The following is a 144,179-nucleotide window of genomic DNA, read 5'->3' on the forward strand; positions in this document are numbered from 1 at the left end:
GCCTGCGGCCCAAAGACAAAGTCGTCCTCTCCCCTGTGCGACATTGTGTGTGTGTTCGCTTGAGTGCGAAGGATATGGTGTGGGGAGTGGTATAAAACGGCTATCATGTCGTCGTTGTCGTCGTGCCAAAGGTTCATAAATTCGTTTTAATCCTGCTTTATGGCGACATCACATCGAACATGAACTTTAACGCGCATGTGACTACGGCGACGGCTTCATTTGCATTTTACAACTTCATTTGGCAGCCGGAATGCGAAGCGAAAATAAAAGAAATGTGCGCCGAACCAATTGGCGTAGTTTCGCTATGTGGCCAAGTCCCTGCCACGCCCACATCCACCTATTTTTTGGTCCGAAATTATTGTTTAATCTTGACCAACGCCCCCGCGAAAAGCGAATGTGGCACGACAAGCGACAATTACTTGCCCTTTAACCCCGGATGTGGACATTTGCACGCCCCTCGATTAACCCATTCGATCCAGTAAAACTCGCAGTGCTTCTCTTTGTTTTTCTTTCAATTCTCAACTAATTTATTTTTGCTTTCTCTTGTTGGTTGGGTGAAATGCTTTCGAGTTTTAGTTTAGTGACACCCTAAAATACGTGTTTGGTTTTTTGTATCGTTTTAAATTACAATTTAGAGTTTGGATCTAATTGGCTTACAATTTGTGACCTGAACTGCGGTACAGAAAAACAAACATCTAACAATCAAACAATACGTCAATCTATTGATCTGCAGTCTGTGCCAACTCATACTTATGATATTTAAGTCATCTATATTATCCTTGTTTATATTGAGATCGCTTAAAGTACAAAACACTTGTAGTTAGACTAACACGAGAGCTTTTTTTTGGGGGTTCTAGGATTAGGTTCCGATAGGTGTGTTCGAGATAGTGTTTTTTCATTTCTAAGGGACTTCTGTCTATACACTTACAATATCTTATGTTGTTTGTCGTCCTTTTTTTTTTGGATCGTGTTTAATATTGCGTAGTAGCGAGTATAAAGAGTGGAAAAGTGTTTCTATAATACAACAGAGGGGCTGGATATCGAACCAGTTGTATGTCCTCCAGCTACCTAGGCCTAACTAACTATCCAGACAAATGCATTTAGATCGATGGGCAGGAGCTTGCATGGTTTACTAAGTCACTGGACTTTGTTGAAATATTTTATAATGGAAATCTTGGGTTTAATTTTCTTTAGGAGTAAGTTTAATTTTCTTTTTATCAGTAAGTCACATTTTTTAAATGTTGTTTGTTCAAAATCACATTACTAAATTTCTCATTCTAAATAAACTAATTAAAAATAGAAACAAAATCTATCAAAATTTAAAAATAGCTCAAAAATAATATAGCTTTAAAATGATATACTTCTCTATAATATTTTGTCCAACAAAAAAAATAAAATTTTTTTGCTATAGAAGTAAAAGCCATTTATTAAGAAAATGTCTATCTTTTATCTTTTTCATGTTAATCAAAAATCCAAAAGTAATTTTAAGACACTTAAAATACAATTTGAAAAAAATAAAAAAACAATTCATTGCATTGAGAAACAATATAAAAAATGTAAAATGTTATTCCTTTTGTAATTTGTACCCTTCTCATGTTTTATTATTGAATTTCTTTATTCCTGCAAGCTCATGCCATCTTCGGCGAACCGAAGGCTCTCGATTTTCCTCCTGCCCCATCATCTAATCCTCCGGCTGTACACGATTGCGATTAGCTCTTGAAAATATCCTGGCCGGGCTGCGGCGAGGCGGGAGATCCACCAGATCCATTTGATCCAACGCTGCCATCCCCGTTCAACCGCTTCAGCATGGCGTTGCGGTGCAGCCAGTAGGGCGGTGGATCCGGCGGTTGTCCCGGCAGCAGGGTCTTCGTCTTCAGATTGCTGGCCGCCGGCGGTTTCGGGCTGTGCGAGGCTGCACTGTACATCACGGGGTCCGCCAGCTGGGCAGCCGACTGGCCAATGGCCACTCGCAGTGGCGTCTCCTTCTTCCGGATCGTGTCGCAGGTCTCCTTCATCTTACACAGCTGATCCTGCAGGTTGCGGTACTCCTCGAGGAATCGCTCCAACTGAGCGGCATGATAATCGTAGGCGGCCACCGAGGAATTGGCCGCTCCGGCAGCCCTTGATGCCAGGGCGGAAAAGTCCAAAAGGGGCGTGGCCGCACTCGACAACGATCGCTGATGCTGCACCGGACTCGAGGGCAGGCTGGGCTTCTGCCCCAAATGACCCTGCAGCAGGTTACCCTTGTGGGCGCCACTTTGCACCAAGTTGAGGAAACTATTCGCCCGCTGGCCACCGCCCGTGTAGGTGGCCGTGCTCGAATAGTTCGCATAACTGGACTCCGCCGAATACCGCCTGCCCAGACCCATGGCCTCGTTGAGGAAACTTCCATCGCCCAGGGTGCTGCTGCCGTATTTACTGGAGTTATCCGCCAGCAGGGGCGATTGACTGTCCGACGAGTTGCGGAAGTACTTTCCGCTGGTCTTCAGTTTTCGGGGCAGCGTGCACAGCCCCCCGTTCGGAGTGGGCGTGGCCGGCCCGTAGCCCTGCCCCCGACTCTCCTGCTGCGCCTGGGCCACCGCATACTTGGCTATGTCCAGCAGATCCGGGTAGTTGCTGTCGAACAGGTCGCTCTCCTGCCCCTCGCTGCAGAACACCGAGGTGGCCATCTCGTCGGGCGGATGGTTGCCATAGTGGGCGTAGGGCGTGGCCGTAGCCGTGCCCGGGGGATTCAGGGACGATGGTGCCGCCGACGTAGCCGGTTTGCTGTGCGGCGAGTTGATCTTGGTGGTGGCAATGGGCGTGGTCTTCCAGGTGTGTCCGGCATAGCCGCCCAAGCGGGCAGCGGCATCCACCTGGCTGGATATCGAACTCGATGCGGAATCGGTGCTGAAGGGGAAAATAAATTAATATAATTACCATTACGTTTGTGTCTATGATTGTATATAAAAGGCGTTACAAACATATGCACCTTACAAAAAAAGTCTTTGAAAATTAAAAATAAAGCATAATTATACCCCTCACTCGTACATTCAAATGGTATATTAAATGCGCTTTACAATAAATAAATAAAAAAAAGGTAAATAAATAAAAATTGTTAATATTGCAAAAGGAGGCTTTTCCATGAGTAAATCTCCTTTAAATAATTCAACAAATGTAAGATTTTTTTTTAAATCAACCCTTTTAGTAACTGGTTTGTTTAAATTTTAATTATTTAAAATAGCAAAAATAAATGTAACTTTTTATCAGTTTTACAAATAATTGATAAGTTAATAAAAGCTCAAAAATAATGTGTAAAATCGTAATATAAATTGTTGGCTTGGACAAAAAGGTACTCTCCATTACGTAATGCTCCCTTGTCAGTGTCCCTTATAAATAAAAGCCCCTTTCCTTTGTTTCAACACCCCTTCCATATTCGTTGAGTGCTTGACTTTTCAGATTCTCGTTATTTGGCAGTGTCCTCGTCCATGAAGATAGCCGGCCCCACATCCATTAACCCGCACTAGTACTCACATACGCGGTAGGATTCCTTTCACGTGACAAGCGCCAATCAGGCAGAGTGAGTTCTCAGTGTGCCCGAAATAAAGCACTTCTCGTGGATGTGGATGTTGATGTGGATGTGGTCTTGGAGGACAGAGGATGGAGAATGGAGGTTGCATGTGGCGGCTGGATGTTGGATGTGGATGTGCTCGCATATTTCGCGCGTCATTAGCACGCGCGTTCGCTTATGCGAAGGCGGAGGAGGAGGTGGAGGTGGAGAAGGTGGAGGAGGTGGGTGGGCAGTGGGGCTCGAGCTTAAAGTGGAAGTGTCAAGTGTTGCCCATAATACGGACGCAATACGGAGATCCGGGCGCGTTCCGCACTCGAGCATGACAGCTCTTTGACAGGAACACGGACGCCCGGTCGGGGGACAATTGCCACTCGAAGTAACGAGAACCGCAGAAACAAAGGGCGCCCGAGGTGTACACTTGGCAAAAGAAAGGCTTTAAACGAAACGGGGGGATAAAATTTATTTTAAAAGCTTTTTAAGAGTATGCATTGAAAACAGAACGTGGTCGAATCCAAGAATTTAAGTATTTTGTTGCATACTTTTAGACACCTTTAAAAGTGGTTTCACATTAAAAGCGATTTCTGTAACACCACTCATACATATTTTACTATAAGTAAGCCCTTAATATATATGTATATGTAAAGGTTTTTCAAATAACCAAATTAATTTTTAATGTTCTTAAATTATATATGAAGAAATAAATAAAATATTTCTAAGTATGCATATAATACATTTTAAATGTGCATTAAAAATTAATTATTTTATGTAATACAAAAAAAAATGAAACATATGAAAAGGAATTTTATTATAAAAGTAAAAACTGCAGTATTGCTGCAATTAATATAAAATATTTTCTATTCTTTTCTGTGGTTTTTCCTGCCCGTGTAGGTCAACTCACCCGCCGATGTCGATGAGGCGCGGTATGTGCAGATCCGTTTCCTCCAGCAGCGCTGAATTATTCGTGCCGGATGCGGAGACAACATGGCCCTGGGAGCTCTTCCTCGGCTGCTGCTGATTGGGATGTGGGTGGTGCTGGCTGGTAGCCTGCGGCTGCTGCTGCTGTGGGTGGTGGTGGTGCAGCTGCTGCTGCTCCTCCTCCTCATCGTCGCAGTGGGTGGACACGTGCAGGTAGTCCCCGTTCCTCCGCTGGGCACTTCCCGCACTCGGATTCACAATGGCCGCCGCCTGACCCGCATCATTGTCGTTCAGCGGGGTGTGGGCTGCCCGCAGATAGCCATGCTCCTCGGCGTCGTGAAAGAGTCCTGCGCCAGTGGCACTGCCGCCTCCGCAGCTGGCCCCGCCCCCTAGATCCGGTCTCGTCCTGGCCGTCATCTCGATCTTCTCGTAGCTCTCACTTCGCCTCACCGGCGGCACCGAGTTCCAGAGTCGCAGCTTTCTTCGCCTTTGCAGGGAACACAAACAGATGGCCGCAAAGGAGGATCCACCCACCAAGAGCAGGGCGGCTATAACGCCCAGCAGGATAATCCTCACGCCCCACGGAGCTTCCGGTGGCCTTCGGGACACAGCCAGAGTCACACTGGCCTCCACCTTGCCGGCCTTGTTTTCCGCTGCACACGTATAGATCCCTGCATCCTGCATGTCCGCCGTGAGAATGGTCAGGTTCGAGGCATTCCTCAGCATATTGACCACATAGGTCTTCCGGCCCTGCGTGGCTGCTGCTGTCCTCGGCTCCGAATCGGAGTCCCCATCCCCGCCAGCACTGAGATTGGCTATCAGGCGATTCTTGAGCAGCCACTTAACCGCCGGCTGTGGCACTCCCTCCACATAGCAGCTCATGGTGATGTTGCGGCCCTCCACTCCGTGGGCCGTTGTGTCCGTGGCCACAATTTGTGGCACGCAGGCGAAGTCATCCACATCGAGCTTATCCCAGGCTCGGCCGGACAATCTGGGCGGAGACTCGCAGGTTGGGGGTATGCCACTGGGAATATTCTGCTGCAGCATCCAGGCTCTCAGGGGTCTCAAGGAGCAGCTGCAGTTCCACTCATTACGGGCCAACTCCAGGCCGTGCAGCGAGGCCAGCGAGGTGATGGTGCCGCTCCTGACCTCGCTCAACCGATTCCCATCCAGCTTCAGCCACTCCAGACTGCTCTCCAGCCCGGCAAAGGCCCGCACCGCGATGTGCGACAGCCGGCAGTCGCTCAACTCCAACTTGACCAGCTGCGGCACATGGCCGAAGGCATCGTCCGGCACTCTCAGTATGGGATTGCCGCTCAGCCGGAGTTCCCTCAGCTCCGAGACGTGGTACAGGGCCAACGAGGGTATTTCCGAGAGTTGATTCTGGCTCAGGTCCAGCTCCACCAGGTTGATCAGCTTGCGGAATGCATGCTGCTCGATCAGTCGCAGGTGACAACGGGCCAGGTACACCTTCTGCAGGTTGAGCAACTTGGCCGAGGCGAAGCTGTCGTCCAGGATCGACGGGATATCATTGCCGCTCAGGTCCAGCAGCTGGGTGCTTGCGTCCAGGGGCTTCGGGATGTGGGTGAGGTTGGCGTTAAGGCACAAGACGGACTCCTTGCCGCTCTTCCACTTGCACTCGCACACCGCCGGGCAGTCGGCCATCAGCTGGCCCAGTTGGCAGCAGCAGCACAGCAGCCACAGCAGGTGGAAGTGGAGCAGCGGCAGGCGGGGGCGCAGGGGCGGGTGCAGGCGCCGCTGGGGGCGTGGCCCTTTTCGACGCACCTTCGTCGCCAGCGTGCGGCGCTGGGCACTGTTGTCGCTGGCTATGTCCTGACCACTGGGCGGTCCCGCACCCGGAGCCTCCAGCGTCGCGGCGGCTCTTCCCGCTGCCATCGCATACTCGAACTGGAATGATTCCGGATGAGGATCCCGCCGAAGTGCCGCCTCAGGCCTGCAAAGAGTCGGAAAATGGGGGAAATAGTTAGTGCGGCTGTCGTAAACTCGGAACTGCGGACAGTTTAATGGGCTGTATGAAGGGTCTTTTCATTTTCTATTTTGTGCATCGAAAGAAATTGGAAAATATAATGTAAGTGTTTAGTATACGAATGCCTCCAGCAAAAATATGGCCACTTAAATGATAAGTTTGTGATTTGGTCATAAAAATTGTAGTTTTCACAGACTTAAACATTTTTATTTGGAGAAAATATTGTTCTCCCAAAAAGGTTTGAATATATGTTAAAAATCATTTGGTTGTTTTCAAAAATTGAGTACATTTTCTATTGTGAAAAAATGGTATATGATAATGATATACTATTTTTGAATTAAATAATGAAAATATTAGAAAAACGTTTTTAATAACATAAGTTTCTAAATTTGTTATCGTTGGCAATAAATAAAGCTTTTTCTTAAAAGGTCCTTATTTGGTTTCTTTATTTTTGAGAAAAATAAAATAAGACATGTTTTCTAATTTTTTTCTTATTAGTGTTGACGAAGAGCTTTTCTTTCAGTGGTTCCCTCAGAACAGCCACTCGCGTTGGCCACATTAAGTCATAACAACACCCTGCCTGGAGTTGCACACAGCCATAGAAGTTCCCTCCTCTGCACTCGCCACACTAGAGCACAAATAGAAATTTGGCATTCCTTCGTGTTCTGCTTTTTTTCGCAGTTTTTTTTGGTTGTGCCCCGCGGTTTGTTTGACTTGGCTGAGGTCCCAAGTCGCCCACTGCGTTGCGTGTGTGTGTGTGTGTTTGTGTGGCATGTTGCAATTATGGCCGACGACCATGCAAGCTAAACACAACAAGTTCCTCCTTTTCATTCCCTCTACACGACATCGACCCCTGCCTTGCTTAATATATGAAATTTGCATGCAAGCAACGGGGCGTATGCACAACATTTTGGCATTTTCGCGTTAATTTTTCAAGCCCAAACCGCATTGTTGGCGTGTTCCTATCTCGGTCGCTCTTTCGCGTGGCACCTGCTGCATCGTCTTGTGTAGTGTTACTTAAGATCAAAACAAAGTTAAAAATGTTGTGTCAAAAAGGTAAGTATTTTACGAAGTATTTACAAATATGTAGCGTTTACAATAATAACTTTTAGGGAAGCGTAGAGCTAATGAAAGTAAAAAATATCATTTTAATATAAAAACCAATTTTAATCAATATAATTTTCTATATTCTGTATTCCATGATTAATTTTTATTTTTATGTATAAGGGGTTGTCTCAGAAAAATATTCTGTCGAAATTCAGTTAAATTTTGTTAGTAATAACTTTAAAAAAAATGTTATAAAAACATATATTATTTTATGGTTCATTGATAAATCAATACTGTTTAATAATTATAAGTATTCATTAAAAATTAAAATGGGTAAGCAGCCAGCTCTTTAAAAAAAAAACAAATTAAATTTGCTCCAGTCAAATTCTTTAATTAAGGGCAACCGGAAAAAATTCGAATTGCATTTCTCTGCAATGGAGAAAAAAAATATTTTTTTACGATCCGATTTTCTCAGATTTCACACAGAAAAATTTCGCTGCAATCCCATATTCGATTTCAAGTGGCGCTGTTGCAAATACCTGGCGGGCAACTCGATCGATTGACGACATAATTATGAATTAATGCTGCATTCATATTTAAATTAAGCCGTACGATTGGGTAAATACTCAATCGAGCTCAGGGCAGTTGACTTTTGTATACGTTTCTGCATTGTTAAAGCCGGATTTCGAACCGAAGGAGAATGAGTAACAGTAACAGTAACAGAAGCCGGAAGCCACAAAGCAAACAAAATGCTTGCAAAAACCGCGATGGTGTCGAAATGGGAGGGGGCATAAGTAAAATGGAATGGCTTTGTCACTAATACATGTATGTGTTCGTGTGTGTCTGGGAGGGAGTTTAGGGGTCAATACACTGGACGACAGCCGCAGAAATGAAATGAAGTTTTTCCATGTAGCTAAAAATACTCAGCTGCATTTTTGCCCGGCCAAAACAAAGGCAAAACGAGTACGAAGCAGATACTGAAAAAGGGAAATACCCGCAGACACAGATCCGAGTAAGTGTGTGTGTATGTGTGTGTGTGGGTCTGTGGTTGTGGCATTGTCGTTGCCGTTTATCATATGTGAGCACTACGCCGTGAAGTATGCAACATGCAAATGCAAATGCTGCTGGCTGCCTTTGTTGTGGCCTTTCTCCGGCGTCTCCTTCGCCGTCCAAGTCGTGTTTGTTCTCCTTGTGCAGTTGTGCAGTTGCTGCAGACACTAATCCTATTTATGTTGCATTGCAGCGGGGTTAATAATTTTATTTCCAACTGCACAACTGCAGTGTCCGCTGCAGTCGCCGCTCCCGAAAGCCGTTTTCCCTGCTTATGACATACGATACGTGCCCGGGGTTCGAGAAACTTTCCATGGAGTTTGTCAGTTCTTTCTGACACAAGCACACACACACACACATACAGACACAGTTCGGAGCAATGGCCGAAGGCAAGGGAGGGGGCATGATGCGCCGGGGGCGGGGGAACGTTCAGCCTAATGAAACTCACATTAACGTGCGATATGACAACACACAAATGTGAGTTCTCACATGTCACAGATGATTCCCACAAATAGTTTAGCCAAGCACTGCAGAGAAAATGACTTCTCTGGGCATACACTTATAAAATAAATTTTTATTTGATTTTATTGATAATAAAATCAAATCTCAAAAAAATTAAAGTTAAGCTGGGATCAATTTTTATTTAGCTTAAATTAGCTTTTCTTTTCTGGTATTTTAATCTTTTAAGAACACCGTATTTTAATTGACTATAATTTAATAAGAAAAGTGCACTACATTTTATTTATTAAAGTATTTATTTATTATTTGTTTATTTATTTGAATATTTATTCAATGTAAAATTATATTATTCAAACTGACCACAATATAATATTTTTGAGCAACCTAAAATTCCCCAAAAAAATCGAAAAAGAATTTCGAACCAACTTAAAGCAATCTGTTTATATTATAAGACCATAAGTCTCTCGCATTATTTATGCCTGCGTGGTATGAGATGTATTATGTGACAGCTGCCAAATGGTATCCGAGTTGGTTTTTGGCACGGATTTTTTTTGGCCAACTTTGGGTAGTCTCTTAGCCCTTGCTTTAATGTAAAAATAATGTCCTTTCGGGCCGCATTGATTGCAAATAAATTACGCACACACAAAGGCGTTGGGGCAGAAGACGGGGAAAAGCTGAGTTCGAGTGAGAGAACAGATTAAGTGGCCAAAAATGCTGCCATCGTTGAGTTCATAAAGCCATACACACACACAAGCAAATAGGGAGAAATGGGAAAACCCGGTCTGGCCAAAATGGCAGAGCCATTAATTTCACTTTGGCGCCGCGTTTCGTTTGCTGAAACTTTAATTAGAAAATCCCGGCAAAGATTTTTGTGTAATTTTCCCTGCTTGAATGCCTCGACTAAGCCTGAGCTTCCACTTCTTCTTGCTAGGCGAGCTGCTTGGCGCAGATAATGAAGTTCTTTCTTCCACTTTCCTTGTATTCTTTGCATTCACACTTCCGGCTTCATTATGCGCACATTATTTTAGCTGCACTTCCCCACCCGATTTCCTCGCCCTCGAGGTTGGGGCAAATATTATTTCACTTCTGCTGTTCGGAGACTTTGATAGTAAATTCCCTTTTAATACCCTTACTCGGGGGATCGGTGATTATGTCTCAGAACTTTCTACAATCTACCTAAACAAGTTCAACTATAAGTCTAAGAAATTTATATATATAAATTATATAATTCCTAATATTTAGAAATGAATAATTATATAAAATCTTTTTGCACCTGGTATCTATTTTTATATTTTATTTTAGTTAAATTACTAATTTCTTTTAATAAAATTTGATTTCTATATATATTTTTATTTTCTTAGATTTTAATATTTCAATAGCATAAATATAGATTTAAGCAATGAACAGTAATAGGTTTGATTTATTTCAATCAGTCTCTGAAAGGGCATTCACATTTCTCGATACTATTACTGAAAAGCAAATGGAGTTAAAAGTAATCTCTAGACCATTCCCTCCAGTTCGCTGTCATTATTCATTTTTGTGTGTATTTCTTTTTGTGCTGTGTAACCTTTTTTGCCGCATTGTTTTGCAGCTGTAAAGCAATTTTCGCAAGCATAATAGACTTTACCAGCTAAAAACAAAAAAGGCAAAAAACAACTCGGGAATGAAGTGGGGAAACTCCGAGCAAAATGCCAGAAAAATATTAAGCAACAGCAGTGGCAAGGGAGAAAGCAGCAGCTAAGCGTTATTTCTCAAGAGGCTTTGCCCGAGGAGAAGGCTCCAGGAAACCTGGGGAATACGCTTTACCCAGCTTCTTTTCCCTTAGCCGCGACCTGTGGTCAGCTGCATTTCCAGGACGTAATCCTTAACTGGGCCTAGTCCTCGCTCCCACGCTGTTTGCACCGCTGCATCCTTTCAACACGCCGACCCTAGCTCGCTCTCATTTTCGTCAAGGGCCACTTCACTGGCTGTTGTTTGTTATTTGTTGCTTTCCTTTGTCAACATTTGTCCTGCCATTTGTTGTTGATTTCCTGCAGGGGGAACGCAAAATATGCCAAAAGAACGGCACGGCATTTTATTAACCGCTCGGTCAACAGCAATGCTAACGACCTCTCTATCGTTTGGCAATTTAACTTAAAGCAAAGAGCTTTGGAAAACATAAATACGTTTTTTGTTTTTAACAGCAATTAGGAGAGCAAATGGTAAAATCCTTAAGTTTTACTAAAAATTATTTAAAGTCTTTTTGGATTCCAGGAATTGTTTTAATATAAAAATAAATAATTTCAGAAATCCATTAAAAAGTTATTTAATTGGTTACTATATAAGCAAGAAAAAAATTTAAAAAAAAAGAAATAGGTAAAGTTGTAGTACTGTTTTTCTTTTGAGCTAATAAATACAAAAGTGTAAAACAACTTCATAAAAGTGAAAAGCCACAAACATCAGTCTTTAAGGCCAAATAAATAAAATAAATCTACCTTGTACCGCAGGGAGAGTAATAAATTTTTGCCCCAATCACCTTAATTCCAGGCTCGTGAAAACTTCAGATGAGAAAGAATTCATATTTATGCCCCTCAAGAAGCAGTGTTCAAACATAAGTTTTCATTGAGTTAGACACTTATTGAGCATGATAAATCACTTGTACAGGCCCGGCAGATTCAATGAGCTAATTATTACCATAGGCAAATATAAATTTATTGCCACTGATAAAGGGGGTGGAGTTTTGTCATCGCTGTGAAAGTTTCGTGTGCGGCAATTAAATAAACGTTTATCTTGACCGGGCCGTAAAAAAGTTGTTGGTTTAAGTGCCCGATAAGCATCCCCAGCTTTGGATGGCAAACCTCGTGAACGTGTGTCTTATTAAGCCATAAATAGAGAAATAAAAGTTAAATTATAACAGGCAGCTAGACAGGCACGCGCACCTTTTCCGATTTCTATACCGCGTATCTTTCCCAAATAACCAATAATACCAAAAGCCAATAAAAGTAAACAACCCAACCAACAACGAAACAGAGCCGCAGGGCCACCCGCATATTACGTATACGCATTACGTATACGCACACACCAATACACGTTTACAATATCCTTAACATAAATATCCGAAAATACTGGGGGTGCTTCAATTTTACGACGATACGGAGTCAAGTCCTTCTGACAACGTGTTCAATTGCCGCAATAAAACTTCTTGATAATATGTGAAAATCATACAAAGCACAATATTAAATTAGCCCACAACGAAAATGTGAATGGCATTGACGTCGACAACAACAAGAGGGGGGCCAACAAAGCACATCGAACATTAAATTGTGGCCATGGACCATAAAATGTGCAAATGTCAGCCCAAAAAATACCGAGAAAAAGTTGATCAGCATATTCTTGGTCGGAAAACGGGGCGTACCCAAATCAACTGCCGCAAGGTAAGCGAAGCCATAGAATCGAATGGTTCCATTTAAATGTGGGACTCGGGCATCAATTTCGACGAACTGACGTTGGGATGTATTTTAGAAATTAAATTAATGTGTGGAGATATTTGGCAAAGCCGGTTGATTGTGAGGATAATTGCGTGGCACAATTCGAAGCACCTAATCTCTCTCTGAACCATGTTGTGGTGCTCTGGAAAATCCACAAATAAATTATCTTCTTCTGCATATTTCAAAATATGATAAATACGAAATATTAGTTAGTTAGATAGATTAAATAAATGGTTTGCAATTCAAAATAAGTGGCTATCGGCAAAAAATGTATACATATTTATATTTGTATTCAACTCCCATCCAATTAGCTTGGCCCGACCAATTCAAATTAATTAACCCTTCCAAAAATTTGTCCCCAGCTTCATCACTTTCACCGACTCTGACTGTAATTCAATATTCCATTTTTCATTAAGCTATCCAACAGTCCACCTTTATTTGTTTGAACAAGATGCAAACCTCAATCAAAACAAATGAAAACAGCGCGTCACTTTATTTGTTGGCTCTGTTTTCGACACACCGAACTTTTGTCAGCCGAAAAGTTTCAGGAGCCAAGAGTCCGAATTGGTTTTGTGTGACAGTTATTGATTATTTAGTCGGGTTCCTCGCTGATGTTCCGAGAATGGAATGGAATGGCAGGCGAGGCTGTTGGGAAATCACCAAAATGGGAGCAGATTCTGGAATCGAAGGCTGCAGCAGAAGCTCAACTAATTGTCCAGGTTCGATTGAGCTGCCATGGCAACGTCGCCGAGGACGAGCAGATGCAACTTTAATGGCGGAAAAAGGATTTTGGCCAGGGATGCGAGGGAAGCCAGGGTCCGGAAATTTGATTTGCTTCTCCAGCTGAGAGTGGCAACTTTACCCCTGAAATTCGTACAAGGACAGCCCTTTTTAAATTCAGTTTGCCATATGCCAAAGGACTTACGGCGCACAAAAGCTCAATAATAACATAATATATATTTTTTCAGATTTTTTCCAGTTTTCCATTTTTTATTTGGCTACGATTTCCTGGCGCGTTTTCACGCCACGCTGATTCGATTTGCACTTGAATCGGTGGTTGGCGGTTGCTGGCAGGCAGAGGCTGCAATATTTTCGACTGAATGGCGATGCCGAATTCCATTGCCATTTACTTTCATTCGTTGAGCAAATATTTACCAGAACTGAATGTAAAAATTACACATGCATTCTGTCGCTAACAATTTTTAGCCACGGCTATTATGCGCAAATCAAATACAGCGAATTCTGATTTTATGCATGCCAAGCACACAGTTTCTTAAATAAACAATTTGTCATTTGTTGAGTAATTCTTAGTTAAATAAAAAGTTTGTAGTATGTTAAAATATTAATAATCAAAGGATTTCAGAATAGAGACCATTGTTATTTTGTGATATTATAAATTTTATGTAAAAAGCACTTGGTTTTATGTTATACTTTTATTAATAATAATATTTTGTGAACAATTTATTTATTGTATTTTTGACTATTTAAAAATAATTAAATTGTTTTTCTTCAAACTCTTTTGAGATCCCCTTCGTTAATTATACAGCCAACCAAATCCAAGCTATTTCGATATCAAACAAAGTTAGTCCAGGAGAATCTTGTGAAAATCTTGTGAGAAATCCTCTTATGACAACAAGGAAAACTCAGACAGTAACCAACTTGATTGCATTTCCTTTGCCTTCCACCTGCCTGCCGTTTGCGATTCTGTTTTCAATTTCCCTTATTTCAACCCGCCTTCCAGCCGAAGAGACAATATTGCCACTGGCATTGCAGCCAGCCGTTGACTTTTCCAATTGCAGCATCAACATCAGCAGTTGGAAAACCCCCGGATCCTCCTCCCAGTTGATTGCTCCTGGAAAACTTTGAAACAACATGTAGTGGCAGCTAAACTAACAGATAACAGATAACGGATAGCGGAGCAGTCTGGTCCTGGTGACGGAGTGCCTCGTCAAGGACTGATTTTCCATTTCCACTTTTACGCTGGCAGTCGCGTTTTCAGTTCAATGGCAATAATCAGCCAAGTGAAAGCCTTTGTTTATTAGCGCTGCGACTGACAAAACGATGTCCTTGCCGGGGATTGATATCAGGGGAGGATTCTGATACAAATTGTGAAACTTTTTGCCTGGCAAACAAACTTACTTTATTTAACTTGTACCTTTTGTATAGCCCCGAGGTATGAAAGCATTTTAAGTTTCTTTGCCAGAAAAAATTAAGAAATATTCACGTTTGAATTTAGAAAGCATTTGCTATTCGCTTTAATAAATAAAGGCATCCTATTAAATTGTTAGAAATATCAATGATTATATAACAAAACTATTCCCTTTATAATAATAGCACTTTAAAATTTAAATTCAAAAGAACTTATATCCAAATTTTTTGAATCGAACAATAAAGTATCATAATTAAAAAAAATGGATTGGGGCTTAGTAGGTTACCAAACAAGTTTTTATAAAATCACTACAAAGTACTGATTGTGCAAATAACAAAACAAATAACAAAACCGTTGAATTAGAGTATGAGACTACATATCAATATGTAAGAGTGCATTGTTTTTCCGCATATTCTGTTGAGAGCGACAGTAAAAAAAAGGACAATTTATGATTATCATCATTGCCGAGCTCACTCGACGAAATGAAATGCAAACACGTCTCGGTCCATTTCTCATAATTGAAATTGTAACGGATCAGGGAATGCAAATAAATACAGTTCCCGATCCTCGCCTCATTAAAAGCCTTTCAATGGATTTTCCACCCGTCTATTGTGCACTGCGATGAATTATTGGCCACCCAACCCATAATCTGCCATCTACGGCGCCTCTCCATTTTTTACGCTGGGTTTTTTGTCCCTGCTAAGGACTCTCGGGTGACCCACATGGCATTTTTCAGTTGTTTGTTGCAGTCAATTAAATGCAACGGATTATATCAAAATCTTTGCTATTTTTAATAAATATGCAAACATTTGCATAGAACATGGTCATAAAAGGGGCTAGCTAGTAATGCAAAAAAAAGCAAGCCCTTTTTATTGTTTGCCTGGGCACGAACGGCAATTTATAATAACCGGTCTATTTTATGGCTTTAACGGCGACAATCGACAGGATAAAGCTAAAAACATTTTGCAGGACAACGACTAAGCCCGCTCAAAGCCCTCTGCTGGCTGATGGAATCGAAGGGAAACCCATTTCCCAGCGACTGGCATTAGTTTGGCATAAATTTAAGGGCTTACCCACCTCTATTTTTGGTTATTTATGCTGAATAACAAAGCGTCCGCTCAGAAAGTATTTAAATATGCATATAAAATGGGCGGCTACAGGGGGATTAGTACAGTGGATTAGGCCTACAAGGGAATTCGTTAGTGCATTGTCTTCTTTAATACGCTTGCCTAACATTATATTCAAATTTAACGCATGCAATAAATATTTGTTTTTAATTTTGCGTTTAATTAAAATTTGCTTTAATAAATTCGAGAAATTCTTTGCTCTTTCATAAGCAAACACTGAAAATGTTCCGAGTGGGTTTGTATTTTCGGATGTACACAGTGGATAAAGTTGGCAGGGGAAATGGTTGATATACAATTCATTTTAATTAAATCGGTTACTGAAGACAAGAAGGCTAATTTTTATTTAAGCTCTTAAAAGTATATTTCATTGAATTTTCATCATTGGTGGCTTGTTAAGTGATTTGGGAAATCTCAACCTGTGCGCTTTATTGTTCTGATTATATTTTTAAATCATACTCAAACTTTACTATATTCTCACAATTTCTTGCTCTTTTCTGGTAACAGCCACTGTGCCTGTTGAGGTATTGCCAATATAGCATTTTTAATACCTTTTTGCTGGATGCATCGGCACAAAAGAGTGCCACACCTGACCACACACACAGTCCTTCGGACACCCAGCCTTCACATTTTCCCGTTACCCCCATTTCCCAGTACCCGTTTTTCATATATATAGTTTATTTGCCATTGTTGTTGGCTTTTGTGCTATGTGCCTGTCTGTTGTCGTTGTTGTATTGTTATTGAAAAGCATTTGGTCATCAAATATGTATATACACACGGCCATATATTCTACCTATTCATATATCAATATGCATGTAGGAATATGTAGAGACTGGCATTCGGGTCAGTGGATCAAAAATGCCAAAGACGACTTACAAAAGTTAAAAACGGGCTGGTCATCAGCATCGATATGTGGGTATCTGCACTTTTCATTTATACGTATATATATCTTTATGTAGATGAATTCGTTTCCCTCATCTGTGCTCCACTTTCGCTTTTGTGCTTGTGCATTTGCCATAATGGTCCAACTTTTGGTCAAGTGGAGGCCTTTCCCGAAAAAGACCTGAAAGGCGAAGGTCAACAGCTGTTCGATGTAGAGAGAAAAGTTTTACTGAAGCTGTAATCCCCTGGAACTGCTAAAGTTATTCGAACTTGTTTTTGGTTTATTTCAATAAATATATCCCAATTGAATGAGAACTTTGGCAAAGCAAAGTAAACTTTTCAAAGGCATAAATCTCATTATTGGGTAAACCAAGGGAGCCAATATCATTATTTTAATGAATTAATGTTCTTATTTCTGGTTGGAATAAGTTTGGGATATGGATTATTGATGTTTTCCAGTTATGATACTTTTTTTACAGATCATAACAGTACAGTTTTTATAAATAAATAACAGTACAGTTTTTATAAATAAATAACTATCGTAAAAAATGTTACGATTTTATTAATGCAATTCATACAGAAAACATTCCTATTTTCTGTCGACATTACTGATGAACTAAAGTCTCAATTAATTTATTTAATATCCATTCAGCTACTAATATCAATCCCTATTCAATCGAAGTAAGCTTCCTCAGAGTATGAATCCCATTTCTGGTTTAGAGTGAAACGTTCTAGATTTTTGGCGTCCTCGTTCCCAGAAAAGCCAATAAAAGTCACAGCCAAGTCCCAATGCCAAGCACCAATCGCATTTTCCACACCCACAGCCCTTTGCATTACCATAAAAAGCGAATGCAGTTCGGGGACTACAAACGAAACGCATTTGTATGCACTTTTGCTTTTCCTACCCAAACATCAGCCGGCGATTGCAACATTAAGGCGAAAGTGTTGTTCCTCCATATTGCTGCATCTGCATATGTGTGGGCGTGGCAGGACGTGGGGGCGGGAGGAGTGGCCCGCTTATGCGCCATTATGCAGAGGAGAGAGGGGAGAGAAGGAGCGGTGCTAAGTGCTTTTTCTTTGCTCATGAGCGTCCAAAGAGCTTCGGCGAGGGGCGAAAAGAGGAGAGCATTGTTTGCCCATTAGGGGTGGGGTGGGGAGGCTGATGCTAATAGCGGTGGGTGGGGAGTGGGTGGCTACTTTTCAATTCACAGCTAAAACTCATAAACAGCGGTTTTAATCAAATGACTATATTTAAAGAAAAGTATACGTTTTTGTATTTAATTGCCATTGCTAGAACATACATTTCAAGTGTTTATTTTATTTAAGATTGATGACTTTTTAACAATCAGTAATGTTTGGTTAAGTAAGCCACATTTAAAAAGAGTATTAAAGTGTATTGCTTCGAAACTTTATAAATATACAAATATATTACATTAGAAGTGTAAAATTATTTTATTTAAATTCGATTTTTAATCTAATCTAAGCAAAAATACAATAATGTATATTAATTTACATAATGTAGTACGTCCAAACATAAAACATCATATTGTATTAAAGTTTGCCTTTCAATCCTAAATATATTTATATATGTTATCCTTATTCGTCTTACACATTTATAATTAAGAACAAAATTAGCTTACTCCATAAATTTTTTCATAAGCTACAAATGTTTCTTATATTAGAAAAAAATACAAAATTCAATGGTCAAACACCCAAAAAAAAGGCTTTCAAATCATATTGTATCTAATGCCAGCTATTTTCGTCTGTGATCGAACTAATCCTTTTCCAAGCCTACAGAGCATTTGGAAATCGTTATTGTAGCCGGTTGTATTTTGGCACAATAGAAGCCACTAAAAAGAGTAAACAATTTGCGCGCATAAAAGCCGAAGAGCAAATAAACTCCCTCCACAAAGTCCTGGCAGCCCAGAACAATGCAAATAAAACAAAAGCGAAACGAAACGAAACGGAGCAGTTGAGCTTGCCTACTAATGCAAACAGGACCAAAGCCACACACACACATACAGTCTGGCAAACACACTCACTCACACACGCACACACATGTAGGCCGCCGCAAGGTGCTTTGTGATGTTGTTGTTGCTTTTGCGGCGGTTGCGGGCTGGTATGTTTAATTTGAACTGCGGATAGGCATCCAACAATTTTTAATCATGTTTATGACCAAGCAAATACACACACTCTGGGATCAGATTTAATTGCACACAAAAAATTATAAATTCAGAGGCAGAAACACACGATTTCTGGCATTTATTTGAATAAATGGAAAACAAAGATTAGCCCAAATTCCAGCCCAAGTGTAAGCCACAATAATTGAATCTAACAATTAATAATCTGGCTGCGAATTCTAAATTCATTTAAGGCATTTAAAACTCACAAATACATTTTGCATTATTAATTACATAAACTAAGTGATCAATCAAAACGAATTTTTAATGCATCGATAGAGCTATGCTTAGAGATTGCAAAACGTATTTATGTTTAATGTTTAAAGTTTCGGGTTTGAGCATTTAAAATTTATATTTTGCTTTAAATCTGTTTTTTTTTTGTTTCTCGTTCGTTAAATCATGAATTATTTCGACGTTCAAAGGTTTATTAAAGACTAATATAGTTGGTAAATAACGTTAAACCAAAATTATAAATTCTTTTGAATTAAACATACTATTTTTACTAGTTTTCTTACTATTGTCGCATTAGTTAGTGAAATATAACTTTTCTTTTAATTTTTTTTTATTCCTCGTTCCTGGTTATGCTAATGAATCAACTAACTAAGCAAAATGGCATCGAATTTCGCATCCCCAAATTAAATACACTTTGCTGAGCCTGCTATTTTTAATTGTCTGAATCAATTCGCGCTCGAAATTTTAATTAAATATTTAAATTAAATGTGCAAACAAACACCGGCACAAGCAAATATGGAAACAGGGGAATAAATGCACATACCCCTGTCCTTGGGTTTCCCTTTAACCCACTTTCGTTGTGATGAAATTCCTTTTTTTTTTTGCGAATAATAAATACTTTTTAGTAGTTTGTTGTTGCTGCCGTAGTCCGCCATTCATTTGCATTCATTAGGAATTTTATTCGTGTGTGCGGGAGTGTGTTAGCAATTAAACAAAACTCCCCCAAGCAACGGAGAAGGGGCAAAGTCAAGGACAATTTTCGTTTTACACGTGCCACGCACACAGAATCGTGCCGGATTGGCAGGAGCCTAGAGCCTGAGGCTTTTGCCAGGACAATCAAACAGTTTTACAAATGCCCGCGTGTGTGTGGCGGGCTTTTAAATATGCATGGCAATGCACAAAAGAGCGAAATGCATTTCCAACATGACGCTGATTACACAGAAAGCGGATGAAATACTCTTACCTTGGATGGGGACTAACAAAACAATGGAAAGGACTTTATGGCAATGCATGTGTTCATCTTTTGAATAACTCTTAACAAGGCCATTATCTACGCTTAAATCACGGGCTTTATAACTTTAAAAATATATAAACTTGTCATTGAAATGGATTTATTTTAAATAAGCTTTCAGAATTTATGCCTATTTTCACTGACAGACATTTATAATCAATACTTGTCTCTTGTAAGCCTTTATTTATTTTATTCTGTATAAAATGGTGTATGAAGAATAAGACAACAAGTTTTATCTTTAAAATATACAGCAGTTGTTGTGAACAGTCGAAAAGTTTAATTTATTTTGGTACGACCTTGTACACATTTGCGTCTGGTATAAACATTTTGATAAACTTTGCCATTCAGCTCTTATTTTAGCAAAATTCCATTATTGAAATTTAATGTAGCGGATAGCAAGTTTCAATAAATTCTCTGAACTTTAGCATTTTGTGCAAGTTTTTGATGCAGCACGGCCTGTGAAGTCCAGATATGACCGCACGGAATGGGGCAGAAAAAGTTGGCGAGGACAAAGGTCAAGTCCCAGATTGCCACGTAAGCAAAGCGACCACCACCTGTCCACCTGCTTCTGCTCCCATTCCGCACCTGACGGCCTAGTTTCGCATCCCAGCAGCATCCATGCCCGGTTGCTCCATATTACAATCTGACCTTTGGCCATTGTATCTAAAAGCCTGAAAATGCTGCCCCGTCATGCGGTGGGGACTTTAATATAGAAAAGGCCGAGGCCGTCCAAACAGCTGGCCAACTGACCACTGGACTTCCCCTTCCCTTCCGCCTTTTCCGCTCCCCTTTTGCCATTTCCCGATTTTCCTGGCCATTTTCTCGGGCAACCTTCAGACCGGGCCGCAAACTTTTGATTAATGTTTGTTAGTTTGTCTCGGCGTAAAATGTATTTGTTTTAAAACAAAATGCAGTGCACAAAGTGTGAACGGGAGGTGTGAGTGAGATGCAGATAGCGTTGCTCCTGGCTATATCCTTTACCCTCCTTTTCAGCCCAACGACTTTGGCTTTTAATTCTCTCTGTTTTTTTTTTATGGGTTTTGCTCGTTCATTCCCTATTACATACATCCTTTTTTCTCTTTTGTTTATTTTTCCCCTCTTTATTTCAGTTTATTTTGGCTGTTCATTCATCTTCACAGTCCGCAAGCGCGCAAAAAAAAATATTTTTTTTGATATATTGACTAGCAAAATATTTGGCTTTTACACGTATCTATGCACACAAACATAGGCCAACACTATCGAAGAATTTCGTTGGCGGCTGGAAGATTTATACAGTAGAAGTCAAATAAATAAAATAGAGTTCTCGTTTTATGTTAAAATATTCTCTTTTTCGGAAAATTCAAAATATTTGTTAGCTATTTCATTTCTGCAACTTAAATGGTATTGTTTGGAATTCAATCACATCGTTTCACTTAGTCATTGACAACTGTTTTGGTAACTTTTAGTCATATTTTGTGTATATTTTTATAGGTCCACATAGGCGGCCTGTGTGTTTGTGTGTGCGATGTAGTCAAGCGTAAACTAAAAGATTAGAATTTCAAACATTTTTTTGCACTCAATTCTTTTTAACCGATACCCAATTTGTTGGTGCTGCCTGCTCCTGGCCCCATTTACTTGTCCAATTTGTAGAGCAGCTGCCAAAAACCCTAGAAGGGCATGTCGGAGTCGAGCAAGACAAACGAGGTATTAATGCGACGCCCCAGAAAGTAGCAAGCGGAACATTTTTAAAGGCCCGAAAAAAGGCGGCGTTTAATACACTTTTCACGCTTGATTTGTTGCCCACAAAAATATGCTTTAACTGCCTAAAAGCCGTTGTTTTTGCTGTGGAAAACGTGCCGATTTCCGGCTCAGGATAAAGGATACCCGCAGGAGGGTTTAATGAGTGCCCCCTAGACGACCCTTAGGCTTTGTGCAAGACAAGGCACGCATCAGGAAATTAGAAGGGATGGTCAGATAAGAATTAGCTGGCGGTGGGGGCTAAGCTTTATTGTTCTTCTAAGGCTTTATGGGTCTTCATTGGGTCTTATACCAAAATATTAAGAATTCATGAAACTAAAGTAAAGAAAAAACTTCCATTTTACTTATACTGAAGCACCTTAGTGTGAGTTAAAGTCAGATTTAAAGTTAAATATTTATGACTTTAAAGAAAAATCTTTATTTTTCATTCAATAGGAAAAAACCAGGCAACCTTTTTGAGTATCATTCAATAGGAAAAAACCAGGCAACCTTTTTGAGTATTATATGGTTAAATGATTAAATCGTCAAAAATCATGAGCACATAAATTCCAATAACGAACCACAATTTTAAACTACAAAGTCAACTAGGTGTCGAGAAATTGAATAACCGGGCAAAGAAAATGCAATTGAAGTAAAATGCTGCCAACTGGAGAATGTCAAGTTCAGAGTTGCGTGTAAAGCGGAATAATGGAATGGTGCAATGTCAGTTGATTGTGAAAACGATGGGGGATTTGAGGGGCGTGTTGAGTGAGACATATAGGTGCAGTGCTGACTGACTAATCAGAGGGATGCTTGGCTGTCAGCATTACAGCCCCGTCCCATTCCCGATGACTGCCATCGCAGCGATTCAACCATCATCGTCATCGTTGGCGGCGCATGTAAAGCGATATTTCAGCTGTCACTTCATGCTTCAACTATTCCAAATCAAATCAATGCGAAAGGATTTTTCCCCCCACCAATTCCCGACTCGTTGGCAATGATTTATGTTAAAAGGACTGCAAACACGCAGATTGCGGGGCTGGTGTGGGGAATGTAAGTGTTACACCTTTTACCAACGAAATGAAATCGATTGCATACCAACTAAGGAAAAATAAAAAAAAAATCAATTCAGAAAGTTAAATTTCACCAAGCTTATGAGAAAATTTCGGAATGGCGGTTTATAAGGAAATTTTCATCTTTGTGGGGCATATGAAACTTTTTTTACATTTTCATTTGAATTTATTTATTTTTTCAATTGATTACCAATTAAACAAAAACACCTCTTAACGAGGTAAAAAAAGTCGATACGATAGCAATAAAAAAACATTCTAATTTTATAATACAACATTTTTTGATGAAACATGATTAAACATTCAACTTAATATATACACATTTTAAATTTTTCGAATTCTGCCCTATTCAGTCAAAGTATTTAAACTTTTGGATTAAACAAAAATTTTCTATTTGAGCGTAGGCAAATTGTAAATATATTTATAAAAAAAAATTGAACATTTTGCTCAAGCAGCTCAAATTTTCTTAATTTTTAATTTTCGCTTTTACTGCTAATTTTCTAAGCCAATTAATTTTCTTAAAGTTCCCTAAGTTAAAGCGATACCTTTTGACCAGTATATTCAGTTTTGCGTGGCCTCACAATTTTCCAGTGCGAAACGACACTACATTGGATTTCATCCTTTTCCAGATTTTGTAAATAAATTTGTTATTACTTGGTCTTATGAATAATATTATTCAATTAAAATAAGGTAAACTTTATCTCAAAAAACCAATATTGCGCTTTCCTCTTTGATTGGTACTTCGTTTTCAATTCGTATGATGACCATTTAAAATATGAGGCAATCAAACATGTTTTTCCACTTTTTTGGTAGTGTACTTGAAAGGCGAGCTTTCCCTCTCCAGTTTTCATTGTCGTGTGAGTTTTTCCACCATAAATTCACAAAAGTGAATCTACATTGCAAATGCAAGCGAATATGTGTGTGTGCGGGTGTGTTTGTTTGAGCGTGTATCGGTGTTACAAAAAAAGAAACAAAGCATAACTGTGGCTCACAAAAAAGGAGCAAGAGAGAAGGGGCTATGAAACAGAAGCTAACGAAGCGGAAAGTTTGCCAAGCGGCAACCGCCCCCTTTTTCCCCGCCCCTTGCCGTCAGTGTTTGCCTTGTGGCATTTTTTATTAAATATTCCTAATAAATTATGCAAAATTCTTGTATTGCCAGGCGAGAGAGAGAGGGAGACAGAGAATAAGAATGCCAAAAGAAGAAGAGGCCAATGGAAAAATGTGAATTCTGGTCAAATCAAAAAGTGGGCGGCCATCTGTGCGTGTGGGCGTGCCATAACTATCAATAACTTGGTCCAAAAAGCCAGCCTCAGATCCTGAGACCATATAGAACGTTTGGGTGAGTTGAACAATGGCTGGAAAATGTGTGGAAAATGGGTTTAAGGACGAGACGTTCTGGACGCCCATCGGGCTGCATTATAATACAATAAAAGTAAAGGATATCGCTGTATCCGCTCGTGTTCTGCGATAATAAAATAAAATTGAAATATGGTTTGCAATTGAGTGAGCGCAATGAGTGGAAAGCCTGAAATCGCTTTTCCTGTGTGTGTGGAAAAGCCACAAAGGGACAAGCGACCCTGTCAGCAACAGTATCTCTGTATCTGTATCTCAGCAGTTTATCCGTGACGGATGTTGTAAAATGTGCTCTGATAGATGTCCTTCAATAACTTGACAATCAATTCTTAGTTGTTGATGGAACGACCACTCTGACTCTAAGGTTAAGTTGTTGGACTTTTAACCAAATGGTTTGTTTACAATATTTTATACATCAAACAAAAATATTTTCAATGAAGTCTTTAGAAATTGATAATATTTCTTGTATTTCTTTTGTTGATATTTCTTAGTGAATTGGTTTTAATGTTTTAAAAAGCGAATATACTTCAATATTTTAGGTAAAAAAAAACATTTTCTTTCGCAATCCTAGAGTTTGGAAGATTCAATAAGTGCTCAGATGAATGCACCGCAATAAAAGAACCGCCGACAAAGTCAAAGACTTTTACACTTACTCTTATTTCCCATAGGTTTGAAAAGGGTATTCCCATTCCCATCGATGTGTCAACTCAGCTGTAATTAATTCTCAATCGCATCACCATCAGCATTTTTCTCTTTCTCGATTTTTCTTCGCATTGTTAGCATTCCGTTAACATAAAAATTCTTGATCTATAAAAATTGTTTAAAGAGAGAACTAAGCTTATGAATTAATAAGCTCACACAAGCAAAAACATTCACAGCGCATACATAAAAGTAAAAGCGAGCAGTCGGGGGTGAAAGGCTTTCAACAAGCTTGGAGTAACAGGCTTTCACCAAACTTGGCATTTTTTGGGGGCTGGCATAAAAAAATCTGCAACACAAACAGCAAGAAACAACAATAACAATAAATACAACAAATGTCTTATTTATTTTGGATTTCTTGCCAGCAGCAAAACTGAGAAGAAATTAAGTTGCCGCCTGCAGCTTTGTAACACCAGCAAGAGATTGCCACACCCTCAACCCAACCCCACACACACACACACACACAACAACCCGCATAAAAAAACAACACAATACCAAGAAAAACATCAACGACAACACGAAGGCAAAGCAAAGAGTGTTTATCTGATTTAAACGTTGCCAACAGTCGGCAACATTTCCCCGCTTTTCCCGCTTTTTGTTGTTTTCCCTTGGCTCATTCTGGGGCAACCTTTCGCGTGTCTTTGACTGCCGCCTGCTTTCCCCTCCGGCACTCCGCAAAAACTTATGTTTTCCGACTTTTCCTGGCCAAGCTTAATTCTCACTTCTGGTGGAAACTTTAATATTAATCATACGACCCGTATGCCCCAGCAATCCAGTAGAATACACCGCTAACAAAAGTAAAATAAGAAATGAAGCACTACAATCATATTTTAATAAAATATTTAAGAAAAGTAAGCTAAATTTCTAAAAATTCGTATAATGTTAAAACATTTGTTTTGAAATAATACAAATAATACAAAAATAAAGTTAGCACATGCAAATTAAGTATTTGATCAACTAATATATTTACAAATAATATTTAATACAGGCAAGAAAACAGCTTAATTTACAATCTGTTTAAAAATAAATATTTTATCTCAAAAAGTATAAATCTATAAAATTTTTTATCAAATGCGAGACACATTTCACATGGACAACACATGTGGCGCTTAGTGTAAATTCTCCCACGTCTAAGCTCGTTCTATTGACTCTGCCCCTAGTGAAAATGTTTTCTGCGGTTGGAGTCGCCAAACGTCAAAAGTTCTTAGTTAAATTCGTTTTCGTTTTTCGCCAACTTTCCTCAAGTGGCTCATTGTGGTTTCTGGCGCTGTGAAATGTTGACCCACCAAACGGGAAACTCGGAAAAACGGGCGACTCCAGAAGGAGGCAAAGATGGGAGATAACCACCACGACACTTGCTTACTTTTGACAAGGACACGCAGCACGCACACAAATAGCCGAAACTAAAACTAAGACTCTGACTAGGACAACATTCGCGCCCTGCTCCTTGCGGTCGTTGGCTGCCGAGGAATCCTGCCAGAAACAACTGAACCCAGGACTAAGCCCAAGACATGCTAAAACTTTTCGGTTGTGGCAGGGAAAACGCAAATGATTAAGTGCGTAGCGCGCTATAATTCAACAAGACAACATTGCAGCGATAGACGCCAGGGGAAAACCGCAAACGACAGGACGAGAAGGACTCTACTGCTCGCAATGATGCAATTGCAAATGACATGGCCAATGGAGCGAGTTGCCCCAAGTGCCAGGGCGAAAGCAAATGCTTTGTGGCACCATGGAAGGGATAAGTTTTGATTGAGGCGAATTGAATTTGATGTGACAAAGAGCCGGGCTTGAATAAAGCCAAATGAGGAGCTTGGAATCACGGCGGGGATTAGGGGATAAATCAGGCATCCAGGGTCAACTTTGGGGCTGCGTAAATTAGCGCACAAAAGTTGGTCTTAAGCAAAAACTCGTTTTAATAAAGTCTCCAGTGCTGAGAACTCAACCGTTTTGCAGCTTTTTGGCTGTTTGCGGTGTATCTATATTTAGGGAAAAGTTAGGTGACACAAAAAAACATCCAACTATTTGTAATTAATAAATTAAACAAATTTTCGAACCAAACTAAAATAAAAATAGAATACATTAGATTTCTTATTTATTACATGCAATGGTTATATATGACCAACTAGCTGGAAAATATTTATTGTTAGTCTACTAAGTATCTTTTTAGTGCCCATGTATGTACTATACAAAAATATTATTAAATTATTTGATTGGCCTATCAACAGCCGCTTAGTGAAGCTAGGTGTGTCTTTATAAACTAATAATGTAACATATTTATCACAGATAGCATAATAATATTTAACACTGCGGTATTACTTCGCATGCGTTTCAACACTTTTATTAAGTCATAGTTTTATTTTACCCTGAATTCTTTGTAAATATATTTAAAACGTTGGAAATTTGTAATGTTTGATTTCGACGCTCTCCTAGTAGGCAGCACAGAAACTAGGACCCTATGACAGCCATCTGGTCTTCCCTGCTTCAAGCTTTCTACTGGGTTTTCCACAGCTTTCCCTGCTCTGCTTGCTTACAGATTTCCCAGCGACAGCAACAAACACGAGTTTTGCTGTTTAGCATTTCAACACAAAAACAGACAGAGTTGTTGCTGCTGCTCCTGTGGCAGAAGAGCAATTAATATGTATCTCTTACTCGGCACGCTTTATCACTTCACGCCACTCCACTCCTTGGCTTGGAAATGGAATTTCACTCCATGGCGAGTTTCATATATTTTTGTTGCTATTTGTTTATTTTCCCTCTCGCTTTGTTTTGCTGGTTGGTTGTTGTTTCTTTGGTTTTTTTTTTTCTGCTTTCTACATCTGCTGCTGTTGGACAAAAACTTTGCACGTAGCCATTTTATTTAGTGCTCGGGCATTTGGCACAGTTACAGTTAGTGTTACATTAGGACACGCCCAGCGCCCAGCTACCAGACGCACATTTTTGGTAGCATTTCTCGCAAGTGATTTATGACAGGCTGCATGGCGTATACTTGATATTCCCTTTGCCATTGCATGCAAAACGCATTTTCACAAATTTTTAAATGGCCCGAGAAGAAGGGATGGATGCGAAGAAGCAGCAAAAATGAGTGGCAAGAAATGGCACGCGCTCAAGCTAAAAATTTAATTAAAATGCACATTCGTTTGTCCTTGACAGCGTTTTATATTTTTTACTTAATTGGGAGAGCCGAACAGCCTCTAAGCCCGGAGTGAAGTAGCGAAATGAGAGCGATGAGCACACGCCAGGATGTAGGATACCCCATAAAGCCCCCACATACACATATCCATGATGTGGTTAGATAGGGAAAATTACGACGAAACGTTGACACAGAAACTAAAACACGCACGACCAACCTGAATTAGTCGGGGCAAGAAGTGTGTGTGTGCGAGTGTGACTCGAAAATGTAGTTAGTCAGGACGACATCCTTGCTCCATCCTTCGCCCATCTGGATGCCATTTTGCAGGTTCTCGAAATGAAAACGGGCCTGGCAGAAGTTAACTTGATTATGCAGTCGGGACATTTCGTTGATCAACTTGCGTGAGATTTAATAGAATCGACGAGGTGGGAAAACTTCAAAACTAAGGGGGCACTTGGCGTAAATACCAGCTGACATAAATAGCGAATGAAGTGAGTACAGGGATATATCATTTTGAATTATGCAGACTTGGCAGCCTTGAGGCTTTTTAAATGAATCATTTTTGTTTATCTAATTTCAATAAATTATTTGTATTTAATCCCCTTTTTTTCCTTTTTGCACAAACCAAAATTATATATTACCATTTATAAAATAAATGCATAGCCATTTTAATTAATTATAGAGATAGCGTGTTTTTATATTCAAGATGAATTTGGAAGTATAGAAATAGTAGAGGTTTGAGAGATAGATGTATAGATTACACACCAATTTAACTAAAAACATAAATCAGCAATTGCAAAGCAATTATTACCAAGAATAACTAATTAAACAGTTACGCCTGACATCGAAAGCCCACTGAGCATCCATTTGGAATCCAATTCCCACAGCTTTGCGAAATCATTTCCGTATGCTGAGTGCCATTCATATTGCATGGCCCCGGACTTTGCATTTCCAGCCGAACTTCTGCTGGTGTTATATTTCTGGCGGAAATTGGGAGCAGCAGTCGGTACGTGCCGTAAAAGCTGCCAACTTGCAGCAATTTTTCACATTCCCCCCTTTCCCCTGGATTGTGGATCCGGGTTTATGGGGTCGTCGTAGCCGGCACGCAATTACGGGGGATTGGCATTACCAGGGCTTCCCGAGATCAGCCAAACTAATATCCATTTCGGCTTGTCCCCTGTCCAAAACACAACGCATTAAGGCGGAAGTGCATTTCGGGTTTATTTTGCATTTCGCAGAGACATGCACGTATTCATATTTACCTAAATAACTACTCAGAGCGGAGGGATCAGAGGGGAGGACATTCTCCTGTTGTCCTTTTTATGATGGGCATACAAATGCTGAGCCAAAAAGGATTTTACTTACAAACGAGCGAGCAGAGGAAAAAGTGCAGAAGAATCGCATTGTCCCTTTGCCAGGAAAAAGGACGAAGGATGGAGGACGAATGAGGGGTCATAAGCCAGGGCATAGACAAGCGCACAAGGATATGTAGTGGCATAAGGATTTGTTTTGCCCGGCTGCAGATGATGAGGATGATGATGAGCCTGCTCCTTCGCCTCTCAACTTATGTGCAGTCACGGTCTGTCTGCTTTGTTATCCTGAGCCGAGGCTGCCGTCTCTTTCTCCCCGACAGTTGCTGTCTCTTTCAGTGTCGCATCTTGTCTGGGACATGGGACATGCGACATGCATAAGTGGCTGCCTCACAAAACTTGTTATTTGTATTTACTTTTGATTGTTGCAGCTGCATTTTGTCTTCCTTTTTTCCACTGCAGACAAGTGTCAACATTAAAATTGCACTTTACTTTAGCTTTTATTCTACATCGCTACTCCCAAAACAATTAAATGCCTCATCGCATCCCACTTTTTCTTTAACTATTTCGGGTCGGCTGCATTTTTCATGGGCCAACTGACAGGTTTCTTTGCCCTTTAAAATTTGCATTTCGGATTTTCTTCATTTCTGCCAATTTTTTCCGTTGACGTCACTCACTGCAAAATGAACTGTCAAGCGGGAAAATCGAAGAAACGAAACGAGGCTGTCACTGACTGAATGATGCTTTAATGGGCTCTTTCCATCTCATGTTGCCAGTATATGTGAGAAACGGCATGTCGAGAAAAAATATTTGTCGAAGAGCTGACAACAGAATGCTGATCAAATGTATCCAATACGGATCGAAATGAAATAAGGAGGTTAACTATGTCACATCAGAACATATTAGCTATATTTGAAGAAGAGAAACAGTTCCGTAAAAGTTTATACTTCTATATTAGTATCGAACTAGGAATATTGTATATCTGTGCAGTTTTTGAATATTTTTTAGTAACAATAAGTTTTTCTAAAATATTTTATGCTTCAAATAATTTTAAAATATTTTATATTAACAATTTTCTTCTTAAAGAATTTCTTATCGCCTAAAATAATATTATGAAAACTAACAAACGATTTGATTAAGACAAAAGATTAATTTTTCTTCACTTTAATTTTTTTTTTCCTATCATATCCCTATTTATCGGTAAATAATGTATTATTATTATATATTAATTGGACAAGATATATTCTATTAGGTAAAATTATTATTATTAAATATTCGAGTTCTCCCAAAATGTTCCAACTTCATGAGGACAGAAATGTCTTTATTGACTGGCTCGAATGGAGCCATGGATTCCACTCCACTTAACAGAAAGCACTCAACCCAACTGCACTGACTGGCAAAGGCCAACACATGACGTCAGGAACAGGTCGGAATTTCCCTTGCCCATTTTCCGCACTTTCCCCGCAGCTTTCCTTGGCAGAAATAAAAGCCCCCTGCTGGCCAACGCCAGGCACCCACAAATAGCATTTTGTGTCTATTTTAGTGTAATTTTCCACTTAAACGGTTTTTTCACTCGCAGGCTGGTGGAAAGCCTTTGGAGAATCCCCTCCCAAAAGCAACCGAGAAGTCATCTGCTTGTGCTGCGTCTGGCAGCCGCCAAAAAATGCCAAGTTGGAATGAAAATTATTGGTTGCCCCTACCCCCTGCGGAAAATGGATAACCGATGGAGGACGAGGGAAAATATATGGACGGCTCCAAATTGAGTTTGAGCGGTTTTTCCAACCCACCCCGTAGTTTTTCACTCTTCTCCTATCGATTTCAATTGTGTTAAGGCAACTGTATCTCCCCCGATTTTCCTACCCCTTTCCCATGCTTCTACCCTTCTGGCCAACTTCAAAGTGAGCAGCGTGCAATGAAATTGACACCCGCAGCGTCGACTCCATTGGAATAAAACTATGGATGGGTGAAAAATAAATGTGTAACGAAATGGAAGGATCTCGCATCGGCCCCCTTCACCATTTCACCACATTTTCCGACGCCATTTGCCTTGGCAATAAAACCATTTTAATGAGATTCAAGCTTTAAATTTCGCGCTTTATTTACGTGAGTGTTGTACGAAAGGGAAAAAGAGGAAAGCGGCTGGCCACAAAGGGTATGGCATAAAAGTGGGCAAAGGAGTGTTAACTTTGATGGCTTAAAAAATAAGTTAACGACTTTTTGCTACCCACCATTCATTTCATTACCAAAAAAGGAATTTTTAAATTCATGTCAATTTGATTTATTTTAATATAAAATTAAACTAAAACTTAATCTATAAAACTCCTCAAAGAAAATGAAAAGACTTTTTAAGTGACAAATATTCTCTTGAAAAAAATAAATCAAATTTTAGAAATTAAATGAATGTTTAATTGGTCGTATTTGCTGCATCATTATATTGCGAAAAATATTTGCAAATTAATTGGGCAGGATTTGTTAAGGATTTTTACCCATATTTTCAAACATATTTTTAGATCGTTAACGATAAAATAAAAGACTTTTCTGTATTCATGTGTCAACTTTCATTGTTGTTCCTGAACCGAATATACCCGAAGGACATTCCAAAAAATGGGCTGACTCAATTATGTAACTCAACGAGAATTTTAATTAAAAGCATGCAGATGATTTAATTGATTCCTGTGTATAACGCATACGCCGCGTGGGCCCTCACTGACCAACCAACACAGACTAAGCAGCCCACTTAGAGAGAGTTGGGCAAATATTTTAACAACTTTGTTACGGCGTTTTTATGAAAATTGGACACCAGCGAAAAACAGAAGACAGCTGCGAAGATGGAGCCTCTGAGATGGAGGTTTACACAGTTAATAATAAAAACCATTTACTATGCTAATATTTGATCGGCTTGCAGGTCAGCGGAGAAGGCGAAGAAGGATGCTTTTGCCCATCTCGAGCAATTTTTCACGCTTGGCGTATGGGAATTTTGAATTTTGGACACGAGATGAAAGATGAACAAAGTCAAAAATCCAAGTTGAGTGCCGGGAAATGTGTTTGCGATGGGTTAAGTATGACTTACAGTATGCATATGCATTTCATAGCCCACCCTACGACTTTTAGTTCAGTCTCGTGTTTGCTTTGACTTTGAGCGAGGCAGCCATGAAAAATTAAAAAGGGATTTCCATGCGGCAGCTGAGAAGCATTTTCAGTAGTAGTAACTTGAACAACTTTTTCCACTCGCTCGCCTGTCAGCATTTTCTTCTCGATTTTTCGCCGCCTGCGAGATGATGTATGTCGGACAAGTGCTTGAGTTCGAGTGGAATGTGGTGGTGAATGTGGTGGTCCTGCTGCTGCAGGATGTGGGTTAGTCAGCCAAGCATGTGGCTTGCATTTAATTACGGGATTTCCCCGGATCCCAGCCACAGACTGCCGGATGAGGGAGCTAATTGAGCTGCGAGCGAGTGAATTGCCTGGCCAATATTCTGCGGTGAAAGCACTTTCTTTGGCCACTAGTTTTGGCATATACATAATAAGAGGGTCGACAAGTCAGGGATGGCCTGGTTTTTGGTTTTTGGTCAAGGACTTCTATTATTATTTATCGCTTTCTGCCTTAAAGTAGTTCTAAACCATGAAATTTAGTATCAATGCTTTAAAAACAAAACAAAATCATTCTCATGTCATATTCACAGCTTTAATTGGGTTTCAATTAAAAAGTATCCTTTGATATGAATATTTACTATTGGTCTTATTTCTAATGCATAACATATTTTATTCAGCTCAAATGCTGAGTGATGAAAATCGACGAAATATGTGTATTGGATACACAGTTGTCTTCAAAATAATAGTGTTGACGCTCAGAAAGAGAATCACAACTTAATAAATACTTAAGAAAATCACCAGGTATACAATTTATAAAAAAGATATTTTTAAACAAATAGCTTAGAAGTTATTAAATTAATTAATAATTAATAATAATCTTGTCTTAGGAAATGTGCATCTTAAATTAAAGGCATACTGCCTTGGTAATAATCCATGAATTGCTCAAATATTTTTAAGATTAAAAATATCCCTGAACTAGCTTAAAACTCGATGTTCAAGCACTGCGTAACTTAGAGTAGAGTTTCCTAATTAAATAAATGAAATATATGTTGGATATCCAGTTAAAAATTCCTCTTTTAGGATTTTCAAGTTAAGTCATCACACTTTTTTTTATCACTTTAGTCAAAGGTAATCCCTTCTGCACAATTCCTTTAGCTAACTTGTTTGCCAAAACGAAAAACTTTCTTTGCACTCTCAACAAAACTGAAATTGCGATAGGTCAGGTTCTGGCAGCCCCTGAAAAATGGAACAGCTTCCATTAAATTTTGCTGCTCGATTTGCCAGCTAAAGGTGACCAAGGACATCAATTTGCCGCACCTACAGTAAACTCTAAATAAAATATAAAAAAAAGAAATGCCGGGGCTTACCTTGTGCAATAATAAAAATTCGTTGTACAAGGTAGTTGGCAACTCGTAAAAGTGTTGCCAATGTTGATGTGGCTGCTGCTGTTGTTTTCCTTGTTGTTGTTTTAGCATCAAATGCTTTGGCGAACTTTTGGCTTAGTTGTTGTTGGCGATTTGTTGTTTGTAGATTTTGTATTAGCCATAGAACATAGTTGTTGCCAGCGTTGTTGTTACCGTTGATGACCGAGTGACTGGACCTGCTGCTGCTGACGATGCTGATATTGCTGCCGTGCAGTTGCTGTTGCACATGATGTTGCTGCTGTTGCCGCCGTTGATATTGCTGCTGTTTCCGTTCATTGTTTGTGTTTCGAGAGAGAAAGAGTTTTAAAACGTTTTGTGCTTATTGTTTTAGCCACTTGTCATGGAATGAATTTGAAAACTATTTTATTTGGTTGTCTCCTGCCCTTTTAGGCCATTGTAAACAATATCTGTTGTTTGTTGTTTATTTGTTTGCTCGCTTTCTGATGAATTGTTTATGGGTATTTGGCTAACGATAAGGGAGAACAATAAAAATTTAATTTTTAAAATATTTTCGTGTGTGCTTTTTTCGGATTTCACATTTCCTTTCCGCTGCTGATGATGATGGGAAATGGCAGCCCATATGCCAAAAGATTTATGACCATACAAAATGGCAAGCGGCTGTCTTGCCCCCAACTCCCCAGCTCCCCTGCGGCCCATGAATTATGCAATGAAATTTATTTCATTTTTCCCATTTGAGGGCGAGAGCACATGAGTTTTTTTAGGACTGTCGAGGTCGTCGACAGACTTCTGTTATTGTTATAAATGAGGGAGAAATGATTCTTTAATTTATGAAAAAAGTAGCTGCATCAAAGATTCTAAAAGAGGTTCTAAGAGTGAAACAAAAGAAAATCTTGCTCCCGGATACTTTGACACCTCGGCATACTCTGAGTTTCTTCTTTTTGACCTAACCCATTGTCCCCGTCCACTTTTGTCGCCTGTCTTTTCTTCCACTTATTAATCAGCGTTTTGCAAATATTTGCATACGAGGCACGTTTCAGACATTTTTCTTCGGCTCATTCCTTTTATTTTGTTCTTATTATTATTATTATTACTCTTTGCTGCCTCTCTGCTTTCCCCAATTTTCCATTTTCCCATTCTCTGCGTGTAAATGCGAGATTTCTTTGCACCACATTAAGCAAAACACAGAAAATGGGTAAAAATATGCAGAAGAAAAGTATTTAAATCAGTTACGAAATTTTTAATGTCGTCCAGTTGGTGTACAAAACATTAAATTACTCAGGATAGTAAAGGAGTTAAAGAAGTTACATTAATGTTAAGATAAGGAAGGAAAGAAAGAAGGAGAAATTAATAACAGCAGAACTTTTAATGAGCGCCCTAATAAAATGTTATTATTGTGAGGAACACCAAATAAAATATTCTAGTATTAAGTAAATTATATTTAAGAAAGCTTAAACTGATTAAACACAAATGATCCTTATACATTTTCTGAATTTGGTTAAGGTTATTTTCGGAGGACAAAACAAATATATTTGTACATAATTTTGAAAACCCAAAAAGGCAACCTTTATCATAGTTCTAAGAGAACTTTCAAGTTCCCTAAAAATATGATGGGAATAGATCATGAAAAACACTAAAAGAGCACCAAAGTCATGTTATACATGAACTATATATTGGATCCACTTGTTAAGAATTAAAAAAACGCCCTAAAAACTCGAAGCTTCCTGCCTAATTTAAAAGCTGCCTTGACAAGAACACGCCACCGATTGATAGCCCGAACATCTCCAAGGAACTAATCCTTAAGGCGACCCCCATAATCCACATAATCCGCCGAACCGAACACGTTGCTGCCTATCAGAGAAACGATTTTAAAAACAGAATAAAGGAGCCGCTGTAAGGACATTTGGCAGGCTTCCTCTGTTATCCTCCATCCCCTTTGACGACCCCTGATTGCTGCTGTATTTCGGGCCCTTCCACTGACGCCACATCAATTTGTAATTATACCCTTGCAGAGGGTATTATAATTTTGGTCAGAAGTTTGTAACGCAGTGAAGGAGACGTTTCCGACCCCATAAAGTATATATATTCTTGATCAGGATCAATAGGGGAGTCGATATAGCCATGTCCGTCTGTCCGTCTGTCCGTCTGTCCGTCTGTCCGTCTGTCCGTCTGTCCGTCTGTTTCAATACCGTTTGTGAGCTCAGTTTAAAAGCTAGCGATCTGAAACTTTCACACGCGTCCTAAAACATGTGTACGCAGATCAAGTTTGAAAATCGCCCCGATCGGACGTCTATATCCTATAGCTCCCATAGGAACAATCGGATATATCTAGCAAAGATTGATGATATTTCGCGCAGTGTAAAAGCTATTGACATGAATTTTTCCAAATCGTATTTTTTTATGCATACCTTGATCAGGGTAAAAGCGCGTGGCAATCGGACGTCTATATCCTATAGCTCCCATAGGAAAAATAGGGTAAAATCGGTCCAAATTTTATGTTTTTCAGAATATTTCGCGCTGTGTAAAAGCTATTGCTATAAATTTTTTCAAATCGTATTTTTTTATACATTCCTTCATCAAGGTGAAAGCGCGTGCTGATCGGACGTCTATATCCTATAGCTCCCATAGGAACAATCGGATATAACTTTCAAGAATGGAAGATATTTTGTGCAGTGTAAAAGCTATTAACATAAATCTTTCCAAATCTTATTTTTTTATGCATACCTTGATCAGGGTAAAAGCGCTTGGCGATCGGACGTCTATATCCTATAGCTCCCATAGGAACAATAGGGTGAAATCGGTTAAAATTTAATGATTTTTAGGATATTTCGCACAGTATATAAGCAATTGACATGAATCTTTCCAAATCGTATTTTTTTATGCATACCTTGATTATGATAAAAGCACGTGACGATCGGACGTCTATATCCTACAGCTCCCATAGGAACAACAGGGTGAAATCGGTCCAAATTTGATGATTTTCTGAATTTTTCGCGTAGTGTGTAAGCTACTGACATAAATTTTTCCAAGTCTTATTTATTTACGCATATCTTGATTAGGGTAAAAGCGCTTGCCGATCGGACGTCTATTTCTTATAGCTTCCGTAGGAAAAATAGTTAAAGGCTGCGAAAGTATCCCTTTTTTTTATTTTTATATGACATTTTTGCAGTATAAAAGCAATTGACATTAAACGATGAAAATCTAGTTTATTTATGTATACCTTATTCCTTTGGCTACTTTTTCAGTTTTAGCAATTTCGGCAAAGTCTGCAAGGGTATTAAAACTTCGGCTTGCCGAAGTTAGCTTCCGTCCTCGTTTGTAAATGAAATTGCCTTTGCTCGGGCTTCCCTTTTTTTCTTGCGCCCACCAGAAAAATGCAAATTTGACAAATTGATTTAAAGCCCCGGTGTCGGCCAATTTAAATGCCAAAAAATAATTACACATGCATGCGCACACACGAGCTCTGGATTTTTTCCTTGTTTTTTTTTGTTTCATTTATTATGTTTAAGCCGCCTTCACTTGACACTTTTGGGTGTTTCGAACTTTTGATCTTTCGATGGGACCGCTTGCCTGATGGATATCACCGCCCGATTGCCGAGATTCGCACTCGTCGTCGTCCTCGTCACTGGCACCTCACACATTCAGTTGGCAGCTCCGGCCCAAGTCAAGTATCCGCACCGTTGGCCCGCCGCTAAACGAACTCCGCCGCGCTCCCGAGTGAACTGACTTAGGGCTACGAGTTCCGCCAGCAGGTGACCCGAACTGGGACTCGGCCATCGCCCGAAGCTGGGTCTTATCAGACCCGAAGGACGACCCGAGAGAGGGCAACGCAGCCGCACAGGAGAGAGCCGGCTTTCGTTGGTGTGTGGTGAGTTTCTGCCACCAACTCGCGTTGGTGAAAGAACCCATGTGCCGTGTGGTGAGTGTCGGCTCTTATCAGTGGTGCATGGTATGGGGGACAGCTCTTATCGGCCTCCAGACTGCTGCCCCCATGCCACATCCTTGCCGGCTGTCTCGTCCTTCGGCCTGACGAATGTGAGCAGGCGTCTGGCAGGAATGTGCCAAAATGTCGAGCAAACAACGTCGCCAAGCTGGTTTTTGTTTGCCGCAAAACCGATGATAAGACCAAGTCACTTGCCAGTGAGGGGTCCCGATTTTTAACCAGAGTGCGGGGTGATTTTCGGAAAGTCACTCTACTCTCCTCCAAGTTATCAGTCAAGTTACGGGACCCTTTTGCTGCCGCATTAATGGTTATTTCTTATATATTTAATTAGGGTTTGTGTTATGGGTAATTAAACATATTTTAGACTAAGCTTGAAAAACAACTTTTATTAAAAAATTGGTTTACCTAATTATAAATTTTTTGTCTTTTATAAAATGGGCAAATCATTAAAGAATCATTTATGTATTTCCTTTTTAATTTGTTGGCTTATATTTTATAAATTATTATATTGAATGGAAAAGAATTCAAAGATTGTGGTGTGGTTTAAATAACAAAAAATCAAAACAAATTTTTAAAAAATGTACATTTCAGTTTGTAATACTTGAATCGATAACATTTATTTTCTATTAGGAGTGTCAACGAGTCCTTACCCAAAGTATAAAGTGTTGAATAAGTAAACATAATATCGATTTAAACTAGTCCACAGCCATTGGAAAAAATATCGTTTGCTCTACGATGACAATCAAAATGTGTGCTAATTGACAGAAAGTTCAAGAGAAAAATTGTGTCGTTCCCATTTTAATTATACTGGTAAAGCTACGACCAGGACTGTAGAATACCACATTGGCAGACAACGCGAACCCTTCTCGGCATGTTAAGCTGGTATGTATAAATGTATTTAATTAGTATGCAATTATATAAGATATACAATAACTTTAACTAGGGAAGGGGAATTGCCACAAGAAGAGACGTTGGAAACATTACAAGCTGTTATCCTACTTGACAATAAGTTTTAGCCTGTTGTAGAGAAGAAACACAAATGTCCTGAATTATTCTGAATTGGTATTATTTTAGTTGACTAAATAAGATAGTTACCAATAAAAGCAGTTAAATAAGCTGTTAGTCTCTCTGTGTCTTTATTTTATTCAAAGTAAAACTTTAGTACAACAAAAAATGATTTAATATTTTCTCGTAAGTTTACTTAAATCGAGTTCAGATAACCTCAAATGTCTAAATCACAAATAAAAAATAAAAATGCGTAAAGAGACATTTTAGATGAGATAAAGTTGAAAACGCAATTAAAAAACAAATCTGATGATTCTGTAGTGAAGATTCAACAGCTTGCCTGCCGTGACCAGTCACAATTTCCCCCTCAATTTCTCCATTTCGCTAGGTTCCTGATGAAGAGCTGCAGCGCTAGGACAACGTGTCTAAGCCATGTTTTGTGCAGTCACAATGACCAGGCCACAGCCACTTCAGCTCCTTTCTCCGTTGGCTGTCGCCTCGGAACATTCATTCCGACATTCATGCTCCTGTCAGCCGGAGAGCGTTGTTTTGGCCACTCCATCCCATCGCGATGCCAGCGGCGCCGAAGGAAATCCATCGCTTTTGCTCGCTTTCCTCGTGGCAAAATCAATGCAGCGGCATGTCAGCCTGGTTTATTGGCTTCCATTTGGACGCTAAGGAGGCCAAACTAATTACCGTGCATAATAAATCAGATCGCTGTCATAGTCTGCCATTAGTTTGACACCACCCCTCACCAACTGGCCACTGGCCACTGGGCACCGAGCGCACCGGGTCTTCTAGCATTTATGCAAATTGGCAGCAATGCCTGGGCCCGGGGCGAAGTATCGGACTTGGCTCGCTGCTTTCTGCATTATTAATTGCAATTTGTTTGCTATTTTTTCCAAGAAAAGTACACCAGCTTTAACCTAATAATAGTCAAGCACATGACTCCCCCCTGACCACGCTGACAATCAAGTTTATTTATGCAAAATTAATTGATTTCTATTGAAAACGAAGGGGCACCGGATAGTGCAATTGACACATTTTCTCGGAACAAAATGAGGGGTAATTTATAATCATGGCACAATTGAAAGCATTTAATATAAAAGCCACGTAGCGTGACTCCGGCGACGAAGGGGTCAAATTGTTACAAATTGTTACCCCATAGACGGATATAAAGCTTAATCACATTAATCAAGACTTTTTATTTCGACATTGTAACTGGAAATATAGCATGTTAATACAGAAGGAATGATTGATTTCTGTGGAACAAAAACTAAAAGTTTAGTTAAGGTTAGTTATTTCTGATTACAGCTCTCACCTCAATTGCCTAAAGAAGTTGACTTTTTTGCGAGTTTCAGACAGATTGTGCATGTGATCATCAAGAAACTTAAAATCCAGGCCAGTGGTGAACTCAAAATCGTTTTTGGGCTTGCGATTGAATACCGGATCGGGTGTTTCGGTTTTCGGAGTGAGTGGCTTACAGCGATTTGGATATGGTTGAGAATATTGTCGTGTGTAGCTCGACAACATTGGGGGTTCCAAATTGTCCTCGATATCGACTGTTCCATAGCGGGGACTGATGAAAATTTTACTTAATTTAGTAGTCAAATATTTTAGGAAAAAAATATTTATTTTGCGGTAATTTAAAATAAGCTAAAAATAGTTGACTAACTATAGATTAATTTAAAAATAAACAATAAGAGCCACTTTAAAGGATTTTAAGAATTTTTAAAATTCTGTATTTTGATAATATGAAAACTAGTGAATTTTAAAAATATTTGCAATCTGTACTCTGTGCTTTGAAAAAGCATCCCTAAACAGGATAATCATCCACTCACTCATCCATGTTGAACGACTGAAAGTTGACCAGCTTTTTCTCCTGCGTAGAAATCGTCCTTAACCCCTTGGCGCCCTCCTCGAGCATTGCCTGTGTGGTGGTCTTCAATTCATCCTTGGTCATTGATTCCCACAGCTTGGTCTTCTTTTTGCAGGCCATTTCGACTGGGATTGTGTTTGGGGAGGTGAGTTAGCGATGTGAACGGGCACTCGGAACGGGCACTCGGAACGAAAGTGTACTAGACGATCTGAAAGGTTTCTCAGAGTGAATTCCCTTCAACCTTTGAGCTCGCCATAATCCACAGCGCACAAAAACAGAAATCACATCATTAAACAGCCAGAGAGTTGCTCGCAGTCGTTGCACAATATTATAAACGCCACAATTGAATTCACAAGCGGATTTATTGTGGGCGGAGGCAAATGGTTTCTGAATCAATAGGCGATGAAAATGAAAATCGAATAGTGGGTCAGCGGTGGAAATGCACAGTAGCCAAAGTGAGGGGACGTTTCGGGGGAAAACTTCGGTGTGTTTAGTGGCCAACCCGACTACAATGGCCAATAACAATGGCCGATTGGCTCTTTGGCGTCTCTCATAATGAGCTGCCACCTCTGTTTGCTCTTGCAACGACATTAATACGGGCTAATTAAACAAATATTGTGTGCATCCGACTGCGAGTGTCCGTGCATGTGTGTATGAGTGCATGTGTGGGTGGGGGTGTGACTGGTGTATTATGGCTGCGTGACTCACTTTTTAGAAAATATATTTTTTTCTTGGAAGTAGGTAGCTCTTTTCATAAAGGTTATTAGAAACTAAGTGTTACGTTAAGAATATCAATATCTTTACGCACCCTTTTCAATTTTTTCAAATAAGTAATCGATTTTGAATGTTGCATGAAAACCTCCTAGATATCATTAAAATCAAGAAAATTAGATTAAAACTCTTATATAATAAGAGGTTATATTTGAGTTTATTTGGCATAAAAGTATTAGAGACATCAGAACTGCATTTGTCACTATCGGATATTAATAACTTGCCCGTGAGTGTATCTCTAGGCGTGCCTACGCATATCAGGCGACTTGTATCAACAGTCGACATCGGGTCGTCGATGACACCAAAACCGAATGTTGAACAACATAATGCGATGGCCTTCGAGGGGGATTGGCGGAAACGGAAGTGATGCAGAAAATGAACGCATGGCAATCGGGGTGGCAGTGGTCTTCATGTGGCTCATAAATTATGGGGTAGCATTTTGCATGCACTGCATTTGCGGTGCATAATTTGCATTTTTAAGCATTTTCACAGTGCATTGGGCATAATTAAAATCAACGACGCCACCGCTCCTGACCACCAGACCAGCTCCGATTTCGATGCTGCCGCCAATTAAAAAACGACCCGTAACCTTGAAGACAGGGGAACGGCGACACAGAGCAAAATATTGAACATTAAGCATTAAAAAGAAAATGGGAATTTATAATACTTTTTTTCAGCTTTTCTTTTAATATGGGTTTAATACTCAGATTTTTCATTCGGCAAGGCAAACTAATAACTCCATCAAAACAAAAAAAAAACGTTTGACTTAATCACAGGTCTTAATAAACACAAGCTTTCAGTAAATCAATTTTTATATTTTTTTTTTTGTTTTTTATATTGTTAAACTAAAAATAATAACTAGGACTTATTTTCCTGATCCCAATATATTTACGATCTCTGTGAACAACGCAATTAGTACTAATATTTATAGGTACATCCAGTTCAGGAAACTTTACTTTCCACCAGAGCTTGTCTGCTGTTTTCTAATTTTATAAAATTATATCTCAGTGGAAAGATGTTGGCGACAGGCAAGTTTCTCACCTCAAAGTTTTGCCCGTCCCCAGTTGACTTTTACAAGGTTTTCTGGGGGCGTGGCCGCATCAGCATCGTGGGCAGGCAGCCGTGGCGCACTTAACAAATTAATGTCAAGCCACAATAAAAGTCAACAGCTGGCTGCAGCAGGGGCGGCGAAAGGCAAAGGCCAAGCTGAGTAACTTTGGTGAAAGGGGCAGTGAAAGTGGTGCGGTGTGCAATGAACGGAATCCGACACACATAAGTTAAGCAAATATACTGCTCACCCGCACACCCATAAAAATGCAGATCCAGATGCACAGATGGTCGGCCGTCGTAAAGTCTTAGGGAAAGGGGAAGTGCACCTGGTGCCAAAGACTTGGGACTCGGGAGATGCTGAATCAAATTCTCATATTAAATAATCGAATTCCTCGCATGCACATCATTTCAAATTCACGTTCGCACTTCCATCGACTTGCACTGCACATTCATTCCACATTCACATCCCACTTTAGCACACGCAGATGGAAACAGTTTTCTCTCATCTCCCCGAAATATTCACCGAGCTTTTTTGTATCTTGCATCTTTAAGCAATTTTTCTCGCCAACTCGCTTTGCCCGAGATTTTGCGCTTGACATATAATTTTTATGAGGTTAGGCAGTGGCGTGTACAAAGGGGAATTTTGGACTAAAATTAAATAAATTAAGAATTTTAATTACGACATGTTTTATCCTTAAACCTTCTTTTCTGTCTGAAGTTATGAAAATAGTCACAAATAGATGAACAGAGGGTTGAGAAGACAAGTATGTGAAATTATTCCATCAAGAAATCTATATCTTAATTTGTAGTCTCTAACAATTTTGGATTATTTTTAAAGGATACCACAGTAGATTTATTTTTTATTACTAATAACCATAACCATTTTCGCAACGGCCCTATTTGAAACACCCATGTTAAAGCCGTTTCTGTATCCTTTCGGTATCCTTTATTTGCGTGTGGCAGAAACTTCAGGCACGCACGTCCTTCCCAACTTTTGATGGCTGAGGTGTGAAATTTTGCGAGCTGCACGAGGCAAATAGGCATAAAATTATTTAAAACTCGACGCGAGACTGCACAAAAGGATGCGGCATAAAAGCGTGGCAGCTTCCCAACTCGCACGCTTCCAATTTAAAGTGGGAAATTTCTTCCTTAAATTTGTGGGGAAATATCCATCTTCTGCTTTTTCAGTTTTTGCCAGGCCTGGACGTATTCCTGGTAAAAACTGGACAGTAGGTGAGGGACACGTTCCACGGCCAGTTCCAAAGGTACCAGTTCGGGTTCACAGAGATTCTTAAATTTGATGAATAGAAACTGCTCCTTGCGAGTATTTTGTACCATATCCAAAATAGATTCTACTTGATATCCTCGTTCAAAAGCATCGACTGAGGGAACTGGCGGAAGATTCGAAAGATCGGTAGAAAACTTATTGAGTGGTTTTTTAACGGTTTGAACTAGTGTTAATGGAGGTGGTTTTGTTGACAAGGTGCAGGCCCTTTTATTCACAGGTTTCTATGGAAGTTACGATTAGTTTTTGGTGGATAAATTCTTTGTAATACCCACATTTTCCTGTGTAAACGGAGTTCTACGTTTTCTGGCCACTTGCTCCATTTTGGCATGTAAAATATATTTATTTATGCTTCTCTGACTGTTCCTGTGGTTGAGTGCTATAAACTAAAGTCGAAATCTTTTTGCTTCTTCCGAGAGGCACTTCATAGCCTGTTCTTCTCTGGAAATTCATATGACTTTCGCTTCTGTTGCCTGTTCTCCAAATGAACTTCCTGCGGCCAAAACAACTTCACGGCACTTTGAGCCGGCCCATGGCAACGGGGTGGATAGGGATGGAAAGCGGTGGAAATGCAGTTAAATGAGCGGAAATGCAAAATTAACTCGCCACGAAAGCACAGAGCAAACAAAGAAATTGTTGTACAACTAAAAAATCCCCCCACACACACACTCGCAGAGCGAAGAAAAATGAAGAGGAAATAGAGAATGAGAAAATCAAGTGCCGTGGCACAAAAAAAAGGGGTAGAAAAAACGCAATTGAAAGCAAGTAAAGCGGCAGAACAGAAAAAATGTATAATAGCAGAATAAACGTTGCCACTTGGCCAAATTTAATGCAAATATTTGGCCAGCCGCAAAAGGAAATGTTGTCTTTCCCGCTCCCGACAAAGAGTTTTCATTGCTTTTCACTAATGTGATGGTTTTTTCCGAAGGAAATCGCGAAAAATTAAGTGATTAAATGTAGTTCTCTTTTAGATATGATCTAATATTTTAATTGAATACGATTATTTTAAAAACTATTTTGAAGTCTCCTATTTTTATTTAGATTATTTCATATACTTTTTGTACATACATGTAATATGGCGATTTCTACCTTCTTTTCTAAGCATTAATGGCTTATATATTTATTTAGAAACAATAACCATTTTCTAATCATAATTTTTTTAATTTCAATTCGCTTGGAGCCGAGTTTTTTTATTTGCAAGCGATTTCCAACATCAGTCTTTATAACGAAAACGGAAAATGCATAGCGAAGGCAATCTATTCCTGGCCATAAACCAAACTTCTACGCGCTTATGGAAAATATATATTTCCGGTCTTCTCCGCCCCAATTTCAAATTATCCTCCGCAAAGAATTCCGCTGAGCTTGATAAATAGAAGCAAAGCGTTCGAGAATTGTGCATGATTTATTTATTCTTTTCCTCGTTTTATGCCGGTCTGCTCTTTATTTTCTTGCTGTGACAACGACGCACTTTTCGGGATTTTCGAAATTGTATTTAATTGTTGGGGTAGCCCAACAGGACAGGGAGGTCCTTCGGTCGGCATTTAAAATTAAACAAACATTCTGCCTTGCCATGGAAATGACAATAAAAATAGCATCAAATTTATGGCATACCGAAATAGAGAGGTGGAGCAAAAGAGAATGGAAAGGAGGAGAATCTCGTTGAGGGCATTTTATTCTTTTGCATCGTCCCTTTATTCCAACTACATTTTGTCTGTCCTTCACTTAAAAAAATAGTTCAGTACTTTAGGCTAAGGTAAGTATTATAAACATAATTCATTTTAATGAAATAACTGGAACAAAATGGGTAATAAATTAACTTACTTTGAAATTAAGTACAATGCTTTTAAAATAATTGAATAAACTCATTTTATGTTTAGAAGAGAAATCTAGTTTCATCAAAATACTTATATATACTTATGTATTCTTATTCATATAATTATAGGAAAAAAACAAAAATCCCTATTAATATTTTAAGTCAAAAAACATTTTTATAAGAAATTTGTATTAAATTTTGCCCAAGTGTTTTTTGGCAAGTGGCGTCTGTTAACTTGGCACTCACTTTGGCTTTTTCAGTCGCACTGACTTTGCACAATTAATGGCCCCCTTCTGCTGTACCGCTGCCCCGCCCCCTTTCGCTCACCGCCTCCCACCAGACATTCCCAATTCCGCGCAATAATTGCGGCCATTGTGTGAGAACCTTTTGCCAAGTGTCTTGTGTGTCATCGTCACCGCTAAATTTAACATAATCCTCGGATGCTTCAGACCGAATGCTGCCCACTCCGGCAGCTCCTGTTGGGCGCCAGGAAAATTGTTGGCAGCTGACGCGACTTGGCCAGGATGTTACTCGAGGTCCTTTGTTAGCCCTTTTCCGCTGCTGCTCATTCGCCTGCCGCCTTTCTTCTTGCGCATAATTAATTTCACGTTCTTGCCAAAAATTATGCGACAGGATTTGTTTGCCCACGCTCCTTTTCCCTCGCCGAAAGTCCTTTACTTTGATTTCACTCAGCTTTAGTTTGTTGTATTTGTTTTGCATTTTGGCAACATCTCGTCAGCCGCCTTGCGAACTTAAATCCTCCGTCGGACAGTCAAGTTGGCCAATTGTGCTGCAAAGTCAGCTTAAAATAAAAAGTTTCTTGAAATTAATCAGTGTAAACGGCTAAGCCGTTTTAAATGTAGAAAATGCCATTGTCAGGTCTTAAAAGTTGAGTGCAGCAAAGTGAATCTCTTAAACCAACAAGTTATCGTTTTAGTAGGTTTATCTTTAAGGCAATTCCAGTAAAATGTCTATAGTTTTCATGTCAACATTTAATAAGTTTTGCTTATTATTATTATTAATAAAGTGTCGCTGTCAGGAAAAGTTCACATACTTGAAAATATTGCCTTCTATATATATATACAATGCAAGCAAGCTGATTTAAATTTCGAAGCAGAAACGAATCGACTGTCGCCTTGATTGCTGCATTCGAAATGCAAACAAATGTCCGGCCAGACAAACACTATCAAAAATGTATATTTATCGATACAATACTTGCACATTTCCTGGCATAAGCTTAGGTGCCCCTGAACCCCCGGACTTAACACTTGGCCATTTATAATTGTTTCGCAGCTGCAATCGATAACAATTTAAATCCATTGCTGCCAATAAACGATTATTGCAGCTACCAGCAAAACAGAGCTCCTCCTCAATTTTTCCCCGATTTCCCCACCAACAGAGCTCAAATGGGTTCTAGGCCATCAGCCCCATTAGCCACAGAGTGGTAGTCGCATATAAGCCAGCGGACATTTTGCCAGACTCTCGTTGAGCTTATTATCTTCATAAAAACGCCGCCAGACAAAACACACATACAGAAAGAGATGGCAGACGGACTAACCAAAAACGAAATTCATTGCAAAAATGGTCAAAAATGGGCGAACGAAAAATTGAGTGAAAATTCATGGGTGAGGGCGGGGTAACAGGCGGACAATCCATCGAGGAGCACTAAATAAAGTTTGCACTGAAAAACTATTAGGGTTTCGGCACAAAAAATTCACTTAGAATGTCACAGACAAAAAATAACAACAGGCTAGGGAAAAAAAAATAACCGAAGTTTATCCACCCATGGAAACTCGTATTTGCAAATTCCAAAAGAGGCAATGAAATGGCAACCGACTGCATGGGATCGGAGAACTCCAATTCGAAGGGTTTTTCGGGGGAGAACAAACCGAAACAGGAAATTAAAATCGAATCGTGTGTGCTTTGAATTGTGCAACTTCAATCTGAGCACGTGTATCTTGGTATCTGTGCATCTGCGGGTGTGCCCTCCAATAAGTAGGGGCCCCAGCATCAGAAAGTGTTTAATTTGATAGGACCCCGGGGACTCCAACGAAGGGGCGGTCAAAAAGTTTTCGCCGTTACCTTGACTTCCAGAATTTATGTGCAAAGTTTTTCCGCGTCTGCGACTGAGTGTGTGTGTGTGTGCGTGGCCAAATTATGCAATTTTAACGCATAAATTTCATGACTCGCGACCGGCGGCCATTGCAGGGAGGAAGCTCCAGATTCAGTATCCAGCTCCAGCTCCAGTTTCAGTTTCAGCTTCAACTTCCTCCTTCACATTTCCCCCGGCAACTTTGGCCCGAAGTTCACACAACTGCGACTGTCTAATTAAAGCGTCCAGCTGCCGGGACATCTTTTCTGGCCGTCTCCCAGAATCATTTTCCATCCTCAATGCCAGTGCAATTTAAATGCAGAAACCCAAATAGGTAAAACCGCTTTTATAGGCACAAAGGTGGGTATGATACCTTTATAGAACGGATGATTACAACAGGAATTTTTTAATCGTTTTTCAAAAAATTAATCTAGAAAATATATAAATAGTTTGCCTCAGACTGAAACTTACAAGAATTTTTATATTCAATTTATGAAAATGATGTACCAAAATTTGAGCTTTACAGCAAGAAAAAGGGAAGTTTTGTATCTGTAAACAAGTTCAACAATTTTTTGTTACTTAATTTTTCAAAACTTTTTTACTACTCTTACCGAAAAACCCGTCCCTAATGAACGCAAGCCAATCTGCTCAGATATTCATATATCCCGGCAGTGCATTAATCAACTCCGAGTGTATTCCATCTTCGTCTCGTCGCGACTCTGCTGTTGCCGGAGTTTGGTCTTGGTCCCGGTCGTAAATATAAAAGTTGGCATAGCTCCCCGGAGACAAATCAGTTTGATTTTGATTGCATCTTTTACGGCCTTTGGCACCTTATAACTTTTTCCGGCTCACCTGAGCGACCCCGTGAATTCTGAAGTGGCGCAGAAATCGGCGACACAGGTCCAAACCAAAGCCCGAAGCAGATGTCGGGTTGAGTTTCTATCATAGCAGACGCTTGTCTTAATCCCAACCAGCTGCACTGCGAGAAATTAATCAAAAAAGTCCACATAATTTGTATAATCAATTATTAAGTTGATGTAAATAAAACTATTTTTTAAATATACATCGCACTTTATATTTTACTTAATAATTTTCTTAATAGATATACAAGTAACTTTCTTAATTAAGTTTTATTTTAATTGTAAGCTTTGTCCTTTATTTTATGTTGAATATTACACAATATTGCATAGAACATTTTTTGATGTATTGTCACTCTTTGAATATTTTTTAAAGAAATAACCAAATATTTTTACCTGTGCTTTCCTTTCTCCTTTCGCTCAACTGCAGCTTGGCATCATTGGGCCATGTCCTGTATGTGTCTCGTCATGTTGTATCTCGTCCTTCGCCGCTCGCCTGCCTTTATTTGCCAGGATAAGCTCGTAAAACTTTTCGTAAGCCAAGAGACGAAAGGAGCATGAAAAAAAACTTGACTTTGTTTATTTGTTGTTTCGCTTTTTCTGGCCTTGTTTGCCGGAAGTTTTATGCGTGAGCCGAAAGGTGACCAAACGGCAAGGAGAACAAGGAAAATTAAGGACTTTAATGAATCGTCGGGAAGCGGTTGAAAGTCCTGTGAGAAAAACGTAAAGAAAGTATTTAAAAGAGATAGGAAAACCTCCTCCATGGCAGTTCTAAAAAATGTCTCACACAAAATGCTTTTACAATTGAAATGTCAATAATGTTTTATGACATTGCAGCGAAGGGCCCAAAGAAAACAAACCAAGAAGGACCAAGCACCCCCCAAAATATTTTCATTTGCCTGACAAATCTTGACATGCAACAGCAATCAAAAGCGACGGCTCGGGGTCTGTCCAGGGGGCAGTAGGGGGTTAAGGGTGTGGGCGCCACCGAAACAGGACAACATTTTGTGGCCTGTCTTGCGGTGTTTGCCTGAAATTGGCCAGAAACGAGCGCAAAAAGTACAAACGATAAAAGGGACAGAGGAAATCCAATTCAAAATGCCATCAGACATTCTAATTTCATTCATTTTTCAATACAATTCCAAGGTCCGGCCACTCACTTCCTTGTGGCCGCATAAATTGTGATTCCGATAAAGGCAAAACAGGCCAAAAACACGGAATCAACTGCGACAAGAACGGGAACAGTGATACTGACTGCTACTCTGTCGTGACTCAAAATTCCGGATTACACTCGTCCCGGGCAAATTGAATTTCTTTGCTCGCATTTCTTATTTCCGCAGCTTAGGTGAATTTCTTGCTCTGCAGTTGGGAATTTCATTTTTAGGGTATTCCAACACCTTCTGGAAACTCACATTGCTATTATTGCTATTCTAAATTAGCTCCAGTCATTCCAACAATTATAATTTATAAAAAACTGTGATTTAAACTAAAGCACATTCATATACCTTTTAGGCATTCCTTCTAAATAACTGTTCAAAATGTTCAAATCCTCTTTAACAAAGTCTTAAATTTTTAACTTAAAAAAAAAAGATTTTTATAATATGTTTTCGATTTCAAACTATCTGAGTTCATTTGTTATTAATCACATTACACAATCTTACTAAATTTATCAATAGAACGTTTTTTTTTAAATCCTTGAAATGAATTTAAAAAATCTTTTTAGCTATGAAGGGTATTTAATGATTCGCAAAGATATGACCTAACATAAATAAGAGTTCTGTTTCCTAACGCATTCCATCTGCATTCGCAACGCGACAATGTAAGTGACACTAACCCATTTCGAATTTCTTCGCAGTTGCATCTGCACAGAAACGGAGTGAAAAATGAAAAAAAAGTACTTATAAAAACCAGACAGTTTCCAGACAAAATGTCAGTTGAGTAAACTCGCCAGCGTATAAGTATTCAAAGAATTTCACAGTTTTCCCTACAAGATATGAATATGCATTTGAACACGGATTTAGGGTTTTTATTGCACCTTGATCTGGGTCTTCAGGGTGAATCGAAATAAGCCATTGCGCATTATTTGATCGGGTAAGCGAAATTGAATTTGGCCGCCGCAAAATGATAATTAGCATCATAAAGCACGAGTCCAACGCTCCTTGTAAACTAATTAAACCTGCACCGACAACAGCAACAATTGCCAACGTTTCGCCCGAAATGCAATCACTAATTAATTGTGGCAATAATTGCTTTATAAATAACTGTAAGCCCACGACTAGAAATTTGCCATACAGGTAAGTTTGTAAATGTTTGTTTATAAGTGTGCAATTGAGCAGGTGGGAGTTGGAAGTTGGGTGTTAAGTTTACGTCTGCCAATGAAACTCTTTGCGGCAGATTAGTTGATTTAGGTTGAAATGTACAAGTTGATTTAAGCCCTATAATAACCCTAGTTAATTTGTTAAAAAAATGATTGAACAATTTAGTAAGTATTATATCCTCACACAAATAAAAACACCTTTCTTGTAATGCTTGTATTTTATTATATATTGAAATGACTTATTGCAATCTATAAAATTGTAAAAAATTGCGATTGTCTTTTCTACCATTTAATAATTATTTCTGAGTGCAGACTTGAAAGCTCGCCAAATGAAGAGGGAGAGAAAGTGGCTGAGCTAAATGTTTGCCTAATGAGGCCAACGGCGCGTATGATTGATTTGGGTAACTTGGGACTGAGTGAAATACGCTTGGGGCTGGGATTTCTACTTGCATAATTCATAATTCAATTAATTCGCACTTAAAAAACTGGCTCGGACTTCAAGATGAGCAGCGCTTCATAGCTGAGATAGGCTGAAAATATGGCATTTTAATGGGATCAGCGATTGCTTTAATAAAAAAACTTACCAGCAAAACCCACACCAAATACCATCAGAAAATATTTTATGCGCTTTGACCAAGAGTAAGTTCCCTTTGGCAGCTTTTGGGCACATTTGGTACATAGTGGTTGGTAGTGTTTCTCGAGTATCTGAGCCAGATCATGAGTCTGCATCCTTAATCTTGGGGTTTTGGTAGGATCTAGTTCGATCTTGACATCCATTGAATTCCATTTTTCTTCTTTTTCCACATCGCTCAGGTCTTCCGATATGCTCTTCACAATTATGGAGCAATTGGGTAAAGTTTCCTTAACTGGAGTCAGAGTTAAAGCCACCTCGGTGGTATCAAATGGCTCTACCCTGCCTGTGGATGGATCCGCACTATAATCCGTATCATTGCTAATATGAACACGATAGATCATAACTTTATCGCTGGGATTGAGCAGTGCTATCAACCGCTTTTGGGTGTGCAAAATAGGCGCCTGAAAACTCAGGGTTAAAGGTGTAACAATTAGCTGAACTCCTGACATTTTCGATTGGAAGGACTTTAAGAATTTTGATTACAAATGATTTGAACATAAAACTACTATGTTGCTACTCGTACTAAATCAGTTCGGTTACCAGATAAAGTAGATGTAAAAATCATTGTCTTTTTTAGATTTGATTGTAGAATCCAAGAACTACATTAAAATTCATTAAGAATATTAAACAAATTATTGTCTATAATACAATAAAGAATCCTCACTTTAAATTAACATTTATAAAACAATCAGGACACATTTAACATTTAAAGGTAGCTTTAAATGAGGGTCTTAGCATCAATTATCCGATTATTCCATAACAAACAACCATTACGTAATTCGGTGACATATCCTTCAAAAGCCACTGGCGCAATTACATAAGATTTAAGTGGCTCACGTCATGATACTCCTTGGTCCTGGACTTATCCTGATCCACTTGAGCTGTCCTGAGGGAGGCCGCTCATTATGTAAATTGTGTTCCTTGTGTATTTGCCACATCGATAACATTATTAGCAACAAATGTCCCCATCCTTGACTGCTGACCAATTTTGTCAGCTTTGCCAATTTGGGACTACCCTCGTCTTCGTTTTTTCTCCCGATTTTCCTTTTTTTCTTTTTGGGAAGTGAATGGGCTGCCTGGATTTGGAGTGCGTCCGCTGTCAACAGCATTTGTTGAACGCTTCCTGGGAGCTTCTGCTCCCCATTCCCGCGATTCCCCTCCCCTCACGCAAGGACCTCTCCCATTCAGACTTATGAAGCATCGAGCATTGTTGTGCCGGGACAACCGTTGACAGCCAGAACGGAGACAAGTTTTTCTTTCGTTTCGGCTTGGACAAAACGGTGCGTAGTTGAGCGCAGCTGCTTCAAAATATAATAAATAAATAAACATAATTTATAAGTAGCAGATTTTTTACGTCTGTGTTGGCACAAATACTTAAGCACTCCCGCTTCCATACGCCGACAAGGATCTGCTCGACACTCGAATTTATTTCATTTTTATCTCGGCAGATGAATGCGGTGCCATGTTGCGGGTATTTTTGCCGAGGCAAAAGCTCTGAGACAAAACACGATGAGATTAAGCATCTTTTTTCCACAGGATCCCTTATTTTGCGGGTTGTGGGAGTGCAAATGTGAGTAAGGGTGTTCGTGCCACGTCAAGTGCATTGCGTGTCCTTACGTAAGCGGGATGTTGATGATTCAATTCATGTTTTGTTTTTGCTGATACTGGGTTTTTTTCTTTTCCTAAGCGCAAGATTTCTATATTAGTAATTTTCCTTTTTTTTTTATTTTGCAAGCAGAAAATTGTTGTTACCCAATAAAATTAAAAAACATTAATATAAGATTTTTAAATACCACTTTTAAGCTATTTTTATATAATATGTATTATTAAACAACCTATTTTGATATTCTTATATAACTACTTACATTTTTAATACTTTTATCAAATTGTCTTTACAAACATTTTTAAATTTTAAGCCAAAAAGTACACCGATTTTCACTTTTAGCGATCTGCCATTCACACTCACCCACTTACCGTAACGTAACACTTTGAGTTACGTTGACCCTTGGTTGTTGTGGTTCGCGTACCCTTCACCACTCACGTTCACCCACTTGACCCACACTGCCTCCATATTGCACTTTAGATTGTCAAAACCACAACGATCCCGCCCGCTTTTTCTTTTTTTCCAGTTGCTGTTAAAAATGCCAAGCCGAAATGAGGAACAAAGAATTTGTAGAAGGCCTGGCTAACCGGAAGTCGAAAACACAAACGTACTAAAAGCCGCACTCAGCAACAGCGCGGGATATATAATGATATAGATGTATATATGAGTATATATATATATATATATGTGGGTGTGTCGCACAAGTCCGGGAGTACCACACCCACATACTCGACTCAAGCCGAAGAGGGGGCACATTCAAATGGTTCCATATTTCTTGACAATTTAGGACACCATTAGCGAAAAATTATTACTGTGCAGCCAGTAAGTGGAGTACGAGAAGTCCGAGTGGGAGGCGCGCGAAGGGAGTTTTTTTTAGGGCGTGGCGAATGGGGGCAACGGCTGAGGCTAAAATGGGAGAAAAAATAGGCGACAATAGGCGAGGGCGGCTTCGTCCAATTTTTGGCAGTGACAAGCCCGCAGCAGCCATGAAAATGCTAAGGGAAAAAATCGAAGAAAAGTCAGCTTGGTACAGTGGTTCAAATTATGTACGGTAAGAGAAAATATTTTGTTTATTTCAAATTTCACTTGTAAGTTTTAACGTCCTTCCAAAAAAAAACAAAATATTTATTTTTAACTCATGAAAAAACAAGTTATAAAGCTATTTGGCTATTTTAATTAGAAGTAATCATGAAATATTAGTTTGTATTGTACCTTATAAAATAGTTAAAGTGAGAAACAAAAAAGTGTTACTCATATGATTGATATAAAGATAAGCATGTAAAAAATATATCAATCATACGCCGTGTAGTGTTTGCAGACAGAAAAAGTAAAATTACAATTTTATTACGGAAATAAAACCGGTTATTTATTTTTCAACAAATCTAAAACTCGAAACAATAAAATAACTTAAAAAGAGGAGATTGTGAACAATAAGGTTAGCCCAATAAGGTTAATGTTATTTTCCATAAAATATCAAACCACGGTATATTGGTGCTGTTTCGCCTTTTTGTTGTATTTTGGGGAAAGCGCGGAAAACTTATGTGGGTGCTTAAGTGAACCATTAGCGCCGCGCGTCATTAAGTTGTTTCCGCTTCGCACACTTCTCGCTCTGTTTTCCATTTCGGCTGTGGAAAAAGGGAAAAGGATCCGAGCCTAGGCCCAGACATGCCGCTCGAGCGGAATACAGCACGTACTTGGAGGAGGGCTCGGTTGAGGGCTCGGGGGTGAGATGGCATAGGCCACATCATTAATGGTTATGGACCCGGACCCAGACCCGGACCAGACACCCAAGACGGGCTCCGTCCGTCCGGGCTTTTTGCGAGTCCTTTGCGGTTCATTGACCAGACGGAGGGCGTGTTGATTTATGCTGCTCCATTGGTATCTGGGCGGCTGTCTCGTTATTTTCCCCAGTAGCAGTAGGCTCAACATGTTTTCCGCCTGTTTTTCTTCTTCAGCGCAATTAATTGGGGGGCAAAAGGGGGCGGGCGAAGTCAAGTCCACACATCACACCAACCAGTGTCAAGAGCAAAATTCAATTAAACGCAAATCGGTGCAAAAATCACACGAAACGTCAGGTACCGGTGTTGTTGGTCCTGTTGGCCAGGCCAACAGGCGCTGCCAGGCAAACAGACACATGCACCATGAGCCCATCGAGAAACTCAACTGGCTATCAATGCCATGACGCCCCATGACCACCACATTGCAGTCCAGTTCGGGTTAGCTTACCTCGGGTCAGTTCAACTCGGAGCTGTTGGGAGCAGTTCCGAGCAGCAGTTTGCCCGGCAGCTTGTGCACCACTTAAACAGTAAGCCCAGTAAACAAGGACACTGGAGAAAAATATTACTATTCACCACCAAGTAACGCAAGCCATCTGAGCAATAAGAGCTTACCAATTTCAGCAAGTAGCTAATCTTATTCAAAATAATTTTAATGACATTTTTTAAGGTCATAAACTATTGTTGGATCATCAGTTTTAAATCATAGTTTTTAGATACTATTTTAAAGTATTAAAAATATATGTTTCTAAGAATTTTTAGAAAGTTTAAAAGTATTTTTTTTATTATCAACACCATGAGCTACTATGTTTTAACAGCACACTTTAAGGTACCTTTCCTTTATACGTAAAATGGTCTTAAGGTAATAAAAATTCAGCTAAAGATGACAAATTTTAAATCGTCAATAAAAAAGTAAAAATAAAATATAGTAATATAAAAGCTGATTTTCGATAAAGACAAATATGTATTCTATTAAGTTGATAATCAAAATACTGTTAATTTAATTGATATCTCTGTTAAATGCATGCAATTAGAAACCGATTTTGAAAACAGAAAAGAGGCACTTTTTCTCGCAGTGCACACACCTGAAATGCAACAGCATGGCGATGGTGTGCGAGCAGCAGTTTAATGGCAAATAAAACCCTCGGGCAGAAGAGCAATCGGAGCAGCGCGGGATCAGCAGCCTGAAAGCGCCCGACGACCCGACAGCCATTACGGGCTAAATGGATTTGATGAGCGTTTATGTGCAGTGGCGGCGATTGCATGTTCTAATTATGACAAAGGGCCGAACCTGCCGCCCACTGACCCCTGACCCCTGACCCCCTCGCACATTTCAACCATTCAGTTGTGTGAGTGCCAGTTGCACCTCGCCTTGCGCACGCAGCGTGTTATGTAAATGTTTGCCTTTATCGCCGTTCAACGAGCTAAGCGCAAATTAAATTTGATATTAATAGTGGGGAAATGTTGCGAAAACAAGCCATGGGAATGCATTTATTAGCCAGACAGTGTATAAGAGAAAAACAACTGACTGGATATTAACAATTCACCTTCAATTAAGGTTGCCTTAATTAGTGTAAGCTTTGAATACAAAATGTTAGTACATTTAAATTAAATTAAAAGACCTTCATGGCGTCAGTTTCTCATGACCTATGTTTGTGGAATTAAAATGTTGCCATTAATGAAATTTCCTTTCAAACTAATTATAAAAAACTAGGAACAGGAAATTATCTACAATCTTTACAATGATCAAACATTAAATTAGTAAAACAAAATCAAGTAATTCAATGGTATCCAAATAAATTGAATTACATGCCTAAATAAACAAAGTTTAAATGATATTCAATGCGAATAACCTTTAAGTTAAGCCACACAAATGCCAGAGGTTAATCTGAAACCGAATAACAAAATCTGTTTATAACCTCCTGAATGCTACTGAAAATTGCCTTAGAAATACGCACACATAAAGTTGTTATTATTTGTACCTTAGCTGTATTTCTTTGGCACCGCATTTAGCCCGCCCAGCCAATTGGCTTATCAGACATCCGCCTTTGGGTCACGCCCCGTGCAAACCGAATTTGCATGTTTATTGTGCGGTGGCTTTATGGCCGTAATAGCAATAATTAAGGCTTATTTACAAGCTCACAATGCCCGGCTAGGGCGATGGCGACAACAATTAGAGCGCCCTCGCCACGAGGATAACGACCCAGCAGCAGCAGCAGCATGAGGATAACAAGTGCAGGAGCCACTACAGGTAACGGCAGCTGGCCAACAGGATTCTGCCATCCTGCCTGCGTCCTTAGGTGTGTCCTGTGCAAGTGTGTGGTCATTTGACGGCTCATATTGGTAATTATTTGCACATTGGGACAAGGATAACACACACGGTGCAGGAGAGAGGTGGCGAGGGGGATGGGCGAGGTGTTCAGGGACACTCCGACGCTTTGATTAGAGCACTCAACCACCCATTCAACCACCCAAAAGCAACACAATCAACAGCGGCATAGGCAACTAGAACTGTATGCCAATTTAGGGCAATGCAGGTGATCGAAGTTCTTACACAAAAAAACAAATAAGTACATCGTGCATTCTTAATAAACAATCCAAGCATCTGAAAATTGCATACAAAATTTTGTCACACAAACACTTTTTATATGAAATAATTTATGGTAAGCCTAAGTCAATATTTTAGTGATAACATATCAAGTAAGTGGAAAAATTAACCAGCCAACAAATGTTATCCTTAATGTTAGAGGAAACAGAGGAAAAATAATGTTCATCACAAAAAAAAAAAGGTTGAAAAAATAATAACCTTCAGATTGTATTATTTAAATTTTAATTTAAATTGATTCAATTTAATAAATACTATAAATCGTATGTTAAAGAAATCAATTACCGCAAGAGGTAACATTTCAAAACGAACTTAGTTGATTATAGGCTACAAAAAATGTATTTTAAACGAAACTAATTCAATGTTTAATTTATTGTAATATGATCGCATTTTTCTAGGTGGAGCTTTTGGCTTTCAGCTCTCTGCTCTTGAGCGCTTTCTAGCTGGCAAATGAAATGAAATGCTTCCCGAATTGCCGATTGAGCTGAAGCAATTTGGTTTATATCTTTTATGCGCGCCAAACACAAACATTTTGCACGTAAAGCCAATAAACCCTGCACATGCCCTTTTGTGTGTGAAACGCAGGTGAGTGGCTGGCATTGAAAACAAGAAGTATTCTGCGAAAGAGGAAGGACTTCGTGCGAAGCCGGCAGGAAGCTCCATGCCAATGACGATATCATTTCAAATTGTTTTCAATCAATTGTGACTTGCATCTGTAATTTGTATGCAAACGAGTAACGAGTTGCCTACCCGATTGCCCGCCATTCTCCCGCACAAACCCATCAAACTGATTTGTGATTGACAAGCTGGGAATGCTGCGGAAATGGCTGGCAAAAAGAAAAGAAACGCTGACGCAGTGGCTGCCATCGGAAAATAAACTGTCTCTGAGGCAAACTCTTCGGGGCCGGGCCAGTTGATTAGGTTTTGATCGTGTCTTGGCGGTGCGATGGCATGGAAATTGAATCCGGCACAGGGAAATAACCAAACAGAGACAGTCGGATCTATCGATATCGATTCAATCATGTTTTTTAAAAGGTTCACCATTCTTCGATTCTTTGTAAGAATGCGCTCTTATTTTTGACCAATGGTTCTTGGCATAGTAATCTCCGTTTGGATCTGTATGAATTTATAAGTGGTAATATTAAGTATATGTTCAAATACAATTTACATTTATAACCCTTACATATAAACACCAAAACTTTTTGGAACAAAGTCTTAATAACAAAAAAAAAAAAAAAAAAACATCGGCTAGCCGAAGTTTATATACCCTTGCAGTTATTACAAATCGACTACATTTCGATTTTTATGCCTATATTACTAAAAACAATAAAGCTATGTCGATTTTTAGTTACAGTTTGACATCGTTTTTATGGCAGCTATATGATATTGTTGTCCGAAAAAAAAAATTAAAAACAAGAAAGTTATAATTGTATTAAATTTTTTTCCGATTGTTATGGAGCTTATGGGAGCTTTATGATATAGTCGTCCGATCCGGCTCGTTCCGACTTATATACTACCTGCAAAAGAAAGACAACTTTTGGGAAAGTTTTCAGCTTTAAAACTGAAGGACTAGTTTGCGTAGAAACGGACGGACGGACAGACGGACATGGCTGGCCCATAACTGGACTTCCAAAATCCATAACTTTACCAAATTTTATCCGATTTCAAAGTGGCATACCTCTAAAGACTCGTAATTTGATTCTCAAAAAATCTGCATCAAAATTTTTCATTTTAGCGTTGGTGCAATTTTTGACCCATTTTCATGTCATTTATTTCCAAGTTTCCGATGTGTTGTTAAAAGGTGGCCCATAACTGGAATTCCGAGGTCCATAACTTTACCAAATTTAATCCGATTTCAAAGTGGCATACCTCTAAAGACTCGTAATTTGATTCTCAAAAAATCTGCATCAAAATTTTTCATTTTAGCGTTGGTGCCATTTTTGACCCATTTTCATGTCATTTATTTCCAAGTTTCCGATGTATTTTTAAAAGGTTGCCCATAACTGGACTTCTGAAGCCTATAACTTTACCAAATTTTATCCGATTTCAAAATGGCATACCTCTAAAGACTCGTAATTTGATTCTCAAAAAATCTGCATCAAAATTTTTCATTTTAGCGTTGGTCCAATTTTTGAACCATTTTCATGTCATTTACTTCCAAGTTTCCGATGTGTTGTTAAAAGGTGGCCCATGACTGGACTTCCGAAGTCCATAACTTTACCAAATTTTATCCGATTTCAACGTGGCATACCTTTTAAGACTCGTAATTTGATTCTCAAAAAATCTGCATCAAAATTTTTCGATTTAGCGTTGGTGCAATTTTTGACCCATTTTCATGTCATTTATTTCCAAGTTTCCGATGTGTTGTTAAAAGGTGGCCCATAACTCGACTTCTAAAGTCCATAACTTTACCAAATGTTATCCGATTGCAAAGCAGGATACCTTTAAAGACTCGTAATTTGATTCTCAAAAAATCTGCATCACAGTTTTTCATTTTAGCATTGGTCCAATCTTGACCTATTTTTCCTGGTGATGCTGATCAGGAATATATATACTTTATAGGGTCGGAATTGTCTCCTTCACTGCGTTTCAAACTTTTGACTGAAATTATAATACCCTCTGCAAGGGTATAATAAACAAAAATAACTAAAACTAGAAAAGTATCCTAAAAAGGTTATAATTAGATTTAATTTTACTATTTTGGTCCAGTTAACTGGCAAAGTTAGATGTCTTAAAAACTTTACAATCAAAATAGAATTACAACTTCTTAACACCTTTATTTTAGATAATTTAACAAAGGAATACATTTTTAAAATAATATCCAACAAAATATTAAAGTTTATTTGTGTTAAAATTGACATTGGACACACAAGCATTCGGATGAGGATATGATTATGGGTTTTGGGGAGGATATGGTTGAGCATACATCATAGGATATGGCTGAGGATATGGCTGAGGATATTGGGGAGGATATGGTGGATAATACATCATAGGTACTGGAATAGGTATGTTAATTTGTTGCGGTGGACTCTCTGTTGGAGGAGGTTTTGTTTCGGTCACATGTTTTATAACAATTTGAGCCTTTGCAGGTGGAGCTTGTATTATAATTTGACGATGAGCTTCTACCGAGGGGTACGAACATGACGGACATCGCTTGCAAAAAGGCCACAGGCATGGCAATACACATCTTAGTGCTCCCCGAAGGCAAAATAACGTCCTGGGCCTCAATACCTCCTTAGCAATGTCACTTTCTGTCTGGTTTAGTAATCCATCAGGTGATGTTGTCCTGCTGACTAATCCTTCCGGAGGTGTTGTCTTTTTGGCGACGCAAATGAGCAAGAATGAAAGGAAATATAATGCGTTCTTCCAATGCATTTTGATATTGTGTGTAAAAGAGAAGATCCAAGCCAACACTGCTAACAAATACAAAATGTATTCAAACTGTATTCTATATTTAAACTAATGCCACTTAAGAGACTCTGACCTTCCCAAGATTTTAGCACTTTTAAGTCGACGTGAAATTGCTTAATTTATTTAGATGTACTATAATAAGTATTCGTTATGGTTTTTACATTTCTGTAAAAATAACTGCCAACGAGAAATAATAATAAGCTGAGGCAATTTGGAACAGGTTTTTAATTAGCTGTCTATCAAAATAAATGTATTTAATATTTTTGGATGTACATCTTTCGATTCTAAAAATACATTACCACTTTTTCGTTTGTTTGACCTGCATATAGGTGCCAGCGAATTTGTACTTTAGCGATATAACATAAGTGTATGAGGTGCATTGAATTGTGACAGGATCTTGTGTAAGGATTGTTTTCGGGGGCCTTGAGGGGCTTCCTGAGCAAGGTGGACAGCGTTTGCAAAACGGCCATATGCATGGCAGTAAACACCTTAGTTTTCCCCAAAGGCACCGGAAAATGAACGTTCTAGACTTCAATGATTTAATCGAAAAGTCACTTCTTGGCTCGCCGTCTAATTCTTCAGGAGTTGTTGCCTTGTTAACGCCGCAAATAAACAAAAGTAAAAAAATTAATATTGCACTCCTCCACTTCATTTTAAAATGATAGGGAATATGTCCAGGTCGGCACAGGAATCTTTAGGAAAAGTATTCAATATTTCACCAAATGCAACTCGGGAGAGTCTAAGATACTTTATCATTCGTTTCGATATTGTAGAAACTTTAAGTCGATATTAAATATCCTTTGATTAGTTATACGATTATTTTCGCTGTGGTAGCTTAAGAAATAAAACGATAAAAACAAAAAGGTATTAAGAAAACAATAAATAAAGCACAAGAGAAAAAAGTAAGAAATTTAAACAAATATTCTTTTCTCGTATGCGAAAGTAATATTATTTATACAAATATATTCACCTATTTTTTTGTAAACTGCCCCGGTGAACGATATTCTTGAACAATTTTACTTGCGTACCCGTCTGTATGTGACTCCTTTTATTTGCGCCCCTGAAGTCCGCAATGTTAATTAAATTATAATGTGCGTGTTAATTACTTAATGAAGCGAATTGTTGCATCCATTGTATATTGTGCACTGTGCATGTCAGTGGCAGCATCACTCGATTGTGCAATGACCGATGACGGCCACAAAGGACTTCTTCATCAACGACATCATCATTTACTTCCACTGAACTTTGACCCGTCCGCAATGCCCACTTTTTGCGCCTCTTCATCAGCGTCTTTGCCCTCGGCTTATCCCGCCTTTTGTCTGTCTGGGGGCCATTAGGACGGAAATACTGGCTGGCCGCTCATTAAAAGCCCAGAAGAAAAGACAGCGGATGGGAAAAGGTACAGGTCGTCGAGGGGCATGATTAAGAAGCAAAGATGTTAAAAATAATATGCTTTTCAAGGAACTAACCCGCTTTGTTCTTCGTCTTTGTTTAGCACTTAATGAAGAGAAGGCTTTCTATTTATAACCAAAATAAATAATACCTTCTCTTAGATGCTTTTAAAAACCTCAACATTTTCCGAAGTTGAATGTATTTTAATATTGCTAAGCGATTTTAATTGCTGGGCAATGTTAATTTCAAAAATTAAGAAAAAAATTTGGCAGTAATTTATTTATCATTAGCGATTTAGTAAAATTTAAATAATAAGAAAATATACTTTCAAATTATATAAAAATATCCTAGTCTCTTAGCCAAGTATATGTACCCTAAGTATACCGCGTATAAAAGCTAACGCGTGCGTAAAATTGCATTAATGTTTTTATGAGAAAAAAAAGGACATTTTGCGGAGAAGGTTTAATTCCCAGCTCCGATCTTGCTTTTTGCCTTGTTGTTGTGGTTGGCAAGCAATTGGGATAAAGTGAAATGTACTTAAGAGCGAAGGCAACCATTTTCCTCTTGTCATTGAGTGAAGGAGTCCCGAAAGGAAATCGCTACCCTTTGTTCGCTGAAAGTTTTTCCCTTATTTTATTTTTAAATGAACCAGTGAAAAAGGTAACAGGGTTAATTTCACTCTTGTGAACATAGAAGGGTTTTTCGGCTTTAAGTCTTTAAAGGGGGACATTGCCTTTGGTTTGTTTTTTGCTAAAATATGGCCCTCATAATTCAGACAAACACAAAGAGGCAAAAACAAAGATTGAGCCGTTTATCAGCGTAGGTTGGAGGTTTTTCGGGCTCCCCGGCTTTTCCACCTAAGAGCTTACACATGTGAGTTTGCAGAGCTAAAGAGCCTGCGGAAATCTACTCGCTTTGTTGATTTAGTTTGCACTTGTTGCGTGGCTAACAAATTGTTATCCTTTATTTATGGCGGATTTCGTCGCCATTTCTGCTCCTGGGTCTCCAGTTCTGCCCCAAAAAAAGCGGCAACAAGGCGCTAAGCGCATTAGCAGACTCCCTGGGAGCACTCCTGTGTGTCCTTGTGTGTCGGGGTTATTTATTGGAAGTGTGCCGAGTGCGGTGACAATGCGCTAATGTGTGGCACACGCTGGGCATAAATTCCATTCTTATTTTTGCTGCATTGCCGAAATAAGTTCCCAGATTCCAACTTTAAAGAGCGCTTGTCAGCTTTGAAATTTGCATTCCCCAAAAGCCATTTGAGGTTGATAGAAATAATTGTACATTGACCACATTTGAAAAGCGGAAAAGTTACGTAGTGTGTGTCTATTCACTAAATTCACGATTAGACTAAAAGCACTTTTAGAAATTAAGGATAATAATTGTGAAATGAAGGCCACAAAGGTTTTTAAAACGGCCGGGGTTCTTAACTTTTTCATATCTAACCAACCAATTGTATCTCATTTATATCCCTATTTCTACTTTTCAAATATTTATACCAGTTACTCGTAGAGTAAAAGGGTATATTGTATTCGTGCAAAAGTATGTAACAGGTAGAAGGAAGCGTTTCCGACCCTATAAAGTATATATATTCTTGTTCAGGATCACTAGCCGAGTCGATTTAGCCATGTCCGTCTGTCCGTCTGTCCGTCTGTCTGTCCGTCTGTCTGTCTGTCTGTCCGTATGAACGCTGAGATCTCGGAAACTATAAAAGCTAGAAGATTGGCATTTTGCATGCAGATTCTAGGAGTTCCTACGCAGCGCAAGTTTGTTTCAAAAAGGTGCCACGCCCCCTTTAACGCCCACAATCGCCTATATACGATTTTAAAAATTTAAATATTTCGGAAAAGTAAAAATGCAGTTTTATTGTGTTTATCAATACCTATCGAAATGTAGAAGAAATTTTTCAAATCGGACCATTTGTTAAAAAGTTATGCGTGATCAAAGTTTCTATCTCCATCTCCCTCGCACTCCCTTTACCTGAGTAACGGGTATCTGATAGTCGGGGCACCCGACTATAGCGTTCTCTCTTGTTCTAAAATTTGTATTGTTAGTAAAGTGAGCTGTGCAGATTAAACCAAATTAGTTTCATAACACTTAGACTTGGGTAATTTAATGGGTATTTAAATAATGAAAAGGTCTCAATAAAACTGAACCATTTTTAGATTTGTGCAAAAAATCAATGAAAAGCTCAAACATCTTCCTTGAAACTGTTCTACACTCTATCAGTAAATATTCGATTATAAAAAATCGTATGCCAATATTGCGATTATGGTTTTTCCCCCAGTGCAAGGGGCGCTCAACATGTGGCAGCTGCGGCACGCACAGCCAGTTGAATGGGGAATCGCATATAGCAGACATAAACTCCTTCACTTTTATGGCAATTGCGTTAAAAACACGCACGACAGGGCAGCGTGGGTTAAGCGGACAACGTGTCGTATGCGCGCTCAAATCAAATGAAGCGCAGTTGACGGCAACATTGCACTGCAAGTGTCGCGTGTTTCACTCTATGTGTGTGTGTGTGTGTGTGTGTGTGTGTGTGTTGCAACGTGACGAGAGTGAGAAAACATCATAGAAGGGGTGAGGGGGAAAGAAAGGATACCAAGGTGCAACAGACAGTTGACAGGATGCAACTTACCAAATGCGCATTAATTTCTTATTTAAATTTCACCAAAAGTGGAGTAGAAGCTGCGAAAATGATTCTGATAAAAACTCAGGAGAAAATCTCCATTATCAAATTTAGAATTTAAATAACGACCCCATAAATTACCAAGAAATTCAAAAATTAAAATAATAGCCGGCACTTGTGCATGATTTAAGAGAAAATTGAAAAGGAAAAAAACGTTGACAGCCAGCAATTAATAAACATGTATCGCATTTCATGTGGAAAGCAAAACTAATTAATTGCTGTGGCCAGGCCTTTATGATTTTAATTCACACACTTTTGCTTTACAAATAGCCAGGCCAACAGTTTTATTGCCATCTCGAAGCCCTTTCCATAACTTAATTTGCCCAAAAGGGGAGGCAAACAGTTTTCCGTCATTTGGTGAGCAGTCACATCCATCAACTGTCAAGCGACAAAACCGATTCGCGTGTGTTAGTTTCGGATTACTCAAAAAAATCACATAAAAACACTAGAACGGCAGGACAGCAATAATAGCCAGGATATTGACAACGACAGCAATTTTTGCTAGTCAAATAAATGAATTGAATTGTTGTTTACTGTTCGTGTTATTTGGAAATGGCATGGAATTGCATTTTCGAAAACGCTTTTCCAAACTGACAGCCAGAGATATATCGCGAACTTAATTGCTGTATACATAATGCGATTGCCAAGCGGAAGTTGAATGCGGTATAAATATAAATAACTGAAAATAGAAGCGGGATTTTCTATCAAATTAAACACTATGGTTTAATGGTTACGGCATTCCTGTGGTTTTTGATTTATTATTTAATATAATGATTAATTAACTGGTTAGTTAACAGGCTTAAGAGCTAAGGAAACTCCAAGTTGAACTTTTCTTTCGTTTTCTATTATGGCTATATTTCATAACTCAATCAATCATCATTTAATATGCCACGTCACACATTCGTTTTTGTCCTCTGCCCCCCATAAAAACGTGATATAAATTCAATCGACCATTTGATATTTGGCTTCAACATGCAAATTTACTGAATGGAAAATATTTCGCAATTAAATATTTAAAATGCAAGTGCGCTGTCATATTTGTGCCCATTTCAATTTGACTTGCTTGTTGTGCGCTCCCATGTATTTTTTTGCGCTGTCCCCATTTCTGCGCTTGCGAATCAAATTGAGGCTACCAACTGTCGGTAATTTGCATATTTGAGCTGGAAATTGTCAGTCAACGAAGTGGGCTTAAGGCCCACACTCACAGGAGCAACTCTGCGGCTGATAGAAGGAGTCTAAACTGGGCTTTTAAATAGATATGGGGAGGGGTTGTGGTTTTGGTTTAGCAATGGGCGGAACAGGCAAAGTCATGGGACTCAAAATTGATTTATTATGCAGTAATTGTTTTGGCCCACTTCGGAGTCTGCATACACAATGGGTTTTCTAGACTAATAATACATTTAACTGCTCGAGCATTAAAATAAGTGACTAGGCAAGCAATTGGCAATCGAAAAATGGGAACATTTGGCTAATGTCTTTGACACAGATACTAAATTGTCCCTCTCATAAACAATAGCTTTTAGAAATACCAATACCGATATTTTGTATAACTATCCATAAACATATGCATTTAGTGCTATCATATTTATCCATTATATCATAATAACCAGTCATCAAAATCTATCAATAGGTGTTTTCTTATCAATTGCCCTTCCAAGTAATCCCTTTAAGTCAATCCATTTAATAAATAATTTAAACCAGATCCATTCACTTGCATTTGCAGAGGACACCTCCTAGATTGTATTCTTGTGAAATCCCACAAGCTGCTCTACCCGGAATCCTTGCGGCTATCCCTCATTAAGTGCTAAACAAATTGGGCCCCTTATCCGGTCTTATCCTTCGCCAATCCTGACTGCTAAATGGCCAACAATTATGCACAGACAACGTAAATTTCAATGATTTCATTGTGTGGCTTTTCATTTGGAATTTATTGCTCGAACGGCGTGAGATGGGGTTGTGGGAATGGGATTTGGTTTAGCGGAGTGCAAAAAATTGCAGACTCTGCTGGCGGAAAATCAACATGAAAATAAAGTTTTATATTTATTATTTAAAATGGTTGTGTGTAATTCTGCGAGTGTCGACGTAGCTGGCAAATTAAATCGTTTCCATAAGCCCGCTTCGAGGCGAAACTCAACTCAGCGGCAGCCGCATTAAAGTTTTATTAATGAAGTGCTCGCTTTAAGCAAACACTTTGGCGACAAGCCCTTCGGGGAAATGCGGAAATAAAAAAGCATTTTCTCATTCAATTTGCATTTTTCATTTCCATTTTATGGCAGCTCGGGAAAGAAGCCCAGGCAAAAAAAAAAAAAAAACGGCCAGCAAAACAAATGTTGCCCATCACGCCGCTGTCATTCAATCCAAGATCAATTGCTGTAAAAATGACAAAATTATGCCAGCATCACTTTTCCGGGGGGGGAGTGGGAAAATTTGCAGTAGATTTGGTCGCTTTCAATTCGGTTTAATCTGTTCAAATGACCGTCGTTCAAAAAAGAACAACAATAATAGCGAAAAACTAGTCAGAGCTGCCATTTGACAGATTCAATTTGCTGAGCGGGGAGTTTTGTAAACTCGACTGGGAATGATTCGTGCGGAAAGCGAATGGTTAAATTGGCTGTGCTCCTTCTTCGTGTTTGTGTTTGACGATTATTAGGGCAAGTCCTTCACTCAAGGGGATTTGGCTTTAAGGTTGGGGAAGTTCAGAAAAGATTAGGAAGAAAATGGGGAGAAAAGTAAATAAATTTAGGTTAAAGGGAATTTATTTTACATTTAAAATACAATTTTAAGCCTTCACCACATATACAAAAATGTTGAGTAATTTTTCCTTTAGCCCTAGCCGTCTTTAAATTTGGCTTAAAGCTCCTGATAAGCTGCCCTTCCTGAACTCATATCTTAGGCAGCATCTCAGAGCAATTTCCACGTCTTACTTCTTCCTCCACAGTGCACATTATGTTCTCCTCTAAGTGCCGAAAAAGATGCAGCAGCTGGAAACTTTAGTATGCCCTCCGACGTCCCCCTTCAGACCCCTCCATCTCCATCATCGTCAGCGGCGTCATACAGAGAAACTAAAATTAGAGAGCTCTTAAAGAAAGAAAAACTTTTGGCCCAGTAATGGCTTCATAACACGCAACATTACAGGGCAATATAAGTGCGGGGGGCCAGATGTAGCCGCCTGCTAATATGCAACTATATATTATGGGACACTATCTGCCCCCTCTCACTATCCCCCTTATCCCCCCTTGTTCGGCAACTCTGTTGACTTTGGCGGCACCTGCAGCAACGCGTCCTGAAGGATCGGGATCTGGAGTTGCGCAACAGCTGCCGACGTGCAGCTAGCTGCCGTTAATAACTGTTATAGTTGTAATTATAATAAAACTTGACTCTAAGCAAGGATGACGGAGAGGTGCGGAGGGCGGCTGCCACGCCCACGCGCATCTGCTGGCTTACAATCTCCAGGCTGTTTTCCTGACTTCACAAAGGATTTTCAGTCAGCTCAACCAAGCTGGTTCTCAGTGCTAAAGTTCAAGTGAATATATCTGATATATGACGGAGCAAACTGTTTAGACGGAAAGTTCATTCGCTGAAATCATTAGGTTTTGAAGGATATTATCTAACTCCATTTCAAAGCAAACAACATTCTCTTTGAAATGGGGTTAGATAATAGGAATGTTTTGTAACATTGTAGAGGTTTTTACTTATTATTAATGACCATTTTTTGATTTAGGAATAAAGTATACATCAAATTTATTTTGAAAGTAATTTAAGAGTAAAAATATTTAAAAAAAAATGTTTCTTTTTTTATTTTATTGAGCCTATAATTGGCTGTAACTATCTTTACCACAAATGTGGTTTTACAAATTGTTTATTGTTGTCTGGAGTAAAAATAATACATTTTTTAATACATGTAATTAAAACAATTTGAATTATCTTAAGATATAATATGTATGCTGAAATATAAAAAATATTTTGCTTATAACTTAACATAAATACCAAATCAATTAAAAACCCTGTATAATAATTGTTAAAAATCAAACAAATGGCCACAACAAAATCGATTCTGCTTAATGTATATGGAGTTTAAAAGTGGGTTATGAAGTAATGATGTTTGTTCCTAAGAGCAACCACAGACCGTTTTTATCCGAAGTTTTTATTGAAGTTGCATGTGCTGCGGGCGTTTACTCTGCTGTCTTCCGGTTCTCAGTACCCGGACCGCCATCTTCGCCATCCTGGCCATCCTGGCATCTTGACTCGGAAAATCCTGTGCGATTGCTGTTTGTGGCTGGCGGTGGCAATCGCTTGGCGATGCTTGAGCACACGGCAGACGCACTTGAGCTGGCTGCCACGAGTACAACTCTCTATCGCTGCGAGTGTAACTGTCTGGGATTTTAATTAAAATTTTTACCAAAATAGCTCGCACACTGGTGGACGTAGTGGGGGAGTGGGGAGGGTGGAGGTGGTAGTGCTGAATAGTTGGCTATCCGGGAAATTTATGGCCAGGGGAAAATCTGAAATCTGTGCTGCAAAAACTATAAGCTGACATGAGCGGAAAGTTTTATCTGCGCTACACAAACCATCGCTACACACATCCCTATATGCCGTGCTCCGATCGATGGCACTCCGGGCTAATGAATATTTTCGAATAAAAGGCGAGCGGGCGAGCGGGGATGTAATGCAACTGTGATGCGGTTTCTTTGTTTCTTTTCGTCTTTTGTTTTGACCGCGTTGCTGTATCTCCTGCCACCACGTTTTCTCCACATCCGCATCCCCATCCTCATCCACATGCTCATTCTCTCCCCGCGGCCATTAATGCCAAATGCCAAACGCGATTGCAAAGGCGTCGAAGCATGAGCCGAAACGCTCTGTGGGTTGACAATTTTTTTGGCGTATCGTGGGATGCTTCAAAGGGATAGTGGTTGCAAAATGTCATGGTGGAAATCATTTTCTACATATCTTTTAATTTTAGTAAATTACAGCATACAACATTTTAGCCAATAAAAATAAGTAGAAATATAAATAAGAAACATCAAAGTCAAGGTTTCAAAAAAAATATCTCAAGATTTTAAAATCAGTTTTATCTGCGATTTTTCCTTAAAAGTTACAATCCAGACAGTATTACAAAATGCTTTATTGTGGTTTTGAAGTTCAACATTAAATTTTTGTGTATATACCTTACACAAAGTATATATCATACATTTTTGTGCACATACCTTACACAAATAAATATATCATATACTTTTTTAAATATTTCTTGGGCATACCATGTTCTTCATTTATTAAAATTGTTGTGTAAGTTATATAAGCTTATATTATACATATATTTATTATTTATTTATTTAAATATCTTGTTAGTTTTCCTTGAAATTAACGCTTGTGAAGCCCACCGTCCAAAAAGGAGGAGTTGTGGACCGCCTCGTCGCGCAATTGATGGTATCGATAGCAGCGGCGACTGCGATTTGAATCGCAATGGAACTCAGAGTGCAAAACCAAATTGAAGTTTGCCGAGACTTTCCCCGCCCAGCCCCTTGTCGCTTCACCCCCCTGTGGCTTTCCTATTTTCAAGCGTTTTTTAACGCTCGTTGGCTTCAGTTGCTTTTTCTCTGCCTGTTGCGGCTACTTGTTCTTTACTTCTGCAAGCGCATTTTTCTGGCCTTTGGCTTCTGACCATTTATGGTCCGTCCATGCCCCTTCCCCTCCCCTTTTACCCACCGCCCACCGCCTTTGTTTCGCGGACACATGCCAGCCTTTGGCGGTGGATCCGCTTTTTTTTTTTGCCATTTTCCCAGCCACTTTCGCCGCGGCTTTTGGTCAGCCATTTGCCGTTTTGCTTTTGCGTTTGCCACCAGCCCAAAAGTTTAATTTAGGGGCTCCACATACGTCCGCGGCTTCAGGCGTCTCTTCAAGAATGAAAATACGCCTCATGGCACATTTAGGATATGGATATAAGAATATAGAAGTACATATGTATGTAAAATTATTGAACATTTTGAAAGTCACAAAATATATTCTTAAGAAAAAAGGTATTAAATATATATTTAAACACAAAATAAGTAACTAATTAATTAATAATAGGGCATATTGAATTTGTGAAAAATTTTGTAACAATTCAAGGAATGGAAATCTTAACCAGATATTCTGAACGTTTAAAAATCGTTCTGTCTATTTTTACTTGAATAATATAATTGATGAACCCAGTCCTTTCAGACTCTCTCTTCCAGTCTTAATTTAATTTATGAAATCTGTATTTTGAAAAAGTCATTCTCAATTTTAGCCTAAGCAACGATCATAACATAACGATCATTAATATCATAAAACAACATGATCTTGGCTTCGACAATGCAAACGAAGATGTCTAAAACCTAAAGAAATCAGTGAAATTACAAATTTGTCTAGAAGACTAACAATCACAGTTTGGAAATCCTAATTTCAACCGTTTTTATTGGCGCACCTTCAACTTGGCAGTTCACCGCTGAAGCTGTTGCATCTGCTGCTTTTGGTTGACCGCCGGCAAAGTTTTTCGCTTTTTGGTTTCTTTCGGGCCGCTGTTGCGCCATTAAAACGGTCGTAAAAAGGCCGCCATTCAGAAAAGTAGCAGGAGCGGCGCTCGGGGGGCACTCGTAAAGTTTTGGGGTGCGGCGGCTTCGTCTAAACTTTTTCAATTCGCCGCGGCAACACCTACAAACGCTAGCAGTCACGTCCACATACATATTTACACTGAACGAAGCTCGTATAAGAACTTTGGCTAGTCAGTCAATGGCTTGACTTTTGCCATCCTGTCGACTTTCAACTCCTTTTTATGGCTTCAGGACTCCCAAGCCTCGTAAATTTTTAAGTGCAGCTCATTTTTTTGTTCGTCTATTTAATTTTTGGCTGCTTTTCTAGCCACTTCTTCTTCGACTTTTGTTTGGCGAAATTAAATTGTTTCGCCGAAAAACTTGTCGAAGCAGGGAAAATTTAATTTGTTTCTATATAAATATTGCGAAAGTGAATTTTAATCGTCCTGCACGGCGCACCTCTCGACGCCGTACTTTCGTCCTTTGAACATTTCTCGAAATTGAAACAATTTCCTTGGCAGCTGCTTGAGTAGCTCCGGTTATTCCCTCGATCCCCGGAGAACGAAAGCGGAACGGGTTATTAGTTTTCGATGTTTTTGTTCGGCAGCCACCGCCGGAATGGAGCGGAAATTGGTTTTTAAAAAACCATTATGGCCCCGACACGGAGATCGCTCCGGGACATCCTGTTGATGATTTCGGTACCTGAGAGTTGATTGCGTTTGCAGGGCGTTTTAGTTGGCCAACCGGCCTTCAACCTGGTCCGTAATTAACCAGCGATTCCGGCTAACTAATTGGACGAGCCCTTTTCGACGTAGAAATCAACATAATTGCCGACACAAAATTCCATTTACAAGGATCGCAATTCGTGGGATTTTTCGCTGAGAGGAATTTCTATCATTGTCGGTTGCCGTTGGCGTTTCCTTGGCAATTGCATTTTTCCTCGGCATTCTGCCTCATTGCTTTTCGGCCCCGGGTTCTTCGAATTTTCGCCATCGTAAATAACTTGAGTATGATGCTGCACTGAGAGAAAAGTTGTGTCATTTAAATCAAAATCAAAGCATATAAAGGTGGAACAACTTAATTTAATGGACTTTTTTTAATACCTCGACAGTTTGTATTTTACTTTTTCTGTATAAGCCAATTATATAAGTCATAATAGCTTAATATTTAATAAAAAAAAAGAATTTTAAACTTTAAATAATAATAAAATGCAAAACTTTTGAATACGTTTTTCAATGAAGATCGGAAATTATCATTTGAGAGAGGAATATATTTCATTACTCACACTAGATTGTCTTAAAAGCTTTAAAAAAAATACATATTAAGTATTTCAAGTTATATTTTCATTCTCTGTGTATAGCTTTTTGCCTGCGTTTTCCAGTGGCATCCTTAACCTCTCCGCAAACTCACACACACATTCTCGCACGCTGGCAAACTGCAATCGATATCAAGATACACTTACAAAATTAACTATCGTCAACATACGTGCCTGGTAAATGCAATTACTTGGCGATTGACGGTTCTCCCTTCGCAGGGCGGAATGTGTGCAGCAGAGTAAGGCAGTATCCTGCCTCCGAAAAGGATATGCCGCATGTCGGTGGCACAAGGTCGCATCGAGAGCTCGTCGTTAGTTTTAGTTGGGTTGCATAAAAGTGCATGGCAATTGCATTAAGCGACTAATGAATGCAACAAGCAATCAGGCAACAAACTGTTGCATTCAAAGCACAACTAATGAGTGGGTGAATTCAATTTAAACGAAGACATACTGAATTAAGTGACATGTCTTTAAACTTAGACGCTCCAACTAACGCACAGAAAAGTGGCCAAGGGCACCGAAAATCGGTTTACAAACAAAACGCTTATAAATGTTTGAACAAGCCCACGCAATCAACCAACACTAACTGAAAAGTGTGTGTCTGTAAATAAATTGCGCATACGCCGCGTGTTTGTCTGGGGTGAACAAAAAACAAACGAGTCTGAAAAAACATCTATTAAAATTATGGCTGCGTTCTATTTGGCATTTAGAAAGGGCAGGCAAAATTAACAAATTGTAATTAGGCTTAGGCGGGGATTAAAGCCAACTTGTTGAATGGGGGATTTTAATTGCGGCCAGTTGGCAACATTGTCCTCTGCCAAATTAAATAATGGCAGGGATTTCATGAATATGCATAGCCGGACATCGCCTGGAATCCAATAAATTAATTTACAAAAATATTTTAAAATGTAAATTGCTAGCAAGCGAATGCCAGAAATAAAATCATCAAAATGTTCTAGCTACAAGTTGTAAAAGAAATTGCAATTTGATTTCGAAATGTGTGTCTCTCTATCTTGATTCTAATGAAATGCTCCTGCTTTTTCGTAGAAATTTAATTTTATTGCTGCCAGCTCTTTTTCCATCTCACTCTAGAAGCTATCTATTGGCCAAGACAAATCTCGTTTGCCAAGATTCCACGGTAAACATTTGAAAAGCGCTTCCAAGCCAGCAATCGGGAAATCTCCCCTCCTCTGCGCAAATAGAATTGAGATAAACGCATCCTTTTGTATCGACTCGCGAGGATTTTGGATTTCGTTTTGGCCCCAGCGACCATCCATCCACCCTATCCATTCCTGAAATCGGTGGGCTTTTGCTAGGAGTTAACTGCGCCTCGCTGGGCCCACAAACAAATTTAATTAAATTGACTATAGCAATTTGCTTTGTGTGCGTTCTCGGAGGCGGAATGCGATGCGGATGTGTTGGGAGCTGGGTAACCGTTAAGTGGAGCGGCGTCTGTGCGCGAATCGGGATTTTTTGCAAGACCAGATAGGCTGGTTGCTTGCTATACATAAATACCCTAGATTAAGGGGTATATTAAATACAACATAAAACAAATCAGCAAATAAATAGAGAATATTTAAATTAAATAAAGTATTTTACATTTAGTTAACAATATAGTTTTAAGTAAATTTTAACCTTTATTTAGGATATTTCAAAGTCGAGTCTTTATGACTATTTGAATTTTTTGCTTAGCCCTCGTCTGGTAAGGATTTCTTTGGCAACTTTTACATTTTTTCGCGCTCCATAAACCAGCCAAAGCTCGTGGCAAGTGTGTGTATTCGTGTGGGTAAAGGGGGGTGTGGGTGTGGCACTTTTCATAATTAATTAGAAGCTGACGAGTCTGGGCAAGTTTTAGCATCTAGCAAGCAGCATCCGCTTATCATGCTTGTCTAGTCTGAATCACTCACCTTATGCTATTAATATAAGAAGTTTAGAGACAACACGTGAGAAAATGGAGATGAGCTATGATGGGGAGTTATTAGGAGGCTTAAGAACAAGGTGGAATCCATAGGAAAAGTTGCTGCATCAGCTGCGGCTCTCGACTTCTCCTATTTGGGCTCTTGCTTTTGAAAACTTAATTTGTTTATGCACAAACATGGTCTTAAGCTACTTTTGTTTATGCGGTACACCCACTCCTTGTTCTCCGTGCAATTTGGCCCAGGCTTTCAACTAGTTTATTTACAAACAATTTGCCGGCCCGTCCACATTTGATGCATGAGCATAAGGCTAAGATGAAGATTCAAATTCAAATTTCATGAAAGGGAAGCACTAACTAAGCCGAGTGCTCTGGGGATCCATCTGCACAATGGACACGAAAATCCAGGTGATAAATTAGCAGGTGATTCATCAAGAGGGCTAGGACTTTGCCCTGATTGCGGACTTTGTGGCATACCGATGAATTTTTACTTTTTGCTTTTCGACCTCAGTCAACTTTTGCCCGCACAAATTATGTCAACCCTGAGGAAGCTAAAAGATTAAAAATAAAATACAAAACATCTTGTCGTGCTGAGAATAATCTAGTAGTATAAAGAATCCCGGCCAGTTGAAAGGTAAATATTGTTTGTCAACGTATCAACAATAGAGAATAGTGCAGCATTTGAGGTACATAAATAATCTCTTTAAGCTGTTGGTAATTTGTATCTTTCGGCGACCTTTAACCCACTTGCAGTTTTACTGACTCGGCTGAAACTTTCATTGATCATTAAGGGAAACTTTGCCCATAAGTTAAGTAACTTTCACCTTCAGCCGGAGTCCCTTGGTGACGAAAGACCCATTTCCTCCTGCACTCGTCCGCTCCTGCTGTTTGCTCCCCGTTGAATGTTGGCCAGCCGCAAATGGCAATGTTTATTAGCCATAATGATGCTGACAGTGCAGCGAGGACAACGGGAGCGACGTTGCCATGGAGAATATGTCCTGGTTGCCCGGACAGCGTGTCCTGTAACTTTGAATAAACTGGAAGTTTTGTGTGCGGCGAAAGAAGCAAACAACAAGAGCAAAAATCGTGTCCTGCTGCCGCCACTTTTCACTGCACCAAGAAAAAATGTCCCCTTATTTTAAATTGGAAAATATTTTAGTATTAAATTAATAATCTTAAACGCTTTGTCTTTTTAATTTTAGAAATACCTTTAAAATGTGTACTAGCACTTAAAATTTAATGGGGATTACAAGACATAGCTTTATTCATTTAAGACAATTGTGCGGGGTTTTTCGTGGAAATTGGTTTATATTTCTTTATCGAAAATGAATTTAATTTCTCCCCATTTAATTGAATTATATTATCCAATATTTTAGAATTTTAACAATGCAATCCAATTTTTAACTATTTTTTTTTTGGTGTAGTCTCCGTCTGTCACCTCGTGCCCCTTGACAATTTTACTTGGCTATTTATAACTGTCATTGCCTGCTTGGCTGGCTGGTTGGCTGTCTTTGTTGTTGCCGTGGAGCATCTTTATTCCGTTTTGTAGGTGAGAGCGGCGCAGGATCCTTGTCCGCTGGAAAGGCTCACCAATCACTCGGCGCCCGGCGCAAATTGCGGTCATTTCTTGTTGTCGCCTCCAACGGCGGGAATTACAAGCCCCAAAGTGGCTAATTTGTCACTCAAGAGGGCAGCCCAAGTGGCGGCCGGACAGTTGGCCATGCAAAGTCCTTGGTCCTAGGTTCTTGGTCCTTGGTCCTTGGTCCTCCGTCCGGATCCTGGTCTTGGCCCTAATTCGATCATCCGTTCGACTGCCTGCGAATCAATTGCTCATGCCGTATGAACGAGAATACCCGTATCCTGGCACATCCTCTGAGCAAATGTTTTGCCTGGCAGAATAACAAAGCATATCGGAGTCCGAAGCGATTCGCATGTCCAGTTTATCCCCTCCATCGCCTTTATTGCGATTTTATTGAGCAAAAATGCAACTTTTGAGCATGGAAAATGTTTTGCATGAATTGCCAATGTGCCGGGGGCGCTTGAAAAGGTTGGGGGACAGAGTGGAAAATGTCTGTGCAGGAAAAGCAAAGCTGATCAGGAAGTGGAGTTGGCTTAAAAGCTAAATACCCTTTCGTGTTTACCACGAATATTATATCAGTGCCCATAAGTAATAATGAAACATTTTTTAATCAAGTGATTTAATTCAGTTTCAAAAGCATGATATAAAATATTTCAAATTGGCAAAAAATCACTTTTAAAATTTAATATTCATTCTCTTTTCGCCTCTGATTTTTCATTTAAATAAAGAGAAAGGCTGTTACAAATGTAATTGATTCAATTTAAGCATTGAGTCCGTACATTTATATTACATAATATGAATGTGTTTAATTAAATGTATACAAGTATTTTGTGTGAGGATTTTTTCCCTTTTATGAATTTTTTCTTTTATTTAAAGATTAAAAGATATACAAATTGTATACATGGATCTTTTTGTGGTGTTACTGCATTATCTCAAGACCCTCAAAGGAATTATGAATGGGGCTTATTCAGTCTGAAAAAGTTGCTCATCTCTGTTGGCTGGCACAATGCATTTGCATTGCATCTGATTTTCGTTTTGCCCTCTTGGCAATTGGATTTGCGTGCTCGAGGATAAACATTTCAATTGCCGTCCGGACCAATGCCTCATTACCTTCCTCACTGACCCCTTGGCCCACGTTGATTTTCCTGCTCTTTGGCATTGTGTCTGGTTAGTAAAAGTTTTTCAATCTGGCCAAACTGGAAATGCGCAAACGAAGCGAAACTATTGCAAATTAATTTGGCTGAAATCCGGATGGGAGGTCATCAGCGATGACTCCTCGCCATTTCACCTGTCGTTTTTGGACGGCCACACAAGTTACTAAATTATGCAAATTAAAATATTGTACACATAATTACAAATGTAAATCGCATTAATATTTCAATGCAAACGAGTGCGAATAGTCCTGGCAAAGTCGATATAAATTTGCGGTCAACATATCACTGGAGGCACTCACCTTCCTGGGAAAACTGTTTACACATGTGGATAAATATCGTGCTCACACGCTTATTTATAATGCGTTCGATCCGTCTCGTTTTGACTTTTTTTTTTTACCGAGTATTGGCTCTGTTTTGCCAACGCAAATGACCGCAAATGATTTTTATATCTGAGTTAATTGAGGTTCGGCGCGCGGTTTTCATTTGATTAAGTTTAATAATTGCCACGAGAAAAGCGCAAATATTTGCATCCAACCGAATGTATTGTGAGTTTGGTGTTGACTTCAATCAATGTTGAAATACAGACATATTTAAAGTTAAATCAATATTGGCATAGCGGCCAGTATTAAATATGCAAGGGGCTGAGAAAGAAACCGGACAGGGTTTAATTCAACAATTATTATACTTTACATAAAACACAGGCTGAAAGCCTTTCTAATTAATTGAAGAACTACGTAAATCATTTTTTTTTCCAACCATTTATGTAGTATTTGCTTTCACATGAGAGTAAATCTTTTTAGTCAAATTTAAGTAACAGAGTTTGTTTACTGTGACATCCAACGTTTTGGTAGAAAGACTTTTTATTTTTATCAACATAAAGTAGTATTTTTTTTTTTTTTTTTTTTTTTTTTTTTTTTTTTTTTGGGCTGAGGGGGGAAAATGCCTTCTGCATCTCACACTACCGTCGTATGTGTGGTATGTGGGGCTTGCACCCACTAAAAACCCCTCCTCATCAGGCCTGTATCCACTTCGGAAAAGCTTCCGCATTACTTCAAAGTGGGGCCTCTTGCGCGCGATGCGCGTTCATCTACTCATACAAAGCTCTAAGGCTCGCCTCTACTTAAATGCCAATATATACCGTAGAAGATATCCATTGGCACCCAAGGAGAGGCGATCCCCAGAGCCCGTCTGATGGTCTGCGTCCAGCCTGCCCTTTTTATACCCTTGCATCAAGGTCTAATTTCTTCAAGCGCAGAATGTCTCCGATAAAACCGGCTACTGCTCTCCAGTTCTCTTCGCTTTCGCACATCTTGGCGACTATAGTTTCCGGCGTTATCTGTCCAATCGCTCGTGACAGAATATTTCGTTGCTGCGCGAATTTGGTACAATAGAACACTGTGTGTTCTGCGTTGTCGGCTTCCGCATCAGCGTAAATACAACTGGCTTCCGTGCTTTTGCCCATCTTGTTTAGAAAGAAACTAAAATAACCGTGACCTGTGAGCACTTGGGTGACGTAGTAGTCTACATCACCGTGTCGTCTCTCCACCCAGCTTTTAAGGTCGGGGATAAGTCTTCTTGTCCATCTTCCAGTGCCTTCGCGTTCCCATCTTTCTTGCCAGATATTGATGGTCTCTCTTCTTAGGGCCAGAATCGATTGTCTAGATGCTTCTCCAGTTTGTCGGAGGTCGTAGAGGCTCTTGCGTTCTTTCGCTAGCAGGTCTATCGGGATCACGCATGCTAAGACGAGTGCTGCAGCACACGACACCGTGCGATATGCGCTAATTATACGTAAGGCTGAGGTTCTTTGTATAGCCAACAAAGTCTTCAGTCTGCAATTTGTTTTTAACGAATCAGCCCACACTTCACATCCATAAAGAAGAATGGAGTTGTTTGTATTCATCAACAGCTTTCGTCTAGATGGTATTGGTCCACCGATGTTTGCCATAAGTCTACTAAGAGATTTTGTTGTCTCTGCAGCCTTGGTTCTAGCGTTATTAATTTGAGGTCCGAAGGTCAGTTTAGAGTCCAGCCTGACCCCAAGGTACTTTATTGACTTCTGTGTCCGAATAGTTGTCTCAGTGAGCCTTAATTCTATTTCTAGTGGCATCTGCTTTCTGGTGACTAGCAACAGCTCAGTTTTTTCTGAGGCCAGCTGTAAGCCACGAGAGTCCATCCATTCGTTTACACGGATCATTACTTGATTTAGAATTCGTTGGGCGTACTCAATATTGCGTGCTGGAATCACTGCGACTATGTCATCCGCATATCCCACGAGAAATGCGTCGTCAGGCATTTCTGTGCTGAGGATATCGTCATAACTGATATTCCACAGTTCCGGTCCTAGTATGGATCCTTGAGCTGCACCCGAGGTGATGTCCATCCGTTTTTCGCCTCCTCTTGTCAGATAAATCAGTTTTCGATTCTGTAGATAGCTGTCTATTAGCCGCATCAGGTATTCTGGGATGTGGAAACGTCTGTTTAGCGAATCGATCATGTCCGACCACCTGACACTATTAAACGCATTTTTGACGTCTAGTGTCGCCAAAAGCACAATGGGTCTGGATGCATGGTTGCCCACTTGGCTGGCCAGTGCTGCATTAACGACTTCCTGTATTGCTCCGATTGTGGACCTCCCTGGTCGGAACCCGTATTGCCTGCGGGAGAGGCCGCCTGATACCTCGACAGCAGCAACTAGTCGGGGCTTGATCAGCTTTTCCAGTAGCTTCCCAGTCGTGTTTAGCATGCAGAGCGGTCGATAGGCTGATGGGGTTGCAGGGTCCCCCTTTCCTTTGCTTATCAAGACCAACCTCTGAGTCTTCCACGGATCGGGGAATATTCCATGCTGCAGGCACTTGTTGTACATATTTAATAGTACATCGGGTCTGTTCTTTGCGATGACTTTGAGAACTTCGGTCGGTATATCGTCGGGTCCTGGTGCTTTCCTATTCTTCATGCTGCCTATTGCCTTAGTTAATTCATCCTCGCTGAACAACTCGAAGTGTTCCTCAGACGGCTGCAGTGCAGTGTAAGCTGGTCTGATCGGATGAGGCGGAAACAGAGTTTTGACAATGTTGTCCATGTGCCCTTCGTCTATATCTGGCAGAGTACTTCTTGACCTAAGCTTCTTCATAACGAGTTTGTACCCAAGACCCCATGGGTCCTTGTTAACGTCATTACAGAGGGATTTCCATTTATTTCGTTTACTTATGCGAATGGCAATATTAAGAAGCTTTTTCGCCTTCTTGTACTCCTCCTCCTGTGTAGCGAAGTTTCCGCTTCTCCTAGCTCGTGTGAGATGACGCCTATAGCGGAGGCTAGTCTCCCTTAAAGCACTTATCTCGTCTGTCCACCAGTACACCTCTGCTCCTCTCCTGTGGGGATTGCCAGACTTTGGCATAGAAGCATCACAAGCTCTTTTTATGGTGGACATAGTGCTGCTAACAACGCTCTCCACGCTAGTTCTCTCATTGCTATCGATTTGACTCCTGTCAATTTCTCCTATTAAGCGGTTCTGGTTTAGTCGGTTAACATTCCATCGGTGACTAGTTCTTATTTGATTTCCTACATGATGAGCCGAACTTCCTTCAGTACTGAAAGATATGTACTCGTGGTCGCTTCCATTGTAGATGTCTAAGACTTTCCAGTCTAATATTCTGTGCGCAGAGTTCTCTGACACTAGCGTTATATCCGGTATTGTGCCTGTTTGGCCCATTCGCTGAAACGTCGGAGCTCTGCCCACGTTAGCGACTACCAGTCCAACTCTTGCTGACATATTAAGAATTTTTCGGCCTCTGCTGTTGGTTGTTGGCATGCCCCATTCTTCTGCTCTAGAGTTGAAGTCACCAGCTACTATAAGGCTTCCATGCATTTGCCGAGCTATGTCTTCAATGTCATCGATTTTATGTTGGAAAGCTTCTATTGTATCGTTCGGGGTTAGATAACAACTGAATATGGTGAATTCCTTAAGTTGTACATATACGTAGCAGCTACCTCTGCCATCGCCGAGACATCGTATGTCACCCGTAGCTGGGATCCATATAGCTGCAGTCTTATCTTCATTTTCCAGCCAGATACCGGGTTGTTTCACTCTATATTGTTCGCAGATTATAACCAAATCCACGCAATGTTCCAGTACTATTTGGGACAGCAGGTCATCTGCTATACGGCTTCTGTGAAGGTTTGCTTGTAGGATTTTCATATTTGGGTTTTGCGGGTACTGGCTGCGCAGTTACTCGTCCCAGGGAAATGATTGAGATCCGTGCGGTTTTCATATGCACACAGGCAACATTTCGGTGTCTTCGTGCAGTTTCTCATCTTGTGCCCCGTCTCTCCACACCTAATACAGAGATCTCTCCTGTCTGGTCCCGAGCAATCCCTTTGTAGGTGGCCTACCCCAAAGCATCTGAAGCAGCGTGTAACTTCGATGCACCGTTTCACTCGGCATCGCGTCCATCCAATCTTGATTCTTGGCTCCTTAAGAATTTTAGCTGCTTCTTCTGTTGGCAATATAACGAACGCACGTTTTTGCTCAGAATTGTTTGCGCCAGTTAGTCTCACTTTGACTTCCTGACTCTGCTCGCCTATAATGAACTTGATTGCAGTTATGACTTCCTCCTCGTTTGTCAGACTGTCTAGGTCTCGTATCTCCAACTTGCTCAACGGCCTGATAGTCCTCACTGTGGCATTTTCTTTGAGCGTGTGCTTAATGCTTTCGCATAGCTTCTCAGACTTACTTCCTTTTGCTAACTCGAGAAGCAAATCCCCTGACTTGGTTTTCCTGACTGAGCGGATGGCTGTATCGGTCTCGTCAGGCTTCAAGTTTTCCCGAAGTTCCCTCAATACCTCGGCGTAGCTCCTGCCTTCTGCGGGCTTGACCAAAACAGCTTCTGGGCGGGATCTTGACCGTACTTTAGAGTTTTCTCCTTTCCTCTCAGGGTTAACATTAACAGCTTTGCTCGTTTCCTCTGTTTGAAATGTTTTGGGTTTTTCCTTCTTCCGAGTCACTGTTTTAAAGCCGTCCTTCGCTTCCTTACTTTTCGGCTTTTTAAATGCCTCTGGCTCGGCCGGGCTAGAAGCAGTCCGCTTTTTGCGGGACGAAACTGGTGTGTCAGTTTCCTGCAGCTGTTTGTTGGCTTCAGCCGCTAAGTTCGTTTCCTTGACTCTCTCTGTTTCGGCTGTCAACCAGCTTTTTCTGTAGTTTCCGAGAATATCAAGGAGTTCGCTCAGTTCTGACGCTCCGTCTTTCACATCCATACTGATGTTTCGCTGCTTTAGCATCGCATGCTTCATTTTTCGAAGCACTGCTCTGCATTTCTCGATCGTTTCCTCTTCTAGTGCTCTCATTTTATAGATGAGCTCTTGTCTTGGGGAACCTACCGCAGGTCTGACATCTTGGGTCGAAGCAGGGGTTTGCTGATCCTCGTGCAGTATTGCCGTAGATGGGTTTGGTTGTTCCTCCAGATGAACCACTTGCGCCGACTTTCCTTCTTCTGTAACGCCTTGATCTGGCGACCTCATCATTTTTCTACTCTTCTGGAATGCTCCTCTCTCTTCTTCTTGGGGTTTTCTATTGTTCTGCATGCTATATGGGTCCAAACTTTAAGTCGCTATCTCCTCACATATGTACAGTCCTCCACGATGCCCCCATGGGTCCCTATGCAAGCAGTGAGGTTCATGCGAGGGTTGACGCAGGTCCTTATGGGTACCTGCGTTCAGAGCCAGGACGGATGTTAAGCAGGAGTTGTCTCAACTGCACCTGTACCATCGGTTCCGCGATGATGTGATTAGAACGTATTTAAAGACTCGCCAAGTTTTAAAAGGACGGAGGTAACTTCAGCATTAGCCCAGCAGCCATTTAACCAGGGTTTCAATCTGGGTACTCAGGTGTTGGAATGCCGCTGTCATCAGCGGGGGACCTTCTTTAGTGTCTGCCGATCTGCAAAAAGACAATTATGTAGCCGCCCAATATGGGACAGACGCTAACCCAGACGCCGCCCTCTTCGGGAACAGACGCGAACGGGATTTAAAAGCCGCCTTCTCACCTTAGCAAGTACCCTGTCGGTTGACAGAGATACAAGATCCCGGGACCGCCACGTGGAGGCGGTGAGATACTTGAAGCAGTTCTGCATGGATCATGCTGGGCTTTGCCATGTTAAAGCCAACCAGACACTTTGCCATGCAGAAACAGCTCCCGGTCCCATAAAGTAGTATTACAAAGCAGTAGTATCTAGACAATTAATTAGTGAGTAATTGCTTTTCAGTTTTTAAGACTTTATAGTTTTTATAACTTTTTTTTAAATATAACTTTTTTACATAGCCTTTCAAGAGCTTATCAAGGTTAATATACTCCCTAGATTTGCCGACCTGACCTATTGTAAGTGCTATTATTGTTTCAACTACATATGTAGATGGATTGCTGAATTTGTTTTTTCTGCCGACTGGCCTGCTCTGATATATTAGTTACACTTGCTGCCTTTTGGCCACGTTTGTTGTTGGCCGGCCATCGGTTGTTTTTCCTCCGCGCTTTGTTATTTATATGCGTGTGCGGTGCATGTGGAAACATCCGAAAAAGAAAAGCGGGAAAGAACGCGACCGGCGGCCACATGCTGCGGTCAGCCACACACATCAACGGGCCGGGAAAAATGGAAAAAAGGACGAAGGACCAGAGAAAGTTATTTACTGCAAATCGGTTGAGTGAAGCTCGGATCGCAGCTGGCAACATTTCTGTAAAAAGTTAGCTTTAAATGCGCTCCATGCTCGCTGCGTTCAATTAAAATTTGGTAGAATTATTTAAAAACTAACAAAACAGGAAAACTTTCGCTTGGCCCCCTTCCCACTTGTAATTAATTGAGGCCATGCTCCCGAATCGCAAGGGAAACTTCCCCACACTGATTTATTTTTTATAGTTTGCCATTTAACATCAATTTGGATATCGAGTGCCTGGCCCAGAAATTGGCCAACTTTACTTTTTGGTTCTGTTTTGGCCAAAGCCAAATAGAAACAAAGGCTTTCGGCAAACGGAACTGAGTTGTGGAAATTTGCAGCGGAGTCGAGGTAATTAGAAAGTTGACTGCAACTTCTGTATGAAAATAATAGTTCTGGAAAGTTAATTCTACCATAACCAATGGGGGGCTAGAAAGTTATATTTAAAACAAGAAAGGAAAGCTATCTTCGGGCGGAGCCGAAGTTGATATACCCTTGCAGAATACTCTGTAAATTATATTCTCCAAAATTATTCATATGATGCATTCTTAATACTCATAAAAAATCCGAACTTCCTAACTTTAACAACAACAAAGTTATGGCATTTCCAATCGTTCAGTTATATGGCAGCTATAGGATATAGTCGGCCGATCCTTATGAAATTTGATAGGTCGGATTGATTGGCCAAAAATAAAATCCATAGAAAATCCCAACTTCCTAACTTTACAAACACCAAAGTTATGGCATTTCCGATCAATCAGTTATATGGCAGCTATAGGATATAGTCGGCCGATCCTTATGAAATTTGGTAGGTCGGATTGATTGGCCAAATATAAAACCCATAGAAAATCCCAACTTTCTAACTTTACAAACACCAAAGTTATGGCATTTCCGATCAATCAGTTATATGGCAGCTATAGGATATAGTCGGCCGATCCTTATGAAATTTGGTAGGTCGGATTGATTGGCCAAATATAAAACCCATAGAAAATCCCAACTTCCTAACTTTACAAACACGAAAGTTATGGCATTTCCGATCAATCAGTTATATGGCAGCTATAGGATATAGTCGGCCGATCCTTATGAAATTTGGTAGGTCGGATTGATTGGCCAAATATAAAACCCATAGAAAATCCCAACTTCCTAACTTTACAAACACGAAAGTTATGGCATTTCCGATCAATCAGTTATATGGCAGCTATAGGATATAGTCGGCCGATCCCGGTCGTTCCGACTTATATACTGCGTGCAAAGGAAAGAAGGGTGTGTGCAAAGTTTCAATCCGATAGCTTTAAAACTGAGAGACTAGTTTGCGTAGAAACAGACAGACGGACAGACGGACAGACGGACAGACGGACAGACGGACAGACAGACGGACAGACGGACAGACGGACAGACGGACATGGCTATATCAACTCAGGAGGTGATCCTGATCAAGAATATATATACTTTATAGGGTCGGAGATGTCTCCTTCACTGCGTTGCACACTTTTGACCAAAATTATAATACCCTCTGCAAGGGTATAAAAAAATTAAATCTCTTTAGAGTAGTAGTGTAATTTTAAAATCAAAGCCATTGCTTTGAACTGAATTATATTTATTAGGATAACAATAGAAAAAGGATTTACTTCTCTTAGCAAGTTATTCAAAATTTCTATTAAATTTAACTTATTCATTTAAAATGACTGTTTAAATAAAAAAGTTAAATTCTAATGCTTAGGATATGTGAAAATGTTTTTAATCAAATTAAAAAATAAGCAATGTACAATTATTATTTGACCAGAATAATGAGATTATGACCATAAATTGGAAGGCATAAATTATAATATTTTTGTATACCCCATATTATATTCATAATATTTTAATCCCATTTATAACCATTTATGCTTAAATGTTTCAAATGCTGTCGAACAAATTTAAGCAAACAACCAAAAATGTTGAGCCCTCACATATTTTTCTGTATAAACACTTGTGCCTCGAGTGTTGTTTTGGCTCCAGAATATATATGGCCAGCATTTGTATTAGCCATCGCCTGCAGAGCTCAGCCCTTATCTTAGGTTTACTTATTTTGTGCCATCTTGTTCTGGTCGAGGATGCATCTCATCTCTGTCTTAGCCGGCTGTCACCACTCGAGATTCAACAAAAATATTTTCCAGATGTCGGCAGCAGGCAAAGCGAACTTTTCAACGGCCACTTCTGTTGGCCAAAAGTGATTGGGCCAGCTCAGCTGCAGATGCAGCTGCAGTTGCCTCACCAAATTCCCCAATATCTTCAAGGGTCCTCGAGCCGAAGGCATTTGGGGGCATTTGTCCAACGATGACACACCGAGAACATATGGACCGGGACCAGACTTTATCAGCGGATGGCATTCTCGAGAACTGGCCAAAGTTATGAGCCGGGGCCAAGTAATTAAACGTAATTTAATTTGGCCCACAGCTGAGCGCAGACACAGAACAAACTAATGAATTCCGCGCGAAAAGTCAAGGGGCCTGAGAATTTATGATCACGAAAGGGAGCCGAGGCACGGGTCCTTGACAAATGTTCGACGTTAGACGGAGGCGACTTAGTGCTCCGAAATTTGGCAATAAAACACTTGGCAATTACACTGGCCGGGACTTATATTTCTTGCTCCTGCTCCGTTCTCGTCAGCGCAGCGTTTTAATTTTGCCCCAGCTTAATTTAATGAAGACATTTCATTTAAAGGCCCTGATTTAGACTTTTACCCCAAGGAGGCCCCGTTGGAAATGGCCCTGGAACTTTTCACGCAATTTTCCGGCAAATTGCAGGAGGCGGACTCTTAATGCAACAATTGTTGCAGCAATCGGGAAAAATGGACCCTTAGTCATTGATGGCTGTTTCCCGCCCCCTTTCCTGTGCTCCCTGCATATGCACATATAAATGCCTCGTTCAGGGCCCAACAACATGCGGGATGTTCGCGTCATTTATGCAAATGAGGCCAAGGATGCGTTGGCCCATTTAAGCTCGGCCATTGTGCGTGCTTCCCCCTCTCCCTTTTCCCTCTCCCTGTCCCACGTCCTTTCCCTTATCCTACAGCTGGCTGAACTGATCGATAATTGTCAGCAGCCAAACAAAATGGCATCGAAATGGCAGTGAAATGGCCAAAAGCGACATCTCGCGAACGTGCCCCACATGCCGCCAAATTCGTGAGGGAAGGGGCAACAGTTTTGGGAACACATTTCCATATAACTTTACAATTGAATGGGCCACGTTGGCTTCGACTTCCAGCTAGCAAAGTGGGAAAATGTCTGTAAGCCAAGGCGAAAACTTTAAAGTCAGTTTGCAGATTGCCCAGACAGTTGTGAAACTTAAAAATGAATCCCTGCCGGCATTGGTAAATCGTGGAGTGCTTCTTTGTTTCTCAGTTATAAATTTCTGAAAAGCATCCACCAGGCCAAGCACAAAAAGTTATCAAGCCATACCATACTCAAATAAATGAACATTGTTTTGAGCTTAAATTTAAAGTATCGAATTTAGTATTTAGCAATGTGTTTCTGACTATTCTGTACATATTTGTTTAAATGAATTAATTTAACAAACGAAGTATATAACTTTTCTGATAATAATAACCTTTGAACAAACTACTATTTATTGTATTTATTTATCATCCTTCCTATTTTTAATGCAAACAATTTCCTTGTGATACTTCTCTTGACGAAAAGCAAACTTTGTCTTCCAGCTGGCTCCAACTAAACGATTCATTGGCCATTAAATTTATAAAGTATATTTCACTGGACCAAAAATGATTGGTCTCTAATGAAAATGGGCCAGTGATTAATGAGCCGAAAATGATGTGGCATATTGAACAACAATTACAGCAGACCCCACCCTGGGAAATATTTTTGGCAATGTGTTGCATCCTTGGCATTTTCCAGAGGATTTCCATTTGCCTTGGCAGATGGCGGTCATTCCGGACTAATATTTCGACACTTGGCGACCCCTCAAACATTGTTAATTAATTAAAATTCAATTAGGCAGGCCTTCTCCTCATTTTTGGCCATGCGAAATGTCTTGTTGTCTGCTCGTCCTTGTGCTGTTAATTGGAAACGCGGTGCGGGGAAATTAATTCCGTGACGCGTTTATTAATATTCATTATACGCACTGTTGTGCGGGGGCGTGGCATTTGTTTAACCCAATTCCGTTCTTCGAGGAAATCTCACACTTTTTCCCGGCACTCTCTCTCGCTGCGTGGAAAACGTTTTTAACCTTTTGTTTTCGAGACTCTCTTCGCTCCTTCGGTTCTTTATCTTTGCCTGCATTGCCTTTGACACTGCAGCACTCGGTGTCCTGCGACCTCGGAGTCCTCGCTCTGTGTGTGACTCTAAGTGTGCATAAAATATGGCGCTAAAATGCAGTCCCACCTCCCAGTGTCCCGTTTGCAGCCTTGCCACATCCACATCCTCCTTGGTACCGGGGCACATTTGTTAGCCTGGTTTTTATGGCCACGTGCGATGTTTAAAATTTACTCGTCTGCCAGCATTTTTGCCCCAACTCGAGAGTTGCTTAACCCCAAAACCCACTCCATATCCTTGCCGTCCTGACAGCTGCATTGATTTTATTTTTTACGATATTGGCATCCTTGGACGAGCATATTTGTGACAGGAATTTTGTTGATTTTCCGTATTTATTTAAATGCTAGCCAACGAATTTCTGCTTAAATTCAGATACAATTTCAATATTAAATTTCGGTTTATTTGCTTGTACAAATTGGATTCCATCTCTTCAGGATGGCACGCAGCAAATGAATTTTTCAAAAACGCCCGAATCACAACCGCAGTGTCTGCGTGTGTGTGTGTGTGTATGTGTGGGATCTGGATCTATTCAAAGTGTCAGAAAGGACTCGCTGCCCCAGAGATTTACTACAAATTACGGAGTCTATCCGAACCGCACATCGCCGAGTTGAGAGTCCGGCGGAGTGGCCTTATCACCGGACATGCATCTTGGCCCCGATGCGGATATGCGGCACAAGAGTGGCAGGACCAGTACCAGGACCAGGACCAGGTCCCAACCCCAATCCACTCGAGAGGTAGCCACTGGCGCTGTAATTGAACCGGAAAATTACATATTTCAAGCTATTTTTACGCCGCGCTTAATGGCGAACGTGAGAGCAGCGCACTGCGAGTTGTTTGTGGTCAGCAATGAAATAATTTATTGTTGCCTACTTCGGGGTCGACCACCAGTATTCCGCCACCTGGCCGAGATAAGGACGCCAGATATGAGCCGGGGGAATGCCTCACATAATTACACCTTAACCCGCCGCTTCGGATCGTCGCGATTAAGCACAATGTGCCAGGAGTCCTGGAATCGCCCATCGACCTGTCCTCGAAGGATGAAAGAAATGTGGAACTGCCGGTACTTATCGCAACATCAAAGCAAACTGCTGCGGACAGTTTAGTTAATCGTTCCGGCAGTAGAAACGGGAGCGGTAAATAGTGCCACAATTGGATTCGATAACTGCTAATAAAGTATCTCTACTAAATGATTTACAAGTAAACATGAAAACTTGAAAATCAGATAAAACATATGAATATTTTTTTTTCATTATTTACATTTTTTTTGAAGTTTCGATATTTATAAAGTTTTAATAAATATTATAGTTTTCTTTCCGGCCTTCAATATTAATGCCAAATATGTATGTGCTATATAATAATAATAATAATCATTAACTCAAAAATAAAACTATCAAACGATAAAAATCATCAATTTTTTTAAACAGAAAAACATCAAATTGGTTTTTCAATGGATGTAAAAGTAGTCTTAACTTTTTTTTAATTTAAAAATATTTACCTACCTTAGAACATTTTTATAAAAAATATTTAAACTATATATAGCTTTCTTAAAACCAACAGACTTTTCACGAACTTCTTAAGTGTCCTCGCAAATTTGGTGTGGCCATCATTTATTTGCTTTTGAGCAGGCCGGAAAATTCCCCCAGCGGGCTATTCAAATGCAACCTCCGACACTTCGTCAGCGTCTCGGCAATTGGCCTCTCCAGTCGAGGATCCATTGTCTTATTCCTGCCCCAATCTTGCGGCAAACACTTGCCAAAAACGCCCTACTGCTGTGGCGAATTTCGTGCAATTCATAAAAATTAATTAAGAGCCCTGGGGCCAGCTGCCGAGTACTTGACCAGCAGCTCGGAGCGAACTTCTGCCTGCTCCTCGGCACTCTGGAGTGGGACAAGTTATTGCCAGTGTTATTGTCTTGTTGTTATTTCAGACTATTGACCAGTTCGCACTTCAAGTTTGTTTGCGTTTGCCGGGCGACTTCCTTCCTCCCTCGGCAGCTCCTTCTCCTCCGCTGCATCCTGCTCCTGCTCCTGCTCCTGCTACTTCTGCTGTACTCTAAAGAGATCCGAGTGTTTGTCTCCTCCAATTCCGGAGGACAGTCATTACTTCATCATACCCTGACTATGGATATAGATAGTCAGCTGCACGAAAAAGAACTTTAACATATCCTTGATAAACTCTGAAATGGCGTATTAAATTTTATAAATTTCAAGTATGTTATTTTGTAAATCAGAAAGAATAATATGTGTAGTGTTTATCTCGCAATTTATTTCCATTCTGGAAAGTGGTTGCTTTTATAAAATTCGATCAGAAGATTTTTTATTAAAATACATTTTAATATATATATTTAATAATAACAATAATATTGTTTAGTGATTTAATCTTCATCGAATTAGCTGCAATTTAGTTTTAGGCGAATAAAGCAGGAAACTACTATGCGAACTTGTGAAAAAATAAATTTTAAACTAGACCTTAGATTATAAAGCTATTTATTTTGAATTTAGCATTTTTTGAATTCTAACTTTTGATCGAAGAGCATCCTTAGGTTCCACAGAGTCTGGAGCAACTTCCCTTTCCATTTCCACTGCTCTGACTTTACGCCTTCCTCTCGCCGGCTTGTTCAAGTTGTTATTTCATTTTTCACTTGCACTTGCCGGCTCGGTTGTGTTTTCGCAGGCCAAACCAGACCAAACCAGACCAGAACAGACCGAAGGACCCGACCCGATCCGGCCGGAGATAAGCCAGCTGATGTCTGACCACCGAAGTAAAGTTACCAACTATAAATTCTGGCCGAGCTGCTGCTGCGGTTGGCAGTGGCCAACTTTAAGGCATAAATCGATGTCAACGCCGTTTAAAATCGCATTTCGAGTGGACCCAACCCCGCAACTGCGAAACTCTAATTATGAGAGCCACTCATTTCCCTGCCGCAGAATTTGACGATTCCATGTTTGATTAGGCCCAACTTACGTTAGCAGTTTCACGACTCTTCGGCTAATGCGTTTCCAATCATCCCAGTCGAGCATGTCAATCCGAGCGAGTCGAGATGACATCGAGAGGACGTCGAGAGTCACGAAGTTTCTCCCTAATGAAGGATGGCAAAGAGGTCTCAGGCCAAAGCGGCATTCATTTCACAAGTTTTCCTAATGGTTTTAAGCGTAATGAAGCCGGAAATTAGTAGACATCTCGAACCGTGGTTGAGTTTTGAAGCTATCATAGTTGTTTAATCTGATTTTTATTGAAAAAATTATTGACAATATTTGTTAGGTGTATTAGAATAACACATTGTAATTTTAAGTTTTGTATACAACATAGTTCCGACCTAGATTTATTAAGTTTATTTATATTTAAATATTGTAATCAATTAAACAATCTAAGTAAATTAAATGTTATACCAAATCAAAGAACTTCTAAATTTAATTTTGAAAAAATAGTTATTTATAGTATGTCATTAAAAATGTCCAGTACAAGTAGTCGAGTTTCAAAAATTAGGTAAGCTTTTGAATTATTTTCGGGATTAGTATTCCACTATGCATTAGCTTATGCATACCAAAAGTTTAAAAAGGATACAAAAAAATAAAGATGTTGTTTTTAATTGTTTGGTTAAGCGAAGAATAAGTAATCTGTGAAAATTGCAGACCCCATTCGCCGTTTATCTCCCCTTGACGTAGTCTTTAGACTTTTTGCGGCTTCCCCATTTCTTAACAACATTTTCTCAATTCCTATCTCAAAGATTCCTCCAGCGGCTTGCACTAGTTAATTCGTTTTAAGTTTGAAAACTAAAAGTTTCTGTGTTGCCGCTTTGAATTTCGACAAAATGGATAATTATTTTAGCAAATTGCGCGAAACACTTGAGCAAAAAGTTGCAGACTCTCAGGCCAAGTCTTGCCAAGTGGCTCACCTAACGCGAGGTGTCCGCCCGTCATTAGGATCCTGGATCCAGGATCTGCGCGTAGGCCCTGAGTTCAACAGTTAAACAGTCAACAACAACGGCGGCAGAAAGTCATAACTCAACTCGACTTTCGACAGACACGCAGAAGTTTCAAGACGCCCCACGCCCTGTCCACATTTTAATTAGTCGCATTTGTTGCAAGCCAACCGATTTAATGCACTCGAAATCATTTCGCAAAAGTTTCCAGCGGCAGCGGTTGGGGGGCACGAGGCATTAAAACCTCCTTCTCGAAATGAAATAATTGCTAAACGTTTTCAGAATGCAAAGTAGGGATAGTTAACGGAGTGTATATATGAGCGGGCGAGTGTGTGAGTGATAAAAGAGCTGCGATGGGGGGTTCTTCATTGCAGAATCTCATTTAACACAAGCCACATTTAAAATTAGACTAAAGTATTGTGATTCTTAACGGCCTTTCAACCGAAATACATTTTTTTGGTTGGCTTTAAGTCCTTTAAATGAAACCTTACCTAAAATGGCTATTTTGCATCAAATATTTAATATTTTTGAATTGTATTGATATTAATCGACACTTAAAATCAGTATTTTTGATCAATAACTATCGTTCATTTTTTCGTTACTAGAGAATACTTTAATAATATTTTTATTTGTTCTTAGAATAATAAATATTAAATACCTAATTGAATAAGGTAACATATAAAAAATTGTATTATCTCTGAACGGAAATTATAGAACTGTGAATTATTACATCTGGATGGCTTTCTCCAAGGTTCTCTTTTTCAGAACGCCCTTTTCCACATAGAAGCACGTGTAAAAGTCTCTCCCAGAAATCAGGGGCAGCGGAGATACTACCGATCCCCCGTGCACCCCAAATCCCCGGGAGTTGTCGCTACGTGCAGCGCATGGTGAATTGCGAAAAGTCCCGGCGTTGGGCACAACTTTTAACACAATTTATAAATGCTACACAATTTATAGAATTTTTGAATTAAACGCAAAATGTATTTTGGTGTGTGTCGCCTGTTGGTGGCGCCAGCATAAAAGTTGAGGCGGCCGCAAAAGTTGCCCAGACTCTCACAATTGTCGAAAACAAACAGCCAGTCGCTTGTGGCAATTACCGCAGTCAAACGGGCGAAAAAGTTCCTCGGACTCGCCAGCTGGGCCTAAACTCTTAAATTCTGGCCCCGAAATGCAATTACGAAATATTTACGCATGCATTTACATAATTATTTAATTGGGTTATCAAACATAAACCAATTTGTATTTATGTTTCACTTTGCTTTGCCCACTTGCAGCTTAATTGGTTTTTCACGTAGCGAAATACAATTCACAGCCCACAAACAGAAATATCCATTTCTATTAAATTATAAATATAATTTCAAATTATTTACACCGAAATCAAATCAAATTCATTGATAAGGCGTGAGTGGAAAAAAGCGCAGGATTTAATTTGTAAATTCAAAATTTGCATGGAATTGGCAAAAGGCTATTGTGTAGTAAGCGCAAATTGAAAATCTACACAATAGAATATTAAATTAGTAGTCGGAAGGACTTATGTAAAACACTCGATTATATAATATTATATATCTATTGCTTTAGTTGCAATTACAAGTTAAAATTGTGATTTTACGGTTGGAAGCTTTTTTTTCAAGCTTTTAATTTTTTTTCAAATTTTTTTATATGAAAATTTATAATGGTCAACTTCTTCGTTCGCAACTTTTAATACGACGTGTCAGATGGTTTATATGTTGGGTACTTTACTTTGATTAATTTTTGGGGTTGTTGATTAAGTTAATTAATCATGGTATAACTCCATCCTATATTTATTTTCTTATTCCTTATTTCCTTCTCCCTTTCTTGCTTAAGATGAAGTGCCAAGGAAATCAAGAAATGTTTTGAAGTGTCAATTGGATTTCGAATTCTAAACCCGTGCCAAATATATTGAAATTGGCGTGAGAAATGGAGTTGCCAAAACAAAAACTGGAGTTTGGCAGCCTTGGCATAAATTTACAATAAATTGGCGCACGCAACTTCAGCACCGCACAATGGAAATGAAGACATTACGTATACGCCACTTTGTACCTGCCAGCGTGGAACGTGCTCTCCGAAAACGAGAACGAAAGGGGAAATGTATTAGAAACGGAAACAGCTCAAGGGAAGCACTTGAAGGAGCAAAATACGATTACGATTACCCCCAAAAGAAGGTCGACGGCGGTCGGATTCGGGGGGAAACAATTTGTTGAGTGCGAGCAACAAGTAAGCGGCAAGGACGAAGGACCCTCCACAACGCCACAAGGTGCCCGGCCAGAGACCAACTATCGAAACTAGGCAACTGTAACTACAGAGCGGCGAAGGACGAAGGACGATGGGCGTCACATTCCTTGCAGACGGCGCGCCGCATAAAAATTTATGATTATGTTAAAATGTAAAAGTGGCAGCCAGGCGAGCGACGGAGGTGCGGAGATCCTGGCACTGCGCAGCAGGTGAACGAAATCGTGTTAATGTCCTCGCTAGGGATGAGACAAAGTCAGAAAATACCTACTTTATTTCTCAAAACAACTTTCAGAAGTTATGTATATACAACAAGAATATGTTCTAAGCCATTTTAACCAATAAAATGTTACTTTAAAAAATTTCCTTTCTTAAACAGTCTATAATATATAATACATGAACAAATAAAAAATATAAATGTAAAGGTAAGTACACAAAATGATATTGAACTATAAATAAATAAATTTGATTTTCTTTCATTTAAACTTGAATAATATTTTTTTAGATATTTTTGTGCCATCAATATTAATCTATTCAAATATTTTTCTGCTATGATTCCTCAGAGGAGTATGAATTATGAGTGGCACGGGCTCCTCTCTAACAAGCTCGCTCTTTTCTTGGCCAACTGGGTCGCCTTGTGGCATATAAAATATGATTTTTGTGCTTAACAAAAATGCGACAAAACTGATGACGGCAACATCGCGGGTATTATGGCAAATAATGACACTACAACGGCAACAATAACGCCAACAAATGATAGCAGCTTGCTGCATTATAGCAATTTTTAGCATTTTCTTCGCTGTTAGTTCTAGTTGCCATTTACGGTGCCTGTCATCGTGTCAACGTTGGCAGGAGTCTCAGTTTTGTTTAACTTTCAAGTTGGCAGGATTTGTGTCGACTTTTGTTGTCTATCAAGCGGGTTTTCCCACCTGTGTTTCATAAAAAGTGTAGCCGTGTTTTTAATGATTTGGAATTTGGAACATTTTTCTTCTCTTGGTTTAAAATTTCATCACATCTGGCAGTGAAGACATTTTAGTTAAATCCCATTAAAATGCGCTCAAATAGTTTGGTAATCCCAGCTGGTAAGCCGATTGAACAAAGCTCATCGGTTTGGGCATTTTCACAATTTTCAATAACCAAATCCAGCGTCTTTGTGCCATAAGCAACCTTAATATTTCTCAGATTTGTGACTGTTGGAAAATTACTTCCTGCCAAGAGCAGCAAGCTTCCGTATCCGAATCCAAATCCGAATCCACATCCGCAGCCAGCAAACTGCAGGCAGGATAAGGGAAAGGCAGCATCAAATCGATTATGTTGCTATTACTTCCGCCAGTTGTCGCTGCCAGCTGCATTCGCCCAGCTTTCCCACGACTTTTCTTTGATACGGATGCGATGCATACTTCCCAGATCAAAGCAGGAAAAATAAGGAAAAATGGCGGAACTAATTTTAGATTTTATTACAATTTATTTTTTATATGGAAACAGTAAATTCCGAAGTGACAGGTTATCTATAGACATTGCTTTATGATCGTTTCTTTGTTAAATTCTCACAACATCGTAGTGATTGTACATATGTTCTTGACAGAATAACAAATAAAATATAAAACAGATAGTGATACAAAATGTAAGCTACCTTATGTGCATTTAAAATCTTCGAACTTCAAGTTATCGATCATATATCATAACCCATAGACCTGAACAATGCACTATAAAACAGCAAAATAACTATTTTATGAGCTCAACCACTTTCTTAAACTCTGATTAGGGCAATTCAATGCTATACCCAAAGCGATGATGACAGGAATGCTCAGTTGTTTTACTTGTGCTTCCTGACAAGCTAGGAATTTGATCCAAAGGCAGCAACAGCTGCGGAACTCACACATGTTGCCAATGCCATTGCCATTGGATGGTTTCCTGCCCCGCACAGAACTCCCTGTATTCAGTCATTCCTCTTCAGGCCACTGCAAACTATTGTCGATTTCACAATGGGAATATTCTCCCAGCCAAAATCCAAAAGGCTATTAAAACTACCCCGGGCAGGGGCCTTTCAGAGGGCCAAAGGGTGGGATTGGGCTACCCCTTTGATTGCCTGGCAGGTGGCCCTGTCCCTTTTCCCCGCATCATCGTCATCTGTCGCGCTTCTGTTGGCCATGTTGTAGGTGGGTGTGGGTGGTGGTATGCGTGGTCTGCAGGGCACTTTCCATCCCATTTTCCACCCATTCCTGCATTATTTCCGATGCCAACCAGGTCAGCGTGTGGAGGCATTGCCCGCTGGGCATTCAATTGCGAATTCAATTGGCGGTGGACACCCGAATTGCAGCAGTTCATGTTGTCCAAATGGCTAATTAGCTGGGAAATGCGCTAAGCACTTGCACATAATTGCCCCATAATCCTGTCGCTCTTGTTTCAGGGATCATGTTCAACGAACTCAACAAGATTGAGGACAGTTTAGTCTTTGATTGATAACAAATTGTGCTCGAAAATCTTGGCTCGAGAAAAGGCTGCACTGTGAGAAATGCTGACGATAGTTACCTTCATATTGCTGGATAATTTTATTTTGATTTGATTTTGGATTTTTAAATCACTAAATTATATATTCAATTTTAATCATTAACGTATGTATATTTGTATTTAACCATTAATTTACAATTTGTTGAATATTGTATCTGTAAGAAAACTGTAATTAAAATGTTCCTCAGGCCAAAAATAATTTTATTTCAACAAATTTACCAAGCACCCAGTTCACATTTCCCTTTAAACTTTGAGCGGTGTTTGTGACCCGAGCGGATTGATCTTTGCCATTTCTCCGAGTGGCGAGCAAAGGCGTGTGCTAAATGAGGCGCGTTAATTAGAAACCATTTCCGGGAATTGGCTGGAAACGGAATGATGGAGGCTGTGGCCAAGTCTCGTGCGTGCCATCTTACACTCAATTGATTTAATGGTCCCAGAGAGTGGAGTCCTGCCGAAGGATTTTCCAGGGAGCACTGCTCACATGCTGTCCCCGCTCGTTAAGCCGTGCGATTGTCCTCGTTTTATGCGTGTCACATAATAAATCTCATTTGATTTGTTTACTTCCCATTACTCCTTGGACTTGGACCGGACTGAGGATGCTGCTTAGGATCTGTCGCCCATTGTCCTTTGTGCCTGTCATTAAGCATGGGTCATTGTTTTTGTGGCCTCAGCATCCGGCCAGGCTTCCTTCGCCCTCCTCTCCCCTCTTGGCCTAATTCGATTGGCCTCCGTTTAAGTGCCGCCGTTTGTTCGCTTACGGCTGGCAATTTAATTAATAATCAAATTACGCATACGCCACGTGACTCGTTGCCTTCAATTTTAATGCAATTCTCTACAGATATGTCGTAGATAGCCATGTTTAATAAATACCCGCCACGCCGAACTTGTTTCATTTAATTAAAGTCGTCTAGAAATCCAATTAGGCCCGATTATGGCGCGATCTGAGAGGATAATGCTCCTGGAATGGTTTTTTCCTCCCTAGTATTGACAAATAAAAACCAAAACACTTGCAGTAATTAAATGAATTAGCTACTGGCATTTAAAAAATGTTTTTTTTGTTTAAGCTGTCTAAAAAAATATATTTAGTTTTACAAAATATTAAAGTTAAGTTAAGTTTTAAGATCATTTGCGATTGTGCGACCACCAGTTTTAATATATGCAATAGAGATATCACCTAATCGATGTGGTTAACATAAGAAGCTGACGCAGGCATATTGCCCCAACAGATATTTTAATTCAACCCAATAAATTGCTTGAATATTTGGGAGACATTAGCCCTGACCACGCCCACACATCGTCTTGGGAAAACGATAACCATAAATGTTAACAAGAAGCTATCGGCCCACAAAACACAGAACTTAATGATGCCCAACAAGGGGCAGCCACTCGAGCCGAAAGTTGTGGGCCAGGACATTTAGCATGTGCCGGTGACAGGTGCTAAGGTGTCTGCAGGATTCGAATGCCATTTCTATCTCTGGCCATGGAATTAATTAGAAAACTGCGGTCAGGGTACGGGGCTTTCTCTTCCGTGTCCTTTAGAACATTCGGCAGCAAATTTAATTTGCGGTTCCCTCAGCAGGCGCAAGGACACACATAGCCAGGCATTTAAATTTGCTGGTGAAAATCTCAGCAAATTCCCTGATTAAATCACATCCTTTTTTGGGGGCGAGAGCACTGTGATTGATTAACGTGTGTGTCGAATCGAAAGTGTTGGGCACAAAGTAAGTGCAGACATGTATCCTTATCCTTGAGCAGCAACAAAAGTCAAGCTACGTCTCATTGCCAGCCTTTTGGCAAATGACTGATTGTCCTTGGCCCTCGTCTATAGCCAGGATCCCCTTTTTATATCCATAACTGAGCAGCCGGGCGACACGTTTGCCCATGAAAAATCGTTCCACCGAATCTTATTATAAAACATGTGCTTAAGTAATAGCATCCGAAGTAAAGTGTTTGACTGCGCTCTGCCTCGTGTAACAGATTGCCAATCCACTCCTGCAAACGGGGTTAAGATTAATTTCTTTGCACTTTGATGGGTGATGTCCTGGCGCTGAGTTGATGGAAATCAAAATTGAAACGGGGAGAAGTCTGTGTGCCTTGAGCCTGCCAAGGACAAGGTTTCAAGTCTTATTGATTTTTTACAAGTAAGAGAGCTGAGATAATTTTTATAGGGTAAAAATACAAAATAATGGAGGTCCATTTAAAATCAATATAATTAATACAAGTATCCACATTTAAGAAAAATGCAAGGGTATTAACATCTAGATAGTTTTTTGTGTTTATATCTAATGCAAATTAATGCATGATTTATATAATATATTTCAAACAAAGCATTTTTCAGCAAAATCATATAAAATTTACACAGAAAAAATCGGCTTACCTCCCAGATCTCATCGTCCTATTGTTATCAATCGCTTTGGCATTTGTGTGTGTTACACTACTCAATCAACCCCTCCAGCCGTACAGTGACTATCAAAAGTATGCGCATAACTCAGACGCCGTCATTTGCATGCTTTGAGTGTTCACAAATGGGATTCGGACTTGGATTTTTCCGCATTGCATAAATTCCCTATGCGCCAGCTTGACGAGGGAAAACTTTTTGCAACATTTTATCAGATTATGAAACACACAAAATGCAACTTACCGTTCTGGGGATATAAGAAGAAAGAAAAATAGAACTCGAATGTGTTCTTACCTTGCCCACATATTTTGCAAAGTAAGCGGAAACATTAAAATTGTATTTGTGAGCCCCAACCGCGGGAGTTGCGGGGCTTGGAAACTAAAGCACAACAATTGTGAATCCTGGAGCGCAACATAAAAGGTGCACAAGCAAAAAGGCTACTGAAAATTACTAAAGCTTGAGAGGAAACATAAAATAAAATCAAATTTTTGTAATAACTTTTGACTGTATAAGTTCTGACACTAATCTTTTTTGCAAAACATTTAATTTCGATTATTTCTGGGTCTTATTTTTAAAACGATTTAAACATTAGTTTTTATAGCATAATTTATTTATATATTTAGATTACATAAAAATAATATAGCTTTAAATGAATATTTAAACGAAATCCAAACAAAAAATATTTTATTAGGATTTTTAATGCCTTTTTTACTAAAGGCGATTAAAAGTTTTTAATTAGTTAGCTTTTAAAATTCAAATGGAAGCTAATAGCATGAAGTTATGGATTTTTCCGCTTAACCGAAATGTTTTTCGGCTTATATTTTTTCATGGAGCAGAAAATAACACAGGTGGTAAAACAAACAATCTGCACGCGAAAATCGCATCAAAAATTTGTAAAGGACAAGAAAAGGTAGCCCAAAAAAATTAAAGCATGCTATGAAGGGCACAAAAATGCTTATATTTCGTGATGGCCCGATCGGTGACCCCAATTGGCCGGTTATCCTTATCAATCTCTATTAAACAACGCTCTGGAAAACAGCATTTGAATTCGAACTCGGACACTTGCGGTGTTGAAGATGCCGACTCTTGTCTGCGGCGTCGGGCAAAAAGCCATGACAAATGGCCAACAGGATGCATATTTATGATTGCATCCACACACACACACAGGCACACACACTCCTCTTGAACTGTTGACCACACTCAAGGGCAGGCTAAAATGCTGCTGCTGTTGTTGCAGCCACTTTGGCAGTACTCGGGTAAAATGCCAGCACAAACTTTATACGCACGTAGTCAATTACTCACACCAAGTTGGCTGGAAAAGCAGCACCAACCAATCGCCCAACCACCCACTCACACGTGCTTGCATAGGATACACACATTTGTATACCGACGTGTATTGTCATTCTCCATTTTGGCAGCTCGAAAAAAGTAAACAGAACGGAGCAGATAAATTAAACCCATCGAATCTGATGTGGCCATGTCAGTCTATTCAACCGGCAAATCTATATATTTTCAGAATTATCATAGCACTTTCTCCTGATTTCCATAATCTTTTGCTGTACAACACTAAAATATTCCTGACATTTCACTTGTTTTTTCTTCGATGTTCAATCTTTTAAAGGAAATCATAGATTTAAATATTTAAAAAAAAATGTAGAAATTTTGTGAATGTTTAAATAAGGTTCCAAATAACAAAACTGTAATGAATCGAAAAATATATTAATAATTATATTATTTTCAAATAAGTAGTTATATAGGAATATAAGTATTGTTGAAATAAGGCTTTAACTCGTAATTTCCTGGACAGCAGCAACAATTGAAATGCACTTTTAACGAGTATTTCAACCGCCTCTCCCACATCCCCAAATTTAAATTCGATTTACATGTATTCCCCAAAGAACAAACAAGAACAACTCAATAAATATTGCCCAGGACATAAAATTGAAAGTTTTGCCTAAGGACATAAACCAACAAAACTCTTAACAGGCCGCACGCCCATCCTCATCCTCTTATTGTCCTTCGATCTGAGCTTTGTTCGCTCTTTGTCTTAATTTCTTAAAAGGCCGAGACAATTTCAATTGGAATTTATTTGGCATTGTGGTCGGCACAGGAAAAGGAAAACAGGGAGCGATGCAGAGATGTCATGAGTTACTGTTAATTAGAAAATTGTTATTCAAAGGGTTGGAGTCTGGTTTCAAGGCTTAAAGTGTGAATGCGGGTTGGGAGTAGATTGGAAAAGTTTAAGGTTTATCTGTCAATTGAAAAATAAAATTATTTGTTATTGTGCAAAATATCTAGCATATTTTGTTAAAATTTATTTTCCGTATTACATAAAGAATACAAGAAAGAAATAAAATGAAAACCCTAGTTCTGAAGTCGTTTGAACCTACTATATATCAGAACATACCCTTATATTTTTAAAAACAACGAACTGATGTTTTTCCTTACTATAGAAATTCGTCGGCCGATCCGTCCCATTCCAACTTATATACATATACTATCTGCAATAGAAAGATTTTTGAGAAAACCTTATTCAGATACCTTAAAATTAAAAAACTAAACGTATAGTTTTATTTCAGTCAAAAGATGGACTGAAATAAAAATTCGCTCTGCAAGGGTATACAAAGGGAAAAATGAACTTGAACGCAAAAAATAACTTGAATAACTACATTGAACCCTTTCTTAAATATACTTGCGCTGCGACACCATTACAATAATCTGCCGGTTTAGTCCCAAATCTCTAGATCCTATAGCTTCTGAAATCCTTACGTTCATAGGAACTTGACTTATGATCCGGGTCAATTATAATTCATCTTCTTTATTAAGTCAAAAATATTTATCAGACCTTTAACATAGTTTTTAATTAGTTTTTATTCTGTGAATAATGCGGATAAATATCGTCCACCTGTGGATTCTATCAATAAGGAATATTACCTCTCCACAGTTAATTCAATAGATAAAGCAACAGTTATTTATTTCTTGATAGAAAAATAAAATTATTAATACATAAACATTATACATATATACGTTCCTGACAATGGCCCAAATTTAGGGGCCTAGAAGGCCTACCAAAATGGTGTTTTACAATTATATCGCTTACGCCCTAGACGTCTCTTCAGGCTCAGCTTAAATGGTAGAAGCGAGGTGCTCGACTGTCCCACGAAAAGGGTCTTCCCTTAGCTTAGCTCTGAATGTAACCAAAACCTGATTTGCTTAATACATTTCGCTGTTATTTCCACATCTTCAAATACTCAAAATGCGGCAGGCGATTCAAGAAGACGATTGTAGTTTACAATTACAATAACAACTACGTAGAGGTAAATGCTAAATAATTAATAATATTTTATCATTTAAGCTATGTGCTGTACTGTTTTGTTTTTGTCGCTGTAGTGCTCCCTTTTGAATGGATATTCCCAGGGAATTAGTCATAAATAGAAGCCCCGTCAACGTATCCCATCGTTCGTAAATGATATAACCATATCTGGACTGTGTTTTAGTTTTGGTCGAACAGTCGGCGAGACTGCCTTTCACCCCAAGCTTAACTTATATGTATCTAGTAGACAACGGGATTCGGATCGCGTGGCTTGCGTGAATACTTCAGACCCAGATCGTCGGCGATCTCGTCTATCGCCTCCAGAGCAAAGTCCAGCTGCTCTTTGGTGTGGGCGGCTGATAGGCAGAAGCGTATGCGTCCCTCCATAATGGGCGTGGCTGGAAATCCAGCACCCACTGCGGCAATGTGGCGGGTCGTCAAGGTACGAACCACAGCGCTAAAAAGAACAAGAACACGATTAGCACATGTAAAGCAATAGATATAAGGATTATTTAGCATTCAGTATTTACATTTCGTTTACTGCAGCATCTGCAGTTATATGAAATTTTAATTGATCAAAAACGATTATTTCAGTGCAGAGATCTTAGGTTCATTTAGCCCTTAAACTTACCCAATCTTGGAAAAGAGGTAGACCAGCATGGGCACCACCGGCGAGTCCTCGTGACCGTATGTGATTACTCCGAGCTGAGCCAAACGTCGGCGGAAGTAACGCGTGTTCCTGGCCAGCTGGTGGATTTTCTTGCGGCCGATTTCGGTACCATCTTCACCCATAATGGTCTTCATGGAAGTCAGAATCTGTTGGGCGATTGGAGGCGAAATGGATGCAGCATAGCAATGGGCGTGACTGTTGGTGCGAAGGAAGTCGATCAGTTTCTAAGAGAGGGTAAATAATTATGATTAGCAAGGAATATACAAAAAGCTTAAGTATATAACCGCACCTTTGATCCAGCAAGGTAACCACCAGCACTGCCGAAACTCTTGGTAAATGTGCCCATCAAGATGTCCACCTCCTTGGGATCCACATTGAAGTAGTCTGTAACACCTCGTCCACGAGAACCCATGGCTCCGACGCTGTGAGCTTCATCCAGATACAAATATGCCTTATATTTCTTTTTAAGAGCAATAATTTCGGGCAATCGGACAATGGAACCTTCCATACTAAATATGCCCTCGACCAGGATCAGCACTTTGTCCCATGGCTGACCGCCCTTTTTAGGATTTCCATAGCAAATGCCCTGGCGAAGGACTCGCTCCAGATCCCGCATGTTGTTGTGCTTGAACACCTTGGTCGTGGCTCCGGACAACCGCAATCCCAGGATGATGGAGGCATGGTTCTTCTCGTCACTGATAACCAGGCTGTTGGGTCCGATAAGAGAGGGAAGGTTCAATGCATTTGTGGCGAAGCCCATTCCAAAGACAATGGCATCCTCCACACCAAAGTATCTGGCTGTTTGGGCTTCCAGTTCCTGAAGCTGCTCGTTGTCACCCAGCTCACAGCGGGAACTGCAGTAGGCCAACCCAGACTCCTGAGCACTTTCCTCCGAATCATCTGCACATCGTCCAGTAGCGGCTGCAAATCCCAGGTAATTGTAGGATCCCAAGTTCAAGCAGCGCGTCTCCGTTCCGGTGAACTTAAAACTCCAGCCATAATCATCGGTCACGCGATCCTTCAGGGTGAGCTCCTCGCCCGGAACACTGCAAATGGGTCGGTTCCAGCAATCTTTGATCCTTCGGTAAACATATCTCGAGTAGAAGCTCTCGAAGGCATCGTACAGCTTCACATAACCCTCACGACCCTTCTCGGTGGCCACTTTGGGCACGAAGAGCAGCTGGTTGATGTAGCCCAGGATCATTAGGAGGTAAAATCCCAGGTACGTAAGGCAGGCCGTGTGCAGAGGAACCTCCTCGAAGGAGGTCTTCTGGAAGTGCTCCTGTTCCGGCGAGAGTTTGCCCTCTGCCTGGTTGGGCTTGGATTCCGACAGAACGGAGGCATGTCCATTGGAGATCGACTTCTTTTCCGGATGGTAGTTAATCAAGCTGGGGCTCTGTGAAAAGCGAGAGATCAATGATTAGTGACTGGTTATCGCTTATTGTTATTATTGGTATTGCTCGGAATCTACATAGCAATCATTAAAAATCACTTATCAGAGGGCAGATAAACGCCGATGAAAGAGGGATCGGCCGAGGGAACGGTTTTACCAAGATTTACTCAATTAAAAGGACAAATATTATTATTTGATAAATTTGTATTTTTTCAATTTAATAAATATTACTTAAATATTGCTTAAGGAAATTCTATGAAGACAATCTTCAATAAGAATCTAGTTAAAATGTTTTTCGTGAACGATATCTGAGCGTGATTTTGTAGTCGATCTTAACTTGCTTCCCTCTCTGTGCGTTCAGTCAATTCAGCAGCCAATTAACATTAAACCATATATGCATGGTACGTATATAGTCACACGACATCTGAGCGATGAACAATTTGCTTTACCGCTCACATGAGCCGACTTCGACATGAAGTCACAGGCAGTGGAACAGAGGCAGAAGACCAGTGGATGAAAGAGAGGGAAGTCTGGGGAAGCCGTACATGTTGGAAACAATTGCTCAACTTGGCACACTTCAACCTCGCTGTATAACAAATAGAGCGGCATAATTAACTTATTTATTTAAGTGTACACACCAATTGCTTATTGATTTTGCAGGCCAAAGGATCCAATAGACTAGCCCCCATTAATTGAGCAATTCGCGTTGCAGATACTATATGTAGCAGTATATACACAATTTTAATCGTATAACAATAACGAGTCGGCGACAATAATATTTCGTGTTTATTATCATTTGCCACCGGGCTTGTTTACTAAATATAGAGAGATAGAGTGAGGGGAGGAGGCCAAGATCAAGTGGGTTACGCGCTGCTGGGTGTTTTAATGGACTGGCTGGGTTAGGGTATATCGACGAACCCGAAGCGGGCAGACTAAATAGATAAAAATCGAAACCGAGTTGAGTAAATATATAAAAAATGTGTAATACTAATTACGCGATTGAGTGGGCGCAACAAAAGGACAGGAAGGAAGCAAGCAAAGGGGTTGAGAACTAGATAATGGCTTCCACATGTTGCGGATCCATCGAATCCAAGATATCGCCTGAAAATAGACCAGCGCATGGCAAACGTATCTTACGACTTTCATGGGGATTCCAAAGAAGTATTACGTGTGAGTCATTAGCTTATTGGATTGCACCGTTTTGTTTCCATACATTAAAAAAAAAGTCTCTCCTTAACTCATTTTATTCAAGTCATTATCTTGATAAGCACGGATATTATAATCTATGTAGGCTGATAAAAGTTACCTATGCGTTCCAAACACGCGCAGACATTCTTATACTGATAAATCTAATAAATCTTTTAAATTCCTAATCAAATTGACTGTGAATGCGGTTAGAAAACTATAGTTTTGTTTCTTAATATAATAAGACACATCTTTAATAACCATAACATACCAATGAGGTAACTAAAAACGACTTCGTACACAACTTGTAAGGTCATCTTATTCATTAAATACACTAAGGAATTAATTCTGCAGAAAAGAGCTTACTGATTTTTAAAGAATATAAACAATTGTAAATAATGGATTATTTGTTTGCTTTAACACTTATTGAAAGTGTGATTTCACAACATTCTGATCTAGTTTTCATGATAACGTATAATGTTATTAGAAAATAACTCTGTAAAAATGGTATAATTGCCATTTTTATGGAAAATCTTTTAACTATACCTTCTAAAAGTTTTCTTCGGCACCCCCATACATTTTTAATCTCCAGAAAATGGCCAACCAAAAATCTTATCACTGACAAATCAACGCCCGCCCGAATAATTTTGCCTTCGGCGATTGTGGAAACATTATGATTCACCACTGAGTCGCATTCTGCGAGGCTTTACGTAAAAGATTGGTTGGAATAGGCCTGATAAGACGGGCCGGGCATGGCATGACAATATGTGTACTACCAGACGGCGGTGTATCGAGAATTAAGGGGCGCTCTCCACAAACAATGTGCACCCATACTGTATTTTGGGTTTTTGGGGTCGGACAACCTGAGGGAAAATTACGATCGAGTACAGGAGTGCCAGAAAAGTGACAATGACTAGATTACACCAGTGCATATGGCTAGAAAGGCTGATATCTATACAAAATATTTACATATACATATTTCATAATTCAACATTAAATCTCCTATTATTCTTTTTATAAATTCATTGCTTCTTATTCTGGAATTTGATGTTGTTGATAATTGAAATTATTCAAATATGTTGGAATTAAAATTAAAGAATATGTACTATTTGTGTATAAGTAACGATATTTAAAAAAAAATTGAATGAAGCCTTGCGGAATATTTTGTTGAAAAATAAAAATGTTTCCTGAGCTTAAAGCAAGTATATATAACGGTTATTTCTCCTGAATTTAAATAAGACTCAATAAAAAGCTAAGAAAAAGTAGACAAAATATTCCAATTGGACAGCACTGGCGGCAAAAAGGATAACACTGCAGTGGAGTAAAAACAGCTGGGGGCTGACCCAGAAAAAAGCCGAGAAAATTCGCCCCCGAAAGGTAAGGAAAAATAGGCGAAACTCTCCAGCTGACGCACCCTCTCTCTCTCACTCACAGCCCCACAAAATCAATGAGTAGCCGGCTGAAAGAGCGAGCGAGAGAGCGAAACGGAACCACATTTTTCGGCCAATTTTAATGGCTTTTTAGCTCGTGTTTTGGTTTTGACCAGGTTTGGATTTTCTTCATACACGGCGCGATAATGCTGTGCTCACCTTGGCGTCATTTGTCGGTTTGGAATGGCAGCGTCGCGTGCGAATTTCAGTGTATGCGGGTGCCGAGAACTTGCGCTGGCTGAGAAGTTCCTGTTTTTCCGGAGGACTGAAGTTCGCCGCCCCATTTCCAATGCCGTTGGCCCCCGCCACCCTTCCATTTCCGTTTGTCGTCGCGTAGCTCTGCTCGAAAACCGTTCCAGAATCACCGTCGAAATTTCCCATTTTGCCCGCTCCGAACTCCGGCTTCCGATATTGAAACGCGCCCAACAAATTACGGAGAGATCGTTGCGTTTTGCTTAAATAGGTTTTTTTCGCGTTTTGGGGATGGGTGAACCACGATAGAAGCAGAAGCATCGGTGTCATCGATGTTTTCATAATATCGGGGATATCGATGTTTGGCAGACCACTATTGAATTCCACCCACGAGTGTCTCAATCCAGTTTTGGCGCTCTGTAAACGATTCCACTCCAGTTCTTACCAACTCTGTTAGTTTTCACTCCAGTTATAACGCACTATTAATGATTGCTGTTTTGCCAAAATATACAAAGGACAAGTTAAGGAATTTTGGATATGGTTCTGCTTGGCTCACACCCCCGATTTTGTTCGAAGTTCCTAATCAAAGTTGGCTTAAATTTTGTTTCCAGCAAAAGAACTGTACAAAAATTGAAGATAAGTATTTGTATAATTTTTGGAAAAAAAAGAAATCTCAAAAACCCGACAAAATAATTGAACTAAAAACTAACGTTGGTGATGGAACCATTTTTATTTTGCTGCAAGGCTTAAGTTTATTGAAAGACATTGGGAAAATAGTTTTTAGTAATTAGTTTTATTTTATTCCTTGTTAACAAATAATACATAAAACTTGAAAAAACAATTCAAAGTAGTTTTAAAAGAATCAAAAAGTTCGAAGTCCAATCGAAAATACTTGGGGTATAAAATATGAAATGTATAAATTTAAAAGAAAAATTGGTGAAGAAAGGACCAGTCACGAAAGCATCATCGATGTTTTCTATATATTGGTAGTATCGATGTTTGACAGGCGTAGTTGTATTTCCACCTCTACCAAGCGAACCAAATGGTGGTTGTATTCGCTAACACCGGAGTAGGCACCGACTACCTGTGGAGTAAGTATCAGCTAGTATTGAGTCATGTGGCTGGTAGGTGTATTGACTAGCGCACAAGCAGTGTGCACTGCTTTGGCTTCGTTCAGCTGCCAAACGGCAGGTGTCGCACAACAGACTGTGTGGGAGAGTAAAAATTCAAGCACTCGGGGATTCCCTGAGCCTTCGTAGCCCTTCCCCCCCGCAATAACCATGACTGTTGGGATGAAAATGTGAATCTTTTTAGGATCTTTGTGTTCGTGTAGGAAGTAAAAATGGGAAGAAATAGCTAAAAACCATGTTTAAAACATATGCTTTTAATAATTTTTCAAAAAAACTCAGTCTTGGAATAAAAGAAAATAACCCAACATATTATTAAAACAGTCATTTCTAAGCAATGGTTTCTAGAATAAATCATCATGCTTCATATCCAGCTGACTTAAATAGTTAATTTAATTATTTCAGAACAGAATACTAGATTTAAAACTAAATTAATTGCGATTTAAAGAAACTTATATTTTTAATAAACTTATTTCGTTCATGATTTGTAGATAAAAGCTTTAATTTGAAATACTTAATTTATTGACTGATTTCGACAGATAAAGACTATTATATTCCATCATATTGTACACAATCTCTTAACTGGTAATTGCCGGGCTGACTAAAAATTTCTATATTTATACAAACGTACAATTTCAAGCTATGGTACTAAACTTTTTGAAGCTAACTTGTGTGATAAGAAATGTATAATAATAAAGTGAAACCTAAAAAAAATTTATTTTAATATATTTACTGTAATGTGAACACCAAAAAAAAAAGGCATATAATCAGGAAAACAGTGAGGCTCCAAAACCAAGCTAAGCGATAAAATAAAACCAACAAAATACAATAAAATACGAAACATTTAGTTTGCTCCTCTGAATTATGTTAGGGGTTTAAAACTATTCCAGAATGTGTGATAAACGCTTATCAACGCTTTTAAAGAGCTCTTCGAAAGTCCGCGAATAAATTCAAAATCAGTTCTTTGTGAACATTCGACTGAAGTGCAAGTTCATTCTAAAGATGCCAAGCTTAGCAAATTATTGTTTGTATGCCTTTGTTGCAGTCAGCCTGTGTGGAGTGGCCAGATCCCAGGTCAAATCCCAGGATACGTGTTCAGTATGCGTGCTAAAGGATGCCCCTACACAGTGTGGGGCCTTCGTTCATGCAGCACTTCACCCTTTGTACGAGGGCATAGCGGAGATCAAGCGGCATTTAAAAACACAACATTTGCCCAACACTTCCCAGGCAATACTAAACAGGATCAGCGACCAGCAGTCAGAAATGAAGAGGGAGATGAAACGCCAGATGACATCCTTGGAGGAAGCCTTGAGTAACAAATCTTTCGACTTTCCAGCGAGAATGGATAAAATGGAGAGGAAGCTGGAAGAGGTGCCGAAAGGTATCGAAACTGATTTAATTACCATAAAGGAGGAGTTATCCATAATCAAGGGCACCACCATACCGTCAATTGAGAGAATCGGTCAAAGAGACTTTTTAATCGCAGACCATATTCAATTACGTTGGACAGTAGCTAAAAACTTCTGTAGTCGGCAAGGAGGATTTCTAGCATCAATACAAAGCGAACAGGAGTGGATAGCCATCCTTGGGAAACTAAACCAAAATGAATTCTACTGGTTGGGCACCCACTCTCTGAAAAATCAAAGCCAGTTGCTATCTGATGCTTCCGGCGAACCAGAATCTTTTCTGAAGTTTGGTCAGAACAAACCTGCGCTAGGCGGATGCGTTGCCATAAATGATAACCTAATGGATTCTTGGGATTGTGAAAGTAATGCACATATAATTTGCCAAATAAACTAAAAGTAGTTTCACATAAGCTTTAAATGTTCTATTGTTTTTTATTTAAATACGATTGTTTGATCCTCACATTTTAAAAGTAAAATCAAAATTATTGAATATATTTTTCCAAACAAATATTGTCAATCATGATAAAATAACAATAAATAAAATCAACGGTGTTAAAGATCTTATGAAGATGATTTTGCAATTATTAGGTGTTTAAATAAACTATAAAAGCAAGAAACGACTACATCGTTCATTCTGGTACTCTTTTTTGAATAAATAAAACTACAATCAAATATAAGTATTTGCCAAAATGTTCACGGGTTTTTAAAAGGAAATTCTTTAAGTAATTAACAATTTATAACGATTATCTTGCTATTGCGATCAGAACCAAAATACTTTATATATAACAAATTTATTCAAATAATAAACGCTTGTTATCAATCTTGAAAATTCTGGACTCTCTTACTCTTTTAAAAAAATATTTCCTCGTTGTTTTGTTTCCCCATAGACTTCGAAAATTGTAAAGTATACGCACAGAAAATCTTCACCTCGCCGACACATGAATAAATGGGCTTGAAACTCAAAAAAAAAAAAAGAGAAAAACAAGATATTCAGATAAAAGTGCGTAAAGCGGCAGTTGTAGTAAAATTCATGAGATGGGAGGTGCGTTGACTTATTGCCGCAAAGGAGACAAGTCTCGGCCAGTGGATTTCGCCTCATAAATAGATCATCATTATTCCGCAGACCTTTGTTTTCTTCGTTTTTTATTGCGGAAGAATTTCGACTATTTTGTAAACTAATCTGGCATGGGCGATGACACTATTCAAGGACTTTCTGAGCACATTTTGAAAACAAAACATTGAACTCTGCTTCGATTTCGGTTTCGATTTCATTATGCACCGCATACCAAGTTGGGGTAAACAAGGAAAAAACAACTATTCGGCTTCTAATTGAGTTGGCAACTCTATGGCGGATGATGAATCTCACCCGGCTGAAGCTTATGCAAAATGCCAACACGTTCCCCGGCAAAAGCTGCACCGATCACCACATCGATATGCAAATGATTGCCAAATTGTCGCAGCCAGAGATGCCAAAAATTGCAGTTGCTACTGCTTACCAACTTCCAGTACAAAGTGGGTGCTACTGTCAGGGCTAAAGCCCTTTGAGCTGAAAGCCCAGAAAGCGGGTCACGTCGGGTTTCCATCCAGCGATTGCCAGTCGATGCCAGCGGCACCCTAAAAGCAAAAGGTTCCAGCGAAGGCAGGGGAAATTCACATACCCTTTTAAGATATTTGTCTCCATTTCAGATGATTAATAAGCTAGCGAGTATAGAATTTTCTGAAGAATATTATTAAAAAAACATAAATAATTTTTTTTAAGATATTAAGTAGAAATGTGTAGCCAATATAAGTTTCGTCTCTTGAAACTAAAATCTTCTGTTTTAAGAAACATTTTTCTTATCATTTGCTAAAAATAACAGAAAAACATTGCTTTACTAGACTATATTTATTTCAATTAAAATAAATTTATTTTACTTATTTGTTTAAAAAACTGATAACGAACAGATTTTTCTAGTATGTTAAACATATATTTTTGTATAAAAAAGATTGTTAAGCCGAATTCATTACTTTGTATATAGTATTTATTTATTGATAATTTGGTTCCCATTTTGTATAATTACAAACAGCCAAGTAAATCCCTATAGCCCATAATTTAAGATAGTTTGTCTGTGAGTTAACCAATTTCTGTCAAAGATTCTTAATGCTTATCTCGCTGATCTGATGGTGCAAATCGCTGCTTATACTTTTGAATGCCACAAATCGTGTTGCTGTCTGATATTTTGGGCTGCTAACTGCGATTGCGATTGCTGGGTGTTTGGTGTTTGGTGTTGCTGCCAGTTGTGGGTTGTTGTTGGATGCTGGATGCTGGTTGCTTGTTTGCGGTTTGCACTTTGGCTGTTAAGTTTATCGAGTGCGGAGTTCAAGTACACTCGCAGTTTATTCCTTCATCGGTCTTGATAAATATTTGACAATTGTGTAATCAAATTGGTGAACTTTTGTCTCTTACTTCACTGGGAAATCCATCAGCAACAGAGGATCACCTCTAAATCACATTCTTAAATCTTCTCTTTAGCACCATCAGTATTTATTTAATTTTTTTAAATTTTTAAGCAAGACCCTTAGTTTTCCGAAATTATCTTTTTTATTATTTTTGCTAAAAATTTGGTAGAGATTGTAAGCAACTATTCATCATTGATCTTGTATAACATGGTTTGTTATATATTAAAATGGTATTATCACTTACCTATTTATAACCACCATAACAATAATAAATTTCCTTGGTAAGCCCTCAGCCTGATCTTGTTCTACATTTTTTTGCTCTAGTCCCATCAGCAACATATCTGTAGCTCTTGGCCCGTTTTGCATAATTACGACTTGGCTGGCTTAATAAATAAGAAAAGTTCACAATTTCCATTGGGCGACGCAGGCGTTGCTCTAACAAGCATAAAAAACGCATTTGCATATGCATTTGTGCGTGCGTGGGTGTTGCATTTGTTGTTGTTATGGCCGATGAATCACGCGTGATATTTCGCAGTTTCTGTCTGTGAACTATTGCCTACCTTTGCTGCCGTATTATTCTCTTATTTATTTGCCCCTCCCCCGGCACTCCCCCTGCTAATAAAGTGGACTTTGCACTCCGCCAACGGGTTGACATTTTCATTATGAAAACTCTTTTATTTTTCCTTTCGGTGTGGACATGTTTTCTCGCTCTCCCTCGATTGCCACCGGCATCGACAAACAAGAAAACAACTTGTTTTTGGCCTGTTTACTTCATCTATGTTTTTACATTCAAATAAAAGGGTTCAATTTCCCAAATTTTCGTTAAAAATTTGATTAAGTAAAGAAGTCAAAAATAAGTATTTTAAAAATGTATTAATCCCAGAATACATATATATTTATTTAACTTATATAATATTCATAAATATATATTTCAGTGTATTGTGCTTACTTTTGGCAGTCACTCAAGCATTTTAAAATATTTTATTATATTATTGTATATTATACAAAAAAGGTTTTACTTAATAAATAACTATTCACGATTTTTTCTGATAAAGAATCTTATGAAAATGTATATTTTCTCAGTGCTTTATGGGAGGGTGAAGGGGCGTGGTCACCTCTGGCAGTCACTCAAGCGATTTTCAATGCGTTGACAGTTCAGGTTGTCAATCGTTTTGTGTTGTCTAGTGTAGGTGTTACAACTGTTGACTTGGCTGTGCCTTGTGATTAAGCTGTGAAGTGCAATTGAAGGCATTTCAATAGTTGATTGTCAAGACCCCAAAACATTAGCATATGCTCAACAAATTGTCCACGAGAATGCGCAGAACTGTCACGGGGTGAATTTAGATTGCTAAAACAAACAGGGGGCACGTTGTTTATTTTTTTATTTATTTTATGTTTATAACAAATTAATCAAATAAGTACATTAAGAAAGACTCTTTTTACCTGTTTATACTGTTATTTTCTTAATTTGCTTATCAAACATAAATCCTACATTTTTACTTACTTTACTGATCTTATTAATCTTATCAATAGATTGTTTACAAAAAGTTATTAAAGTAGTATTTAAATCTATTGTTTGATTATTTGTTAGACTTTGTACATAATTATTTTTTTGATACTCCTCTTTTTCAAATGTTACAATAGTTTAATCGCCAAAGTGTGGTTTTCAAATTCGCCAAACTAGTTAGTGCCCACAACTCTCACACAACATCACCAGCTCAAATAGCACAAACATAAATGTCCAACACCAAATTTCAATTATCGCAAATGCAAAAGGAAGCTGGCGGAGGGCAACATTCGACGACCCCAGAGTAACACAAAAAAAAAGAAAAAGAAATGCAAAGCCAACTTAAACAAGTGTCTTAAACAGGAAAAATGCAAATTCACTTCGGCGGGCGGCAACTAAACCATTAAATGGCAACAAGAACGGATTTTCACATGGGCAATTAATGTTTCAATAAACGATATTCTAGCAGCAACAAATTTGTAGCAACAGCAACTGTTGCTGCTGCAAGAGCAACATCAAATGTTGCTGCTGCCGCCGTTTCATGTTGCATCAACATTAAATAACTGGCTGGGGGAGTGCAAAATGTTATTGAAATTGGCTTTTTATGTTTATGAAAACGGCCGCTGAACTGCTGGCGGTTGGGGGAAATCCCCGCCGCGACTCGGTTTCCCATTTCCATTCCGAATCCGATTTCCACTCTCGTTAATTACTGCCATTTTCCATCGTATTTATGCTCACGCCTCGCTCACGTTTTGGCCATCAGCGAACACTCGGCGAACATCGCGAACGCGTGCAGTGCGTGAAAATGTTTGCTAATTGCCCGGTTTATGGCCAATTTTCGCTACATTTGTGGGCGGCCAAACATGAGAGGTGGGGAGAGGGGGCGGACGAAATCTAACGCAAATTAAGTTATTGTTCCACTAAAATCCTGTTGCCAAGATCTTCCAGTTGGAGGCTTGGATTTCTGGGGAATTGTGAATTGCTTTTCCACAGAAGGTATTTCTGCAATGAATGAAAGATGAGTTGGGCTGTGTTTATTTTGAAAATCTTTAAAGCTATGCATTTCTGTTTACAAGATTTTTGAATTCCATTATTACATTTGTTAGAAAGAGTTTCGGACAAAGCGTCTTCGCAGAATACATAATTGATATGATGGATTTGTAAGGAAAAAAAATATAATATTGTAGATGTATTTCCACGACAATTATTCATTTTTGTTATTTATATATATGTTGTTTGTATTTAGCGTAGGACATTAATCTTCATAATAATTATTATTGAATATGTTGGTGTTAATTAATTAATTTACAAGAATTTCTTTAACAATGTATAAGTCTCTGCCTTAACCTTTTATTTAACTTTAATTCATGTTTTAAGGTATGGTCTTTAATAAATAAATTATATTTTAATATACAAATAAAAAACTGTTTAGCTTCCACATTTTTTTCCTTTTTCGTTGCGAAAACTTTATAGTGAATTGTCAGCTTTTGTGACCATGGGAAGCACACATTCCGCTGGCAACCCAAATTCCCTGACTGCAACTGGAAAATCTCTATATGCACATGCACCGGCAGCACTTTGTGGCGGATCACAATTAAGTTGTCTGCCCTTCCGAAGGCAACCTGTGTGATGCCGGCAAGGCTGCCGAAAAAGCGCAACAATCTATAACTATTTATATGGCTCGCCGCATTCCAGCTCTCGGCCTGCCACATGCAAATCTGCAATCCCTTTGTGGGCCACAAACCCGGCACTTAGCCTGGCTTTGATTTGAAGTTCGTGTCCCTATGCGAACTCTGCCAGACTGACAAACTGACTGGCTAACACCTTGGATCGCTCGAATCGTTCGCCAGTTGCAGCCACACAGAGAAAAAATATGTGTAATTGTAAAACAATTATACATTTAATATTATAAGACATTTAAAGCACATATTAAGGAAAAAATATTTAAACAAATGATTAAAACACTAAAATAACTTCGTACCAAATGTTTTGCATACTTAACCTGACATTTTATTTTTAAAATTATTATTTAAGCCGTTTCTATATTATCTTGCTTATATTATGTTTAGCGTTGGTCTATTTAATATAAAATTTACGCTTAATTTTATATTAAACAAAATATTATAAAACTAAAATGAAGTTTTCAGCAGGTGTTTTGAATAGGATAACTATGTTATTGCAACTAGTATTACTTTTTCAAATTCTATCATAGATAGGAGTGCATTTCTTTTTCAGTGCAGATCCCTCGACTTGAGTGAGTGATTACAGTTGCTCGCCGGACGGTCGCTCCAACAGGTTACCCATGGGAAATCTTACAAGAGTCGGGGAGAGGAGCCCAATTACCTGGGTACAGGTCCAGGTTTTGTATTTTGCTGCTGCTGCTGCTGATTTTGATTTTGAAATTTGAACTTGGGGCTAAAGGTAAAAATTGTTTGTCGAGTAATTGCCGCATAACGAGCTGCAAGTCGAAGGCAGCACCGGAGCTTTTTGCAAATGTCGAGAGACGAGCCTGCGGGCGAAAACAGAGAATCGGGTTGGCGTTGCACTTTGCTCTGGCTCCGGTTGTTGCACTTGCACTGGGATAAGTTAGCGCAAGAACTTCAGAAATTCAGACTTTCTAAACTCAATAAGAAGTCTAAGTTTCGGTAGAAAATTCGAGTTTATAGCTCTTCCAAAAACATATTTCCAAAATGTGAGCCTTTTCTAAATATTTTAAAATATTTTAATTTAATTTGAGAACATATGCTAGAAAGATCTGAGAATAATCATTGAGGAACAGATACCAGAATTAAATTCAATGCAAATTACTCAATATTATGTATTTTTGTAAAGTTTAAATATTCAAAAGAAACATTTGACTTGTACACAAATTTGTATATATATTTTTTACCCTTACTTGTCTCAAAAAATCCTTCACTAAATTTAATTATTTTATATATGGCTTATTATACTTAAGTTTACAAAGAGACACTAAGTAATAACAATGCTTGAAATGTTTAATATTATGTATTTTTCCGAGTGAAATTGCTGTTGCAACTGCTGCAGCCCACAACCTTACGTGGTTACTAGTGCGTTAGAATGGACCAAGCTTTGTTAGCCGGATTGAACTCCATTTCAGTTCGGTTTCGCCTTAGTGGCAACCAACGCCCCAACCAAAGTCGTGCAAATACCACAAACTGCAGCAAAAGCCCGTGATAGCCAGCGTCAGGTGCATTTCCATCAGCGATAATGCCATGTTGCTGTTGTAGCTGTTGTTGCTGTTGTTTGTGTTGCATCGATTGCGGAAAACTTGCAACAGGCTGCAACAACAGCAGCAGATATCGCAGTTGCAAGATCACCAGAGTTGGCTTGCCTGGGCCAACAATTGTCTGAAATTTTCGTTTTCGACTTCAACTGTGTGAGGCATATTATTTGCACTTTATTATCACGTTAGCCAAATGAGCGAAACGTGCAGATCACCAAGGATTGTCGGTCAGGGAATCAATGGGGGATTGGGGATTGGGGACTGGGGTTCAGGGGAAACCCCCAACTTTGACCTCTCCAGGTGGGTGATAGATAAGCCAGCGCTACCACTTGGCGGCTCCCCCAAGAATTCTTCGCAATCCACTCTAATAAAGAGAATGGAGGCGGAGGTGCTGCGATGTGGGCGTGGCCGCTGGGAGGGCGTGTGCCATAATATCAAAAAATGAAAATGAAAAAACAAAAACATTTGGCAACTGGAAAACGGAATCTGGTTATCTAGTCAAATCTCTTCGAGGCATTTCACATTAGTCTCAGCTCGGTTTCCACCGGCCAGCAGCGAATTTTTGTTTTCATTACTGCCGGTCAGTCATTTATTAGAGTTTCGATTTTATTTTCTGCATTTGGCATATAAATTACAATTATTTGGGTCGGTTGGGTCATGTGGGGGCAGCCAATCGGTTTCAGATATCGGCGAATAAACCGCCCCTGGACAGGGGTTACCAAATCTTTTGCCCACTTGTCGTTTAGAATTTAATCAAGTTAAATGACTACAAGTTATGGAGTTTCCTAAAAAATTATATTACCCTTAACGCGATTTTCAGTAATACATTTTAAATAAACTATTTCACAAGCAGTTTGTTGATGAACCAAATTGTTTTTTTAAATAGTTAATAAAAGTAAGTTACGTCAAGCATTTTACATGGTTTACTTTTGTAATAAATTATTAATTATATTTATTAATTTATGTTTCTAATCTAACGAATTCACATAAATACAATATACTTAAGTTAAACATAAAATTAAATCGTTATTGTAAGTTATGTAAAGCATTTTACATGTTTTATTCTATTATATATATATATATATATATATTTTATAATTTAATATGTGCTTCTTATCTAAGAATTCCCATAAATCTATGACAGTGATGTTAATCATCAAATTAAATACATATTTGTAGGTAACAAGTTGGTTCCTAGTATATTTGAGGGGATTCCCTGGCTGTCAGCTGTGACCTCGTCTCACTCGTGAGTTTTCCCACCCACCGCACGGGGCTTTTCCACCCGCATCAGCTGTGTTCTTCCTCTCTCTCAAACTCGCTGTCTCTCTCTTTCACACCGACACACTGACGACACATTCCCTCACGCAATGGGATTTTCGCCATAGCAACTGGGTCCATCAATCATTATATTTGTCCCTGAAATCAAACGCAAAAAGCATCCTGTTCAACCGGCGAACAGAAAAAGGACGAAGGCGACATATCCGGTTGCACATTCCGAAGAGCGAGATGGCCTGAGAGTGCCGAACGAGAGTGAAAACAAGGTCAGGGTAAAATATTATGAGAGTCCTTGAGTCACAGCAATGCTAAAAGGACCTTAAACGAGTGAAAGAGAGAGAGAGGGAGAGAGAGAGAAAAAGAGAGCGCGCGCAGCTGCTGTTGTTATGGCAACAGTGGTTGCTGCTCCTTCTCTCGCTCTCTCAGCAAATCCCGGCATGGAATGTCCTGCATCCTGTTTCTCCTGGTCGCCTGGTCGACGAAGGCGCCAAAATTCAACATTTTCACTTGTGTGCGTGTTTCGCAGGAATTTTTATAAAAACAAAATTGTAAAATTGGGCGTGGGCATGCGGTTTCAAGGACATGCCGGTTGAGTGGTGGATTTGGAGTTGCTCACTTGAGCAGCAGCCGCCCGGCCACCCACTCCATTCCGCCCGGAAACTGACTCCTTTGGATAATCCCATTTGCAACGTTTTTTCCTCCTTTTTTTTTTTTGCCTTCGCCTCAAACAAATGTTAGCTGGGATTTAAATTTTATATATTTTTATAGAGAAGATTGGCTCAAGTGCACGACATAGCGTAGATTTTACTTCTCAAATGTAACGGGCGATCAGAAATGACCAAACCGATGAATCGTTCCACTCGGTCCACCCACTTTACCGCCAAACTTTCCCACCCATTTTGCCACCCCGTAATTTCTCTAGCGCCACACACAAGCGCAGCACACATCACATTATCACAGCGACACGCATTTTAGGCTAACAGGCAACCAAAACGGCCAACAGCATCACGCGTACTAAACTAACGATGGAATGTGCCTGTTCCAGCATCCCCATTTCCACCCCCAAATGTTAGCCCACTAGCCACCAAATGTCCCCCGAAAAAAACCGGGTACACACTTTCTCTATACGCACGCGGAATTATTCAACTAATTTCTAAGTAGGGGAACTCCAAAAACACACACAGATACGCAACAGGGATTCGAGTTGCGGATGGTGTAGAAAGCGGAACAGAAGCGCAGGATCCCAGAGGAGGCAAATTCGCGTATCCCTGATTTTCGATGATTTAATGGGTTGTGAAGTGGTCGACAAAGTGATACCACTTAATTCAGAAAAGTTTAAGGAAATCTAATTTAATAATTTCTAAGCCGATGTGCGTAAGTCTTTTTTGTAATTCTAGTTTAATTTTGAAAGCCTATTTTTCCCGTTGTGTGGTATTAATAACTTTTGAAAGTACACATTGCATTTTTCATACTTACTAGTTTAGAATGAATGTGTTGAAAAAAGTGTTATTTAAAGATTGGTCCTTGATAACAAAAAGATTAAAAAGAAATTAATAAGAGATTGCCTTAAGGACATTGTTAAATGTACAACTTTTCTCAAATCTCTTTTAGTCTGCAGAAATATGAAATTAAATGAGTATGTAAAGAATAATTGAAATTATAAAAAGCTCTTGAATATACAATTTAAAAGATTTACATATAGTTAAATTAAACACTAATATAAGATAATAAATTGTATATTTATAAAAAGTCTTTTAGCCTGAGGAATATTTAAAGACATATGTTCCGACCTGGAATTATTAAAAGTTTAGAAGTAATCAGTGTACACTTGAACTTTTCCAAAAGATTCAGCATTCCCCATCTACACGAAACACTCCGTGGTATCACCTGTGATTTGGAACCTCCAGCTTTCATAATTTCTGCTAGGTGGGTGGACGTGTGACGCTCGCTGCAAAGGGGAGAGGGGGATGCACAGAGTTTTCCCGATAGAAAGGGGGTCACTGCATCTCCGGCGCCGACTCCGCTTGTCAACTATCAACTAACGGGCACCCAGGAAGCTCACGATTCCTGTGCTTTTCCCATTACGTCACGCATTTTCCGCTGTACAACATCGATTTTCACACGCCTCTTGGGAAATGATAAGAATGCCAAAAGTTCCAGGCCAACATAAGCGTGCGCAGTTGGCTGCTGTCTCACATATCCTTGGAATGCTCGGCATCCTTGGCATCCCGATTTTGGGGTAGGTTATGAGCGAGGGCTCCGCTCCTGTTCCCTGCATACTGAACACAATCGATCGATGGAATTTTCTTTATTCGTCGGCTGATAAGCCTGCGTGGGAAAAGTTGACAAGGTCATAAGTGGGTGGGTGTGACTGGGGGATGTGATAAGGCCGAAAAGAGCTTTGGGCTGATAAGAAGGAGCTGATTAGCTGGAGTGCCACTTGAGATATGGCATAGTAAACGTTCAAGACTGGGGATTGTTAAAAAAGTTACGTGACTAATGTTATCGTGTTTTAATTAAATTGTTTTAGATAGCATTTACTAAATTATAAACGCCTTTTGTTCAATTAAAAGTGTTTACAAAATAAACTCATTCGTATAATGTCATATGAATTGTTATTACCTGTCCAAATTTTTTTTCTTTTATAGACAGTTTAGACTTTACTCACTTTATACAATTATATTTTAAATAATTAAATAATTAATAATGCAAAGGTAAAATGTGTGAATGCTGAACAATCTAAGCTTTGTAATTTTAATATGCAATTCTTTTTTCTTATAAAATTATTGAAACATTTTGTTATATTGTTATTATTATACTTTTAAAATTTTGAACACAATGGATTTTGTTAGTTTTATTTTATTTTTCTTTATTGTAAATACATCAACATTAACCTTATTTCAAGATAAACTTTTCGTAGCTAAGGCCGATTGACTTCAAAGTTGTATATGCTAAGTGAAATAAATAAATAAATAATGAATCATTTAAAACACATGGCTGATCTAGATATAAATATAATAAGTAACAGAAGCTAAGAGTTGCGTTTTTCTCATCCAAAAGAATGGCCCAACTCCAGATCTAGATCGAGAGAGGCCATCCATCTGCGGCGTGGCACTTTCTAAGGCGATCTGCGGATGCCTGGATGAACCTGATATGCCCGCTTATGACATTAAATCCGTTACAAACTCGTGAACCGCCTGACTGGGGACTCTCTGCGAGTCGAAGAAAAGTCGGCAACCTGGCCAGAGTTCGTGACGTGGCATCAACAGTTTGTCATTAAACATTTCGACAATAATTTGCTTTGTGCTCGCATTTATATATAAGTACTTCTCCTTTGATTCGACTTCCCGAATTGTAACAGTAGACGACGACCTGGACTTGGAGTCGCAGTCTGAAATTGTTATGGCAGGTAATTTACATAAAAGATAAGTGGGTCCATGCAGCACACTGCACAATTATTATGGGACCTGTCTATTGTGCGGATAGTTTGGGGAGACCCGTACTCAGACTCAGACTCGGACTCAAACTGAAAGCCCCAACCACGATCTTTCCCTCCCCCTTTGTTATTGTAAACAGATATGTGCGCTGGCTTTGTGTTGATATTTGGTTTTTATTTTGTTTTTAGGTCGGGACTGTTGCCAGTGACTTCCTAAAGGCATTAAAGGTATCAAGACTTGTCGCTGCCCGCCTTGTTATGCAAATCCCGCTCAGGTTGCGTATACGACGTGTGTAGCCATAAGGCGGTGGGCAAATGTGTGAACCCAGAGTCTAGAACCCCCAAAGTCCCCGCGACTTTGTCTATTCGCCATAGACAATAACCCGGCAGCCCTGACCCGCTTAGTTAGCGTTATCGACATCGTCGCTCCTTCGCTCGTTCTTCGTAGTCCGCCAATAAAACAAATTAAAGTCAACAATTGACGGCGGTTTAGGACCTGAAGCTACTCGCCTTGAAAAGCCGCAGCCACAATGGATTTCTGCCCGATACCGCTCTCGCCTGACTCCAAAAAGCCCCGACTTGCCACCTTATCAGCCACCCGAAATCGATGGCGCGACCATTTGGCAATAGGCAATAATATTTTCGTACTTAGTAACTGCAATTGTTTTGCCGCAGTTGCACTTTTCCACCGCATTTACAGCATTTTCCGTTGCATTTGCATTCTGCGTTCGCCTGCCTGACAGTGAATAATTTGCCATTTGCCTTCGATTCTGCGTTCCGTTTGCCGCGCTTAATTCGGCCTAATGACTTGGAAAAGCGCAAAGTTGAGCCCTTGGCGGCAGCACAGGCCAAACAAAGCCGAAAGGAGTTGGGGCCAACAAATCCCCTAATGAGGGAATGGGAAAACATAACTGATTTATCAAGGAAATTGCATAACATGAAGGGGATTTACGAAAAACGGAAAATTTCCACCATTAGTTAATAAAGTTCATTAAATAAACTTAATGCCAATATTTTATAAAACTGGATAAAGCCAAAAAAAGTCAATTGCCAACAAGAAAACAATGCTTTAACACCTTGCAGCTATAACCAGATATATTTTCTAAAGATGGATGTTGCTTTAATTCACTCGTTTCAAGTCACCTTCATCTGGGTCATCACACCGCTTACTCCACTTTTGATTCGTTGGTGTCTTTTATACTACACGGTGTTTCCCAGAAATTGTTTGGCAATGCAGAACATTTACTTTATATAAGTCTTATCACCTGAGCATTTCAGACAGATTTCAAAGAATTTTGATTTGCATTCCCGCGGTTGTTTTAATGAACTCGAGTCATGGTTTTTGGGATAAGGTCAGAGCTGATGGTGGATCACGGATTCCAGACCACGTAGCCCTCGATGGATGCAGTTTTCCCCGAAGCTGAAGAAGAATTTTGGACAGCTGCTCTGGATGATGATTTCATCAGCCGAAAACATGCAAATGGATCGCATGCATAGTAAGCGGCAGTTGAAAATTGAAAGCGACTATCGATGCGGTTGAAATAATGCAAATTGAGTCGATCCGTAGATCATGCCATACGAGAAGAGTCATTGCCTTGCAAAACTATTGCAGTGCACACTTTTTTGTGTGCCCAACCTAATCCCCTAAATCTCGACTACGAGTGCAATGCTTTAGGGTTTGTAACTGAAACTCCAAGCCGCGATCAGTATTTTTGATTAAAAAAACAATATTTATTAAGAATATAAAAAAAAACAGTACCTTGAAAAAAAGATATTTTGTTAATGATATTTAAAAAAATTAAATAGATCCATTGAAATCTTAACAAACAAAAAATACTTCAAAATAATAAAAAAAATTTTTTTTGAAATATTTTAAGAAAATTAAATATCATAACAAAAGTAGTCATAAAATTTAAAGAGCTTAAATTTAACAATGTTAAATTTTAAATTTGTGTTGCTTTTACTAGAATATATATGTATTTTTGTTATGAAATATTGCTCAGTTATTATAAACCTAAAAATTCGCTGTATGCTGTAGTACCCTTGAACTTGCTGTGAACTTCTAGGGGCTGTAGCCTAATTTAAAAACATCTATTGCGGTATTTTAAAATCAAGTCGCGTATAAATGCATTGGTTTGCCTGCAGACTTGCCCCAGTCCCACTAGAAAATGTGTGTCATATATGCATGAGATTTTTGGCGCCTGATTTCAGAAATAAAAAAGCCAACTGGCACTCCAACGAAATGCTAATCCTCTAATACATAGAGCTCGCAAAAGGTGACATAAAGTCGGGAAAAACTCCTAAAATACACCTCGACTCAATATGAACTTGACATTGACATGTGCCAATGTTTCGCTACACTTTTGTGGCTTTATATTAAAGTTATTCTTGAGGTGTTACATTTATATTTTTATTCGATTTTTATAAAGCTTATAATAAACCTATTTTAATAAAATCATTGCTCTAAAACCATCACAATTAAAGCTTAATATTCGTTGCAGGTACGTGTCATGATTATTCTTTTGAATGTTTTTCCCAGTGCATCTCAACCATGTCTTTTTAAATCTCTGGCAAATGGCTCGCGTTTAGCGCCATGCGGGCGCAGCATGCGAAATGATCCTCCATTTGGCTTGATTTCTCGCATTGAGGTGTTTTGTTGGCCAACGCCAAACATGTGCTGGCCATATGCCCCGTTGCGGTCCTATTTTCAATACCAATCTCAAGCCTGTCCAGGCGAAGGTGTGAACTGTTTGAGGACTTGGTACGGTGCCTTATCTACAGAGGAAAAAAATATTTAGTTATCTGCTTTTATTAATTATATTTTACTTTCTTAGGGTTAATAATTTAGTATTATCAATTGAAAACATTTAATTTATATGATTTAGGTAATCTAGAAATGTATTAGCTGATCATTAACTGATCATTGACTCAAACATAAAATTATATTTATTGTAATCATAAAAAAACAATCTTAAATTTTAATTCAATATTTATAATTTTAAGTCATTTTGTATCTCCTCTTTTCCAAGTAACGACCAAAGTGGTTTTCCAAATTTGTTGATACTTTGTTCTCTGTGTACGAATGATAGCTGTCCAAAGGACACTGTTCCAACGAAATGGCAAATGCAGTTCCCAATCACCTCGGTCCTACCTTCGACTTCGCTGGGCTCTCCGCTTTCCCATGAGGGAGTTCTCCTGGCCCTCTCACACATGGCGAAACTCCAACTGCGGCGATGGGAAAACAAACAGGACTGGCCACACATGTGTGATTGGAACGGACCGGAGCACGTACTATGCGTAGGTGCGAGTCCTTGGATTCCCAGCGCAGTTCCCACACATCCTGGTCCGGGCCACATGATGATGCTGCTGTGCTTTTCCCGTAGCGCCAGGCGTGTCCAAAGGTTTTGTTCCGGGATTCCTCAAGGCAAGAAATCTCGCACACATTACAAGGAGTCGGCGCTCGCGAAAAAAAAAACACACGAGCTAAAGTTACATATGTTGTTTGACCATCTATTCAAGAAATTTCCATGTCGGCCGAAAAGGGATTCCCTCGCAGGCGGCGTTTTCCCACGATTTTATAACTGGGCTCGACTTTCAATACCCACCATTGCCATTTCTCCATGTGTGTGCCGCTGGGAAATCGTCCTCGCCCTTGGTTTTTTGCCTTGCGGAGGGAAAAACTCTGATTCGAGAACGCTCGAGATTTTCCAGCCGAGAGCGGCACATGTGGCCGGTAGCCAGTGCCACTCAGTATCGCCTAATGGCCAGAACACCGCGGTCATTTCGAGTGGACAGGTTGTGAAGAGGCCACACCCCCTAACCTGACACTTGACTTTATGCGCCGGCGCAGCAGCGGCAGGTAGTCACACCTCGAACAGGTAAACATTTGCCAATATCCTACGCTGACCTATGACCTGTGACGCGTGTCAGGTGGTTTTGTCGTGGATTTGGACAAGTGCGAGGCACCCTACCTACTACCTGTTGAGGCAATCTCAAATAAAAGAACACCTCAAACCGTGTCAAATGGGAAACGAAAAGATTGGCCAATTAAAAATGATCCCTTTTTCTTTCAGAATCAATAATAAGGTGATTATAGGCGATTTCTCAATTGATGTGAGACCTTATTTTTGAAATGTATTAATTAAAAAGCAAGTCTTTTCTTTAACATTATGAAACCCAATATAATAGAATTAAAATAGATTCACCAATATTGAATTTTGGAAATGATTTAAACTACTTTTTAAACAATAACTGAAATTTTGATGTTAATTTATTAAAATTTCATAATTAAATTTTCTTTTTATATTTTCAGTAGCCGGTGTGAAAGCGGTAAATAGATGGATACTTCACACTTTTTTTTTTGCCAAGCCCTGGCCTTTGAAATCTAGTGGATTTCTAGTTGCTTTGGTGTAAATCGAAGAACAATAACGTAAATTTAGCTACTGACGTTGGCCTGCTGGGCGCCGGAGAATCCAAAGCCCGGCGAAGAGTCCAAGTCGCCGAATCCTCCTGTCGCCTCTGGAATAGTCGGCGGTGCAGGGTTCCGGAACTGATCCGCCGAGATGCGGGTGAACAGGATGCCCACGCCCTCGATCATGGAGAGCAGGACGCCTCCGATGATGGCACTTCCTGCCATGGCGGCCAATCCATTGCGGGAGGCCAAAACTCCGCCGGTCACAGCTCCACTTACGATCGAGTTCCAGGGATCCTCCTTCTTGCGCAGATGCACCAGGCTGCAATCCACGATGCTAAAAACTGCGCCCCAGGCCGCGAAACTGCCGGCAATCACCGGCGATTTGGTCTTGATGGCAGCCACACTCCCGGCGACCCTTCGACCAATCCCCTGCGGCGCATTCCGGAATCCCTTGAGTCCCTGGAAGACCCCGCCTCCGACGCAGCCCATGGCAAAGGCTCCTCCGCAATCGTCGACGATGCGATGGGGACACGGTTCCCGTGAGTACTCCTCCATCCTCACACTCTCCGCCCGCAGGATCTCTTTTCCTTCTGGCCGAAACTAAAAACTGAGAAACGGAATTTATTAAATTTTTTTGGCTTCCGTTTGTGCTTGCTCTACAATTGAGTTTTCTGAGGCTTTGTTTGACCAAAAATGTGTACGGAAAATATTCGGAAGGTCTGTCAATCTGGGTGTACGATGTGATTCTTCCAACGAAGGTTGCTTTAGGTTTGAATAATAACTTGAACAAAAGAAATTGATTGTAGTTCTAAATCGATGAACGATTATTATTTATTTAATAAACGACCAAGCTTGATAAGGGGTTTAAAATTATTTTAACATCAGCAATCGATTGTAGTTTTAATTCGATGAACGATTTTTATTTATTTAAAAGCATCAGAAGGAATGCAAATAATAATAAAACATCATCTTGTTTATACTATTACTAAAGCAAAGTATAAAATGAAGATAATGCATAAGTATTTTTTATATCATTAAATATGATGTTAGTTTTCTTTAAGAATTGTTTGCTGATATAACTAAAGGGAATTGAATGCCCCAATCTTCCAAAATGCGAACCCTCATACCAAATTACAGGTTGTACCTTGTGCCCCCCTAAACGAAGCCTATTAGCATACATAACCAGAGCCAGAGCAAATAGAGTCGCACGTGGATCGGGGATCTCTGCCCCGAAGTTCGCTGGGACAAAAAGGTTAAATAGCACAAATGTCGGACCGTAGTTAACCATAAAATTTACTGCCGCAGCTGGACGACTTTGGATCGAGGATGGGGAGTGGACGGTGGGATTGGGATGGGAATGGGAATGGGGGCCTTTCCAAAGACGCAATTCGTACAAAAGGCAGACGGTGGGAAACGGAAACAATGAGACCGATTGTCGTCGACCGATAATACCATGCCCAGCCAAAGCAGAACCAGACCGAACCAATACCATTTTATACCATTTCCAGAAAGGGAAGCTTACGATTGCATGCATAATTATCACGCGAGCATAATCGAAATTTTGAAACCGCCGCAACTGTGTTTGCTTAGTTCGAAAAGGGGGAAGTCTTCGGACCCTCGATGAGTATCTCCGCATAACAAGGTGTCAGACAGCAGTGACAAATGAAAGTGAAACCCCGATCGAAACCAAAATCGAATCGATGGGCAGACATATACGAGTATATATAAAGTAGATGAGGGGGGACACGTGGACACACACGAAGCGCCAGTCTTTTGTGGCAGGACAACTCTCGTCAACTTGACATGTAAATCGTTAGAACGTGTTGCACTCGATTGATTGCTCTCACTCCCGAGAACTTTATCTGCGATCATTTGTCAGGAAATGGCCGCAGGATAAGGCCTTCTATAATTTGTAATTGTAAATACTGGGTACATTGTTCGCCACTGCTGCGGGATTTCCAGTGAAATCTTCATTTCCACGTTAATTGTTGTCGCTTATAAATGATTGGATTCGGATTAGATTGATTTGGTGTTAATGTGGGCACATTATGCGTGTTTTACCCTTAAAGGATTGGCCATGTCTGCGCAGGACGCGAACTGGTCAGGGGTTTCCCACGAATTCGGGAGTTTCTAGTCGGATAATATTTTCCAGGAAATCTCTATAAAGAAAAGGAATCGTGGGAGGGAGTCATTCAAACTGGATTGCCTTCGTGGCTTATCTAATGAAATTATATTTCAACTGATTTGCTACAAAACTATTATTGCAAGTAATAGCAGTAAGTCTTAAATGCTATTATTACAATTTGGATTAATAAAAATATTCATATTTTTATTAAAATCTCTAAATACAGTTTCAAAAGACTTGACCATAAAAATAAATATTTAGTACCTTACTATTGCTATGTATTCCCATTTTAAGCTAGCAATAAATATTAAATAAACAGTAAAATCCAGGTGATTACCATATCGGGCAGAAGAACGCCAGGAATACAATTCTCCAATAATTATTCCACCGATCTCTGAAACGGTTCCGCTTTCCATCTTCCGATCTTCAATTGCTCCGTTAGGAAGGCAGTGTTTGGGCAGCTGTGATGCAACATATTATTCCTTTTGGAATATGCATCTGCATAACCGATGACAAAGGGAATCGAGAACGGAACTCATTTGCCAGACTCAAGGAGAATCCCTGCACATGCCAAAACGCCAGCGAGAACAATGCGGCGAAACAATTGCGGTTGCATTACCCCTGAAGTCCAATTCAAATTCCGACAGCCTTCAGCCGGGCAATGAAATCCAAAATTCAAAATCAAAGGGCAGGCCAGGAGTCGACAAAGGATGTGGCTCAGGTAGGATCCGGGGCATGCCGCCAAAAAAAATGCTGAAAAATCTCGAACGGTGCACTATTGTTGTGTCCTGTGCCCCGACTGTGATTACTCGTACTCCGATGACGATCATAAATGTGGCTCTCCAGTGCACTTAGAGAAATGGATGGTTACTTTAAGAATATAATTAGAAAGAAGAAGAAATTGGTGTAATGCATTTTAAGACCCTTGCAAAAAGCGAAATATAATAAAAGATATATGCTTAGAAACTATAATTATATTTAATTTTTTTTATTTTTTATTTATTTTTTGAAAATGAACTCTGCTTGACTACAAAGTAAAACAAAGCTATTTGATAGCTTATGCACTATGATATGATATGTTGCATCGATCTTATTGAAAAGAAAATAACAGTGTAAGCGATTAGAGGTATTTTGCAATTATTCCTATATTTTTTCAGGTGTACTCGATAAATTCCCCTCCTCGCCACTCGCCATTGTGCGCCCGCAGATGCAAGTCAACGTCCGAATCGGGTCTCGATTTTTTGGGCTGAGGGCAAACAGATGCACTTCTTGCCAAAATTGAAAGCTGACAACTGAAAACAGAAAATCAGAAAACCCAAGCCAAAGGCCCAAGACGAAGACGCGCCAAAGGAGAAGAATTCAGCTCGGCGGGCTGCAGCTGTCAATGCCAAGCCACCAACGCGCCACCCTCGAGTTGACATTATTTCCAGCACCGATTTGTGATTCCTGATTCCCAAATGCTCCTGCCTGCCTGCAGACGCAGATGCGATGTCCTTTGGGTTTCCTTGGCCGCATTGTTGTTGGCCGTTCACCCGTCCGCCCGGTGCAATGATTTTTTCCTTAACGGCTCCTTGACTGCTTTACGTTTGTGTGTGGGTTTTTTTTGCGGACTCTGTCCAAAGAGCGTCCTTCTTGGCTCTGAGGTCCTGCCAAAAGGTGTTGGAAATCCTGTTAATAGGGGAGTTTCTTCGGCCTGACCTCGCATAACTTGGTGTGTGGCTAAAGAGAGGGGGGAATATGTCCAATATATCAAGGATTAAAGAGGATATTAGAGGGACTTCCTAGAGGAAATGGGGTTTTAAGGCAGGGTTATTTTAGATCGAGAAAGTAAATTAAATAATTAAGTAATTTGTAAGGCATTAAAAAATATGGTATTTCATTTTATTTTAAAAAATTATTTTCATATATTAATATTTACACCAGTCAAGAACATTTTAGTAACCAAATTTGTATGTTGCGAAATAAACCAATATTCAACTAGAGTTTTTAATTAATAGTGGTTTTAAATGAATCTTTATAAATTTTAAAGACCTTATATAGGCTAGCGCTTTTTCGGAAGCGTTTCCTAACGGAAACCATTATCCTTACTAAATAAAAACCTTCAACCCCTGATAAACATTTCCCGCACAAAAACCTCTCCCTTTTTTATGTAGTCCATAATCACCGCAACAGAATTAAATAATATTTACACACTTCATTTGGGAGACACGTGTAATAGGCTAAACAGAGTGTTTAGTGTGGCCAACAAGCAGGACACACGCGATGTCCCCTAATCAGCTTAGTCGCAACAGGATAATGGAAAGTTGGGGGCAACGATGATGACAGGACGGGACTCTTAATGCCGGCACTACTGCATTGACAGGATAACGAACCGTGAATAGGCGCGAAACCTGCGCAGGACCTTAGAGCAAATCGAAGGGGAATCGGGCTGGAAGTCAAGGCAGCTGCCACAAGTGCAGGACGGGCGACAATAGAGCCAAGTTTTGGGGTCTGTCTGGATTTTTAGACTCGGGGTCGGGGGTCATTCACAATTCGGACCGAACAATGGGCCACAGGTAGCGATGGAACCCGCACATAATCGCCGACAGATACGGCCAGGTGATCCAACTTTTTGATTTCTTCTGGCTAAAGGACATTGATACGCCGGCTTCGTCGGTGGATTCCGGGAAGCAATTCCTTTCGCTGGCTTTTCAAAACATTTACTCCACTGTTCGGCCATTGTGTCGCGAACCTATTGATTGTGCAATGCACCCGGTCCACAACATACAGCCCGTGGCAGTGATTTTCCCTGCTTCTCCGATCTTCGATTTATGGATCGCAGCTCCTTTGTTTCGTGCCAAAAAAAAAAAAACGAGAAGAGAATCAGGAACAGCAACAACAACAACAGGGGAGCTGCAGGCGTCCCTTATAGTAATCAACAATTCATTGTCAACGAGATCACACATCGTATATCTTGGGCCATAGTTTGTTTTCCTTGGTGGTATCCTTAATGTTCGTTCCTTTCTTTTACCTTCTCCTCTTCGTGTCTATTTTTTTTGCAAAAGGTGCTCCGGGCCAGGTGAGCTGGAGATACTGTTAGGCTATGATGGAACTATTGGACCATGAACGAGTGGGGGTTCGAGTTGGGAAAACTCGGACTTGAAGGCTGGAAAAACAGTTAGAGGATGCGGATCCTCGGGGCGAAGTTCAAAAGAGAGATCTGAGATCTGACAAAATAGATCATATTTAGCATTTCTTTCAAAGAATCTCTATTAGATTTTTCAACATTGTATTTTAAATAACATTAAACTATTTTTCAGATAGTAATACAAATACTTAGTAAATTAAATTCGCTTACTTAAAATAAGTTGGATACGAAGTTATTACTTTGATTTTGTACATACTTTTCATTATGAAAAAATGCATAAAATTTTAAAGTTGGAAATAAAAATATGCAATACAAAATATTTGTAAAAATAGGTAATTAAATGTATTCTCATTTATTTAGTATAGTATAGTATAGTATAGTATAGTATAGTATTCACTATAAAGCATTTTCCAAACTTCCTTCTACATTTTATTTTCTCCATCATTCCTCCATTATCCCTTCTTGTGATTTCTTCCCCTTCTTGTCGACCCAATTCTTTTTGCAATTCGATTTACTATTTCGCTTGGCTCCTCTTTGAACAATGCCAACTGAACTCTGCAGATCCTTGTGTTCCTCCTTCATTGTTAGCTACAACAAATGAGCCAGGACAAGGTGCAAAAATGGGACGGGCCCATTGTCAGCGAAAATCGACAAAAACAACAAGGCGTAGGGAGAATCGATAAGCAGCTGAGCACCTGCAGAAATCCCGAGCGAATCGGGGAAGTAGAAATGTAGAGACCCCGAAATGGTTTTCCCCAAAATATTGAGTTAATGAATGAAGTGGAAAACACTGGCCGCCAATCATCTACTTAATGCTAATGAGCGGGCCAACCCGACCGGGGATTTTTTTGGCAAGTCAGGTACTTCGGCTAATGCGCGGACGACAAGTGCGGATTTTCCCGCGGAATGAATGAGGACCGCCGGGTTATCCGCGATGTCCTGCGGGCAATTCCGCGGCCGAGGATTTCGACGCGGTGATCATTAGGTAGATGGGTGCCTGGATATGTCATGGCCGTTGGTTGCGCGGAATAACACACGTAATAACCGAGGTATCCGGGATGACCCACCAGGTAGGATGGACATATAGAAAACCCCCAGCCAGTTTTCCCACCCGCTTGTTTTGCTTGAGTTTCGCTGACTGCGTAATTGGATAAGCTGGGAAATTACTTTAAATCCAGCGCTGATCCACATCCGGAGATTCGTCGAAGGGAAATCCATCGTAGGGAAGTACAAAATGGAAATGCGGCTGGGTTATTGGCTCGACATTTCCCAATTTTCCCTCACGCCATTGGTCGCAGGATCGCGGGGAATTGGAATTCCGCGCTGGAATTTTTTGTCACCTCCTGGGTTTATCAAAACTTTTCGAATATGGCTGCGGATTTTTTCCAATTTTACCATCGCGCCTGGTTTTTTTTTGACGGCCCGGGAAATTGGACTTGGCTATGCGGGCTTGTCTGTTTTCCCGTGCACGAAGTCTGCATGTCAGCCTCCATGCGGCAGTGGGAGTTGGGAAAGTTGAAGGGGTGGCGAAAAAGTCTGGAGGTGCTTGGTGGGAAAGATGTGTGTGCGCGATGAGGCAGCGAGTCAAAGATCAGGGGAGGTGGAAAGTGAGAAGGGTGGGAAATATCAAGGACTTTGTTGGATTCTGCTGGTCAGTTTAATTTTGTACATATAAATTTTTTTTATATTATATAACGATTTACTTAACTGATATCGCAAAAAGTAAAAGAAAATAAAGATTTGATTTAAAACAGCATATATTTTTGTTTTTTTTTATATATAAACAGGGTAAGCAATTTACATTTTTTAACATACTCTATATTTTTATATTTCTTGAAATTATTAAAAGTAAAGAGTCGTCTTATTTAAAAGAAAAATTTAGGAATGGGCTTCTAGTAAAATTCCAAACTAATAATTTTATTTTGAACTAATGTTAAGGAGTCTTACTAACTAACTCATAAAGACCAAGGAATATATTAAAATATATGTCTTAAACCATATCACTATTAACGTCCCATTTTATAATAACATATTAGCGCTACACATTTAGGCAAGAAAAAATAACAGAAAACATTTTTGTTATATTTTCTTCTGACTTATTAAAATACAATTATAATTCAATATTCAGAATATAATAACAATTAATAATAGTATCTCAAAAAAACTTATCATTTAAGGTCTTTGCCATTTTAAAAAATTCCCAGAAATTGTTTCCACATGCTTACAACTAAAATCATTAAAATGTCTATAGTTTGGTTTACAATTTTCGTGGGAACAGGAAGAACTCAAAGGTAAGCTCACAGGAGACTTGATATGGTCCGCCAGTTCCTTCGTTCGGGTTACGTAATGACAGGAGTCTGTATACCCTGGATCTCTATTCCAAACTCCCATCGATCGCTGCCAATGAGCCACTGGAGATGATCCATAAGTCAGCGTAGAGTGCACCCTAGAGTTGACACTTGGTGCTTGGAATTCGGCTCATTATCAGTGTTATTTTTGGAACACCTCTCCAACAAGGTGTCAGTTTTGTCAGTCCGTGTCGCTCAGGTTCAACTCCCAATCCCCACTCCCACTCCTCCCTAAAGTGAGTTTAGGGCCCCGGGCAGATGTACTCGAAGCCCTCGATCTAAGTGCACAAACCACCCCAAAAATACTAGGAGTCCAATTTGACTCGTGCTTAAAAATAGAAAATTACTTAGGGTGCGATAGTGTGTTGTAGGGAAACGATAGTGTAACTTGCATTCGGGACCTGCAGGAGTTATTACGGGTGGGTTGTGGATATCTCGGGAAATTGGAGAGCCGGCATAGCTGTCATAACTTATAGGGGGATCGGATCGGATAGGATCGGGATTCCTGGGAGGGTGCGCCTGCGCCTGCTCTTCCGAGAGAGGAGTTGCAAACTAGAGAGGAAGAAAGGGAGAGAGAGAGAGAGAGAGAGCAGGTACGGGGAAGTGAGGGAAATACGCAATAAGGGTATGGGAAATGTACTATTGTTGTTGTTGCTAGGTAGCACCGCACACGTGTGTGTATATTGTTGTTTTTGTGAAGAAGAACCACCACCAAATGGTGGCAGCGACGTCGGCAGAGGCGCAGAGCTCGGGGTATAAAAGAGCGTGCTCGACACTCGACCTGTCACAGCCACCTCAGCTCTCGTTGAGTACGCAACCACCGCTCTATAACTCGAACTCGAAATATAACTCTACAAATCGCCTCTCAAACATCCGATCTCTCGAAATATATATTGATCTCAATCTCGATCACTACCGGAAATTAAAACTTAGACAAACACACAAACTTTCAAAAATGGCCGCCAACTACAAGAGCTGCCCGCTGAAGAAGCGCCCAATTGTCTTCGTGGAGGAGCGTCTGCCCCAAACGGAGGCCTTGGCTTTGACCAAGGACTCGCAGTTTGGCCAGGATCAGCCGCAGGACCTCTCACTGAAGAGGGGACGCGAGGAGGAGTCCCAGGATTACCAACAGCCGGAGCCGAAACGTGACTATGTGCTGAATCTCTCCAAGACACCGGAAAGGATCTCCAACTCGTGTTTGCTGTCGCCGCCAGCGGAAGCCCAGGATTACCAACCCACCGATATCCATATGCGCGGCTTGACAGCAGGAACTACGGGCTATACCACCACCGCCAGTCCCACGGTCAATCCCTTCCAGTCCGCCTTCGTGATGGCCGCCGGCTGCAATCCCATCTCAGCGCTGTGGAGCAGCTACCAGCCCCATCTGGCCGCCTATCCATCGCCGGCCAGCTCGATGGCCTCACCCCAGTCGGTGTACAGCTACCAGCAGATGACGCCGCCCTCCAGTCCGGGATCCGATCTGGAAACCGGCTCCGAGCCGGAGGATCTGTCCGTGAGGAACGACATCCCTCTGCCGGCTCTGTTCCACCTCTTCGATGAGGCCAAGTCGAGCAGCAGCGGGGCCAGTGTGAGCAGCATGTCGGGATACTCCTACAATCCGGCCATGAGTGCCTCGTCTGCGAATGTGGCCGCCAATCATGCCAAGAACTATCGCTTCAAGTGCGACGAGTGCCAGAAGATGTACTCCACCTCGATGGGTCTGTCGAAGCATCGGCAGTTCCACTGCCCGGCTGCCGAGTGCAACCAGGAGAAGAAGACGCACTCCTGCGAGGAGTGTGGCAAGCTGTACACCACCATCGGAGCCCTCAAGATGCACATCCGCACGCACACCCTGCCCTGCAAGTGCCCCATCTGCGGCAAGGCCTTCTCGCGGCCATGGCTGCTCCAGGGACACATCCGCACCCACACCGGCGAGAAGCCGTTCCAGTGCCCCGACTGCCCACGATCCTTTGCCGACCGCTCCAACCTGCGAGCCCATCAGCAGACCCACGTGGATGTGAAGAAGTACGCCTGCCAGGTGTGCCACAAGTCCTTCTCGAGGATGTCGCTCCTGAACAAGCACTCCAGCTCCAACTGCACCATCACCATTGCGTAGGATTCTCATCGCTAGAATCTCACAGCAAGACCAAACACTCAAACAAACACACACATTCCGCTGGCGAAGACCAAACAAACAGACAATAACTTAGATTAGCTTGTACTAAGTCGATTCGGTTTTGGTGCTACTATTATTATATTTATTTCAGTCGTAGTATTCGTAGGCTAAGTTCATGTATATTGCCTCATTGTCACACGCAGCATTTGACCAAATCTATTCATTTAATTATTATCCTTATTTATGTATTCTCACTACTGTTAAGAAAACTGTTGTTAAGATTATTTATAGTTATAAGCCAATGAATATGTTTATAAAAATAAAATATACAAAATTACAAAAGAAACTTATATGGTCTTATTAATTCAAATTTCAAATATCTTTTACAGAAAAAATATTAAAACAATTTTTTAAATTACAATTTTCAGATAACAAAATGTCTAAAAACAAGGATAGACTAGAAGGATAGGATATTCAGGATAATTACAGCCAAAAACAAGAGAGAACGCTATAGTCGGGTGCCTCGACTATCAGATACCCGTTACTCAGGTAAAGGGAGTGCGAGGGAGATGGAGATAGAAACTTTGATTACGCATAACTTTTTAACGAATGGTCCGATTTGAAAAATTTCTTCTACATTTCGATAGGTATTGATAAACACAATAAAACTGCATTTTTACTTTTCCGAAATATTTAAATTTTTAAAATCGTATATAAGCGATTGTGGGCGTTAAAGGGGGCGTGGCACCATTTTGAAACAAACTTGCGCTGCGTAGGAACTTCTTAAATCTACATGCAAAATGCCAATCTTCTAGCTTTTATAGTTTCCGAGATCTCAGCGTTCATACGGACAGACAGACAGACAGACAGACAGACAGACGGACAGACAGACGGACAGACGGACAGACGGACATGGCTAGATCGACTCGGCTAGTGATCCTGATCAAGAATATATATACTTTATAGGGTCGGAAACGCTTCCTTCTAGCTGTTACATACTTTTGCACGAATACAATATACCCTTTTACTCTACGAGTAACGGGTATAAATATGAATATAATGGTACGACTCCATAGCACATTCTCTGTTCTTCCTAAAATTTCTGTGAGCCTTCCAAAACTCAATAATTAACAGGAAACCAAACATCCGCATTTTGGGGACCTTTTCCTGCTGATATTTTGTGACAATTTCCGCCAACCCTCTCGGAAAACAAAAATCTCAACAATAGCAATATCGAATTCTCGGAGAAAACACCTTTGGCATGTGCAAACAGGGAACCGATTTGTCATACACTTTCCATTTCGGGACTTCCTTTTAACCCGCCCCCCAATAATATTAATTCATATCAGTTCTCGATTTGCACCTTTCGCCAATGCAAATATTTAATTAGCTGACACCACCGGCACTCCACGTTTTCCTTTCCGCAATCCTTTGCCAGCATATTTGCCGAACGGATCTCGGCGCATGCGTCCCGAGTCCCAAAGGACACCAAAGGATACCAAAAGGACTGCAGGTGATAAACGTAGCGACGGCTGCTTATCGAGTCCTGATTGACATGGCAGACGGTAGTTCAGGTCCTGATTGGATTGGATTACCATTGAAGCATGCTCTGAACCGAGAACCCATCGGGGTTTATCTGACTATTTGATTAGAGCCGTGTGGTGATAAGACGCCAGGTTGGACAGGTATAACATATAGATCCCAGATATGAGTGAAAACTTCAGCTTAGGCACGTATTCGAAATTCTCAAATAGGAGGTAAGATAATTTTTTGACTATGAAAGCTTGATATTAATGAAATAACTAGTTTAATATTTACAGCTCAAAATTCAATAAATTAAATTTTAAAAAAATGGTTTCAGTATAATAATAATTGTTTGTAAATTCTTAATAAAATTATTTGTTTTATGTTATTTAATGTTGCACTTAAACATGTTTAATAACTACTGTATTGTTCATTTATAAGTTTGTTTTTAATTTATTAATTTTTTTTTAACAGCACATGTTAATACTGTTTGGTTTATTACTCAAGTTAACCGAATTTCTTAAAATGTGTGTCTGCAGATCAACAATAATCGAATGTGGGTGTATCGGAATGGGACAACCATTAGCGACATTTTGCTGCAGCAGCAACACCTTTTGGCCATAAATAAGGCAGCGCACAAAAACCTATTCCCAGAAGGAATACAGTCCAGACAATGGCCAATCATTCCAGTTCCTCGGTAATCAGAGCGCGTCTCTTGTGCAATTGCAAAAAACTGCAGTACAGATGCAACCGGGCACAATGCATCTCAGCAGTGAGGAAACACCTTGCGGGGAAGACAATGCCGGAGATCGAGTCCAAGGATCGTTGTACCTGTCGCCCGATTGTCTGCCCAAGATCGCTTCACCCAGTGACCTACTAGGAGAGCTCTGCCAACTCAGTCTTGTGTGATGTCTTCCGCCCTTTGTTGCTGCGGCATCCTTTTTTGCCATTGTCCTGCGGCTAATCACTGCTAAGGGAAGCCAACGAAAAATCACAGACCACAAAAGTCAGCCGCTCTTTGCGCTCGACTGAATGCAAATCCCGCGCCGGGAATCGATCCCAGAGCCACCTGAGATCGGCGACTTACTCCCCATTAGTCCGGCAACGCGATAACAAATTGCAATTGACAAAGCAAACGAGATGCGATCGATGGAAGCCTCGAATGGGATGCGATTCCGATTTCGATTCCGCGGCCCATTCCATGCCATACAAATCGATGGCGGGCCGAGATACAAGCTGCGGCATTTGTAATTGCCAAGAAATCCAAGGGGGGGAAGGGGAAGAGCAAGGAGTTGCAAGTGGAGCTGGAGGAGCAGGAGGAGCAGGCCAGGCAATCAACGAGCGGCGCATGTCACAGAGCGCAAACAAAAACTAGAAAAGGATAGTTGGTTTTAAAAAACCGAAACGCTAAGTACACTTTCATAAATCGTTTTTCTAATTTATATATTCTCTTCTAAAGTTATCATAAAATCTATATTTTTAAACCGAATTTAACTATGATTAGAGTAAGATTGAAATAAGACCAAACCTTATTTTAAAACATTTTATATATATAAGATATTGGGTTATTTAGCTTAAAAAATATTTAATTTGCTAGATCATGTCAATTTAATCTTGTGAACTTGATTATGGTTTCAATTCATTATGATTAATCAATGCAGAATCCTTTATTGAGCTTATTAATCGTGTAAATATACTTATGAATCGTGTTGCATGATAATGTTTCCGAATATTAATATAAATAATTTATATGAGTTCTTGCCTTATTTTTTAATTTTAGTTTACTAAAGGTATTTTAAACAATTTCTAATTTCTGTAGACAATTAATTGGATATCTGTAAGAAGTAACATCTTATGACTTATAATGTTTTGCTGTTACTAAAAAGTATTACCTTCAACTGCTCCACAAAGGCAATACCCACAGTAAGGGTATGCAAGAAAAAAAGAAATGCCAGAGAGGAGGCAAGACAAAAAGCTCATGCAAAACAAACATTAGGAAATCCAATCCGAGCTCTGGCATCCAGCATCCAACATTCAGCAGCCAGCAGCCACTTAGGCAGTCACTCAGTGGAAAAGCCAGCAGTCGAGGAGTCGCCAAGTCGAGGAGTATAGTGCAGGAATCGTGGACCAAGTCGTCGCTTAGGACGTCTGAGATTACGAGCGATTACGTTTTACTCCAAATTTGTATGCTGCCAGAGTTGTAATTGAAAAAGCATCAACATTAATCTTGGTACTCGCACACACATCGCCAGCCAGCCAGTAAAGTCAGCTAGCGATTTTCGATTTCGATTGGGAATCGGATTTCGTAAGCGGCCGGGAGATGCCAGATAAGCGGGTGTAAGTGTGGGTAAGTCTGATCCGCTAAAAAAACATATTGCTTAATCGCTGCGCTGATGTGGAGCAGCAGATATGATCGGCAGATCTGCAGTCAGCCCCCTCATCCCCCCTCCGCGGTCCACCAAATCCAACTCCGACAAGTGAGCGATGTGCGATCGTATGGCATAAATCAAATCCCGGAGAGAAATTGCGCCGCCGGCTGACAGCCCAGCCACGACAACTGTCCATCGCATCGCATCGCATCGCATTGGATCCATCCAGAAATCCAGTCATCCAGCCATCCAGCGGAGCTCAACTTTATGCTTTATGCCAGGCCACATGCAAATGATCGTGCCCAGCATTCGACACCGGCCTGCGGATCGCGGATGGCAACCTGTCAGCGATCAGCGACCTTAACTGTAAAGCCAGTCGCAGACCGCATAGGTTCTATCCCCCACACTCAGAAAAGTATGGCTTCAATTGGATACTTATCAAGAAAATCTATTACAAAGCTCAGAAATAATAAAATTATAGCTTAAATATTGTTGATTATATGTGAAAACTATTTTCAATTGAAATATTCTCTAATTTGGGCTTAGGGAAATATTTCTGAAGATAAACATTTATTTTTAACTAGTCTTTCTGGTTCAAAATTAATCAAAAAAATTTAAAAAAAATATATAAAAATAAACCATATAGATTATATATGAAAAACAAAGAATACTACAAGTTTTTCATATATTTGCTACAGTTTATTAAATTGAGTTTATTCAGCTTAGTCTTCCCCTGTAAATAAGGTATTTATTTATCACTAAAACATTATTTCTTTTGCATGTTAATATTGTCATATTTTGTTTGGAAGGGCTTAAAGTCTCTCTTCATTTCTGTATTCTCTTTATAATTTTTCCCAGTGCATTCTTGAGTTACATGACCGGCGAAACCTGGCGTTAGTAGTCGCTAAGTGCAGTCAAGAGACTGCGGACTCGAGACTCCTGTGGCCATCAACTTGATGATGAGGCAGGCAGATCGCCCAGCCCCCCCGGCTCCACCACCCCCCGATCCCCCGGCCAAAGCACCATCTCTTAACCCCCTCGTGGGCTTCGTGCCTGGACTGCTGTAGATCGGCGAGCGTTGATAAATGTTGTTACTTGTCGTTGGATGGTTGTAGTCTTCTGAGTTGTCGACAAGCCCGATCGATGGGTGGTTATAGTTGACATGTCGCTCTGTGTTTGCTGGGCCCATCATCCCGAGATCGGGATTGGGAATGGGATTGGGATCGGGAGAGGGAGAGGGGGTCCACGATCGCCCCAGGGCTGGCCCACTGATTGCCATTGCCGGTGACATGTTCGCCAAACGGTTAATTGTGGTTATGATTTGGTCTTGTCCCCGCTTAATTAGTCGCCTTATATGCCACACTAAAATTACCTTCACTTCCTGCTTGACATCTGCCATCATCTGTGGCTCATCTGCAATTTGAATTTCCCAAGAGCCACGATCCAGGTATAAATATTGCATAAAGTACAGTCAAAGGGTAGAAAGTAGCGCTCCCCTCTTTCTCCCATTTCGGGCATATCCGATTCGTTAATTTGCAGGCAAATCGATTCCATACCTCTCCAATCTGATCACATCCAGCGCTCACTTCACCCAGCGATTGCATCTACTTGACACACATCGCACGCAAATCGATGCGGTAGCATTTACAAATATACCATATATTGGGGGGTACTCCAGCCCCCCTTTCCCCTCGAAAACTTACCAAAGATGCGACTCGGTGTCCAAAAATAGCCAGATACCTTAGCTCCCTTGATGACGATGCTCCACAGCCTATGCCGAAAAATGATTTATGTATGCGACTTTCCTCAGTTTCATTCAGCTGGGCCTTAGTTTTCGTGTCGCCGTGTATTAGAAACAGCCTAGATGACCCTTAAAAATTGGAATGAAGTCAGTATTTCACAAGGGAGTTCATTGCCCACAATAACGAGCTTGCTTAAGAGTGTCAAAAAATGCTGGCATTTGGTTCAAAAAAGGGAGGACATTTATTTACTTTCTACTTAAGAAAATTATAAGTTATTAAATAATTTTTTAGTGTTCGAAAAATAATTAGCAGTGAAAAGATAATTACAAAGCAAAAGGAAAAATATTTTTAAAAAATATAAAAAAAGGTGACTGTCATAGAATTCTTATGTTTTTTTAATTTAATATTAGAATTTACAAAAGTTATGTCGCAGCACCATGTTATGGAGGTAATTCTGCAGCCTCAAGCCAATCCCATAACTATCGAAAATCTAAGAAAATAAATGCTTTGGAATTTTCTAAAGATACGGACTCACGTGACGAACTGTGGAGCACATGTGACGATAGCCATTTGCTAGCTGGATATGCAAATGGACCGGGGAATCTACGATAGTACCCAATAGAATTCAGATCAAGCTGCTGAAATATGCATGAGTGGAAAGACTTTCTTCCGTTTCCGCCATAAAGAGCGATCTGAAGTGCATTAAACGAGCCGGCGATATGATGATACAGAAGTGTTGGCAACACTCCATAAACTAACAGATTGTAAACGCCGGGCAATTAACTTTATCTCGGGGCGAGACGCACAACTGTCGGCATGGAACCGTCTGCTTATCGGCGGAGTACGACTACGTTTACCTGTTCTGATTTGAACGCTGAAAGTGAAACCGTAAATTCGGTTCCCGAGGGTCCAATGCGCGTCTTCCTTTTGGCCATCAAATCAGACATCAGGTGGCAGGACTACTTCCATTCAGCGGTCCGTCTGCCGGTGTAGATGCCAGCGTTGCTAAATTGGCTACTTTCTAGCTAAATGTAGAAAAATAAAACTATTGCAATTTTGCTGCTCACAAACAATATTACTTCTTAAACACACTTAACTTCACAGCAATACATGAAAGGTTAAATGTAATAAGATATTTAACAGATTAATAAATTTAAAGTTTAACCATTTATGATCATGCCTAAGAAATAATTGTGATATAGGGAATGATATTGATAGTCTACTAAAGATATTGCAAAATATATTTAATATGCAGCAATTTTAAGAATAATATTAGGCTTAAAGATAACTTGCTTAGCTATTAAGATAAGCTTAGCTACTTGCTCGTATTCACCACCAATTATAACCCATAAAATGCAGCACTGCTCATCGGTAGTCCGCTGATCACATTTTGGTCAGCTCGTAATTAATTCCAGCACTGCCCAAAATAGATACATCTTCGGGATGCACCATATGGCATGGCTGGCTGTCCTGGCCTGTCCGCCCCGCAAACAATGTCGATAGGGCTCGCCGCTCCCGACCCGCTTTATATAGTTAGTGGCAATTAACACGACACGCTCATGTCCTTCGTGTGCCGTTCGTGTGCTGCGCCGGCTCACTCACTTTTCATCAATTTCTCGGGCCCACAACAGTTGGCCAAATGCCCCTTTTTGACCAAGGGGTCAGCGGTCGGCCGGCAGTTTTCCCTAATGAATTCATTCGCTTCACTTTCTGGCCATAATCGGGGGTTCATTATCCTGAGCGCTACACTTCTGATGTTCTGATGTTCTGATGCTCCGATGTGCAGTTGCAACCCCCAGGATCGAGTTTTTGGAAATGGTAAAAGGATTGAGCATTCTTCGAAATTTATTGGGTGTGTCCGGCATATTATTCCTTGTTTGGTCCTCGTGCGGCCGCATATTTCAGAACATTCTGATGGTGTTTTGATAAGCGGTTAGACTCTGTATCCGACCGCGATTAATCAAAAAGGGGACTAACATTTTTAATTTAAAAAAAGGGTTTCTATAGTTTCCATTTACATACGAAAGAGTAATTTATTAGCAATCATATGTTGCATAAAAATGGAAATACCATAGTAAGTTAACTTATGAGGTTTTAAGGAACTATGAACCAAAACTGACTAGACTGACCCAGTTTGGTTATTTATTTGAAATAATATTTTCTTTAGACATTATCTTTTATATAATATTAAAACTCATGCCTTAACTACCAACATTATTTATTCCCAGCATAATTTATTATTCGATAAGATTTTATGAAAACAATC

General features: G+C 39.9%; 7 protein-coding genes across 9 annotated transcripts; 1 reads left to right on the plus strand and 6 right to left on the minus strand.

Annotated features, from left to right (window-relative positions):
- Positions 1-546: 546 nt before the first annotated feature.
- Positions 547-37,491, minus strand: LOC108043213. Of its 2 annotated transcripts, none has more exons than XM_044460174.1 (4): positions 37,265-37,491; positions 33,792-34,314; positions 4,449-6,419; positions 547-2,889 (listed from the first exon to the last, which is right to left on the minus strand). In XM_044460174.1, exons 3-4 carry the CDS (start codon positions 6,359-6,361, stop codon positions 1,710-1,712), a joined length of 3,093 nt encoding a protein of 1,030 aa, XP_044316109.1. In that variant the 5' UTR covers positions 6,362-6,419; positions 33,792-34,314; positions 37,265-37,491; the 3' UTR covers positions 547-1,709. The 2 variants fall into 2 exon arrangements, with proteins under 2 accessions (XP_044316109.1, XP_044316108.1); XM_044460173.1 differs by having other exon boundaries at positions 37,247-37,491.
- A 2,448-nt stretch (positions 37,492-39,939) lies between these two features.
- LOC108042706 lies at positions 39,940-41,446 on the minus strand. Of its 2 annotated transcripts, XM_017121103.2 has the most exons (4): positions 41,342-41,446; positions 40,596-40,758; positions 40,076-40,333; positions 39,940-40,016 (listed from the first exon to the last, which is right to left on the minus strand). In XM_017121103.2, exons 2-4 carry the CDS (start codon positions 40,751-40,753, stop codon positions 39,992-39,994), a joined length of 441 nt encoding a protein of 146 aa, XP_016976592.1. In that variant the 5' UTR covers positions 40,754-40,758; positions 41,342-41,446; the 3' UTR covers positions 39,940-39,991. The 2 variants fall into 2 exon arrangements, with proteins under 2 accessions (XP_016976592.1, XP_016976593.1); XM_017121104.2 differs by lacking the exon at positions 41,342-41,446 and having other exon boundaries at positions 40,596-40,794.
- Positions 41,447-43,280: 1,834 nt separating this feature from the next.
- On the minus strand, positions 43,281-44,115 carry LOC108042707. Its single transcript, XM_017121106.2, has 2 exons — positions 44,015-44,115; positions 43,281-43,963 (listed from the first exon to the last, which is right to left on the minus strand). Exons 1-2 carry the CDS (start codon positions 44,060-44,062, stop codon positions 43,604-43,606), a joined length of 408 nt encoding a protein of 135 aa, XP_016976595.2. The 5' UTR covers positions 44,063-44,115; the 3' UTR covers positions 43,281-43,603.
- A 7,137-nt stretch (positions 44,116-51,252) lies between these two features.
- Positions 51,253-51,936, minus strand: LOC108042705. Its single transcript, XM_017121102.1, has 2 exons — positions 51,403-51,936; positions 51,253-51,348 (listed from the first exon to the last, which is right to left on the minus strand). Exons 1-2 carry the CDS (start codon positions 51,899-51,901, stop codon positions 51,296-51,298), a joined length of 552 nt encoding a protein of 183 aa, XP_016976591.1. The 5' UTR covers positions 51,902-51,936; the 3' UTR covers positions 51,253-51,295.
- A 50,539-nt stretch (positions 51,937-102,475) lies between these two features.
- Positions 102,476-108,013, minus strand: LOC108048541 (serine palmitoyltransferase 2). Its single transcript, XM_017129279.2, has 4 exons — positions 107,682-108,013; positions 103,804-104,910; positions 103,476-103,738; positions 102,476-103,301 (listed from the first exon to the last, which is right to left on the minus strand). Exons 1-4 carry the CDS (start codon positions 107,901-107,903, stop codon positions 103,085-103,087), a joined length of 1,809 nt encoding a protein of 602 aa, XP_016984768.1. The 5' UTR covers positions 107,904-108,013; the 3' UTR covers positions 102,476-103,084.
- Positions 108,014-126,400: 18,387 nt separating this feature from the next.
- LOC108048539 (mitochondrial import inner membrane translocase subunit Tim17-B) lies at positions 126,401-127,324 on the minus strand. Its single transcript, XM_017129278.2, has 2 exons — positions 127,223-127,324; positions 126,401-127,169 (listed from the first exon to the last, which is right to left on the minus strand). Exon 2 carries the CDS (start codon positions 127,115-127,117, stop codon positions 126,584-126,586), a length of 534 nt encoding a protein of 177 aa, XP_016984767.1. The 5' UTR covers positions 127,118-127,169; positions 127,223-127,324; the 3' UTR covers positions 126,401-126,583.
- Positions 127,325-134,961: 7,637 nt separating this feature from the next.
- LOC108048538 (protein snail) lies at positions 134,962-136,624 on the plus strand. The gene has a single exon (XM_044459803.1). It carries the CDS (start codon positions 135,118-135,120, stop codon positions 136,276-136,278), a length of 1,161 nt encoding a protein of 386 aa, XP_044315738.1. The 5' UTR covers positions 134,962-135,117; the 3' UTR covers positions 136,279-136,624.
- Positions 136,625-144,179: the final 7,555 nt, after the last annotated feature.

This window comes from Drosophila rhopaloa, unplaced genomic scaffold, assembly GCF_018152115.1.
Source record: "Drosophila rhopaloa isolate 14029-0021.01 unplaced genomic scaffold, ASM1815211v1 contig_2, whole genome shotgun sequence".
Taxonomy (NCBI): Eukaryota; Metazoa; Arthropoda; class Insecta; order Diptera; family Drosophilidae; genus Drosophila; species Drosophila rhopaloa.

Excerpts from the sequence above, each read along its gene's own strand:
- LOC108043213 (XM_044460174.1), bottom strand. The coding sequence starts at position 6,361 with ATGGCAGCGGGAAGAGCCGCCGCGACGCTGGAGGCTCCGGGTGCGGGA. Across the intron at positions 2,890-4,448 it reads CGCCTCATCGACATCGGCGG|CACCGATTCCGCATCGAGTT; the intron begins GTGAGTTGACCT and ends TTTCCCCTTCAG.
- LOC108042706 (XM_017121103.2), bottom strand. The coding sequence starts at position 40,753 with ATGGCCTGCAAAAAGAAGACCAAGCTGTGGGAATCAATGACCAAGGAT. Across the intron at positions 40,334-40,595 it reads CAGTCGTTCAACATGGATGA|TCCCCGCTATGGAACAGTCG; the intron begins GTGAGTGGATGA and ends AATTTTCATCAG. Across the intron at positions 40,017-40,075 it reads AACTTCTTTAGGCAATTGAG|AAATCAATCATTCCTTCTGT; the intron begins GTGAGAGCTGTA and ends TTTGTTCCACAG.
- LOC108042707 (XM_017121106.2), bottom strand. The coding sequence starts at position 44,062 with ATGGAGCAAGTGGCCAGAAAACGTAGAACTCCGTTTACACAGGAAAAT. Across the intron at positions 43,964-44,014 it reads CTCCGTTTACACAGGAAAAT|AAACCTGTGAATAAAAGGGC; the intron begins GTGGGTATTACA and ends TAACTTCCATAG.
- LOC108042705 (XM_017121102.1), bottom strand. The coding sequence starts at position 51,901 with ATGTCAGGAGTTCAGCTAATTGTTACACCTTTAACCCTGAGTTTTCAG. Across the intron at positions 51,349-51,402 it reads ATTTGGTGTGGGTTTTGCTG|CCTATCTCAGCTATGAAGCG; the intron begins GTAAGTTTTTTT and ends CCATATTTTCAG.
- LOC108048541 (XM_017129279.2), bottom strand. The coding sequence starts at position 107,903 with ATGGGAAATTTCGACGGTGATTCTGGAACGGTTTTCGAGCAGAGCTAC. Across the intron at positions 104,911-107,681 it reads AACCGACAAATGACGCCAAG|AGCCCCAGCTTGATTAACTA; the intron begins GTGAGCACAGCA and ends CGCTTTTCACAG. Across the intron at positions 103,739-103,803 it reads GTTACCTTGCTGGATCAAAG|AAACTGATCGACTTCCTTCG; the intron begins GTGCGGTTATAT and ends ACCCTCTCTTAG.
- LOC108048539 (XM_017129278.2), bottom strand. The coding sequence starts at position 127,117 with ATGGAGGAGTACTCACGGGAACCGTGTCCCCATCGCATCGTCGACGAT.
- LOC108048538 (XM_044459803.1), top strand. The coding sequence starts at position 135,118 with ATGGCCGCCAACTACAAGAGCTGCCCGCTGAAGAAGCGCCCAATTGTC.